This window comes from Limanda limanda, chromosome 2, assembly GCF_963576545.1.
Source record: "Limanda limanda chromosome 2, fLimLim1.1, whole genome shotgun sequence".
In the NCBI taxonomy this organism is placed as follows: Eukaryota; Metazoa; Chordata; class Actinopteri; order Pleuronectiformes; family Pleuronectidae; genus Limanda; species Limanda limanda.
Genome location: NC_083637.1, coordinates 3841896 through 3952465, shown reverse-complemented (window position 1 = coordinate 3952465; position 110570 = coordinate 3841896). Strand labels below are relative to the sequence as shown.

The 110570-nt window shown below is 41.9% G+C and overlaps 8 protein-coding genes across 10 annotated transcripts; 4 read left to right on the top strand and 4 right to left on the bottom strand.

The window, feature by feature from the left end:
- Nucleotides 1–11927: 11927 nt before the first annotated feature.
- LOC133024024 (nuclear factor 7, brain-like) lies at nt 11928–14184 on the bottom strand. The gene is made up of 2 exons (XM_061090971.1): nt 13927–14184; nt 11928–13839 (listed from the first exon to the last, which is right to left on the bottom strand). The coding sequence occupies exon 2, from the start codon at nt 13820–13822 to the stop codon at nt 12440–12442; it is 1383 nt and encodes a 460-aa protein (XP_060946954.1). The 5' UTR covers nt 13823–13839; nt 13927–14184; the 3' UTR covers nt 11928–12439.
- A 2528-nt stretch (nt 14185–16712) lies between these two features.
- On the top strand, nt 16713–21234 carry LOC133026708 (protein CutA homolog). Of its 3 annotated transcripts, none has more exons than XM_061093645.1 (7): nt 16713–16767; nt 17958–18024; nt 18850–18998; nt 19216–19275; nt 19429–19474; nt 20512–20561; nt 20766–21234. In XM_061093645.1, exons 2-7 carry the CDS (start codon nt 17962–17964, stop codon nt 20866–20868), a joined length of 471 nt encoding a protein of 156 aa, XP_060949628.1. In that variant the 5' UTR covers nt 16713–16767; nt 17958–17961; the 3' UTR covers nt 20869–21234. The 3 variants fall into 3 exon arrangements, with proteins under 3 accessions (XP_060949628.1, XP_060949619.1, XP_060949636.1); XM_061093636.1 differs by having other exon boundaries at nt 16752–16767; nt 17926–18024; XM_061093653.1 differs by lacking the exons at nt 16713–16767; nt 17958–18024 and adding an exon at nt 18244–18286.
- A 989-nt stretch (nt 21235–22223) lies between these two features.
- si:zfos-169g10.2 (somatostatin receptor type 5) lies at nt 22224–23907 on the bottom strand. Its single transcript, XM_061093626.1, has 2 exons — nt 23140–23907; nt 22224–22934 (listed from the first exon to the last, which is right to left on the bottom strand). The coding sequence occupies exons 1-2, from the start codon at nt 23905–23907 to the stop codon at nt 22224–22226; spliced, it is 1479 nt and encodes a 492-aa protein (XP_060949609.1).
- A 10664-nt stretch (nt 23908–34571) lies between these two features.
- Nucleotides 34572–35873, top strand: LOC132996669 (kallikrein-8-like). The gene is made up of 4 exons (XM_061067004.1): nt 34572–34611; nt 34773–34983; nt 35127–35306; nt 35837–35873. Exons 1-4 carry the CDS (start codon nt 34572–34574, stop codon nt 35871–35873), a joined length of 468 nt encoding a protein of 155 aa, XP_060922987.1.
- Nucleotides 35874–39439: 3566 nt separating this feature from the next.
- On the top strand, nt 39440–40202 carry LOC132996660 (kallikrein 1-related peptidase b21-like). Its single transcript, XM_061066993.1, has 3 exons — nt 39440–39479; nt 39677–39863; nt 40007–40202. The coding sequence occupies exons 1-3, from the start codon at nt 39440–39442 to the stop codon at nt 40200–40202; spliced, it is 423 nt and encodes a 140-aa protein (XP_060922976.1).
- Nucleotides 40203–44253: 4051 nt separating this feature from the next.
- rac2 (Rac family small GTPase 2) lies at nt 44254–56479 on the bottom strand. The gene is made up of 7 exons (XM_061086086.1): nt 56407–56479; nt 52670–52741; nt 51455–51572; nt 50300–50362; nt 46666–46825; nt 45369–45502; nt 44254–44830 (listed from the first exon to the last, which is right to left on the bottom strand). The coding sequence occupies exons 1-6, from the start codon at nt 56439–56441 to the stop codon at nt 45372–45374; spliced, it is 579 nt and encodes a 192-aa protein (XP_060942069.1). The 5' UTR covers nt 56442–56479; the 3' UTR covers nt 44254–44830; nt 45369–45371.
- A 2000-nt stretch (nt 56480–58479) lies between these two features.
- cyth4b (cytohesin 4b) lies at nt 58480–70486 on the top strand. Its single transcript, XM_061089782.1, has 13 exons — nt 58480–58575; nt 61196–61278; nt 61485–61549; nt 62344–62410; nt 62967–63085; nt 63537–63617; nt 64425–64537; nt 65167–65315; nt 65614–65725; nt 66128–66204; nt 67482–67553; nt 68185–68339; nt 69625–70486. Exons 1-13 carry the CDS (start codon nt 58557–58559, stop codon nt 69704–69706), a joined length of 1194 nt encoding a protein of 397 aa, XP_060945765.1. The 5' UTR covers nt 58480–58556; the 3' UTR covers nt 69707–70486.
- A 1463-nt stretch (nt 70487–71949) lies between these two features.
- Nucleotides 71950–80801, bottom strand: fam83fb (family with sequence similarity 83 member Fb). Its single transcript, XM_061092839.1, has 5 exons — nt 80307–80801; nt 75436–75603; nt 74784–74905; nt 73357–74051; nt 71950–72328 (listed from the first exon to the last, which is right to left on the bottom strand). The coding sequence occupies exons 1-5, from the start codon at nt 80766–80768 to the stop codon at nt 72291–72293; spliced, it is 1485 nt and encodes a 494-aa protein (XP_060948822.1). The 5' UTR covers nt 80769–80801; the 3' UTR covers nt 71950–72290.
- Nucleotides 80802–110570: the final 29769 nt, after the last annotated feature.

Here is a 110570-nt window from a genome sequence, read left to right as displayed (position 1 = left end):
GGAGTTGGAAGGCCTCTAAACGTCAAACTCTGCAAAGGGCCGAGCTCAGGAGAAGATGGAGGACGTGGCTCCTTCTCTCCGTGGTCGTCGGGGTCGGGGTCGGGTTCGGTCCCGAGCTGACGAGTTACAATCCTCACAGCTTGGACGGTGATGTATGGAACGATGTGCACATAGCTCTTGATTTTCCCCTTTCCCCACACACAGGCCGTCAACACGCAGCCGTTACACTGTCATGCTCCCGCTCAGTCGCACACACACTCACAACGGGGACGCACACACTCGCTCACAGAGGCCAAAACTTTCACCCGCACACACCTGTACACGGACAAGCACACGCATGCACGCAGCGTGAATTAATTCATACTGAAAAGGGATGGAAACACGTGTGGGGGTGGAGAGTGGTTAAGACACACAGTTGGCGGCCTGATTTCTTTTAAAACGGCCCCAAAAATAGAAGGCTGGAAAGCGAGAGACACAAGGAGCTCCGACTACCTGGATGCAACTCGGTGTATCTGTGAATTCTGGAGGCTCATCTCAGGCAATTCTGTGAGAATCGCAGCCATCACATGGATTCAGAAGGGAGAGGGAGAAGGGAGACAGACAGACAGGCAGGGCCCAGGATAATGTGGGGAGGAGAGAAATAAAGGACTGGATGTGCTGAAAGAAATGATTCAAACCAGCAGAATCAAGCGCTCCCCAGAAATCAAGGACAGAATGATAATAGATAATCAGCCGGTAGCATGACTGCCATGAAGACCAGCCATTCCCTAGAAGAGAGAGATGAAGGGGAAATCAAAACCAACCAGGGACGATAAAACCCCCTCTCCAAATCAAAAGAGAAATAAAGCCAAAAGAGAGGAGGGGGGAGAATATTAAGTTATGAAAATCAAACGACAGCCGGCTTGGTTTTCCTTTTTCCTAAAATTCTGGTCCCCAGTTTCCATATGTGGTCCCTAGACCTTTCTCCGGCGACAGAGGAAATCTGCTACGGGGGGCCAGCGGCAGCGGCTGGGTGGGCAGACGGCGGAGAGAGGGTCGCATCCAGGCGGAGAGGCCGAGCATCCCCGGGCATGCAGCCGGGCAGGGGACGAGGAGGACGCGGGGAGGGATGGAGGGATGGAGGCAGCTTCCCCCCGGTACCTCAGAGCCTCTCCTCCTCTTCTTCCTCCAGCATCCACTCGCTCCTTCTCCTCCTCCTCGGTCACGGCCACAGCGAGGGCGCGCAGCCGCTCACTGTCATCACACCAGAGGAAGAAGAAGAAGAAAAAAAAATATCAAGCAAACCTGCGAAGACAATGGGTTTCTTTCTTTCTTTCTCTCCTTTTTTTTTTTTTTGTCTTTTGTGTTTGTCTTTGGTTGGCCAAGCTGCGGAGGAGGAGGAGGATTCTGTGCGGCGGAAAAAATGTGCACGATTTCAGGACGAGCAACACATCAATCCTCGGTTCCCTCGTTTTTCCTCCTCGCAGGGCTGAGATAGAAGTGGAGAGAGGAGAGGAGAGGAGAGGAGGAGGAGGAGGAGGAGGGGGTGGAAGCAGAGGATGAAAAAAATCCACACAAGCACAGAGAGAGAGAGAGAGAGAGAGGGAGGCAGAGGGAGAGAGAGATGTTCCTTGCGCAGCAGCACTTTACGCAAAAACAAGCGCACTGTAAAAAAAAAATATATATATATATATATATATATAATAAAAAAAAGAACATTTCCTTTTCAACAAGTCGCTTGATCCAAGTCCCTGTGTCATGTTTGTTATCATGAGACCAAAATGTGACTTCATAGATTCCACATGTTCCATCCACTGGGTTTCTCCCTCAGAGCTCGATTCTGTTCCAGCTTATTAAAGGTAAATAAATATGAGATAAAGAAACTGATCAGGACAGAATGAAATTACATAAAAAATTGAAATTGATAAAATACAAATAGACACAAGTCTAGTTTTCTGGTCGCAAACTGCACAACGAGAATGTTCTTAAATTAAATGCATTTATACGCTGGTTTAAATATCACGTTTATCATCTTGCCACTGCACCTTATCTACCTATTTTATTTTATCTTGTGCTACTGTTTTTTATTCTTTCTACCTCAATATTTTTTATTTTATTCTGTTGTATTGTATTTTATTGTATTCAAATACACCGGCTGCTATGACAACTTAATTTGCCTTCGGGGATGAATAAAGTACTCTATCTATCTATCTATATCTATCTTTATTATCAAATTATATAATTTACAAGCTGAAAATGGCTCTTGACACCACCTAGTGTTTCAAACCATCTTGGACCGCAAAGGAGGTTTGTGACGTCACAACATCAGGACGGTAAAAGGTTAACGCCCCCTTAAGAATCCCCAAACTTAGCTTTAAGTTACAGTGCAAATGTGAGAAGCAACAATATTATTTTCAAAAATCGTCTCCAAAATCTCCCATATTCAAAATTGAATTTAAAAATGGTTTGATTTTAAAAGAGGTCCGTAAATACTTTCCCCCATAAACCAAAATACAGCCTCTTCAATGTGTCAGACATTATTAAATCTTTCATATTGGTTTACTGCAGTTATTGTCAGTTTGGTGTATTTAAAATAAGCAGTTTTTACAGTAATGTATTGAAGTGGAAATCAACAACTGCGTAAAACTCTAAATACCTGTTTAGGAATAATGATTTCCTTATAAACCAAATGACAAAGGTACCTTCTGGAAAATACAGACTTCTTAGTAAATGACACATTATCATTTTATAAGGTGAAGAAATACTGTATTTTAAAAATTTTATTCATGCATTATTCAATAGGGAATTGGTGGAAAAAAACATTTATAAAAAAACAATGTTGAAGAAAGTGATGAGAAAATGTGAATAAATAAAAATTCTGGATCTGATCCTTTTCTTTGGATCCAAACTGAAATTGAACGATTTCTGTCTTGGCTCATGTTCCATCTTTCTGAATTCCATTGCAATCACCAAAAACAACAACACTCAAACACACTAATAACAACACACACACAAGTCTTTTTTGCTGAAATGTTCCACGACAGCTGCACCGTCTCTGATCTCCAGCTGACAGGGATCAATACACCGTCACATTATTATCATCAGTGGGTTTTTATTCCCGAGGAGACGGTCGTGGGCTTTAATTTCCTGGCGAGGTGGAAGATCTACGACAACACAAACGATGAACAAACCCGAGTGTGAAACACCCGACCGAGCGGAGGTCAGCGGCTCGCACGGCTGCAACGGGAATAGATGGGCCAGGTTGTAAAGCTCAGTGATCCGTGCTGTGTATGTTTGACTCTGTCATATGTTTCATATCCCGGCGCCTCGCAGGGACGACAATGATTCTCACTCTGTCAACACACACTGGGAGATACCTCTCGTTGTGTTTAGACACATGCTCCGAGGATTAGCTCAGCAAATACTGCAGAGATGTGTTATTGTAATGGGGTTGAATATAAATCATGTAAAAGAGATGTATAGGTGAATCTGGATGATTACAATCTGGGTACTGTGGCTGGGTCATTTTTTAATTCTACCTTTAAATATATACAGGTGTTTGAATACAAATGTTCTTGTTGTGTTAGTTTTGTGTTAGTTTTTCACATCCTGTTCATGGTGGCTGTGCACCGTGGAGACGGACAGCAGCTCCCTCACTGGACGGCGACTGTCTCCCTCTTGTGATGTGCTGCTCTGTAGCCACATGCTATTTTCATGTAGAGACACACACACACACTCACACACACACAGACAGACACACACAGACACACACATAAAGCAGGAAACAGATTAACTAGACACTTACCTCTTGATGAAAAGGCTGAGGTTTGTTTTTTCAGTTCCTGGTTCTTTCTCTTCGTGGCCTTTTGGAAAAGTGTGTGGATCAGGGCCGGGTCTAGGCAGGGGCAAGAGGGGGCCTGGCCCCCTCAAATAAATGTTGTGCCCCCTCAAACTAAATCCCAATTTATAATAATAATAATATAATAAAGCACAATGCCCCCTCAAGATTTGTGGCTGCCCCCTCATACATGCCTGTCTAGACCCGGCCCTGGTGTGGATCCAGAGTTCATCTTTCACATTTTTTCAAAAATGTCCAAATTGCAATTTGACATCAGTGACGGATCAGAAGTAGATTTTACTTGAAGCCAAAAAGATGAGGAAGCTCTTTAAACCATAAAGTCCATCTGCAATTTAATGCAATTTGTATATACATATCATGTTTATGTGCCTCCATCTAGAATCTGAAAACTAGTGAACAGGCTTTAAAATGCACTGTTCACTGGAATCTGGATACTTGTGCTGATACTGAGTTTGTTATTATTCCACTTTAATTAACTAAAACTGAAACTAAACAATGAAATGAAACAAAAAACTGAGATTTTAGTTTTGTTCTACTTAATTGTTGCTTTAATTGCAGCATTTATATGTGAACAAACCAACAGGAAATCCGCAGTAGGATGAGTTCAACCAGGTCACTGCAGTTTATCTCTGTCTAAGTAGAAAGGAACATAATTGCTGTAGGAAGCTGAATCTGAACCATCTACTAATATGGTCCTGACTGAAAGTGAAATCTTCACAGAATGATTACAGCCTGACGTCAGCACAGATCGGTTTGGATGATTGGACGATGAGTTCTGACGCTCCAGATGTGTGGAGCTCACATCCGACACACACAGAGGAGCTGACGTTACACAACATTTTTTAGGATTTTCTAGGTCCCAAAGTTCAGGTTTTCCACATTGATAGTGGAAGTTAGCTCACTGCAGCTTCAGCTCAGGCTTCTGTTAGTGACGTGCAGCGACCCGTCCGCCTGTCACGTCCTCCGTTCATCCATCTAACTTGTTCCAGGGACATTACCGGTCCCCTGTTCAAGAAACTTGGAACACGATTTTGGCATCGTTGTAGCATTTTGAAATTACACTAAGTTGCCTGCTGGGGATGCTGTAATGAAATGTCAAAACAGTCAGACACACAACTGCTGCAGCACCGGTTTGATCTGGATCTAATGAGGGAGGCTTGTCTCTGTACCCACAACTGTTGTGGGTGACGATACACAAAGTGTCGGTTTTGTTACAGTAAACCTACTATTTTAATTTGTGTTATTACTTGAAAATGTAGAAGATGAAGACTCTCGGCCATTATCGAAGGATTTATACGTTTTGTCCTCCCCAAACCTAGAGATTTCCCTGTGTCCTACTCCTGTTTCTCAAAACCCAATCGTGTGGACGTTCTCCGGAGTTCATGTCTGAAAACTGCTTGGTTGATTTTGCTGCCTTGCTGATTACTGCACAATGCTCACATGGGTAATTTTACAAGGCAAAGACAAAGGTAAGTGCAATAAAAAAGATCCTGTAATGATCCGGTGTGTTCTGATCTGCACAGCGAACGGGCCTGAGTCCCCTCCGACAGCACAGCCAGGTTCCATCATATTAACCTATCAATCATTCTGGACGAGCAGCTTTTACATCTCTCAAATTTAGTGACGCAGATCCGTTCGCCTAATAACATTTCATACACTGAGTGAATTACAATCGCCGTGACAAATCTGAGACGGACGTGCAGAATTCTGGAGTGTGCTTCCACTCGGAAAGCACGAGAGATCTGCAAAGACGGGACGACGCTGCGGATGAGAGTGGGAGGAAGAAAGTGGAGAGGCAAAGAAAAACTAGAGAAGAAGAGAGAGAGAGAGAGAGAGAGAGTAGAAGAGTCTGCCATGTTGGCCGCCCTCCCTCCTCCTCCTCCTCTGGGGTCTAGAGGACATGTTTAACATTCCACTCTGCTCCTCCTCCTCTCCTCTCATCCAGCCACAGCCTCAAGTCCCTGCTGCACTCTGGTTACTGATGGCCAGAGACGAGAGGCACAGAGAATCCCTTAATCACCACCAGCACGCCGGTGTTACCGCATTGTCGCCGCCGCTTCACATGTTCTCGTGCTGCACAAGCGCCGGCATGGGACCCGCGGTGCAGGTTGTAAAACACTGTTTGGGCTTCGGCTTGATCAGTGAAGGTTTGTGCAGGAACATTTGATGCAGAGGCCGATATGAGGACTGAAGAGCAAAGTAGTTTTGTGTCCTTAAGCAGAGAAAAAGTTGCAGGAATCTACTTGTTCATGTGGAGAAACAACAGTGAGAATCTGCAGAGGCTCCTCAAACTGTCCCAGTGAGAGCATCCGGGTCGTCTCCACCCGGCCTCCTGTGATAAAGTCTGTAGAGATCCAGGAGAAAGGGAAGGAGAGTCTGTGAGTGATCAATCAATCAATCCAATTTTATTTGTATAGCCCATATTCACAAATCACAATTTCGTCTCATAGGGCTTTAACATGGTGTGACATCCTCTGTCCTTTGCCCTCAGCAAGAGTCAGGACAAACTACTAAAAACACGTGATCTCCGCAGCGGAGTTCCTACGTCACTTCCTGTCCCTGTCTGCTCAACCTCTCGCCTGAATAACGTGGAGGACTTGATGCTGGTGTGAACCAGTCTGTTTGAAGGTCAGCAGGGTGAATGCGAAAAAACATCTTTGCACGAAACTTGGTGGACAGGATGAAATATGTGTCTGGGAAGAACCCGTTAAAATCTGGATCAGGGTGCAGATCCAGGAACTGTGTTTTAATTCCCTTATTTCCCAGGGAATAATTCATGAATTTTGAGAAAACTCTGGCATATTAAGACAACTGATATCTATGAGTGTGTGCAATTCGATTCCAGGAGACTGTTGCTTCTTGGCAGAGGGAAGCGATTCTGCTTCCATCCACCGAGGACTCCATGTTTTCCTCTGCTTGTCCGTTACTTAGCATAACTTCAATCTGAGAAGACGTTCTCTGTGTCCCGTTCATTACAGATTCTGTCATGAGCTCACTGCTGGCCGTCCCCAGCAATCCAATCAGACTTTGCCATGATCTCAATCATGTTGTTTCCGCCAAACCTGGTTCCTCTCTCTCCTCTGTCATTTCAGTGATTGGCTGCGACTCCTCCCCCCCGATTGCCACTCACATCATCCAGGTCCTCACCTTCCTCCGGAGCCCATTGGCAGACGGAGGTTTTCCCTACCACTGTCACGCGACCTTTCGACCTGGATGACACCACAAGGGGTCAAAGTGCCAAATGGACTCTCTTTTATATCACACCATAGTCTCTCCTGATTGAAATATCAGTTCTGTGCATCTATGATTATTCAATAGCAACATTTCAAAGCCTCATATAGTCCAACACACAAAAGTCCCACTTGTAACGTCTGATTTATGTGTCCTCTTTCTCTTCTTCTCTCTCCTCCTCATTTCACCTCCTATCCTTTGCCGGCTTTATCCAGTTTGACCAACTAATTTCTCTCTCTCTCTTTCTTCCGAGCCGTTTTCTCTCCTCCTCCTTCTCCCCTCTGTCTTCTCACTCTCCCTCTTTTCGCCTGAGGGCGAGCCGGGTTGTCCTGTTCCTCTCGCTCCCATCGCGAGCTTCCCGTCTGCATGAGCGACTCCACGTTACCTGCTGCAACCTGGCCTACTTCGAAAAGTTTCCGGCCCTGCTCCGCTCCAGCGCCACCAGCAAAGTCACAGCCAGACAGAATGAGGTGGTGGGCTGGTGAATTAGGAATGTGGAGGGAGGAAAGAGTGGAGCAAAGAAAGAAAAATAGACTTTGAGAGCTCTCATGTTGTGGCAGCACTTCACACAGGACGTTGTTTTCAGTGGGGGACGAAAGATCGCAGCTTCGTGCCTTTTTCTTCCAGATTCTTGCAGAATTGATCAGCTGCTGCAGCGACGAGGACGAACGTGACATTGAAACGTCTTTTAGAAAGAGGCCACGTCTGATTGTGTCTGTACTCGCATTTACAGTTGAAACATTAAAAAAGATAACGTCCACATTTAATTTCAGACATTACAGAATTGCCCCTGGACCAATCGGAGCATCACCCACACGATATGCTGCTTCTACACTGAATTCAAACGGGTCAGTTTGTGTTGAATCTGTTATAATCTCAAATATTACACACTGCAGCTTTATTCTAATTCTAGTTTATTCAGTCTTCACATTAGGACGTATACGTTTATCAGAAAAGATGCTTTCGTCCCTAAATTATGCAGAGAAACCAAAACCAACCAGTTAAAATGGAAACAAAGGAATAAGGATAAGAAGCTTGGTTCAGACCATGTGTGTGAAGTTTCATTTTTGTTTTCTACTCTCAGTGGTATCTTTTCATGTTTTTTAATTTAACCAAAGGGATGTATTGACCTGACCTCCTTCCAGGAATCATTTGCATCACATAAATAATACATCAACACACACTCGAAATCCTCAAAAGCATAAAGCAGGAGGAAAGAGAGAACAAAGAAAAAGGATCAGGAGCAGCTGCTCTTATCTCAGTGTGAGAACTACAGAAACAGCCATGTATGAATAGACCGTTTAATTGGGTTGCTGGTTTTACATGAAAACTAAAGGCTTGAATTCATTCACCTCGTGTGTCTGTACTTTGTGTCCTCCCGTAATTCAGTCCTACTTTCTCAGGGACTCGCAACTTTTCTGTTTTTTATAAAAAATCTGAATGATTGTTTCTATTTGTGTGTTTCTTCTTGATAGTCCGGTTTTCAGTTTTTGTCCTAATTTAGTTATGTCACTTTTCGGCAGCCAGTGGGAAGTTTCTGAGTCTGGTAATTATTTTTATTTCTAACCGTTAATCTGGCCTGGCGTTCCCCTTATGTGTCACTGCTGAGCAAATTCAACTTTTGAGATTGTTAAATAAATATTATAATTAATAAGCCCTGTGATCAGCAGTGTTCTGCATGAAAAGTGACTAGTCACAGATGGAAAGCTTCATATTCAAGGTCAAGGCTAAAGGTCAACGAGTGAAACACGGGACAATATGTACGTCTCCGTTCTTAAGCCACGGACACACTTTAAATAAGCAGATAAGTGAAGGGATGAGTGCAATGAAGGGAAAGAGGGCGAGACGGGCTAATTGCTGTGGATTTTCTGTCCTCCGAGGTATTGTCTCCCGTACCCTGCTGCTACAGAGGTGAACTTCTCTCTCCTCCCGTCTCCCGGGTGAACGAGGAGGTCCCAGGGTGGTCCTCCCTCTTTAGAAGTCAGAGTTAATGGGGTCAGAGGAGAACGGAGGGGATAGAAAGAGAGGAGTTCAATCAAGATTTGTCTTCTCCTTTTCACTCTTAGTGTTTTCTCCCTATTTTCTCCCTTTCTTGTGTTTTAGTACATGTTCGGCTTTCTCAGTCCGTCGTGTACTTGTGAACTTGACATCTCTGCAACACTTTGAGGGAACGTTGGCAAACTTGGCAAAACGTTTTCAGTTAATCTCAAGGATGAACTGATTAGAATTCCGTGGTCAAAGGTCACGCTGCTTCTGGTCAAACTTTCACGGAGCTCCATTTCATCCATCCGTCCATTTCTGTTCCGCTTTTCCTTGAGGGTCCCAGAGGTGAATCTGCCTGACACTGGGTGAGAGTCAGATTCACCCTGAACACACACAGAGGTTTTCAGACACCAACACATCATTGTGTCATTTTAAATCACGTAGGGTGCGAGTTCTCTCACTTTTGAGTCCAGGTAGCAGATCACAGACTTATCTTAGAAAGCACATTTCACTCTTTCAGATAGACTGATGGAAACGACCACCAGTGAGAGATTGAGTAACCGGAGTTAGCGGAACCACAGCTGCTCCAGATGTGACGTCAGGCCTCATCCTGCCGCCTGTGGTGAAGCTGCATCTCTAGGGAATCCTCCACTGACCCTGAAGGGGACAATTTAGCAGCATTTTGAAAGTCCTTTGGTTGAGGTCCATCTTTACCCACCTCTCTCTCTCTCTCTCTCTCTCTCCCTCCCTCTCCCTCTCTCTCTCTATCTGGAAGTTAAAGGGCCAGCGGAAGCCTGATTAGAATGCAGAGGAGGACGGCTCTGCTGCAAATTGAAAACATATTGATTCTCCTCATGCTCGGTGGGAGAGGGGGCGAGAGACAGAGGGAAAGACAGGGAAAAGACAGGGAGGGAGAGAGAGAGTGAGGGAAAGAAAGAGGGAGAGAAACGAGGGATGATAAAATCTGGTGATGAAACAGCCAGGGCAACAAGACAGTTGCCCAGTGCCAGTGTGTGTGTGTGTGTGTGTGTGTGTGTGTGTGTGTGTGTGTGTGCGTGGATTCGAGCCACATGCATTTTCACCACATACTAAGACAACATCCCATGGGTTGAGGGCTGCGGTCACCATGGCAACGGGGTCAGGACAGGCATTTGCGTGCGAGTGCATCTTCTACATGTTGTCGTGTCCGGCCGCGGTGAGAGGGGAGAGGCCGCGGGATGCCGATGAGAGAGGACAGCGCATAACACGTGCAGATGTGCTGACTGCACAGTTTCCATGGGAACGGGCCCCTCCACCACCTCCCTCCCTCCCTCCCATCAGCACCAGCACCACAGCACCCAGCACATCCCTCCCTCCCTCCATCGCTCCTCGTTGCTCTTGCACAAAAAGCCTGACAAGCTCCGCTAATATGTCTCGCTGCGTCTCTATGTGTGTGTCCGTGCATCCCTGGTGGAGCTCAATCTGTCTTGCTCTGAGTGCACGTGTCAAGTCCCGTTAAAAGTGTGTGTGTGTCCGTGTGTGTGTGTCCGTGTGTGTTATGCAGATTAGTATGTGTGACACGGTTGTCTCATTCTTTAATCAAGGGTGAGGGCAAGGGAAGGAGAGTGTGAGGAGGTGGACTTTATCAAGCAGAGTGGCTTTCTGTCTTGTGCAGAGGAACAACACGCACACACACACACACACACACACACACACACACACACACACACACACACACACACACACACGCACACACACACACAGCATTATTACTGGGCAGACAGACAATCACAGGCATTGCTGCTACCCTGTTGACAGAAACTGATTTATTGCATGTGTGGGCTGGTGTGTGTGTGTGTGTGTGTGTGTGTGTGTGTGTGTGTGTGTGTGTGTGTGTGTGTGTGTGTGTGTGTGTTATAACTACCGGAGCTCATCAAAAAGCCTCTTCTTGTCTTGTCTCCTGTACAGAAGCTGCCATCATAAGGTCGTTCACTGCCACTGCTCAGTCACTTTGAAATTGTTCTGGCAAGTGGTGTAAAATCAGTACGTGTGCAAGTTACATGCATTAGATAGAACGTGCACAGCTCCCATTTCCAAAATTGATTCCAAAATGATTTTCATATATATATATATGTGTGTGTGTGTGTGTGTGTGTGTGTGTTGAGTTTTGAATAGAGTTGCATTTGGAGCCTTGATTAACCAACAATAGAGGAATGTTCTGAGAGGCCTGGAGGGCCCCCTTGTGGTCAGTGTTTTTAATGCAAGCAACACATGTAATATTGAATTAATATTACCTGCACTGTCTATCTGCTGATATTATTAGTATTATTTTAGTATAGAAAGTATCAATAAGTTCAGAGAGATACTGATATGTTTGTGTTCAGAAGCCCTTTGACTACCTACATACTGAATATCAAACATTTTTACTGTATAGATTTGGAGATTTTTCAAAGTAAAGTCCAACGTTTCACTGTGGAATAGATCATTTCAGGATTTTCACTGTAGAAAATAGATAATTTCAGGAAAGTACTGTTAAAACACTTTGCTCAATAAGTTCAGAGAGAGACTGATATGCCTGTGTTCAGGTTCTCTCTGAATACCTACATACTGAATATCAAACACTTTTACTGCAGAGATTTGGAGATTTTTCAAGTAAAGTCCACATGTCTCCAGAACAAAGAAGACATGTGGTCTCATGCTTTGTCTTCACATTTCGGCCCAACTATTGTTCACAAATTTTAGGTCCCAACGTTTAAATAAGTGATAACTCATGAATAAACGTATATATCTCTCAATTTAAAAACCTGAAACTATCTGAGCGTTAAATCCTACTTAATGCCAGATAATGTTATATTTACATTTCAACTTAAAAAAGGCAAAAACTCTGTTTCTGTTTAATAGTTTTTATTATTTTAATCACAATATTAAAATCCCATCACTAGGCTGCTGTCGAATAAACACTTTTACAGACAGAATCATTTTGGCTTTATCACATCAAACAGACAAATGTTCATATGTTGGATTATTTCATATGTGAACGATTTTATGTGATTAAACATGAATCATGTCTCGTGTGTGACTTTTAATAAAGTTTGTTGAATGTGAACAATGATCAGCTGTTATTGATAAATGTGTTTTTGTGCGGATCTTCATCAGTTTCCTCGACTTCATGGATCCACACAAAATCTAAATGATAGAAAACATTTTCCATGAAAGTAAAAAACAAACCAAAGATAAAGATCAGAAAATAATTAAATCTTTTTACACACGTGGAAAAGTCGACAAGACAAATAAAAATGAGTGACAAGTAAAAGAAGAAATAAGCAAAGCGTTAGAATAACGAGTTTAACATTTGAATTCAGCAGATTTCTCTTGAAGAAATAAACAAGATGAATAAAATCTTTATCTCTAACTGCTCTGATCCAGCGTCACAGAGACTTTCACAGGTAACAGCTTCAAGTGACCTCTAGTGTGAAAGTATGGAAACATCTTCTCAGTAAAAGTGTGCGTGAAGGTGTGAATGTGTTCGTTAGTATCAGGATCAGAGAACGACAGTTCTCCGCTGTTCCAGTCCAGTTTCACTCTGATCCTCTGGATCTTCTGCACAGAGAGAACAGATCTTCCTGATGGTGACACTGCTGTGTATTTACCTGCAAGGAACCATATTCTCCAGTATCCAGACGAATTTCTTCCCTTCCTCTGGGCACATTCGGCTAACACACCCAGTTCCCAGTTTGTACCGTCTTCAACCAGGACGTCCCAGCTGTGGGTCCCTGAGTTAAAACCCTCAGATCCCAGGACTAAGATGAATTCATCAAACCTCTCTGGATTGTCAGGAAGCTTCTGTTTCTCTCCTCGTCTCAAACTTGTCAGATCTTCAGACGGGACGAATTCTGGATGAGCAGAGTTTGGGTCAAGAACCACAGGACTGTAGGAGACCAGGTCCTTCATCTTGTTCCAGATGCTGAAGCTCAGGTTGCCCAGATGTTTGGCCTCGTCTATCAGAGCTCCTGAGGCCAGCTGTGGATCATCCAGCAGGGGGCGCTGCTGGACTCGTTCCACTGCAGCCTTGTAGTTGAGCAGGAACGAGACGTCTTCAGCTCTCAGCTCGTCCTCTGTGGTTCTGATTGTGTCTGAAAGAGCCGTAATGTCTCTGCTCAGAGACTCAATCTTCTCCTTCATCATCCAACTCTTCTGCTCCTCTTCCTCCCTCAGTACAGCCATCCTGGCCTCCTCTTCCTCCTCCAGAAACCGATGAAGCTTTTTAAACTGCTCCTTGATCTGTGCCTCTGTGAATCCGGCCTGGACCTTAATGTGTTCTGCTGTTTGTTCAAACTCTACTTTAACATGTTCAAAACTCTGTAACTTCTTTTTTAAGGGCTCCAGAGTTTCCTGAAGCTGCTTCTTGTGTTGTTGTGCAGCTTCATCGATGGGTCTGATTGTGTGGTTGGTGTGTTTTTCTGAATCTCTGCAGACGAGACACACTGGCTGCTGATGGTCCACACAGAAGAGTCTGAGTTTCAATAGGTGCAGACTGCAGAGAGCAGGTGAAGAGCTCTGATTTCTCTCCTGTAAGAAGGTCTCACACAGGTTCTTTAACACCAGGCTAACAGGTGGTTCTGACCTTGAAGATCTTCTCTTACAAAGTGGACACTCTTTTACTTCTTTGTCTTTCCACCAGCTCTTCACACAGTCTTTACAGAAGCTGTGGCTACATGACAGAAGAACAGGATCTCTGAAGACATCTTGGCAGACAGGACAGCAGAGATCTTCTTCTGATCTGGAAGCCATTGAGTCTCCAGGTGAAGCTGAAAACAGACAGTCAGTCAGTCACAGCTCCATGAACTTCACTGAGGTTCACTTCCCCTCTGAGTCGAGGTGTGTGTTATACTCACGGTCAGTGTGTGGAGCGTCGGCAGGTTGTAGTTTGACTCTTCTCTCCTGTAGCTGGACTCACTCAGGACGTTTGGTTTAGTTTGGTTTGGAAGGTGAATGTGATCGTCTGGTTTTCAGCCTGCGTCTCTTCAGGGAGGAACAGATGCTTCCTGGTTTCTCTGGTGTGTCAGGACACTATTGTAAACAATAATTCAAGCCTTGGATTCGATAACTGGTCAAAAGTAATTTGGCAGCAACAAGCTCACACAGACAAGAGACTGATCTGCTGAGTGTTCAATGTTCAGAGGTCGTTCTGCAAAAGTTAAATATTAACAGGAAGTGAAGGGGCGGGAGGGAGTCTGTGATGTAACTGCAGAGCTGAAGTCTTATTAAAGAGACAGACGCAAAGTGCAAACAAATGGAAACAATAACAGAAAATTAAAAGATGTTTTTTAGATATCCAACTTCCCAGCAACACTTTCCAGCTCCTCTTCAATCCTTAGCCAAATGGGATATAAAGCACCAAGGAGACCTCCTGATAAAATGCCTGAACCTCGTTATCCCTTTTCAGGAGAAGGAGCAGCCGCTCTACTTCGAGCTCACTCCCCCGAGCTGGATGGAGAAAACCAATTTCGGCCGCTCGTACACTGTAAGAAATCGCTGTAGTTTCTACATTAAAATTATACAGTAACTTCTTGTTCTGTCGTTTTACGAAGTTTATCTGTATATCGCAATGCATCATGGGCCAAATATAATTACAGTAGCTGACAGCACTTTCCCGCAATAAGACATTGTAAAATTACAGGCAAGTTGTATTCTGACTGTAGTTGGTGCATGTTACAGTTAAATACTGTTGATATTGTTTGCGTTGCATGAGGATACAAAATAATAAGAGCCGTGGATGAAGCTGTGGTTTCAAATGACTTTGACTAGTTATAAAATCCAGCTCTGAACTTTGAATGTTATATGGTTTTAACCGAGCATATTATTACAGCTATTTTACAACGAATCTGTTATAAGATCCACTGCTCTTATTACTTTTTACAATCGTGTCCTGACACACCAGAGAAACCAGGTTTTCTCATATCTCTCTCTCTCTCTCTCTCTCTCTCTCTCTCTCTCTCTCTCTCTCTCGCTCTCTCTCTCACTCTCTCTCTCTCTGAGAGTGTGTGTGGGCAGATTTGAGCTTTTTCAATGAAATCCTCCTTTCAGAACGAAGGTACAGCCGTGAGTGTATCTGTGTGTGTTTTTTGTGTGTGTGTGTGTATGTGTGCATGTGGGGGGGGGGGCAGACTCAAGGAGAGAGTGTGCTGCAGCTTCATCGTCACAGGTGATTGCGTGTTTGTAAAATAAAAGCATCTGTCTGTCTGTCCATCTATCTATTATCTATTTATTATCTATCTATTATCTATTTATTATCTGTCTAATATCTATCTATTATCTATCTATCTAACTTCTCTGTAAGCCTTGGCCTCTCCTCTTGATCTCCCTTATAGGTTTGTGGTGTCCCCCAAGGCTCTACTTTGGGTTCCCTTTTATTTCCCACATATGTTTGGCCCCTGGGGTAAATTCTGTGTAGTCATGACATCTCTTCCCCTTGCTGTGTGGTTGAATGAGGATTTTCAGCTGATATTCATCTGATATAATACCATAATGCTGATGCAGCTGAAAATAATGATATCAACAGACTTGTGCAGTGAGAGCAGAAGAGTCACTGTCACTGTCCCGTATAGCTGTGTTACACATCTCTCAGGAGTACTCTGAGTACTCTGAGTAGAAATACACAGGTTGTGTTCTATAGTGGCAGCAGCATGTACTCAGTCATTTGGTGACATTCAGGAGTTTGTGGTGTCGCAGAAAGAAAACAAAAGAAAATTTAAAAAATGTTTGCAGACTTAGGAAATCCAGCGTGTACACAGACTGACGGCCTGTAGTTGTTTTCTTTACTCTGTGTGTGTGCGTGTGTGTGTGTGTGTGTCATTTCAAACAACCTTACAAGTGCTTTCACACCAATTAGCCCATTAGATGCACCTCATACACTTTACATTGCACTCTGTCATTTTTTTGTGTGTGTCTTTATATCTATGCAGTGTTTGTATCTATCTAAACCAGTTTCCACACATAAGAAAAGTCAGTGAAAACAGTATTTGCTTCGTTTATATTGTATATATCATTTGTTTTTGTGTAGATTTGTGTGAATTTGTACAATTCACTTTGGTGTGGTAACATTTTGACTTTTGGGATAAAGACAGATTTCACGAATTCAGGAAGATTTTCTTGTCAATTCCGAAACATGACGTACATGAGAGGGAACTTAACTAAGCGCTGAAATTCACAGACAAATTGCTGCTTGAATCTTACTCAGTTCTCAGACAAAAACTACGTCTGAATCCTCGAAAAAAAGCAGAATAATAAAAGACATGTAGGGATGGGAGCACATTCGTGTTTTGTCTCCAAGTGAGTCACACCCATTGGAAACAACACAAAGTAATGTAAAAAAGCTGCAGCATGAGCTCGGACATCTCATGAAATTCAGTGTTTGGCTGCTGGACAAAAATTATTTTCTTTGCACATGAGAACTCGTTATATTTATTATTTATTGTTATTATTCTGAACTCAATTGAACATGTGTTTATAATGTGTATTTTTCCGTAAAACACAGTAACTAAAGGTTGTTTTGAGAGTATAAATTGAGAGAATATGTATGAAAATATATAAGCAGTGTTAATACAAACATTAGACTAAATAAAACTATGAAAGTGTTTTATAAACCCCTCATGCTGGTTCACGACAGTTCCACAAACACACAGCCGTCGCGCTTTACGGCAGCCCGTGTGTCCGTCTCCAGCAGCAGACAGAAGGTGAGTTAACGGACTAAATAACACAAACTACACTTTGTCTGTTGTTCCACACACTCGAGTCGACACACAATGAACTTACGTGTGCTCCAATTCCTTTGGTTGTTGTTTGTTCTTTCTCCGGCGCTGTTGTTAGCTCCCCGGCTAACAACAGCTAACAGCTAATGGCTAGCTCAACACAGTTTCCCCTGTTAGCTGTTGTTAGCTCCCCGGCTAGCAGCTAACAGCTAATGGCTATCTAAACACAGTTTCCTCTGTTAGCTGTTGTTAGCTCCCCGGCTAGCAGCTAACAGCTAACCCCACTGTTTAGCTAAACACACTCATGTCAACACCTCAGCTGTTAGCTTCAACTCTGTGGCTGCATGACAACACAACTTATACTCATGATACACACATTTAATAGGAGATTAAATATAAACAACGCTGTGCACAACTTCATAATGTTTGCATTTTTTATTCTGTGTCTGTACTCGATCGCTGTGTGATTTTTCAATTTGCTTTTAACTTGTTTCCTCCTGTTTTGCCTTCAATTTTCCACTTTGAACTAAGGCACCTTGTAACTGTGTATTGAAAAGTGCTATATAAATAAAGATTATTATTATTATGTATTAAGCATGTTTTATTCTTGTGTGTTCTCATTCTGATTATTCAAAACTCACTATTCAACATAACAATAAGCCCAGACCTCGAACCCCTTCTACTTAATGGAGTCGGTCAAGGCTCATATTAATAAAAAACCTAGATAACAAAGTTTAAACAGGGTCTGAAAAAAGTCTAAACAAGTCCAAAAGTCAATATTCTGAAAAAAAACTTTGCCTAGTACTGTACATGCAGAAATATGAAGTACAAATACAACCAAATACATCCACGTATCACAAATAAAGTACTAGACAGATGTATGACACATGATCAAACTGTACTACCTAGAAAATACTACTTATAAACAGATTTTGAGGTACTAAGTCTCAGTGTCTCTTCATGCAAACCCACATTGACTTTAGGAATTTAAATCTAAAATTCTCAAACACCTCAAACGTTTGCACAGAGTACTTCAAAAGCACTTCTTCACATATATGATCTGATCGTTGTTTAATACCATGCAAGCAAAACAAAAAACACAAAACTTGTTAATAGGGAGTCGCTGTGACTTCCTGTCTGCAGACTAACCATCATTCTGTGTTTGACCTGCTCAGGGGAATGCGTATTGGGCTGCCCAGTGCAGAGTCCCTTGGAGGTGGATCCTTTAAAGCTTTAGCTTTGGTGAGTGTGAGGAGCAGGATTCTCTAACACACACTTGTAATGAACTCTGCTTGTTCTCCAGAAATGATCCGGAGGGGCTGAATGTGAGAACATGGATATAATCTGAGTCGTTGCTCTAGATATTGTCCAATCCTTTTTCCTCTCAGCCCCCCTGGTAAAAGGTTCGGAGAATGACCCGGTCCGGTGGACAAGTGGGCGTGTTGATGACGTTTCTAACACATGACGGGCACAAAAGTGAAAACTCACAGAAGATGCGGAAGAAGTCAGCGTGAATACACATCAAAAAATATGATTTCTGACTGTTCCGGGACGTTTTTCTCATTTGTTTTTGTGTAGATTTGTGTGAATTTGTACAATTCACTTTGGTGTGGTAACATTTTGACTTTTGGGATAAAGACAGATTTCACGAATTCAGGAAGATTTTCTTGTCAATCCGAAATATGACGTACATGAGAGGGAACTTAACTAAGCGCTGAGGTCCTGGTATAGCACAAATGAAATAAAACACTAGAATCTAAACACAAATCAAAATATAAAAAAATATATAACAGGAGAGGTCTCTAGAAATGTCCAATATATGTAATTTTCAATGAATAAATTCACAGACAAATTATGTGATTTCTGATTGTTCCGGGACGTTTTTCTCATGTTGTGAAGAATCGGACCCATGCAATCTTCTGCTGTGTTCTTGTGAAACGTCCAGACCCAATTGTACGAACCTCTAAAATGCCTCTGGTGACCTTTTTCCATGTTGTGTTTTGTGGTCAAACGTTTGACGTATTGTTGGAGTTCACCCTCTTCCTCCTCTGTGTCGTCCTCCTACAGACTTCGCTCCTGAGTGTGTTTATGTTCCAGCTGCTGAGGACGGTTGGACTCAGGGCGTTCTCCATGGCTTCTGAGACGTACACGTCAGGCACACACTCTGCTGCTTTCGTCAGCTGTCCCAACGACACCGTAGCTAAAGATCTGGCCAGGTGATGCAAGAAATATCATCTTACATCTCTTCAAGACGTTTTATCTTGCTTACTTAAGAATAAAGTGATTTCTAGAAATACCTTCTTGACGAGACTGACTGGACATGATGAAAATGCATTTTTCATATCGTCTTCAGTCGACAGGATTCTTCGTTCTTGCCAGTTCTTTAAAGCATTTTAATTTGTGGCTGATTCCATCTTTGCCTCAATCTCACAGGGGGATTGTGGAGAGGAAACTTGCTGCTTGTGTCAACATTGTCCCGGCAATCAAATCGATGTGAGTTATGAGACGGCTGCTTTGAGTGAGTCGGGATGGAAAGAGTGTTTTTAATCAAAGTATTTTGGCAGACACCACTTGAAATAAATAAAAAAAAAATTCCTGTTACATTAGCGCTTAATTATATCAATTCACTTTGTCTCATTTCTCCAGATACGAATGGCAGGGGAAGATCCAGGAGGATGATGAGGTGCTGCTGGTGAGTGTTGACAAATGATGCAGCTTTCCATTTTCATACCCCTCTGGATTTGAGCACTAGGTGGAGACAAAGTCTAGAATCAGACAGACTAAGTGTCTTTTGAGGTGCAACATAGTCCCTGTGAGAGATTAGTGCTCTGCTCTAAATCATTGTGCCTGTTCTGAAAGACAAAGAGAAGAGAACCTGATGATGTGAAAAACAAAAGTGTGTCATGTCTGAATAAATAGAAATGAATAAAAAGCAACAGATGTGACTCGGTAGAAGCAGCAGCAGAAGAAAAATAGAAGGAATAGACGGGTATTTACGTGTGTGTGTGCAAAAAATTCCAGATCTAATGAATTTAAATGAGGCTTCATGAGTCGTTTGGTTTCTCACAACACGACTGGCAATGATGCTGATTACTATTCTAGTTTGAAATGGGACTAATACTAGAATGTGGCCTAAATGTCTATCTCCACTCAACCTCTCACCATAGCTGTATTTGTATTTTTATTTTTCTTATTTATTTTTTATTTTTTTACTCAGATCACTACTATGCACAATAATATTCAACACTTTACATCTATATTTATATCATGGTCACTTATAATGGTTACATTGCAATATTTATATTTTCCTTTATACTATCTTGTAGTATTATTTATATTATGGTCACTTACTTTTAATTATTTTTTCTGTATCATGGTCACTACTGTTGCAATATTACTTATAATACTTTTGTTTTCATTACAATAACACTTACATCACTCCACTTTCTCCCCAGTACCTGCTTTTGCACAGTGTCTGTTTTGCAGGTTGTTTTTTTGTTTTTGTTTTCTGTATATTTTTACTCTCATTATGTGTAGTTTAGTAGTGTATATATTTTGATCTTTCTTTTTTATTGTTGCTTCGGCACTGTTATTTAAATTCTGTTTTTCTCTTTTTTGCTGTAACAAGTGAATTTCCCCGTTGTGTGGATAAATAAAGAAATCTAATCTAATATTTGAGTGACAAAATCACAAATGTCCAGTTGATCCTGTGTTTCTCTCCTCGGTCAGATGATAAAGACGAGAAGTTCCAAGGTGCCTGCTCTGGCTGAGTACGTCCGGTAAGTCGGCTTTTTAGAAACATCACAAAAAATACCCTGCTCCAACGAAATGTCTTCATACTAGAGCACACAGAGGTGGAGCTCTCTCAGGATCATCGTATTGATCATCTGTTTCATTACCTCCTGGGACTGATAGAATCCCAGAGCAGGGATTTAACTGGTGCTGGTCACATTTGTCTCATTACTGCTCATTGTCCCGCTCAGCTCCAACCATCCCTATGAAGTGGCCGAGGTCATCAGCCTGCCGATCGACCAGGGCAACCCGCCGTACCTCAAGTGGATCGGAGAGGTCGTTCCTGAATCCTGAAGGAGCGCAGGCTGGAGGGGATGGGGGCTCGGGGGGGCGAATTGATGGATGTAAAATTGAATCTGAAACAATGTGAAACACACATCGAGCGCTACCATCCAAATCTGCTCTGGTGTCATCCGCTGGTTTTCTTTAGAAATTAATAGAACTCGGGTTTTCTAAAGTGACAGCAATGATGTGAGGTTTCTTTCCCACGGTATCTTTACCACTAGAGGGCGGCATTCATCCCTTGTTTAAACAGTTTCACATCAAACTGCTTCAGCTTTTCCTTGTTTGACCTGGAAATGTTGAAAGTGAACAGACATTTGTTTAATGTTGTTATTTCAGTCGCAATTTTGGAAAATAAAGCAAAGGAATTTTTTATAAGTCTTCAGCTCTTTCTTTGTGAACAACATACAGCTGAGAGGACACACTGAGAAATTACATACATTACATTATAGAATTACATATGTCATGATATTACATACTACACACAGGCAGGTAATCTGTGCAGTAGTTGAAATATATAAACAATAAAAACTGTAAACATTTATTCAGCACACTCGCTAAAGTTCTCACAACACGATTGACGATACATCTCATTACAAACACTGGTATGACACACTGGCCTTTATACAGATTTCACTAAACACAGCAAAAAACACAACAGCTTCAACCATCTAAACAAATCTAGTATCTATATTTGTAGTAAATATCGTTGCTTAAATCACATTTTATATGATGTTGGGTCTTCTAAGAATTGAATCAATGTAAAAACCCAAATAAAGGATTCTCTCATCCTTCATGGTGAGATTCTTCCACGTCTAAAGGTTTAAATCTGTATGATCATCCTTCGTCATCTTAATGTTTATTTTTAATAAGGATTTAAGTTGAAAATACACACACTTAAATCTGTTACACTGTCTACATGCAGTTCACAGCACAACATTTGAAGACAAATTAATCTCAAAAGGAATAAGGAATGGTCGTCTCTGGAGGGAGGTTGTTGACACTTCAACTCAACAGCTTATTAAACACACAAATTCAGTGTCTCCTTCAGAAGCTCCACCCACAAAATGAATAGGTTCACATTGCAGAGGAAACGACACACAACTGGGCTGAAGAGAAATGTGTTGGAATCACATCAAAAGCATCATTAAGATGAAGTCGGAAAATTTACAACAATATCTACAAACTGTACTTCATAATACTTTTGGCAGTTTTCTTTTGTCTGTCAGATATTTAAATGTCTGTACATCACATTACATTCGTCTTACATGTCAAAAAGACTCTTTGTTACAATCTGCTGTTCTTTGTCATATTTCACATCCGATTCAAATGTGTGTGAGACGCTGTTTGAACGCCGTGTGCTGAAGTCACAGATAACTGATTTCCAGCACAGATTTATTGTCCAGGAATTCTTCAGGTTGTGAGCGGCTGTTTTTGATTTGACCGGCCGCAGACGAAGCGGTCTCAGGAGGATCGGAGCCGGGACTCTTTCCCGTCAGGTCTCCGTGTTTCGCGCTCAGACCAGAGTGATCCGGCTCAGGCTGACCCCTCAGCACGACCTGTGACCTCGAGTCCTCTGCTACACCATCCTCTGACATTTTGCATATTTCAGTCATCTGTATGGCCCCTTCTGTCCCGTTGATTTCTGCCTGCTCTTCGTCACCACGCTCCCTCATTCGATCGTTGCCGGCCCCTCCTTCACGTTTGTGCGTTTGCAGCACGATGCCCCCCCACTCCTCCGTGGGCCGCCGTGCCTCCGTGCAGGCCCGGTCGCTCTTCACCCTGCGTGAGGTGCGGCACAGGGCCTTCCTGAAGCCTCTCTTGAAGTTGTCGGACAGAAACCCGTACAGGATGGGGTTGGCACAGCTGTTTGCGTACGAGAGCACGACAACGAAGAAGTAGAGCCCCCTGAAGTCCCCTGGCAGGACCACCAGGAGGTTGACAATGTTCAGAGCGTAGAACGGGAGCCAGCAGAGGACGAACACCGCCACCACGATAACGACCATCCGGGTGATCTTACGCTCCGACTTCCTGCTTCGAGAGGATGAGGCCTGCACCCGCTTGCCGACACTCCGCACCTTTGATAGAAAAGCAGAAATAAAATAAAATGAATCAAAAGTCATGGTCACAACAAATATGAAATAGCGTTACTGGTAGAAATATGTTCCTCAACTTAAAATCTTTTAAACCGGAATCAAAACCATTTCTAGAACCAGCATCTTCTCCCTCTTCACAACTCGACATCACCAAATCTAAACATCTGTGTTCCTGTAAATGCTTTACCTTGATGACAATCAGCAGGTAGCACAAGCAGATGACCAGCAGGGGGCAGGAAAACCCAACAGTGCACGTGTACACGATGAAAGATGTCTTCCACACCTCTGCTGGCTCCGGCCACACGATGCTGCAGTTCCCATCGTCCTTCAGCACATCAGCAAACACCACCACCGGCAGCACCACCACAAAGGACCCCGCCCACACCGTGGCACTGATAGCCTTGGCCACGTGAGGGCGCCGCCACCAGGAGGAGCGGATGGGGTGCACCACGGCCAGGTAGCGGTCCACGGACATCACCGTCAGGCAGAAGATGCTGGTGAACTGGTTGATGGCGTCCACCGTCATGACCACCCGGCACATGAGCGAGCCGAAGGGCCAGGACAGCAGGGCGTTCTGCACGGCCAGGAAGGGCAGACCCAGCATGAACAGCTCGTCCGCAATGGCTAAATTGAGAATGTAAATGTTGGTGACAGATTCATTCTTGGTGTAGTTGACTATAACATGGATGACCAGAGTGTTTCCCACCAGGCCAACGATACACACTATCCCATAGATAAGAGGAATGAAAATCCCGGCCAAACCGGGCAGGGATTCCGGTTCGGTGCCGTTGTGACTGGAGTTAAAGAGCAAAGTGCCGTCGGTTGGTGAGAAGCTCAGACGTGGTTCAGAGGCAGTGGAGAGGAACAGGAAATGGGAGTCGGCGGGGATAGAGCTGTTGGTCCAGGTCGCTGTCGGAGCTTCCTGAGGCAGCAAGGAAGCTTGGATGACCTCCATGCTGGCGTCAAGGACTATGAGGCACCAGAAGTGGAAAACATCCCATCAGGCACAGGTCGACGTCCCTGAAAGGAAAAGCCAAGTCAGTTTCATTTACAAAGATAAAATCGAGAGTGATAACGTATTTCATTAGGAGTGTAGTTTGAGGTTTTGAGAAATACTCTTTTCCGGTTTGTTGCCAAGTTGTAAATGTGCATTAAGTCTCAAACTCTCTTTAACAACATTAACAAATCAACCAGAAGTCAGTGAACTTAGCACTGTAGCTGCACACTTCTGCCACAAGAGGGCACCTGTGCAACGCTCGTATCAGTTGTTGTATAATAACAAACTGTTACATGTCAGTGGTGGTTATTGACATTTTGTGTAACCTTTGCAAGAGCCTGGCTAACACCTTCACCTTGCTTCCAGTCTCTATGCTAAGCTAGGCTAATTTCCCCTTGGTTCCATCTCGTAGATAAAGATGGACAACTCGTCTCCACGTGTCAGCCACAGTAGTATTTAGGTCCCGTTGATACATTGGACCAATCGTGAGTCAGTCTCAGCTTTTTATATCATCAAGCAACTTATATAATCCAAATTTATCAGGAACATGAACAATGGGACAAACCTCAGTGTGATAAGAAAGGACCTAAACCGACAGAAACCATTTTTGCGAAAATGTATTTGACGTGTACTTTGACTTTTTAGATTGTGCCCGTGTCCCAGCCATTAACATGGACAAGGTCTTTATGAAGTACACTGCGGCCGCCCACCAACTCTCGATCGAGATGATGATGCTCAATATTCAAGATTAAATACAGATATATTTTTTAAAAGCTGTCGTGACCTTTTTTAGGCCGAAATAGAGAATGGACGATAAAAATTAAGTGTGTCAAACTGAAATGAAACAAAATTTGAAAAGAGTTGGGTCCAATCTCCGCCCAGTGGCTTGTAGAATACTAAACTACTAATCAAGTCTCCTTCCGTCACAACAAAAACAAGGCAGCATCAGAACAAAATCATAACACACTTTGCTCTATTAGACGTGTTTATGAAGCCATACTGGCCTCTTAATAACCACCACGTTGCACGAAGGCACACCCTCATCCGCCACGGCCACGGCGGATAATTGGTGATCTGTCTGGAACAAAATGAACTGACCTATGGAGGAGAACTAATGGAGACATGTTCTCCACAACCTAAACTCAACAGCGTTAATGAGGATGATGAGAAGGATGAATCATTTACAGTGACGCAGGAGAAGATCATGTGGGATAAAAGAAAGAAAGAAAGAAGCAAAGATCAGTTTAACAAACTAAGAGAAATACAGGTTGGAAAGTCTTTTCTTTAGGGTTTTTGTCTTCCATATTTTCCCAGTTAATAATCCCAGTTGACTTCTCTGCCACATCACACCAGCCAACATTTAGTTTATTGTATTTTTTTAAAAAAGTGGGGCTCAAAATCAAAGTGCCTGATATGGTCGTCTACTGATTCAGGGATTTAGGGGCGTGGCCATGTGGTGTGAGCGGTGTGCGTATGAAAGAATTTGCTAAGAAAAGGTTTCTAGCCTCTGTGATGATGTAAACAGTAGCAGTGTGTGACTGGTACAATGATTTTAAATGTATGAGAATATAACTAGATATAGACCGTTCTTTAAATAATATATAAAAACATATATTATTATTATTAATAAAAACCAAATGCAAAAGTTAATTCAATTGAAAACCAAATATGTCAAAACACTGTCTTGTTAATGATGGTCCTGCAGTGGCAATATAATAAATACTCATTAGAAAAGGTACATCGACAAAAGGCACATTTCTAAATCATTAAAGGTATATTAAATGGCTTTTAATGAAAAATACAAAAAAGTTAGAACTAATTCAGGTCTACAACACACACACACACACACACACACACACACAACACAGACACACACACACCCTCCTGATTACACCCTTCCATTCTAATCTCTGCAGCACACAATACGAGTAGAGAGACCGTCTCTTCCCAAAAGGCATCACCTCTTTTGTCTGCCGTTCTATAACCAGGTTCGGAGAGACAACCTGGTTGCTATGGTGACGGATGATCCAAACAAGGCCCAAAAGGCTGTGCATTGAGAAGTGGAAGAGATAAACAACATAGTTCAAACGATTGCTGATTGAACAGCCAGAGCTCTTTGCATTCAGATACAAAGGCGACAATGACATGAGCTGAGCATTGTGTGTGTGTGTGTGTGTGTGTGTGTGTATGTGTGTGTGTGTTTGATGTGAAGTTGTGCATTTCAACTCTGACCTCTGTGCATCTGCTGAGTGAAGATAGGTTCTAGGACGTCTTGCAGGTAAAATGTATTTCCTTTTTTTTTTTCTTGCTGCTATTAATGCTTGTTAAAACTTCCGAGTAAGTATATTTTCCCAAGTCAGAAACTGAGTTGGACCATTAACTAACAGAGTCTAGATTACAGGGATTCCCAGGAGGCCATGTTTTCATTCCTCGGATTTCCTCAAAACTCGTTACAAGGATGTGAGAATAATTTGTGGATGTTAATGGGGAAAAATCTGGTATATTTAGGGGACTGATATTCATGAGTGTGTGACGGTGGCTGCAACTTCTGCTGTACAACCCACATCTCCAGCCTCGGGTTCTTGTCATTTCTAAATGTCTTGTCGCTAACTGCTCAGCCGTAGCTTCAGAGCTCCAACGATAAGAGACCACTTAGATTCACTGGTCAGGTTTCAACTGTTAACGAACGCCGAGAGCCTCACTGTCACTCAACAGGCTGTCCTCCTTTCAAGCCCACAGGGGTTAAATATAATGATTTATACTCAAAGTGCTCCTTTGACATCTGTCTTTTGTCAAGGACCAACCACCCAATCCTTCTAATATGCCTGAGGTTTTTCGAACAAAGATCCCTGAAATATTCCTGGGAAATTCCACCCTGTCCAAATTCCCCATTTCTCTATGTGATGTAAGGGCAGTGGCATCGAGCTCTCTGAAAAGCCCTGAAACCATAGTGTATACAGAACCGCCCTAAAACAAAGGGGTAGATGGAAATTGACGAATGCTTCATGAAGAGAATCGTTTCAGGAATATCGCTGAGTGAGAGTAACGAGTATGTCACAAATATGAAGTTTGAAAAAGGACAGGAAATAACATTACGTTGAAATAACCGATGTTAACGCGCTGACAGACAGAACAAACTGACCAATCTGTCCAGTCAGTCCTGCAGTTGTCAGATGTGTCAATATCATAATGTTAGTTGATAACAGTTGTTAGTTCATATTGTTATATTGTTCTTTGCTGAGCCTGATTAAGGTTGTATTCATCATAGTTTCATCTTAGTAGGAATATAAATAAATGGCTTTTACATTAGTTAATAACCAGAAGAGAAAGAAAACAAAGTTACCCTCCACATGATGCATGTTGATGAAGGTAACTAAAAATAGACATGTGTGGGAAAAGCGGATTATCGTCAGTGTTATTTAAGAAAATCACAAATCCCACTGCTTCTCTCTCTTTCTCACCCTGAGACAGATGCACCATCAGCTAATTGGTGATCCATCAGTGTTACTCCCCCTGGCGCAGCGGACTTCCTCCTGTTCAATTAACAGATCTGCAGGGTTGGACCCAGTCTGCCCCCCCCCCCTCTCCCCCCCCCCCCATCACGATGCCACAATGCCTCCACACTTTTCATTACAAAGACTGACAAGAAGCCAGATTTATGACTTGGATCAATACTCCTCGTCCTGCCAACGCCATGAGACCCAACTACACTCAGAGGACGCTCATGAATGTGGTTTTTACATTTTCCAAACAAGGATAAACATGCTGGCCCGACCTAGTCCATGTGAGAATACAGCTGGTATGAACATGTCAAGAGAATTCACAGCAAGCAAGTGTTGATGAATTTTCAAACACCTGAAACTGGACAAATACAAATGTCTTCATACACGAGCTTGGAAAGACGGAACTCTGTGTGTTATTCTTGTGTTGACAGTTGCAGTGCGACACCGCCGTGATTTTAAACGCAACATTTGCTTCAATTAACTTCCCACTCTGTTAAAAAGACAGTCCACACAAATGCACGTAGCTACAGGCCAAATTGGGCAGATGAGCAGAATAGAGTAAAAGCCCTTAAGAGCTCCATTAATCAATTAAATAGAAAGCTCCTGTGATGTCTGTGCATTAGTTTAAGCAGCAGGAATTAAAAGATGAAAAGAATAGAAGCACTGGATAGAAAGTGTGTGTGCGCTGCAGCGTGTTTCCTATCAGGTGGAAGTGGAGAGGTTTATGATTTCCTCCTCTCCTGGTTTCTTCTGCCGTTCTGTCTTCATTCTGTCGTCTCCATTATCTGCTCGAGTTGGTTCCGTCTCTTCTTCTTCCTGCTCTCATCATCCATCATCTTCTCTGCCCTCCTCCTTCCTTTGCACTTCTCGCTCCCCATCCTCTTTCTTCATTTTACATTATTTCCTCCCCCCCCCCCAGCTGTCTTCCATTCCAGGGGGGTGACACATACACACATCACTCAGATTTATCCAATAGCAACAGCACATCAGCTTGTGTGTGTGTGTGTGTGTGTAAGGGAGAAACAACCTTGAACAATAAGCTCCATAAGGTAAATATACAGAACATGTCATATTTAGATTAACATATTTGAAACATGTCTCTGAACACATGAATAAATGAATGAATGTACGTACAATCACACCTTATGGACTTTAATTGACTCACCTGTGTTCTGCTGTTTTGATAAGGCGACGATAAGAGGAATTGTTTTTACTAATTCTTACCAAAGAGCTGATGAAACAAATGTCAAAATCCTTAGTGGACAGTAAAACTGAAAATCCTCTGAGCGCCTGAGATAAAACAGCAGAGATTTCATTTTTTTTAAAAAAGAGAGAGGGAGGGAGAGAAAGAAAACTTACCTCTATCCTCCTGGTCTCTGCTCTCCTGCATCAGAGCATCTCAGCTGGAGGAGCATGACACCAGACTTGTTGCGTTTCAGCGCAATGTGTCTCCAATCTGTGAGAGCAGAGAGCTGCAGCCTCCAACCCCCCCCCAGCCCTGCACACACACACACACACACACACACACACACACACACACACACACACACACACACACACAGACACGCACACACACAGTGCAGCTCTCCCTCCATCTCTCACTGCATTGGCTTCCATTCAATTTCAACAGCTTCACTACAACCAAATCTCCAACCTTAACCCTGCCTAACCTGAACCTTTAAGAGGAACTACACTTAAAAAAAATTGTTTTTATAGCTGTGAAATAAATAATATGACTGTTCTTCGATGAAACACAACAATGCTGGTTTTGATGTCACATTTATTACCAAGTTTATTAAAAGAAATCTACATTTATGGGTTGAGTTTCAAATCGTTTGGACCTTGCAGGGCAAATGCTCACGTAGTCACTACATCATGACATTTATATTAATAAATAAATATGTATTTATCTTGTAAGAAAAAGGTAACGCTATCTAATCAAAGGTGGAGCTCCCCAGTGACCACTGGTGAGTGTGAATCTGGAAAGCTGCACTCATTTCCAAATCCAGGCTGAAACTAAACCTTGAAACCACCATATCGTCTACTAATCAGAGAGTAACCTGAATGGACCATGGGGTGGCGCTGTTTCCATGTTTGCTATTGTTACAGCTACATATAAAACACCTACGAAATACGTTCTCTGCAAGATCCCAAATTTGTAGATCTCTTTTTGATGAACTTCACAAGTTCTTCCTTATTACCTTCATATAAGTACTGATGTATTTGACTATACCAGCGGGGGTTTTACCCCTGGCAGGTACTACTAAGCCAGGCAGTTTTCAGGTAACAGGCCAGTCTAAAAGCAGCTTTGCCATCACCCATTGGCAGTAGGATGATTGGATGAAGATTGGGCAGATGTATTTGTCATACATATGAATGGTGTTTCTGCCTCTGCAAATTAGGACATATTCAATAAGTGTGGAGCTCATGTGCATATTCAAATTCATTTTCAAAGAAACTTGTAATACAAAAAATTATACTTTTCATGGGTTCTTTCATTGTGTAAAGTTTCATTTTGATAAGAGTAAAGCAACAAAAATAGCCCCATTGGGGTGTATTGTTGTCTGGCCTTATTGGCACACATCTCGGATTGATGAGAATTAAACATATTTCCTCAACTAGGATTTCTTAGGACTTTTAGTATGTTGTTCTGGACACCTCATAGAAATTATCTATGCTGAAATAAATAATTTTACAATTAATTTGATTTTTGACTCCAAAATGAGTTACTTTGCCTGGACTATAAGCCAGGATATGTGATAAGCAAAACTTGTTGGTTGTCTAGCGGTGCTACCTAAGCCAGGACAAGTGGATGACAATGGACGGACCGAAGGCTCAGCTTTAGTTTGAATCCGTTTCCATCACAGAAAAAACTTTAGGGATTCATAAGTAATTGAACAGATTCACGTAAAGTCCAATAATTCAAACATTCAGTTTTTGTCACGTATAGTCCTCCTTATTAACAGAGTAGACTGTGAACTTGTGTATAGAATTGACCTGTAAAGACACTTCTCTTTCTTACTTCTGCTGTATTGGTGACTGGCTGTTTCTCTTTGGCTGTCCTTCAACTGAAATCTCTTTCTTCAATCTGCAAGTCAAAAAAAGGTCAAAACAGAACAAGCTGTGTTTTTTAAAGATAAACAGGAAGTACAATATCTGTCAAGATGCTAAATATGGATCGTTTTGTATTGTTAGCAAATATTTGTCAGATATCTGATTATATATGAAAAAGGTAACAGTCTCTACTCAAAAGTTTGCGCCCCATCACCCACGGCGACCGCTGTGAGCGTGTATCTGGAAAGCTGTGTTCATTTCCAAGTCCATGCTGAAACTAGAGCTCACGTCTCAGAGACGTCCACCGTCCTCTCCTGCTCCTCCAGGTCCTCTGTCATGGCTGCTTAAACCCTGACTGAAGCATACTAATTGGTGTGTTGTATATGTGTGTGTACAGGGACTTCAGCCTAAAGAGTTAAAGTTAGACTTTAAAATGATCAAAATTCACATCTTATCCTAACGGGTCTTGACGAGGTTAGTGTTTAATCCTGGAAGAAGAATTAAAGAGGTAACAAGAGTGTAACTGTCTATTAAATATTTGATGCACAACAGTCGATAGTCTATACGTCTTCCCATTTTCCCGATATGAATCAGATTTTGCTGAAGTATGGGTCACATGAAGTATACAACACCTCCTCTGGCAGCTAACTGCTAACTGTCTTCTTCCTGATGACACCAACACCCTTCCTCCCCAGCCTGCATCCTCTAAAGTGTCCATCACACCTCACCATGTTAGACGACAGCTAAGGAAACTCCACTCAGGCAAGGCTGCGGGCCCCGATGGTGTCAGCCCCAAAGTGTTTAAAGCCTGTGCCCCCCAGCTCTGTGAAGTGCTTCACCGTGTTTTCAACATGAGCCTGAGTCTTCAGAGGGTCCCTGAGCTCTGGAAGACATCCTGCCTCGTTCCTGTGCCGGAGACGCAGCGTCCCAATAGCTCCAAGGAATACAGGCCTGTGGAACTGATGTCTCACATCATGAAGACCCTGGAGAGACTCATCCTCGAGCAGCTCAGGCCCATAGTCAGGCCACACTTGGATCCCCTCCAGTTTGCCTACCAGCCCCCGGCTAGGAGTTGAGGACACCATCATCTACCCGCCGAATCGAGTCTACGACCACCTGGACAAGCCGGCTAGCACTATGAGGGTCATGTTTTTTTTTACTTCTTCAGTGCTTTCAACACCATCAGGCCAGCTCTACTGGGCGAGAAACTCACAGTGATGCAGGTGGATGCCCCAATACTGGACAATGTCTCCCAACCTCTCCATGACGTGCTGGTTAAACACAGGAGCACGTTCACTATAAGACTGAGACCACCAAGATGCACCACAGAGCAGATTCATGTAAAGTTGAACAATCAAAACCTCGTCTGAGGTAAATTGTAAAGCCTTCCACATTTTATATTTAGGGTGCATTAATAAGATAGCAAAACTGGTTGGTTGTCTACCGGTGCAACCTAAGCCTTATTAACACATTAGACTGTGGACCTGTGTATAGAATTGACCTGTAAAGACACTTCTCTGTCTTACTTCTGCTGTATGGGTGACTGGCTGTTTCTCTTTAGTCGTCCTTCCACTGAAATCTCTTTCTTCAATCTGCGTGTCAGAAAAACGGTCAAAACAGGACAAGCTGTGTTTTTTAAGATAAACTGGAAATACAACATCTGTCAAGATGCTAAATATGGATCATTTTGTATTGTCAGACATTTCCTGTTAGAAGTCGTACAGTAAATTGCCTGCTTCTTTCATAGAAATTGATGGAAAAACATTGACATCGTTGTAGACATTGTGTCAGAAAGAATCTTGTTGTCTTTTGAAATTGAAAATCTTTGGCCATCTTTAGCAGTGTCCTCTACCTACATGGCTCCTCTATTTTATCCTGAGATACCTGTATTCTCTCAGTTTTGTGTGCCACGTGTTGTTGACGTTGTTTTTCTAACCGATTGATTTCGAAATTGGCATTTCTGTTGCTATAGTTCTGGTGGCAACTGTTTGTTCTCTTATTCAAACTACTTCTTCCCCTTCTCACATCTGTTGAAACAAAGCTGACAAGTGTTTGAGCCGGGAAATCTCTGTGTCCAATCTGCAAGTAAGGATGAAAAGTAAAAAACAGAGCAAGTTCTCAGGATGGCTTTCAGAGATAACAGCTGTAAGTGCAACCCGAACGCGTCACTATTATCTAAAATCTTTCTTTTGCCTGTGGGACCACCAGCTCTTTATGAAAATGTTCCTTGTAGACTAATGCTCTATGTTTCAGTTTGAAATTAGAACACTCAGTACATGTCTCCAGTGTTGCCAACTCCTCAGCAAGGAAAGTAGCTATTGGCTGTCCTAAAAGTCGCTAGAAGTCGCTTAGTGATGTCATTTCCAAATTTGCATAATTGTAATGGTCGCTGTAGGACACACAAAAAGTGAGAAAAAAACACCCTAAATATTTTTAGAACTACAAATGAGCTTTCTTCTACAGAAACGTATTGCATTCACTTGAAAAACAAAATTCAGTTTTTTTGAGATAACTATCTTGGAAATTCCGAGATAAGTTCTCAATAAAATAAAAAAACGAACTTTTTTTTTTCTCAAGTGAATGCAATACGCTTCCATACTCTTCTGTTGATTCTTGTTTTTTATATTTTTTATCTTGCCATTGAAATAGTCCATCACTTCTCAAAATAACTTCATGACTTTAATGCTGTGTCTAGACCCACATGCATAAATAAATTTTGTCCTGTATTGTTAAATGTTAGAATATTAAATTGAATCAAAGGGCTGTTAAGTGGCGTGGAACTACTAGCTCTACGTTCAACCCTCCTCCTTAATCCAGGTTTGGGACCGGCAAAATGATCCAAAAGAGAGACTCTGGCAGAGCAAGTTTTTTTTTTCTCAAGTTTGGTTTAGTTTTCAGGGCCCGGAAAAGGTTCAGTTTCACCACGTTCCACACTAGAGGTGTGGAAATGTCTTGATTCTTGATGAACAAACACAATCTACCTAGAGGGAGTAATAAAGGACCAGTCTTGATATCTTCAGGCCAACTCGTAGTGGTTTGGGTCACACTCATTGTCGGGGCATTGGTATCTTGAGGCTGCAAAAGACCATGGCACGGTTTACCAATCAAAACCTGGTCTGAGGTAAATTGTAATGGCTTCCACATTTTATATTTAGGGTGCATTAATAAGATAGCAAAACTTGTTGGTTGTCTACCGATGCAACCTAAGCCAGGACAAGTGGATGACAATGGAGGGACCGAAGGCTCAGCTTTAGTTTGAATCCATTTTCATCACAGAAAAAACTTTAGGGATTCACAAGTAATTGAACAGATTCACGTAAAGTCAAATAATTCTCATATTAAATTTTTTTCAGGGTATAGTCATCCTTATCAACACATTAGACTGTGGACCTATATATAGAATTGACCTGTAGAGACACTTCTCTTTCTTACTTCTGCTGTATTGGTGACTGGCTGTTTCTCTTTGGTCGTCCTTCGACTGAAATCTTTCTTCAATCTGAGAGTCAGAAAAACGGTCGAAACAGGACAAGCTGTGTTTTTTAAGATAAACTGGAAGAACAATATCTGTCAAGATGCTAAATATGGATCATTTTGTATTGTAAGAAAATCCCTGTTAGAAGTCGTCCAGTGAATTGCCTGTGTGACACTGTGTCAGAAAGGCGTAGATCAAGGTACGACTTATTTTGTGAATGTTGAAATACTGTTCATGCAATACAACAAGATCCGTTGGGGAATCAGAGCAAAGCTGTAATGAGGGAGATAGTTTTCATGCTGTCCTTTGAGACACAAACCAAACTGTAAGAACTAACTGTCAACTTGTTTGAGGAAATAACAGTTTTTCAACATTATTAACTGCTGCTAGCGATTCATTGCAACTGGACAACAACAACTGATAAACATCAACAATTAGCATAGATGTGCAAATTACTTTAACCAATGGGGATGAGTCAGTAAATCTTCACAATGTGATTGGAGCCTCAGAGGCCGACGGGATAGCGTGAACAGATTTAAAAAGACACAACTGTTGCATCTGGAGGACAGTCACTGAGACGATGAAGGACAGCGATGGCTCGTCTCACAACTCTTCTCTTTGCCATGTGGCTTGGTGAGTAGGCAGCAATTCTCTCTGTGTTCTGGTTTCAACCTGTTTCAGTAAAGCAATGCATCACATTTCTGTCTTTTATCAAATTGTGAAAGTGAAGGATTTTGTGACATGACCGGTTCTGACCAAGAAATACTGCTGCTGCTTCTTTTTCTTTTGGTCAGATACTGTGATAAGGTGTTGTTCTCTGTCTCATTCAGGTGTGACAGTGAGCACAGTGGTTGATCTGGAGAAGAGAATCCTAGGAGGTCGTGAGTGTGGACCAAATGAGCGTCAGTACCGTGTCAAGCTGAAGACCGGTGGCGGTGTTTGTGGCGGCTCTCTGATCAGTCGCCAGTGGATTCTGACTGCAGCTCACTGCTCTAATCCAAAAGGGTGAGAAAGTGATTAAACTTTTACTTTAATGCTCTGATGCACCGGTCATTAATGGTTTGAAGTAAAACTATGATTAATAACCAACAATATTTAAATATGATGTGTTGAGTGTGATTCAGTGATGTTTAAACTTTTACCTGTAGGACGTACACCGCATATATAGGCGGCTATCCTGGTCCTCATAAAGAAGTGGGAATCACAGCTCCACATGTGATCTTCAAAGACGACGTCGGCAAGGAGCACGACCTCATGTTATTGAAGCTGCCTGAAGCAGTTGATATCAAACCTGTACAACGTCCCGACTGTCAACATCCTCCCAAGAGGTGAGTTCTCATCCTTCCAGTGAACATTTGAAAATAAAAAGAATTAAGAAGAATTAGTTAATTAACTATGTATGGTTTCAAAATATATTTATATTTTTTTTTTACAGAGGTGCTGCGGTTCAGCTTGCAGGTCGAAGTGAGATTAATGTTATTGGATCATTTTTATAATGTTTTTTTTACTTGAGTTCTTGTTTTGTTAAGAGACAAATATTTAAATCAATCAGGTTTATCTACATAATAATCTTCCAGTGGTGAGTTCACTGGTAAAAAACCTTTATTCTCCTCAGTAAATGGGAGTGCAGGTCTGTCTTGTGTTGATCTGGACATTTCTGTCTGTAAGACTTTCAAAGCCTTGAAAGATCAGCATTTCATCTGTGCCCAGACACCTTTGTTGGGAGCCCATAACGTGAGTACACATCTTCAAACTCTGTTTTGTTTCTTCAGCTTTAACAATTTTTCAATTGTTGGTTATAAATAAAAATAATAATATGAGTAAAAAAGCGCAATAAATACACGTTTGTCTTTCACAGGGTGACTCTGGTGGAGGAGTGGTGTACCAGGACATGATTTATGGTGTCCTTTCACAAGGTTATAAAAAAAGTGTCGCTGGTAAGCCAATTTGGGCTATGGACCTCTGTTATGGGCCATACAAAGAGTGGATCGAAAAGACTACCGCCCAACCATGAGCAAATTTAACTTTTGGTTAATGGTGAAATGTTCAGTTTTAAACAGACATTTCACATCAAACTATACAGTTGATGTCATTGTTCATTAAATTTCCAGCTATAATTTGTAAAGCCCTTTATTCTTTTAACACAATCTTTAAAGGTTCAGTGTGTAAGATTAAGGTGAAAGCACCTATCTGCAGAAAATGAATATAGAATAATCCTAGTGAGTTTTCCATTCGTGTGTTTCCACTAAATTGTATGAATTGTTTTTTTTCCTCACTGTAAAATGGGCCCTTTGAATTTAAATACTTTATAGTTACTTTAGGAGCGAGTCCTTTCTCCGGAGATAGCCCGGACTGGACAAACTAAACACCTTTTGAGTTTTTATGACAGCTGAAGCTACCACAGGTCCTCTAACGTGTTTGAAAGGGGAGGGTGAGGTGAGGGGCATTAAGCTGCAACATGACACTTCACCACTAGATGTCACTAAATTCTACAAACTGAACCTTTTAAGAAAATTTCGATCTGTAAAAATAATGTTTTACATTGTCTTAAATGTAAATTCAACAGATTGTGTCTTTTTATACAGTCATTCTATTTGGGACAAACTAAATAAAACATAAACTACAAAGGGAGACACAGTAATAAACTGCTCTACTTTCACCAGTTCTGAAAATATAATGAATAATGTTACTTCCTTCTGTTCTGTCAACTGAAATAAAATGAGTAGCATTTCATCTGTGTCAGTTGTTTCATGCTTCAGTTTTTAGTTTGTCAAGTCAGTTTTATACTTTTATTAAAGTTCCGCTCCATGTGAAATGTTTGTGGGGAGAACATCAACAACTGGGCTTTTATTATAGCATGGATCATGAATATGTGTTTTGCAATTCAACCATATTAGAAAGACAACAATACCATCCCTTTAAGAATCCATTAAACTGTGATGTTAATCCAGATAAAGCAGCTAATCCAGAAAATATTTGACTGTCTTTAACATTTTGAGTAAAAGGCTTAAAAAAAAAAAATTGTCAACAATTTCCCAGGTAATCATTCTGTTATTGTAAGGAAAAAAATATATGCATGCGTAGAGAAATGGTCAAATTACTCTGCAGTAGACACAGAGGTTTTTATCGGCTCTCATCAGCGGCGATGGAAACGTGACATCAGGGTGAATGTGATCATTTGGACATTTTCTTGTAATGTTGTCGTCCAACATCTCACCAGGGAAGAAAACTTTAAATGAAATGAAATAGCAAAGTTACATTGAAGTTCAGATACACTTGCTGCACAGACAATAGTACCCAGTGCTTCATGTGTTATCACACCTTCAGGCAAATTCAGGACTCAAGTTGTAGTTGCATATCAGTTACTGAGTGAAACATTTCCTTTTGCTATTGAACTTATCATCACAGCAAGAGGAGATATTTTACCAAGAAACTGATCAACTAACTTTAACAAGAGCCTTGTGTTTAATGTCTTATCTTCAGTTGAGACACACACACACACACACACACACACACACACACACACACACGCATGCACTCACGTACGCACGCATGCACACACACACACACACACAGCTACTAAAGATTAAACTGGAAGCCACATCATTTGCAGAGTAATGAAATGACTCAACAGCTGGTCAGACCTAACTTGTCTCTGGTTCTTTCAACACTAAACATGCTTGTGTATACAGTCATTCTATTGAGGACAAAATAAAAAATAAACTACAAAAGGAGACACAGTAATAAACTGCTCTACTTTCCCCTGTTCTGAAAATACAATGAACAATGTCACCTCCTTCTGTTCTGTCAACTGAAATAAAATGAGTAGCATTTCATCCGTGTCAGTTGTTTTCATGCTTTCACTTTCTAGTTTGTCGTGTCAGTTTTATACTTTTATTAAAGTTCCGCTCCATGTCCAAATGTTTGTGAGGAGAACATCAACAACTGGGCTCTAATTATACCTTGGATCATGAAAATGTGTTTTCTAATTCAGCCATTTTAGAAAAACAAACTTACCATCCCTTTAAGAATCCATTAAACTTTGGTGTTAATATAGATAAAGGAGCTAATCAAGGATTTATTTTACAGTCTTTAAGATTTTGAGTAAAGGGCTTTAAAAAAAACATTTTCACCAATTTCCCAGGTAATCACTCTATTGTCGTGAGGAAAAAAATCAGGCATAGTTGACCAAGTAACTGATCAACTATCTTTAACAAAAACCTTGTCTTTAATGTCTTAATTTCTGTTGACACACACACACACACACACGAACAGTTACTAAAGATTAAACTTAAAGCCACATAATTTTCAAAGTAATGAAATGACTCTGCAGCTGGTCAGAAACTTGGACTATGGGCAGAAAAGGTCTCTGGTTCGTCTCTGGTTCGACTCCACAGAGAAACAACAAAAAGATGAATCTGGATTGATCTGTCCAAAAATCCAAGAGGATTCTCCTTACCCTGTCTAGTGCCCCTGAGCAAGGCACCTTACTCCCCCAACATCTGTTCCCCGGGCGCCGTACATGGCTGCTCACTGCTCTGTGTGTCCTGCACCAGATGTGTTAAAAGCAGAGGTTAAATTTCCCTCCTTGCATGAGTGTGCTTGTGCATGTCTGTGCATGTGTTTGGGACAAATAAATGTATCTTAATCTTAATCTTAACTTGTCTTTGGTTCTTTCAAGACTAAAAATGAATGTGTATGCATGGGGTTAGAAAAAATACAATACACCCAAAAACAAAATAAAAGCACTCTATTAGTCTGAGGACCGAAGGGTTGTAATTAAGTGGTTTCATCATTATTTCATATTAATTAGATTCATAGAATATTGAACTATGAACTAATAAGGAGGCGTTTACAATCAGAAGTGCAGTAGCCTCTTACATAAATGTCACATTGAATAAACGATTCAGCAAACTTTATTCTTTTAACTTAGATTAGTCTGAATGAATTCAACACCCTTTCAACGGTGCCCTGAAAGCACATCAATCTTTACAATTCAATTTAAACAGCCTACCCCAAACTTATTTAGGATCAATGTAGTTAACCTGTTTGTTGGTCTTTCCAACAAAAGTTCAGTAGGTTATATAAATACTTGAGAAGTAATCGTAGAATATGTTTCAGCTGCATATAAAATACCTACAATATATACTTTCTTTACAAGATCCCAAATTTGTAGATCTTTGTTTGATGAACTTCACAAGTTCTTCCTCTGTACCTACATATAAGTACTGATATGTGATGTATTTGTTCAGCATTAGTACAATTTTTACACTGTAAGTTTATCTAAACTGTTATCCAAAAATTAGCATGGATGTGCAGGTTACTTTAGCCAATGGGGATGCGTCAGTAAATCTTCACAATGTGATTGGTGCCTCAGAGGCCGACGGGACAGCGTGAAAATATTTAAAAAGACACAACTGTTGCATCTGGAGGACAGTCACTGAGATGGTGAAGGACAGCGATGGCTCGTCTCACAACTCTTCTCTTTGCCCTGTGGCTTGGTGAGTAGGCAGCAATTCTCTCTGTGTTCTAGTTTCAACCTGTTTCAGTAAAGCAATGCATCACATTTCTGTCTTTTATCAACGTGTGAAAGTGAAGCATTTTGTGACATGACCGGGTCTGACCAAGAAATACTGCTGCTGTTTCTTTTTCTTTCTGTCAGATACTGTGATAAGATGTTGTTCTCTGTCTCATTCAGGTGTGACAGTGAGCACAGTGGTTGATCTGGAGAAGAGAGTCATCGGAGGTCATGATTGTGGACCAAATGAGCATCTGTACCATGTCATGCTGTATTCCATTAATGGAACACACGACGCCTTATGTGGTGGCTCTCTGATCAGTCCCCGGTGGATTCTGACTGCAGCTCACTGCTACAATCCTGGATGGTGAGAAAGTGCAACAACTTATACTGCAATGTCCTGATGCCACGGTCATTAATGGTTTGATGTAAAACTATGATTAATAACCAACAGTAACAAAACATGACCTGTTGACTCTGATTCAGTGATGTTTAATCCTATACTTGTAGGAATGTCACCGCATATATAGGAGTGAATCCTATACCTAATCAAAATCTTCGAAGTGTGGAAATCACAGGTCAACATGAGATCTTCACAGACGTGACCGGCCAGCAACACGACCTCATGTTACTGAAGCTGCCTAATCCAGAGCTAAATATCGATCCTGTACAACTTCCCAACTGTACAAATCCTCCCAACATGTGAGTTCTCATCCTTCCAGTGAACATTCGAAAATAAAAACTAGAATTAGTTAATAAACTACGTATAGTTTCAAAATATATTTTAATTTTGTTTTTTTGTTTTTTACAGCGGTGCTGTGGTTCAGGTTGCAGGTCAAGCTTCCACAACAGCTGGCCCAAATATGACAAAAGGTGAGATTAATGTTATTGGATTATTTATATGATCTTTTTTTCATTGTGTTCTTATTTTTTTAAAGACAAGTATTTCAATCCATCAGGTTTATCTTTGTCTTCATATTGTGTTGCTTAATTATACATAAATACTCATAGGTTCAATGTAATTTCTTAATAAGTATAATAATCTTCCAGTGGTGAGTTCACTGGTAAAAACTTTTCTTCTCCTCAGAACCTGGTTTTTCAAGAACTCTGCAATGTGCTGATATGGACGTCATGGTCTGTCCGGCGTACAATGGAGTATGGCGATATGAAAACTGGATCTGTACCATTAGAGCTGGCGTGGATGCATGTTGCGTGAGTACACATCTTCTAACTTTGTTTAGTTTCTTCAGCTTTAACGAGTGTCAATTGTTGGTTATAAACAGAAAAAATAAATTGAGCAAAAATTGCAATAAATCACGTATGTCTTTTACAGGGTGACTCTGGTGGAGGAGTGGTGTACCAGCACAGGATTTATGGTGTCATTAGAAGGGGTCATGCTACAGTTGTCGGTGGTTCCCCACTTAAGTCTATGAACCTCTGTCATCAGCCATACTTGGACTGGATCAATACGACTATCCACCAACCATGAGCAAATGCAGCTTCTGGTTAATGGTGAAATGTTCAGTTATTTAACAGAAATTTCATATCTAAATTTACAGTTGATGTCATTGTTTATTAAATCTTTTACCATTACTTGTTAATTCGTGAAATATTTGTTATACAATTGTAAAAACAAACAATTGTGCATTTTCCCATATGTCAATTCTAAAGATGGCTTCTGTTATCATACAGTCATTACATTGGAAACAAAACTATAACGGTAGACATAATAATAGTCTCTTCTTCTTTTACCTATATTATAAAGAAAATTATAAATTTGGCTTTCTTTTTCCAATGTTCTGTCAACTGAAATAAAATGAGTATCACTGCATTTGTGGCTTGTTGTTTTGAAGGTTTTAGTGTCAAAGTACACACATACTACAACTACACACATGAACACATTCCTGATCAGTGTAAAACTTCTTTAGTCAATGTTTTTTCTTACCTTTAGTACCAATGAATTTAAAAACTACATTAAAACATGGAAAGAGCATGTGTTATGGATTTATTTAACTTTTTCATGCATTGTTTATCTATTTAAGTTCATCTCCACGTGGAACACCTGTGGGAAGACAAAACAAATGCATCAAAATAGTTCAATCAACAACTCTGCTTTTGCTATAGCATGAGGATGTGTTTTGCATTTCACCATATTGAGAAGAAGACAGTAAAATCTCAGCCCAGGTTAAGTGCACTTTGTTGGGTGCTGTGCTGGTGATGCTGGTAGATAGAGTCTGCTTTTCCTCACAGAACTTATTTGTTGGACTTAAAAAGTAATTACAAACAGAAAAAACTCAAACCTTTAGTAAACAAGCACAACTGGGAAGTTTCAAATGTCTCACAACCTGAAAAATCTTTGCCTCACCACCCAGTGGCCCTGAAGAACCATGATAAACCACAGAGAGGTCCCCAGTGTCTGGTTTCTGTCCCTTCTGGTGTAGAAACATGATGACGTTCTCTGCCAGTGGAAACAACATCATTCTTGGTTACACTTGATTTACACACTAATGAAAACATGTGAACTTCATATTCAGTTTTGCTGATAGAGCACTGTAAACCTTTCCCACTGAACCTTTAAGTCAGTTTCACTCTCCTCCAGTTTATGGAGTGTAAGAGCAGAAACTGTTGGTAGGAATGGAAAACTCCCTTTGCATAAATGTGCACAGGTCCACAGCCAATAGGATCGTGTTGATAAGTGTTCGTGGTTTGACCGTCAGCTGCCACTGCTGAAACAGGAAGAAGGTGAATATAAGAGTCAGAACAATGAATCAACTGATGCTTCCTCTCTATCTGCTGTGGCTCAGTAGAGTATTCAAATGCTTTCTAAAAATTATACTGGTCACGCTTTGTTTTTACGATGCTGTGTTAAAGTACTTGTGTTTAAATTTCATAGTTTCACATTTGAATAGATTAAATCAGTTTCTCCATTTGTCTGTATGCAGTTCATCCTAAGTTTGGAGTCTGCATCCACTAGTAGAGCTATGAAACAATATCCTTATGTTCGTGCATGAAAATCTAATATTATCATCATCCATCCATCCATCCATCCATCCATCCATCCATCCATCCATCCATCCATCCATCCATCCGTCTCTTTACAGTGGGACTGCAGTTCTTGTTCTTACAGGCATCGTATTGATTAACCAAACTACCCTAAAACTGATATAATTACAGATATATTAAACAAGACTCCTGTTATCCAAGCAAGACTGAGGGTATTTATGCATCTCTCACGTTTAGTTTAATAGTGATTACATTTTTCTCGCAGTTTTATTTATTTTTCACATTGTCTAGCATTGTTTTCAGCCACATTCGAACTGACTGCACATTTCAGGAAGCGTGCTACGCTGGAACACATCATCAAGCATTGATCCTAACTGGAGAGCTGTCAGCCCAGCAATCAGCAAGTCAAGGATAATCTGGTTTGAAAAGGCTGCCCACCTCACTGCTGCATACCGGGATCAACACAGCACTAAGAGGAGGCTTTACGCTGCGGAGGAAGAGGAATTGATTTAATGCAGGGACATGTTTCTGTGATGAGCACTTCCCACATCCATACCCATTGTAGTCAAACTGACTGTAAACTGTCTTTGAAAGACATGTTCAGCTTATAAATACAGACCAATTACCTTGGTCTGCTGCTTGTGTCCTGCAAACCTTAAAGCACTGTATAGATCTATACAGTGCTTTAAAAAAAAGGTTTCTTTAAAATGGGCTGGACAATAGCGTGGTTTCATAAACATGCACTGGCCACGATTCTTTATAAACTAAAACCTACAATCCATCTTATTCATTCAGTAATGATTTATGAGGTTAAGATAAATGTTTGAACTCTTGTGGCCATTTACTGTTTTCTAAAAGTGTACTTATCATGATATGGTGGTGCCGTCATTGTGCATCTGATTGTGTATTCAACCCACACAGGATCATTTGTTCTCCCAGACACACACTTAAACAAATAATGAGCGATGTTGACCTTCATCTATTCCATGAATCAGTCTGTTTATCAGCCCGAACACAGAAGTCAGATTGATGCCACTGTCCCGGTGTCTCAGGCGAAGTGAGATGGATGATGTCTGTACCAGATGGTAGAAATGGGATCTGAAGCAGGGTAATGTTTGTGAGTCAGACACGTGCTGCTCATTCGTCTCACTGCTGTGGTGGTGCAGGTGATGATGATGATGATGATGATGTTGATGATGAAGATGATGAAGATGCATGTCCGACGCGGTTTTGTGGATTTGCATGTTGTGTCTCCCCGGCTGTGTCTGAAATCACTCCCTCACTATTCCCTACTTGATTTTATAGTGACTTCTACATAGAGATAACTTTACGCTGACGTCATTCTCACAGGATTTCGACGTACATCAACAAAAACAACAACGTCGGCCGGTGGAGAATCCCACAGTAAATGTTTATTTTACACTTAAACAAAAAAATCATATTGACTGATCATCTTTAAATATAGAAATAAACTTGTTTCCTGCGGTTTGTGCTGCGATGCGCTTCTCTGCTTCTATTTACATATGTACGACGTGTCACAACATTCAGAAACCACCACAACAAGGCAGACTCACTATGGTGCGCTATAGTGAGTGATTTAGGACACAGCCGCTTTGTCCTCGTAGGTTTTCTCCCACAATCCACTGGGGTTATGCTAATTAGAGTCTCTTAATTGACCTGACTGAGAAAGATAGTTGCAATACCCTGGCCTCCTGTCCCGGGTGTCCCCCACCATGATGCTTGAAAGGATAATGTTAAAGATACAGATCTTTTATTTTCATATCACAACAAAGGATACATTAGTCAATAATTGTTAATTGAAAAACATTGTTCACTTCCCTACTTATACAAAGCTATATCCTAATCCTTATTCTTAATCGTTAGCGCTCGTACCTCAACAGCTGAAAGCACATCATCAGATAATTGTACTGCAGCTCCATGTTTTCACTCGACGGTTATTCAAGAGGCACAAGACACCTTTATTTACTCTGGGCCCCAGAAGTGCTGTGTAACAAAAGCAGGAAGTGTGGATTCATCTACAATCTGTGATGTGGGTGATACACTCCAATAAAATGGTCTTATCTTACAGAGATGTGGTAAATGCTGCTGCTGAGTATATAAAATTAACCATAAGATTCAGTCTCGCTGTTCAGAAAGTATTGTACCATCTTTTTTACGACTGCAAAAGCATTTTTGTTTGTTTTTTTAACTAGTGGAAATCTAGTTGTGTTTTTTCTCTTAGAAATATTACAGACATTTCAAATGTTCTTCTTGAAACCCGGGCTCAGCAGTTTGAATCTCTTCCTCTCGTCTCCCTGGTCCTGGAAGAATCTGTAAAAACAACAAACGACCAGATGAGGTGATGATGCTGATGCATGACAGTCAGTGTATCGGTATATTGAATTATCAGCAGGGTGCAATCACGTCTGTAATTACTATATGGTAATTTGAAGAAAAAAATGAAAAAGCTCCAACTTGGATCCTTTGTTTTTAATTTGGACTTTGTTATTCAGTTGTTAATGTTCCTCCTGTGGAGAAAAGGCTTACTGGTTTGTTCCCTTTCATTTTCCACATCACTACATTAAATCTGTCCTCCACCTGACAAATTGAAAATCTGCCTTGGAGAGACAGTTAATTACCCTGTGTCTGTGATTGCAACTTTTATTTCACATGTCAAACGTGAGACTTTATTTTCAGAGGTCACTCCATCGATATCTCACTCTCTCTCTGTCTTTGTCTTGTCAATTTGTGTTACAGACATTTTCTTTCCCTTGTAAGTTGTGTAGACTTCAGATCCAGGGAAAGGAAATGAATGAATGAACCATTGCTCCCACACTTTGCTCTGGCTTTGACCTTTTCAGTTTCTCACCATTTACAGCAGTGAGCAGGGCTTCTTCTTGACCTTGGTGGGCTGGGGGCAGAGCACGGCCCGGATGGCCTCATCAAACACAGTCTTCAGGCCACGCTGGGTCAGAGCCGAGCACTCCAGGTATTTCACTGCGTCTGTACATGTAAACAAAACCAGGCAGGTGAGACTGAATGCAAGGGTATCAGGCGGAGGTGTAGAAAATAATACTAGTGCATCTAAATGTGTGTTTTAGGCGTGTTTGAAAAGAAACGCTGCGTGACCATTCATGACGACTGGGCAGCGCCTCAGAAGTGGAACCTCCACCGCCCCCTGGTGGCTGTCTTCAACCAGAGTCAGAACCTCTGCCAACTCCAGTGAAGATTAAGATTAAGATACATTTATTTGTCCCAAACACATGCACAGACATGCACAGACACACAGAGCAGTGGGCAGCCATGTGCGGCGCCCGGGGAGCAGATGTTGGGGGTGCCTTGCTCAGGGGCACTAGACAGGGTAGGGAGAATCCTCTTGGATTTTTGGACAGATCAATCCAGGTTCGTCTTTTTGTTGTTTCTCCGTGGAGTCGAACCAGAGACGAACCAGAGACCTTTTCTGCCCATAGTCCAAGTTTCTGCCACTAGTCCACCAATCTTTAGGGTCAGAGTGCACCTTCAACTGTTAAGGTTTTTGATTCAGGTTTGTTTTGGTGAAATGTCATGATGGGGTTTACAAACTAATCTTAATGGTATCAGTTGAGGCAGAACCAGGAATCAACTTCTGGAATCGTTAATTTTCTACAAACATGTGTGTGGCTCTACGTTCCCGACAAATCTTGTCTTGTCTTACTTTCTTCTGAAATATTTAGAAAATTTGTCCTCAAGATGCTTTGTTGGCATTTGATAAAATCAGTGGGGGGATATTTAATTGTTTTATATTTATTAAGAATGTTTTACATGTGTTGTATCACCAATTTGTAAAGGTCTGACCAATATAATATTTAAAAAATCTGTCATTACTTCTGTGGTCTGAAATTGGAAATCCTCTAAAGTGCAGCTGCTCAAAAAGTGTTTTTACTCTCTCACAACTTCTCAGGACGTATTGATCACCGGTGACTTTCATCTTGAAGACAGCGGGTTATCGACCACGTCCAATCCACTCACATGTGCTTACACTGTCCGTAGAGTCGATATCACCAAAGCGATGGCACCAGATCAACCAACATCAGAGGCAAAGCTAATGTGTGGACCACATTCTCTCTACATCTACAGAGGCCACAGTCAAACAAGACCTGAGAGAACCTCATCAGAGTGTGACTGACCTATATCCTTTGCCAGAGCCAGGCCGTGAGGATAGGTGATCGGTGCGAGCTTCTTCTCCTTCAGCTTCTCGATGGTGTCCTTCTCGTCCCGCAGATCCAGCTTGGTGCCCACCAGGATGATGGGTGTGGAGGGGCAGTGGTGACGGACCTCCGGGTACCACTGGAATCGGACGGAGGCAAACACAGAGGGGGAGAAGAAAGAAGACAATTGGAATGAATAGGAAGTTAGATGAGGGAGTTTTTAGGAATTGTCATTAAATAAGAACATTTTAAACATTTAAGAAGGAGAAGAATAAATGGCTGTAATTCAGTGTTTAGGCCCCAAGTTGAAGTATTTTATTTTCAGTCCTGTATCAACGTCTTTCTATCGCTCACCCAGTATCTCCCTTCTTTTTCCCTCTGATCTCTCCTTCACTTGTCCCTTTTCTCCCCTCGTACGTCCTGTCTCTCACTCTTCTCTTTGCCTCTTTCATTCTCCCACCATCCATTTCCCTCGGTGAGCAAATTAAAGATCAGTATCGGCTGGAGGAATTAAGTCGATTCTCTTTTGGCGCTCGCACACCAGCGACTGTCGTAGTTTGGGGATTTGGCAAATCCAGGCTGAGGAGTGGTGTTCACACGAGTGACATGTGGGGGATTGTGGGTAAAACCTGATGAATCATACTGCTGCTCTTTAGACTCAGTTTTCAACTGTCTCAATGTGAAGAGCTAAAAGTTTTAACCACTCTGAACTTAAACATATGTGAATTAAATTCTGACATCTCTCCTTAGTTGATATCAGTTTTTCAAGAGTGATTTACTGAGATCAGATTTGATCTCAGGTTTGGATTTTCGTTTAGATCGATATGACTTAAACACATCGCAAATAATCAGGTTGATCGTTCTAATTTGTGTTATTACTTGAGAAGGTTAACATCACTTTCCTCAGACTGTCCATTGCTGCAGCTCCTCCTTTCAGCCTCTGTCTGAAACACTTAGTTTCAGCTCCTGTCTCTTTATCTACTTTTAAATGAACCTTATATTTGACTTCTCTCAAGCCTCTGAGATTTGACTCAATAAATTAATTTAATCTGACCTTACAGCGTAAAACAAAGTCCCACTCAACAGAAGACGTAAAGAATTCCACTAATGTTCACTGTTAAATCTCTACCTCAGGTGAACAGGGATAAAAACCGAGCGGGATTGTTTGTGTAATTTATCTTCTTTCACTTTTCATGTTTTCCTGTTGTGCATCAGTCGTGAAATAAAAGATCTAATTTCCTTTTAATGACACAAAATGGTTGTTGTTGAACGCCACACCAATCTGTCTCCTCTTTTCTCTCGCTGGACCGTGCGTCATGTGATGCAGCACAGTGTGAATACAGTCTGATTGGTGAAGGATGGAGGTTGCGTGAACAGGAGGCTGCTAATCTATACTCCAGCGTGTCATTTCCCTTTGATTCGCTCGACATTTAGCTGCTCAGGCCGCTCGCTGTCGATACTCGTTAACCTCTACACACGAAAGACAAATGAGCTTTCTAAAACTGATTAAAGAAGGATTGTGAAGCTGTAAACCAGACACAGCCTCGGAATTAGAGGCCGAACAACCTGGAAATGGGATCGGATGCAGATGGCGATATGAGGAAGTGAAGACTTTCTGATATATATTGAAATTCAGCTCTGTTTTTCTGAATTAAAGGAACGGCCGAGTTCTAAATGCCAAGAGAAGCTCTCGTTGAGTTTGATCCAGTTTTATTTTGGTCTGAGACATTGAGAGATGCCAGGACTTTGGTCTCGTTAATTCAGAATCGTGTGCAATATGTTTCTGTATGGACATATACGGATGTCACTATTCAAAGGGTTTTAAAAGACCCCGAAGATGCTGTTAATAAAACATGAAAACACCCAATTAGGGAAAACAGTGGCGGTTGTTGTCATGACCACATGAGCTCATACTTCAGTCTCCTTGTGAAGCCACATTCAAATTCACTTTTATCCGGATCCACACCAAATTGCACACTCTCATAAATATCAGTCCCCTTGATGATGTCTGATTTTCAGTTTTTCATTTAGATCCACATGTTATTCCCTGAGAAATCAAGGAAAATGTGAAAAAAAAGATGATCTCATAATGATGAAGAAAGTCGGATCTGCCCTCTGATCCACATCGAAAATTCAAAGAGTCGATCGTCTCTCTCCTTCCGTCCTCTTCCCACTATATTGAAGTTTAACCAGCGTTGATTCATTTTTTTGTACCTCCTCATAACCTGCTCCTCCTTTTAAATTCCTTCCTCGGCATTTCATCTAGCAGGTCCCACTTCTCCGCTACCTCTCCAGCTCCTTGTTACCATGGCGACTTACTTGGGATTCACACTGAAGGACGCAGCCGCGGTGAATCTCACTAAAAGCAAGTCTGATCAACATTCACGACGTCACCCCCCTTTGTCTTCCTATAGGACGGACTGGGCTGAATGAAGATGTGCGACTGGTTTGGAGAGAGGTCAATGAAGGAGCTGCCGTTGAAGCTCGGCTCGTTAAAGCTCGTGCATGAAAGCGTTAACCTCGAGAGCACTTCATTAGAGAGTGGCCCGAACATGAAAGGTCTCGTCTCACGATGAAGCTGGGGTCTTCTCGTTAACCCGCATGACGCTGAATAGGAATAAGCAGGAGTGGAACATGGAGGGGGGGGGGACGGAAATCACAAGTCTATGAACCTGAGAGGACCAATCACTCATTTAGAATATCAATCTGCAACAGTTTTGATTATTGATTAACAGATGTTTTTACCATTATACATTTTAATATGTTAAATTGATGTTAAAGGTCCAGTGTGTAAGATTTAGCTGGAAGGATCTATTGGAAGAAACTGAATTTATCTAGATTTTACAAATTGTTTTTTTCTTTATCCTAGAACGGGACCTTTATATTTAAATACTTTATATTACAATACTTTTTATTTACATAAGGAGCGGGTCCTCTCTTTTTACAGTAGCCTAGACTGGACAAACTAAACCTTTTGAGTTTTTATGACAACTAAAGGGTATTCGGCTGCAACATGACACTTCACCACTAGATGTCACTAAATTCTACACCCTACACCTTTAGGTTAATGTTAACATTAAGTTGAACAGAAATAAGCTAATTTGATTGATCCCAGACAAACTGCATTTAACATTCTGACAGATTTTTGTCATCGATTAAACCAAAAATGTATAAATTGATGGATGAGTTTTCAGGACGCTGGAAGTAGTGTTGCTGAAGGGGCTGCAGCACCCCTCACTGGCAAAGGGCTGCAACTGCATGTGTTTTAGCTATAATGTAAATATAACTGTGATTTAACAAAACAAAAATAGAAGATCATAACTTGTGTGACTTCAAGTAGATGTGGTTTGTTCTTGTGAATCATTGTGTGGTTAACTCCCCCTCATTGTTCACCGGTCAGACACAGTGTTGGAGAATATCATAGATGACACATAATGTGCTGATGCACACTGGAACAAGTCCTGTCCAAAAGTCTTGATTATTAAAAACATGTGTAGGAAAATAAGCAACAATCAAGTTTCTTCCGTGTGATACCGACAGTCAGGGATATTGATCAGCTCTCCCTCGATATAGGATATATATAAATGTGTAGTTTTTAGGTTTGGAGACTCACCTTAGCTCTGACGTTCTCGTAGGAGGCCGGGCTCACCAGGGAGAAACAGATCAGGAAAACATCCTGCAGGGAAACGAGGGGAGGAGGAAGAGGAGAGACGATGAAGAGATACTGAAGATGAACAACCAGAAGGTGAAGATGAGATAGATTTGACCAAACTGAAGCAGCCTGAGCAGGAATCGGTAAAACGTATTGTTTTCATGATTTCTAATGTTTTTTTAAAAACCATTAAACTTATAGCAATGTGCTTTTACCCCTCATCACTTGTGTCTCATGAGATTGATTTATCTTATCACTTCACCCGCCAGGGAATAATAACCACTCCATCTCCATGACAACTGGGCAGGTGATGCCAATAAAGGGACACATTTCGGGACTGTAAACGTAACCGTGTGTGATTACGTTTTCACTAAATTACAGAATTCAATCAATTTTTTGGAATGAAGTACACGTCACATGATTTCCTCTTGTTTCATGGAGAAACTGGAGAATACTCTCACACTGAGAAGTATCTCTCACATATGTAGATATTGTTTATATGTACAGAATATATGTGTGTGTGTGTGTGTGTTTGTGTGTGCGTGTTTCACTCATTTCCTTTATGCTGTTGAACATATTTCAATCTGTGTATTGATCTAGAATCTTCAATTCAAACTCTTGCTGAGCACGTGATGCTGATGAGGACCACAGCCGGTGGAAAGAAAGCTCTGGACAAACCACGTAAGTCACCAATTCAAATCACTCTGGGTTTCATGGAGAAACATCTCGATTCGAATAGCATCTTTCATAATCGTGAAAAGGCCTATTGCATATTTTCACCTGTCGATAAATATGTGTGCCTTTCATTTCTGTTTCCTTCAGGTCGTTGCTTTGCTAAGCTACGGTCACATCTCCCATTACTAAGTTCCAGATGAAATTCCTATCTGTGTGTTTCCGCTTCCTCAGTAACTTCTCCTCTTTTCTTGTCTTGTCTTTCCCTGTCTTTGAATTTAATGAGACATGCGACCGGGTGCTGTATTTTTGTATTGATCAGGAACTCTGTGAAACCAGCGGGAGACAAAGTGTGTCTTATATTCTCTATTGAACTCTGACTCCCTACATCCATCCATCTATCCAGCTATGAGTGTGTATTTGTGTGTGTGTGTGTGTGTGTACCGTCTGTGGGTAGGACAGCGGGCGGAGCCTGTCGTAGTCTTCCTGTCCAGCTGTATCCCACAGGCCCAGGTTGACTGGTTTGCTGTCCACCATCACATTAGCCGAGTAGTTGTCAAACCTGTGGGGAGCCAGAAGGTCAGCGGTCGATCAATCAGCCGCCTCCAGAGTCAGACAGTCATTTAAAGGCAGATTCCAAACCATCAATCATTTGATTGGTAATACAAATGTCACGGTGGGTGTTTAGAAGTAGACGGAGAGCAGGAGCTGGTTATTAGAGAAGCTCATTAAAAACGGTGAGATTCTTTCTTACAGAAAATAACCACAGGGTCTGTGATGCTAACGCAGCACTGCCTCCATGTGGAGACACTGAAACACCATCTGCTGTGTGTGTGTGTGTTATTACCATTTCATATAAAGCTGAATTATAATTGCTATTAATATGATTATTATTGTTGTTAGCTGACGCCTACAGGTATATTACTCCCTGGCTAAGATGATTTTTTGTCTTATGTCAGGCATAAGTTGAATTATCTGTTTATATAATATATCTACATAATGTTTTTCTTTACCTAACTATATTTTATTTGTATATCTATTTCAGGACAATATAATAATGATAATTTGGATTCATATAAAAACCTTTTCATGGTACCAAGTTTCCTTCACACAGTAAAAAACAAAGACGGTCAGAAATGAAATATCTTTTCTTTTTCAAGCTTTTGTGAACAGGCAAGTTTTAAGGAGTTCTACTTTTACTCCATTTGATTCCTCACATCACCTTTATTAAATAAGTTCGGTAATTAATTCCTTCCTAAAAAGATCGAATAATTGCAAACAAAGCAGCAGCACTTTGTGGAATCATTCACTCTCTGTATTTACTGTAGCTGCAGGGGGGTTTAATCAGGCGGCTGCCAGTCCGAACCTGTCAGACATCTGCACGTGTACTGTGTGTGTGCGTGTGTGTGTGTGTGTGTGTGTGTGTGTGTGTGTGTGTGTGTGTGTGTGTGTGATATTACGACATGAGCAATGCATGTGTGTTCATAATGATAAATCCTTGTAGGTGCAGCTACATATTCAATTGTTGTAATTTTACTGTTTTTCATTTACATTCAGACAGAGAGAGAAAGAGAGAGAGCACGTGTGTGTGTGTGTGTGTGTGTGTGTGTGTGTGTGTGTGTGTGTGTGTGTGTGTGTGTGTGTGTGTGTCATACTCACACAGTAGGAATGTATTCCCCGGGGAAGGCATTGGTTGTGTAGCTGATGAGGAGACATGTTTTTCCGACAGCTCTGAATCAAACAAGTAAAAACACATTTTTTTGATGAAGACAAAAACAACGACTGAGGCCATAAAGTCTGAAGCAAGAGAGAGAGAATACAAGGGGGAGGGATACAATCGTGGTTCCACCTCCAAAATATTTATATATATAAATAACAACAGTATATAATGCGATGATACTATTTTTCACTCTGTTCTTCTTTTTGAAGCATCGAGCAGCGACAGGAAATGATGCAACACGTGAACCGACATCACTCACACTATGACTTCAAAATGCCGCTGCCGCTCAACTGTGAGCGGCTCGTCCCTTTCTCTTGGTGCAATGCATTGTGGGACAGTTTTCATCAGTCACACGCCCTGACATCTCTGAGTTTAGGCCCCGGCTGGTCCACAGGGCATCAGAGGTCAACTCTGGTTTGGATTTTAAGATTCCAGGGGCACAGCGAGGTAGAGCCGATCAAACAAGTATCGACTGGTCTCCTTCTTATTTTGTTCCAGAGCTTTGCTGTCAGCGTTTCAAGCACATCACCAGAACTCATCTTTACACACACACACACACACACACACACACACACACACACACACACACACACACACACACACACACACACACACACACACACACACACACACACACACACACACACACACACACACACACACACACACAGAGAAATGCATCTCCAGCAAGGGAAGCTCATCTCGAAAAGCTCAGGAACCCAAATCCCCAAATGTTCTGCTTTTGGTTTGTTTGTAAGGATGAAATTTACCTAAAGTATAGAGTAAAAAGTTTAAATTACAGGTTAAATCGGTTTTATAGACGAATATTTAAATTCAAGATTAAGCTCTTGGGTTTGGCTCAAGTCTTTTGTCGAACGATGACTTCTGTAGTTTTAGTTTTGCAGTTTTTTAGGATCGAGACTTTGTTCGTACGACGACAGTGAGAGGTCAAAAGTAAAGTTTTTATTATTAGGATTGGGGAGTGTGTTCTGTCACAAGTATAGACATACCATGTGTGTGTGTGTGTGTGTGTGTGTGTCTGTCTTTTTGTGGTTGTGTGTGAGCGATAAAAAGGAACTGATCTGTTTCAAAAGCTGAAAACAGGAACAAGCCAAAGTGAAGAAGAAGAAAAAAAACCGTCCACTCCTGATCTCTCTCTGTCCGCTCTCTATCTGGTTTTCCATCAAAGTTCCTCTCCTCCTCTCACACCATCCCTCGTTATCTGCTTTTATCTCAGCCATCTCTTCAGAGGAGAGTCATTCTCGCTCTGTCACTGTTTCCGTCTCATTTTCATCTCCTCTTCCTTGTTTCTGTCTTTGGGTGCAGCCTCTTGCTTCGTCAGCATCGCGTCAAAACACAACTTATCTCCATTTTGTGCATCTTTACTCGAGACACCCCCGTTTTCCTCTGCTTGGTCCAGTCCAAAAAAAAGACAGTATGCAGGAAACAAATCTGATCATGTTTGTTCACATGAAAGTAGTTTTATATCTTTTTATCTTTGGCCTTAAAGCAGCTTTGTTCAAATGAGTTTGATGGTAGATCAGTTAAAAACCAGAGTTTATCTCCAATTTTCAGGAGGAAACTTTTGAAATATGAAGAGTTCTGAACAGAGTTTGGTGGATTTGTTACAGCACCAGCTCTTCTGGTTCAGGAAGCCGGGGATTATGGGTAATATCTCCTTCATGTTTGTTGACATGACACAACTCTTTTCTTTTTCTGTATCAGCTTGATCCATCTCTTCAGATAAGCTGCCTGACGTTTACAAGGTCTGAATGTTCCAAACCAAAACTACAATTCATCCAAAAAGCCAAATAATACGACAGTGTTTCAAAACAATAAAATGTTCTTTTCCTTCTTAATTTATCGCGGAGGACACACACTAGTATTTAAAATACTGTGATGTTATTTAGCTTTTTTTGATTAATTTGAGTTTGCCAGCATGAGCTTGTTCGTGTGTTACGAGATTTTCAAATCAGGGTTTAACGTTTTTAATGAGGGCATTGTGAGTATTGTTGATCCATTAAACATGGACGTGTTACACAAGGTTTGTGTATCAGCAGCTCACTGTTGTTTCTATAGCTTCCTCCTCTGTCGCTGTTAACGGCAGCTTCACATCTCTTCAGTCTCACAGAGAGACGTCGACACGTGTTCACACACAAACAGCTGCAGGGGATGAAGCTTCTCTGCTGTCTCAACAAAATTCAACTTCTTTGTTTGGTGGAAATCCCCAAATGACACAAATAAAGTCAAAACTATTTCTATATTAATAAGCAGTGACTTGTCACGCCAACGCCAGCTACAACTGAAAAGTTTCTGGCCGATCTCAGAAGTGCTGCATGGTCGGTTCTGTGAAGCTCCTTCATGGGTTTTCAACTATATTCTGAATTTATCTTTTTGTCATCCAGCAATTTCAGAAAACAGTCAAATTACTACTTTCTGCTGTGATTGTCCAGATGTGCACAGCTGTGGATGAATAAATAAATGAGGTGTGGTGCCTCACAGACAAAAGTTCAGGTTGGACAAAGATCGATGACTTGGTCAAATTTACTTAAACATGTTGTCCCTGAATATTTAAAACCACAACAGGATTATTCCTCAAACTTAACCAGGTGCTCTGAATGTCTAAAAAACATTTATGATGCTGTTCTCACTCAAAATAGATCGGCAATTCAGATGGAAAACTAAAATATCTGTCAACAATTCACTACAACTTTAATTTGATCGCATTTACATTTCCCACCAAAACATATGTGGTGTTGTGATCATAGTTAAAAACAAAAATGTAACTTTTAGGAGATTGGATAAATTCTGAGATAAAAAGCCTTAATTTCTTCGACCACTAGAGGGATTTGTCACTTTGACGTTTGACGTTTGACTTTTTTTGGGGAACTTTGCAACTCTCTTTTAGTGTGTTCACCTAAATAAGTCATGAAAGCTTAACTTTATAGTTTTAAATCACAGTGTCACTAACAGGAAGCTCAACACACACAGTCCTGTAAAGCGTGCGCCCTGCAAGTGTCTAATTTAATTTATCGATCACGCCGCAGCAACGACTTCACCACTTCCGCTTCACAATTTCCCATCACGACAAATGACACTGCTGCTCCACCTTAAAGGACAGAGAGTGTGTAGAAGTTTGAATCTTCTGAATCTTTAGACGGTGCTGAAGGTTTTTTTAATTCTAAAGAGTTTAACAACGTCCAGCTTTAACAAAGTAGAGCCTCCATTTTCTTTTTCTTGTGTAATCTAATGGTTTCTCTTCTGGAGCTCCTCTTTCTTCTTTGGTTTTTCTATCTGCAGTGAGATTCTCTGCTCGGAGCCGGCCCAGCGTTACAGCATTTCCCTGCATGTCGTGGCCTGTCCTCCTCATCAGGCCCCATCACTGTGAATCAGCGCTGTCAAACACACGCCTACAGCTCGACACGTCTCCCCGGACACACTCTGTTCTCTCGTGAGTTTTGAAGAGTCCGGGAGTTTTGTCTTTTTAGCAAACACGTTAAAACACAAGTTGCTCAATCTATGAAGAAGAAAAGCCCCCTCAACTCTGAGGCCGAGGCCCCAAGCAGCCCCATCACACACCGGCTTGAGTTAACACCTCAAGATTCCACATCTTGAGGTCCATCTTGATTTAAGTTACAGCAAAGTAGATAAAGTTGAAGATAAATAAATGTCGTACCCATCTCCCACGACCACACACTTGATCGCCTGCATCCTGTTCCGCTCAGCTTCGTCTGTGCTCGCTGACAGAAACACAGTCGGGGGGGAAGGTGCAAACACGACAGGAAACTGTTACCTCCCTCGCTCCCCTCCCTCTGCTGCCTCTCTTTCTTCCTCCCTCTCTCTCTCTCTCTCTCTGTCTCTCTCTCTCTCCCTTCACTTCTGCACTCATCTCTCCTTCCTGTGTTGTGTTTGTGTGTCGTCTCCTAATCAGCACAACTTGTGTCATCGGCAGGTGAACGGTGTAAAGCACACTACAAGTGAGATGGAAGAGGTTGCAACAGGTCGAAGGTGTGAAAATGGACGTGAAGGGTTTCGTAAGGGGGAAGAAGCTGAAGGGCTTTTTTTGAAACTTCCTCCTTTTGCAATCATATGCACACACACTCACACGCCAACACAGTAACACACAAACACACACACACAGCAGTGTCTCCATGACTACACAGGACAGTACGTTGATTTCCTGAAGACCAACTCTAACATCAACCATAGTTTCTGCTTGTTTAAACCGAACTTTAATCAAACCGACACCTTAAAACATCATCAATCTTCAAGTTAAAAACGTACATTATGGGGACCCATACGGAAGACAAATGTGTGTGTGTGTGTATAAATAGATTTAGGTCCCCACAACATGAGTAATACCTTAAACCAATACCAATCCAAGCCACACAAATTCACACACATGTCTGATTCTGTAGTTTAGTTTATGGAGTTTAGGAGTTTAGAGTTAAAATATGAAAAACGTGTTTATTGCAATGTTAAAATCTGAATTGTCTGAATTCATATCAAAATTAAATGGGTTCTTTGACCAGAACCCCATCTCTCCACCAAGTATGTCGTTAAAAAATAAGTTGATTCACTTTTTAAAGGTATTTTTAAAGCAAAGAAATGAACAGAACGACAGAGATTAACCTTCTTCACTAAACACAAAGACATAAAGTTTGTTATAAATGGTTTAAGTTAAAGGATCCATGGAAAGTGACCTGTTGCAACACAAATGTTCACACACACACTCGTATTAACTGTGATGTCCTTCTGCTTCCACTAGAGGGCGCGTCAGCGTAATTTTTGCTTTTAAAAGTCAACGTTTGTGTCGTCACTTCTACTGGAATCGAACGTTTTCAAATGTCAAGTCCGCCCCAGTCGGTTCACCACACAGAGACGAGAGGGAGGAGGATCTCTTCTTCAAAATAAAATGATCTCAGCTGCAGTTCCAGGAGGAATTACTTGCGTCCGCTCCGTGTTTAGCTCACATGTGACGTGATGCCAGGATTTCAAAACTCACTTCCTGGCCTCCTCTGGGTTTTGCAACTGAGTTTCATCGTGCGAGCAGATTTCCAAACACTTTGTGTCACTTCCGCTCTGGACGACGTTTCAATCTGACGTCCACAGAAACTCCCGATGGTCCAAAACTAAGAATCACAAGTCTGAGTCATTTAGCTACCTGTGTTTGTTCTCATGTTACTGTGACTTCAACATTTCCTAATCCAGGATTTGTTTTAAGCGACTAGAACCAATGTCCTGTTGTCTTAAGCCTCCACCACTGATGCAGATTCAGTCCCTCCAGGTGTTTGAGATATATTTCATTCACAGAAATATAAGTTCACTTCATCCGTGAGTCTAAGTGAACATTTGTGCAAACTTTAAAAGGATTTCCTCCGGGCGTTGTCAAGATATCACATTCACAAGTCAACAAAGATGTGTTGAGGTCACAGTGACCTTCACCTTTGACAAATTCTAATCAGTTCATCTACGAGTGCAAGTAAATATCTTTGCCAGATTTGAAGAACTTTCCTCAAGTTGTTGTTTAGATATCGTGTTCACAACAATGAAATGAAGACCAGGCAACAGCTGTCTCTGGTGTGGAGAGGCAAAAAAAAAAGGTTAATCCATTTAATAACACTTTTATTTTGAAGGAGCGACTCCTTGTCATTACTTCTGGCTTTGAGCTGACGTGAGCTTGAGGTTGTGATGGAGGGGGAAGAGGTGGAGTCACATCAGAACATCTCCTTCAGACTGAGCTGTGAGCTGAGCCTCTCACCTTCTCTTCACGTTTCACTGCCTGGGAGTCGGGACTTTTATTTCATCTTATTTTCTTGGATATAAATGACTGATTGTCAAATGGGTAAGACCTGATATCCTCTTCTGGTCTTTTTATTATTGTATGTATTGTATTTTTGATTGCCACAAAAAGATTTAGCATTTAGTCTTTTTATTTTTGTTATATATATCTATGCTCTAAAAATAATGTTTGGCTTTTTATTACTCTAGTAGTAAGAGATGGTTGTTTTATGACATTATATAATTCAGGTTGTCTTTTATATTTATCCCTAGTGAGATAGTAAATTTTCCTGTCAACTTTCACCTGCTTCATAATTTAGAAACGGCTAATAGAAAATTAGAAATTAGAAATAAAGGTTAACAGCTGCTGTTTGATGATTTAGGTTTTGAATGCACAGTTCTTAGTTTTCTTCTTCTCATGGTTTGTTGCATGTTGTGGTGAAACGATGCTCGAATCACACGCCTCTGAAACAGGGAAGAGACATTCACACAGTCGCAGATCACTGATTAGATAAAAGGAGAAGTTGATGTCTTTAAACGACGTCTGTTCACCGTCCCACCGCTAAAAGTCCAACTGTCACGTAACAGCTTCGAGACAAATGATTGAAATGAGCAGTTTGACGACTTGCTGGGCGGGGGGGGTGGGGGTGGGGGTCTGTGGTCTTTAAAACCACTCAGTTCACATGTCTCTGTTGTCACACGCCCTTTTTCTCAACTTTGCATCTAAGAAAGTTGCTGTCAACACTTTCATAGACTTTGTTTTTTCTCATCATGAAAACCACTTGGAAACGGAGCCCAACAGAATGAATTACCACACATGGCTGCAGGGGGCGCTGCTACTCAGTGACACTTACGTAGTGTTGCTTTAAAATAACAGATGTGGAATTGCAGATTTTCTCACTCCAGTATTTGGAGTATTTTTCTAATATTTTCTATCATTCAACATAACTTTTTGAATCATAAGAACCAGTATTGCACACAGCGAGTATCCAAGAGCAACAGGAGAAAACAGTTTGGTAGTTTGAAGATTTTCTTTTAACCTTTTGACTTTTATGACTTTTGACCTATGGACTTGTGTGTGGACTCAGAGTTTCCTCTGGATCAGTCTTTGTCTGCACCTTGAGGTCCTCTTTCCAGTTTTATTTTGAAACTTCTGTCCTTGTGTATCTCTTACTTTACTTCCTGTCTTTTTTCCCGGTCGTCTGTGACACTTTGTCTGTTTTGTATGGATTGAGTCAGTTTGATTAGTTCTCAGTTTGCGTTTCTCGACCTCCTGACTGGTTTCACCTTCAGCAGCTTGACGCCTGTTTTGTGTTTCGTTAAATTCACCTTCACCAGCCTTTGTTTCTGTTGCTCCTGCAAGTTAAACGTAACAACAAAGTCATTGAACTGATTTGAAAAAGAATTAAGACTCAAATTAATTCTGTCACAAACGTCTGGACTTTTGAATTTGTGACTCTGACTCTGACTCTATCAGGAGACTCAGTATCTCCTGCAGCACATTGACCACATGGAAACTATGATGTTGGTGTTAGTATTATCAGTTGTGCAGATAAACCCAGAAACACTTGTATCGATATGAGTCTGTTCTCATTATGACTGTGTGAGGTCTTTTTTAATCCACTCGTCACCACTGACCTGCGTCTATTTTAATATGCACTTATGTGCTCATGTCGTAAATATGGAAACCACAACATCTTCCACAGAATCATCTCCCACCTATGATGACGCTATCTGCAAATACACATTACACTGATCCAGGATGTGTTCATATTCGCTCAGAGTCACGCACATCCTACCAGAAAAGACTTTTACTCTTTGTGAAAAGGTTTAAGACTTTGTGAGTCAGACAGTTATTAATGAGATCTCAAAGTCCAGATGTTTAAGATCCTTGTAGAATAGCAAGTGTGGCTTAAATGATGCAAAAGGAATGGGCCTTTCTTGGCCAACTTCTCTCTTGGTAAGACGTGGAAGTGACCCAAATAGCACAGAACAGATCCAAACCAGTCTTGGCCCCTCTGGTTGACCTGTGGTATTGCACTGGCTTATCTGTGGCCCAGATGTGGGATACAAACTATTTTGCTATGTGGGTTGTGACTATTGTGTTCTACAATTTCTAAATTTTAAATGTGAAATTCTCATTTTACCAACTAGGTAGGAAAATATGTTTTGGGAAATACGCAGCCAGGAGAACTTATCCGAATGTTTTAGAAACACCAAACTTTCAATATGTCAATATATCAGTTTCTCACACTTAATGTTTCATATGTTTTACACAAGAAGAAAATGTTCTGTACGTTTTTGTTCAAAAAAGTGTAAAACATTCTTGGGGGCATTTCACCATCATTGGTTGGACAGTGTTGTGAAATATGAAAAAATTGGTGAAGTTTATTGTGAAATGTATAATAATCCTGTAAGTGTGAAATAAGGGGAGACATGCAGCAAAGGTATGGGTTGGAACTGAACCTGCGGCTAATGGAGGACGACTCCAGTCTCCATACGATAGATTTAAACGATCAATCAATGTTTAATGAGGCTGTCAAAGTGCATTTCATCATTAATGTATCTGATGTTAAAAACGTTGTGTTTAACATCTGTGAGGAACTGGCTCTTACTCATTTTGAGGAAGTTGACTTCCTGACAATCTGTTTCATGATTTTGTTCCAATTTGTCTTTTTCACCAGTTTCCTCAGATTTTACAGAAGATGAGAAGATGGAGATCGAGGGCATCAAGACGCACAAGGAGGACCTTCTGGACGATATCCAGGTAACGCACGTCCACGCAAATATAGCAAAGAGTGTACGTAGAGATGTAGTGAAGCCGAAACGTCTTGATTGCCCCCTGGTGGCTGGTTGCAGTGTCAATCACAGGACATGGGCCAGACTAAAAAGTCGATGGCCTATCCTTGTCACTGAAAAAATTGTCTTGTCCTTTCTGTTGATACCTGTTTCTTCTTCTTCCCCCCCATCCAGAAGCTAAAGATGGAGATAGACAGCGTGATGGCGGACATTCTCAGCTTCGAGTCGACAGAGGAAAAGTGAGTTCTGGTCGGGAACAACCCCTGCACCTGTTTGAACATCTGCATTTATACATAGAACCCACAGTCAACCCTCCACTTACACTGGTTCGTTTTCTAATGTCCCCAAACCACAAGGCCCTGCCTCCTGGTGTATCTTCTATTAGAGGAGTTTCTTTCTTTGTCTTTTCTGAATAATTGAAACCTTTTCCTTGGATTCTCAGTTCGTCTTTTATAGAAAATACAGCGTTTGTTCTTTTAATAGCTTTCAAAGTGAGGAAACTAGAGAATAGAATTGAACATGTCACAATTTTGTAGAGATACAACTGAGGGATTGAAAAAAAAGGCAATTTAATTTAAAAAGCATCTTTTATACAAAGAGGTTGATTCAAGACCAAAAAGAAAACCAAATAGTCTGAAACAACAATAAAGCTTATTTCACAAATGTAACGAGGACGTCACCGTGGGAAACCTCCACCAAGATTCACCAGCACTGTGACAAAAAACACTTTTAAATTCACTAGGATTTTACATTATACTCCTAAATATCATTGCCCATGTTTTCATCAAGATCCATGATTTATTCTCACAATGTTTATTCTCCCAATGATCACCAAGTAGTCGTTGTGTTATCCTGCAAACAGACAGACAAATAAACCACACAATAAGCAGAGGTAAAATATTTGACAAAGGTGTTGATGCATCTTTTCAATCATTGTTTCATTTATACATAGAAGTAAGGTGAGGGGAGGTTAAAAAATAAAACTTTGTGTACGAAATCTCATTCTTATTCTTCGTTGTTACTTTTCCTGCAGCAAAACGTTGGAGAAGAGCAAACTGTTCTCAAACGGGAGGAAGAAATTCAACATGGACCCGAAAAAGGTGAGCAGGATTGTGTCTTTTTTTTTTGTGTTACCTGCTCAGCTCTCGCTCGTCACCGTGTGGACTTCCTCTCGCTCCACCGCACTGAAGGTGTCAGTCTGTGAAATGACGCTGAAACGAGCCCTTCACGCGGTTTCAGTGGTTTCAGCTCCAGCTCGTCACTGTTGTCTTTGCAACAACGCAAGCAAAGTAAAAGCACGACGGTTTTCCCTTACTGGAAACAGAAGTGCATTCTGAGCTGAGGTTGGTTTTGCTGAGGTTTACCTGACCTTTATGCATGATGCAGATGTTAACCCGTCACCTCGGAACCCTGTGGCACAGAGGAAAGAGGAAGAGACATCAGATTTAAGGAATTGGGATAAAAAAAAAAAAAAGTTGCAAATTTGCTCATTTTTACCAACCGGAGATGAGATCATTGTGAAACCGCAGCACAGAGGGCAGAGTATTTCTGAAGCACTACATCATAAAGTGAGGGCGCTACTTCCCAATGCAAGCTGCACATGAAAAGTGCATGGAGGTTTAATTTGTGTGTGTGTGTGTGTGTGTGTGCTTGCAGGGCATCAGTTACCTGGTGGAGAACAAGCTGCTGGACGGAAGAGCTCAGCCAATCGCTGAGTTCCTCTACAAGGAGGAGGGACTCAACAAGACGGCGATTGGAGAATTCCTCGGAGAGAGGTGAGGAAGAGGAGGAGGAGGAGGAGGTGGGATGTTGAGTATGTTGAAGAGGAAATAAAAAAGGTAGTGAGCACGATGAAAGGGAAGAGGATTGAAGAGGTTTTGAGACACGTTGAAGAGGGAAGAGGATGAATAAATATCAAGTAGATGAAGGAGGGAGAGATGAATGTTGAGAGGAAGGAAAAGCAAAGGGAAGGAGGATCCTCACAGAAGGAGGAATGAGAAGGGAGGGAAACAGGTTGTAGGAGGAGGGATTGTAAAGGCAGGTTCCAACAAGGTGAAACTTTCCTCTGGTTTCATGTGTCTTTTTCCTCCTCCTCCTCCTCCTCCTCCTCCTCCTCCTCCTCCTCCTCCTCCTCCTCCTCCTCCTCCTCCTCCTCCTCCTCCTCCTCCTCCTCCTCCTCCTCCTCCTCCTCCTCCTCCTCCTCCTCCCTCCTCCTCTGACCTACAGGGAGGAGCTCCACCTGCAGACCCTGAAGGCCTATGTGGAGCTGCACGAGTTCTCCGACCTCAACCTGGTCCAGGCCCTCAGGTCAGTGCTCAGATATCTAAATCTTTAGTAGCTCAATCAACAGGAAACGTCTCAAACATCTGGATGTTATCAGTCGCTTCTAACGTCAAATGACCTCAGTGATGGTCAAAGTAAAGCTGCTTCTACTTGAATTAAACAAAACAAACACAATTTACAAATCAGCAACATGGATGGCAGATAACATGTAGCAATAGACAACATTTGACAAAACACAATTTACAAGCCACAACACATTTCATTAAACAAATTCGCTCATCTTTACCAACTGGAGGTGAGATCATTGTGAAACCGCAGCAGAGAGGGCAGAGTATTTCTGAAGCATCACATCATAAAGTAGACAACATTTGACAAAACACAATTTACAAGACACAACACATTTCACTAAAACAACATGTAAGAAAACAATCTTTCACAAATACATTAAAGACATTAGAGCATTTTTACAAAATACAAAAACAACGTCACTGACACACTTTGTGTTTTGTGAAATGTTGCGTTTCATATATCTCCAGTTTGTGATGCAGGATTTCTAGTAACTCATCAGGGTCATTATGTAAAACATGAAGTATCTCCCAGGCTGAAAGAACATTTGTTCTAATTCATAAAACTTCAGGCTTCATGACATGAGTGGAAAGAAAAAGGAATTGAATTATTGGCAAAATACTGTCCAGCTGCAGCACACACACACACACACACACACACACACACACACACACACACACACACTCTCTCCAGATGAGTTGAGTAACTACACTCGTGTCAGACACCTGAATAAACAGGGTTTGTGTTGTGTTGTGCACGTGACAGACAGTTTCTGTGGAGCTTCCGTCTGCCTGGTGAAGCCCAGAAGATCGACCGCATGATGGAGGCCTTCGCCACACGCTACTGTGACTGCAACACGCACGTCTTCCAGTCGACTGGTGAGTGCACGTGTCCACTTCCTCTACCGGACCCTGTGTGTGTGTGTGTGTGTGTGTGTGTGTGTGTGTGTGTGTGTGTGTGTGTGTGTGTGTGTGACTGTAAAACGGAAACTTTGTCTTTCAGACTTTCAATTCTTCATATCGCTCCAGACTTGTTTCATCTTTACTGACTGTAATCATGTGAACTAAAGCAGAGCATCATATGTATATTTTATACATCCTCTTACTGTGTGTGTGTGTATGTGTGTGTGTGTGTGTGTGTGTGTGTGTGTGTGTGTGTGTGTGTGTGTGTGTGTGACTGAAAAACGGAAACTTTGTCTTTCAGACTTTCAATTCTTCATATCGCTCCAGACTTGTCTCATCTTTACTAATTGTATTCATGTTAACTAAAAAAGAGCATCATATGTATATTTTATACATCCTCTTACCCTTTGTGTGTGTGTGTGTGTGTGTGTGTGTGACTGAAAAACGGAATCTTTGTCTTTCAGACTTTCAATTCTTCATATCACTCCAGACTTGTCTCATCTTTACTACCTGTATTCATGTTAACTAAAGCAGAGCATCATATGTATAATTTATACATCCTCTTACTCTGTGTGTGTGTGTGTGTGTATCTTGTACAACACCAGACACGTGCTACATCCTGTCCTTTGCCATAATCATGCTGAACACCAGCCTCCACAACCCCAACGTGAAGGACAAGACCACGCTGGAGCGTTTCTTCTCCATGAACAGAGGCATCAACAACGGAGAGGATCTGCCCAACGATCTGCTCACGGTGAGAACTTCCAGCCAATCACTGGAACCTATACTAATAATAATAGTGGGAATTGATTAGCTACACCTATTGGTATAAATACTCAGTACATCCAGACTAAACTATGAATGCTAATAATGTCACGTTTATAGTATAGTTTTCAATAGAAACGAGTAAACTTTACTGATTGACTGATTGAAATGGTTTGAATCAGTCTTGTTTGGATGTATTTAGACTTTTCTTGTACTTTTTTTCCTCTGATTAATATAAAGGTCAAAACATTTCAGATATTTTACCTTTTCACCTCTTTCCTACTCAGAAACTTTACGAGAGCATTCGCACCGAACCCTTCAAAATCCCAGAGGACGACGGGAACGATCTGACTCACACTTTCTTCAACCCCGACAGAGAAGGCTGGCTTTTAAAACTCGGTAACACGGCTCTCCTGAATACGTTTTAATGGATTGTTATGAACAGTTTAGGTTGATGTGATGTAAATCCCCCATAAAACCACAACATCTTCAACCCATCAAGCTGCAAAGTCAAACCATGAACTCGACAGGTGGTTTAGATGTGGTTCTCGACACTGTGCTACATTACGTGTCAGAACAAGGTTTAAAAACAGGAAGTACTGAGAACTGACCCAACAGTGGAATGTACCCTCATGGTTGTGTATGTGAACCACGCAATGTCACGGGGTCGGCAAATACAGATGTTTGACTTGGTTCTGAGCTGTGAATATTGTTTTTGTCTGTGATAAACTGAAGCAGCTTTTTAAGTTGGTTATTTTCCACTGAAAAAAAACAATTTTTTTTTCTTTGCTGTGTCTCCAGGAGGCCGAGTGAAGACGTGGAAGAGGCGATGGTTCATCCTGACCGACAACTGCCTCTACTACTTTGAGCACACCACTGTAAGCTGCTCCTCTTTGTTCACCTTCGAGTACAGAATATCTGAAAGTCTTAATTAACTAAGATTTCTGGTTATATGCAACTTTCTTGTGAACACGATATCTCAAGAACGACTTGAGGGAATATCTTCAAATATGACACAAAACTTCCAGTTGGACTCAAAGATGAATGTGTTAAAATTAGGGCTGGGCAAGTTAACTCGTTTTAATTGAGTTAACTCAAGTGATGAGTTAACTCGATTGTTTATCCGCCAATTATTTTCTTTTTTCCTGTTCTGCAGCAGTCAGCAACAGACTTACACAAAATAAAAGCCTGACTTTCACAATAAAACAATAAATAATCAAACCTGAGTTAATGCGAGATAAAATAATTAATTGAGTTAACTCATCACTTGAGTTAACTCGATTAAAACGAGTTAACTTGCCCAGCCCTAGTTAAAATGTGGTTGTCAAAGCTCAAAGGTTAAGGTCCCTATGACCTCACAAGCTACGTGTTGCCTTGTGAACGCGATATCTCAACAACACATTGAGGGGATTTCTTTCAATTTGGTACAAAGGTTCGAATGGACTCACAGATGAACTGATAAGAATTTGGAAATCCAAGATCATGGTTCAAGGTCACTGTTACCTCACTGTTCCTCTAGAACATACGTCAAGTCTGCTTTAAGAGAATTTCCTCGTTTGGCGGAGAAATACAACCACAAGGGGGGGTTTCATTTCAAACTATTTTCACTGTTTTTTTTTCCACCGGTCAGTTGAAGGGTGTCCTCAATGAGAGTTATTTGTACAAACCAAGTTCAAAATGAGTCTTGTGGTATATAATTGAGTCGGGTGCTGCAGAACCTCTGGGGCAGAGATAGCGACGGTGCATGTTTGTCTTGTAACGTTCACTTCAACCACAGCCTGAGATAGAAGATGTGAAACCAAACCTTAACCATAAAGGGGGCTGATCACAAAATGCTCACAATCTGGTACTTGAAAGTCATAAAGGTCTTTGTGTTAATCATATGTCACAGGTACAAAAGATTATATTCGTTTAACATAATTGTGTTATTTAGGCCGTGCATAGCAAAATATTGTCTTTATTTTCAGTAAAGGTTTGACAGGTTGTTAAGTTTCAGGTTCTGCCCAATATCACAACTTAAATGTCTAAACAATCTGTCCTCAGACACGCTGGCTCTGCTGCTTCTCTTCTTTTCTTGGTGCAGATGATATTTTTACCCTCAGCTCCTCCTTCTTTTCCTCCTGACTCACTCCATCTCTTTTTAATCTGTCTGCAGGATAAAGAGCCCAGAGGCATCATCCCTCTGGAGAACCTGTGTGTGAGGGAAGTGCCATATCCTCGCAAACCGGTGAGTTCCTGCCATGGACTGTAAATAAAGATGGACGACATGACAGCTCCCCAAGAGTGAAACCATATCAGCCATATCAGCCATATCATCTAGTGGCTTGCTGCAGCATAGGTCATAAACCTGTGCAGACTCTGGCTCCAAATGATAGAGACAAAAACAAGATGGCAGCGCCCATATCTGGGATATTTTGGCTTCGAGTTCAGGAAGCTACAGACAGTCTATGGTTCCTGCCAGATGTGTTTTCTTTAGGGCTGGGCAAGTTAACTCGTTTTAATCGAGTTAACTCAAGTGATGAGTTAACTCGATTGTTTATCCGCCAATTATTTTCTTTTTTCTTGTTCTGCAGCAGTCAGCAACAGACTTTCACAAAATAAAAGCCTGACTTTCACAATAAAACAATCAATAATCAAACCTGAGTTAATGCGAGATAAAATAATTAATCGAGTTAACTCATCACTTGAGTTAACTCGATTAAAACGAGTTAACTTGCCCAGCCCTAGTTTTCTTTCATCCCAAACATGTTAAAAAAAGCTCATTCAACTTAATTGAATGTGGTCATTTTGTATGAACATAACACGTGTTTAATAGATCAACAGAGAGATGAATACATTGTGTTTCTGGTGTCGTCTAGTACTGTCTGGAGCTGTTCAACCCCAACAGTCGAGGGCAGAAGATCAAAGCCTGTAAAACAGAGACGGACGGCCGAGTGGTGGAGGGCAAACATCAGTCGTACACCATCTGTGCCCCCGGGGCCGAGGAGAGAGACTCCTGGATCGAGGCCATCAGGTCAGATCACACACATGCTGTACACAATTGTGCAAACATCAACACAAACAACAACACTAGCATAATGAGACAAATCAGAAAACATGGTTACACTCACATCTTCAGCCTTGTTTGAATGTGAGGAGCTTTCACTGAGAAGCCTCTTCCCCTTATCAGTCATTACATCTTATTGACAGCGACTCTACATGAAGAAGCAACAACTTCTCACCTCTGTGGTTTGAAAAGTCGAGTAAACATCTGTCCACACCCAACATCACAGCTGGGTGAAGTCAAGTGTGGCTTGTTCTGCTTGAGACCACATCCACTTGTTATGGATGAGTTCTCGTATTCTAGTTAAAAGTGTTCTGTGCTAATGTTGCCACTAGTTGGCAGTAAAAGCAAGATTATACATGAGTGTATAGTTACATAACAATATGGGTTTTTACACAATGGCTGTTAAGTTTTCGCAATAACAGATATTACTTCTGCTTCGAGCATAAACCTTAGTGGCTAAAACTAATTTGTTTGAATCAGTCCAGTCAGAGAGGTAGGAAAAGTTCAGATAATCAAAAAGACTGAACTTACACTTCAAGTGTGTAGTATCAGTCTATGTTCACAAGCAAGCTGTTCATTTTCCATCTGTCATTTTCTGCCATAGATAAAACAACATAAGTTATTGTCACGATATCTTTTTCATCATTAGCAATATTACAAAAGTGTGGTAGATATCGATTTGTCCCATCTAATCTAGGAGGGTCCAAAATGTCCTCACAATCCACAAGATGTTTTAAAACTGAAGCAGGTCCTAACATAGATGGAAATTCACACACACACACACACACACACACACACACACACACACACACACACACACACTCTCTCTCTCTCTCTCTCTCTCTCTCTCTCTCTCTCTCTCTCTCTCTCTCTCTCTCTCTCTCTCTCTCTCTCTCTCTCTCTCTCTCTCTCTCTCTGTCTGAATGTAAATGAAAAAATTGTAAAATTACAACAATTAAAAATATGTAGCTGCACTTACAAGGATTTATCATTATGAACACACATGCATTGCTCATGTCGTAATATCAAACACACGCACACGCACACACACACACACACACACACACACACACACACACACACACACACACAGTACACGTGCAGATGTCTGACAGACTCTCTCTCTCTCTCTCTCTCTCTCTCTCTCTCTCTCTCTCTCTCTCTCTCTCATAAACCACAAAAAGTTATTTTCTGTAGTACTGCTGCATCGGCGTTTTCTTAACAACCTTTTTCTTTTTTTGACTTCAAACAGAGCGAGTATCACCAAGGATCCGTTCTACGACTTGGTCTCAGTCCGTAAGAAGAAGGTGATAAACCAGGCGCCGCAGAACTGAGCCGCCCGCTGCCCCCCGTGGACGCTTACTGAACTGCACCCGAGTGGGATTCTGACCACTCTCAGTTGTTTTAAACACTTTGAACAGAGCTGAGCGACGGCTGGAGACACAAGGACACAGACTGAGGACATTCAGGCTAAAAGAGGGACTTCTCTTTCCACTTCCCTTTTTGTAGCCAGTGGTAGTCAGTGTCAAACGGTGAAAAACGATGACTCATTCACGTAGCGCTCATCGTCAACCAGACAGCCAAAAAGAAACTGAACAGTCTGAAGATGTTTGCTGGGATGTGTTGTGGAGTTTATATCGACTACCAGTAGAAGATGTTTTCATTTGGCTGATGTTTCACTGAGTGATTCAAGTTCTCAGCTTCTTCACGGCTCCCAGAAGATTTAAAAAAGGACAATTGTATATAAAAAAACATTATGTTGTTGTATTTTCAGAAATCTTACAGCTTTGCTTTTGTCCATGGAGTCATTTTAAGTTTCCTGACAACGTTTTATCACATTTGGTTTCATCTGAAGATACTTGTGCATGAAATGCTTCAGGTGTGCAGAAATATTTTCATGTATTTTCCAAACTTTATGATACTTTATAGCGTGCCACAGGATTTACCTTGAACTGCATACGCCTGCATTTTCTTTTATATTTCAAAGTGCAATAGGTGTAACATGCATTAAGTCGTAAGTCTTTGTAACTTCTGCAAAACTTACCTTGTAATTATTCATTTTGTCATATTCTCATGAAATAATTATTTAATAAAAACAAGGTTTTAGGTGTGTTGACATGTGTGAGTGGATGTTGTGCTTGACAGCTGTGTTTTCACTTCAACACACCTCGAAACCATGAGACCACACCTCACTTCCTCATATTCACTGCTTCTGTGTGACTGAACTACAGATGGTTCATCACTGTTTTGGGTCCCATGGAAACATTTCCGTGGTTGTTTTTGTCAATTTGCAGCATGTTTCTGTATTTGCACGTGTGCAGACTTTTTGAAGTGAATGTGTCGTAAAATTGACGAAGTTGTCTTATTTTGAACATGGGTTTTTTCTATTTGCAGTGTGTTGAGCTCCCTCAGACAATGTGGAAAATGACCTTTTTGCTAATCACCAAGTTTAAACTTTTAAAAACCACAGAACTTTTCAACATAACGTGTCCAAAACCTGTTTATTAAAACGCTGCTTCTGTAAAAATAGGTTTTCAAAGAAAAGATCCTTTAAGTTCAGCTTGTTCATCTTTGACTTTTTTGCTTTTACTTCTATTACTACTACTACTACTACTACTTATAATAATAATAATAATAACAATGATAAACTTTATTTTTATAGCACCTTTAATACAAGAAATTCAACTCAAAATGCTTTACTTACAATAAAGATATAAATAAAACCCTGTTAATTAAAATGAAATGTATTTATGCCTTACACCATGTAATTTGGTCCAATCTGTAACCCGAGGTTGGTGTTTACGTAATACTACAAAAACATAATCTCTCTGCACCGAGATCAAACCCCTAATTCCTTTATGTTTGTGACCTGAACGTGAATAATTAAAATTTACAGCTGATTTAAAATAGTGATGCTGCCTTGGAAGGAAAATGAAGATACAACTATCTGAAGTGTGTAAGTTAAACTCGACTGTTAATTTGTGCGAGGATGCTACTTCCTGCTGAAGCCCTGACTTCCTGTTTCTGTGTTGCACCACATCCCACTTGCACATCCTCTACATCACCTCCCCCTCCTCTAGCTGAGCTCACCCATGAGTTCCTCTAAGGCCTGTGGTTCCTCTCAGAACTGTTGGCAAAGACCCAGACAAGAGCAGCAGACAAGAGCGCCAGCTAGTGGTGAGTACAAGCAGTGCAAAGATTACATTCCCATCATAAATGTTGTACAATTGTAATACTGTCTGCCACCACCAGGTTGAGCTGCAGTCAAAGTAATGTTTTTGACTAGTTATGAAACAACCAGTCCAGCTCCAATCATTTTAATATTTTTAAATGTGACATGATATTATTTTACTTGACTGAACTCATTTTTCAGTCAAGAACCAACGAACAATCCAAATATTTAACACATCTTATTTTGGCCCTTATTAGGTTTTTCTTTTCTGAAACCATTTAATCCACAATTTAGTGCAGAGATAGATATTAAAATAAACTTTAATTTGCAGATAAATGACTCTACAGAAAAATAGTCAAGATTTTGCTAAAGTGTTTAATTTGTAAACTCAGACAAATCTTTACATTCCAACATCTGAAGAAGATTTGTGCAAACTTTACATTTTGTGCACTAAAAAGTGCAATGCTCACAGTGTCCACAAGGGGAAGGAGTAAAACCTAAATATCTAAAGCCCTAAAGTTTCATGAGAAACAAGAGGCAGCCAACCAGTTAACAGATATCCCATGATGCCTTGCACATTTTATTCTGTATTAGGCACTAAACATGAACCAAGCACCTGGTGAATTATCCATTTATTGGCTCTTTCCTGAAGGCACTGGGTGAAATCGATACTGCACAATCCAGGAATAGGATAGTCTCAGGGACGTCCTGTTCTGCTCCATGTTGAGACTGTGGACAAGTTCACCTCAGGAGGGTTTACACTTGTTTTTGTCTCTCTTAACACCTGGATGAAAAAAACAAAACAACAAGGACAAAATTAAAACGAGAGATTTGAGGCGTGAGACAGTTATTATGTGGAATTCATCAGGTTCCGTGGAGGATTACATCATGTTGCCATTTTTTAATAAAATGTTAATTTGCTGAGAACGTTGGATTAAATAAGTGGTTTTACTTTCTATTCCACTTTGTTTTATCAGCCATCAAGAGATTCACGGTCCCGATTTGTAGAAAACATTAAATGATTGTATTAAATTGTCTCGTCACTCATCTGATCTACGTCTCAACCCTTTAATCCGAGTTCCCAGAAACACGATTTGCCATTTACAGAAGAACAAGCAAAGGCCCTTATCAACACTCTATCAGCAGTTACCGATCGCTCTGTGCAAACTCCTCAGAGACACGATTAGAGACGCTCGCCGCGGAGAATCTAGTCAGAGTCGACATCAACTCCGGCCAATCAGGATGGGATGAAGGGGGTGGAGCTACACGGGAGATGCCCCCTGATTTTCTACACTGCACTCGTCTGTAATCAGGACAATCAGGCAATAATCATGTGTGTGAGGGACCGAGCCACAAAGACTCAGTGCAGCTACGCCCTCTGAAGCGTTTCACCTCCGCCAGCTTGACTCCCGATCACAAGACAGCGAGTTCTGCCATATGAAGGTAGTAGTGTAGCGATAAAAGGTCGCAAAACAATGGACAGTGTCCTCTGACCTCTCTCCTCTGAGGAGAGAGGACAGAGGACAGAGGACAGAGGACAGAGGACAGAGGACAGAGGAGAGAGGACAGAGGACAGAGGAGAGAGGACAGAGGAGAGAGGAGAGAGGAGAGAGGTCAGAGGACAGAGGACAGAGGAGAGAGGAGAGAGGAGAGAGGAGAGAGGAGAGAGGAGAGAGGAGAGAGGAGAGAGGAGAGAGGAGAGAGGAGAGAGGAGAGAGGTCAGAGGACAGAGGACAGAGGACAGAGGACATCAGTCAGTTTACAGGGGAACTTGTGTCAATCTTTACACAAATCCACTTTTGACTGACTTACTCTGGGTGTCCTGTGTGGAGTTGACTGTTTGCTGGGACTCTGTCCTCTGAACCTTCTTTCCCTTCGGTTTAGACGGCGTCTCACTGGTCTGACTGGTTTCTGTGGCTGAGGGGCACGTGCTGTTCGCGACGCTGTTAACTGGAGGCTTTCTGGACGATTTCTTGAATAATCTCCTCCATGTGAGCTTCCTGTCCTGCGCCACTGGCTTGAGTGCCTTGAAGATCTCACTCGGGGTCTCCGCCGGCAACGGGCTCAACCGTTCCATCCTCTCACTGCTGGTCACTCCGGTCTTCTCCTGCTCCAGCTCCTCAGGGGACTTCCTGTGAATCGTCCCCCTCTTAGTTCCCGGCTCCTGCAGAGACACAGCCGGACGTATGTGGTCCCCGAACGCCAGCGAGTACTTGGGGTTGTAGTATTTATGCGCAGGCACCTCGATTTGGTCATTCCGTGAATCCCCTAACGTGACCTGGAAGCGGGAGGTGGTGGCAGGTAGAGGTGGACGTTTGGTCCCGGCCTTGGAAGGTAACGTGCCGGTGGCGCCAGCAGCAGGCGGGCTGACGTGGAACTCCTTGTAGAGGTCCAGCTTCTCAGAGACGGCGTAAAGTTCCCGGAAGTCCTGGTCAAAGAAGTCAACCACCTGACCCGTCATCACAGTGATCATGGTCCGGTCCATACGAGCTGAAGACCAGGAGAAACTGAGACAGAGAGACAACGTTATCAACTTTAATACATCCTCACTGGTCCGTTAAACCAACATCACACCTTAAAATCATTGCTTCAACAAACATCAGACACGTGCAACAAGCAGCCAGTCTTAAAAACATAATTCAGTTTATTTAACACAACACACAACCTCAGTGTGTGTGTGTGTGTGTGTGGTGTGCACGTGTGTGTCTGTCATCATGACACAATGTGGTCCTGGAGACTCATTCACACTAGTGCAGGAATCACAGAGGAGGTTCTGACAGCTTTGGCAGTTGTTTATATGTCTGCTGTGTATGACTGAGTTTTAGGGCCATATTGAAATGTCAGATATTTTAAATGGCGTGTCATAATATTTTCAGAATAAAGAAAGAAATATATTTTGACTTTAGCAAACGTTTTCTGCAGTTTTATTTTACTAGTAGTAATCAAGATGCTTCACATTCCTCATTTTAATGCAGGCAGAAGATTGTCTGATTCCCCTTCGAACAAGATCTGTGGCCTAAAGTGGAAGTTTATTATTATTTATTATATATAATAATAAATAATTTGAGATTTATATTATATATATTATCTATATTTGAGATTTAAAAAACTAAGTTTTTTGTGTTGTCTTTCAACTCTTAAACAGAGCAACTTTTATGAAATCTCACTTTTACATACAACAAATACAACAATTCCAACACACATTCTCTCAACACACACACACACACACACAAACTCACCTGTAGGTGCCGAACACGACTTTGTCTCCGTCCACCAACATGTATTTGTTACAGAGGGAACCCGGCAATCTGCCGAACGACAAACAGAACCCGATCCCTCGCAGCGTTCTGGTTCTGATGTTCTGCCGCAGAAAGCACAGGCAGCAAAGTCAGGTCGTTGATTTGAAGTCATAAGATCTGTTTAACCCATTTGAACCAGCTCGAGTACAAAAAGGAGCATATATAAATGAGAGATCTTACAGGAATCATCTGAACACATGTTACTTCAAAGCTGATTTAATGACTATAGATTAATTTGGGGATTTTAGTCTGAAGTCAATTTCTTGTCATCTTTAGGAATAAAGCGCTGAATCACCTCTTTGATAATTACACTTAATTTGATTCATAGAGACTTTATTTGACATATTTTTTAGCTCTGTCAATTTGCATTTTAATGTTAAGATTAAAATTAGAATTATTAAAACTACAAGTTGCTTACGAGATCCTTTTCTTTCTGACTTTTTCCACAACAGTTTAAACAAAGGTCATTGAGGGAGTTGTGCTTGCTTATCTTTATCTGTAAAACAACAAATGAACCTTTGAACCTTTTATTGCACCGCGGTGGTTGTGAAACACGTTCAAAGTTTTTCCTTTGGCTCATTCATCCTCTTACCCGGAGGTGCTGTGAGCCAATCTGCAGCCTGGAGCACATGTCCAGGAAGTGCGGCACCCCCTGGTGGTCCAACAGGATGTAGACGGGCACGGAGCGTCGCGAGGACGCGTCCATCAGGTCCTGAAGGATCTGGACGTCTGTGAGCATGTCCATCACTATCGCTATCACCTGCAGGGGGGGGGGGGGGGGAGTCAATGAGCTGTGATTAAAGTGTGTTGGTGGGAAGAAGCAGGAGGAGACGTCAGCAGGATTAGAATAATCTTTGAGCACTGCTTCATTTCATTTTGCTAAATTATTAAAAAAAAAAACATAATGTCCACCACCAAGCAGGTTATGTCTTCATGTGAGTTTGTTATTAGTTTGCAGGATTATGTTAAAACTACTCAACCTCTTTCCATGAGGTGTTTGTGAAGAGTTGGGATATAGTCCAGGCAAAGTAGCCCATTTTGGAGCCAAAAATAGAAGTAATTGTAAATAATTTTTTCAGCATAGATTATTTCTATGAGGTGTCCAGAACAACATACTAAAAGTCCTAAGAAATCGTAGTTGAGGAAATATGTTTAATTCTCATCAATGTGTGCCAATAAAGCCCGGCAACAATACACCCCAAAAAGACAATTTTTTTCCTTTACTCCTATCAAAATGAAACTTTACACAATGAAAGTTACCATGAAACGTAACATTTTTTGTATTACAAGTTTCTTTGAAAATGAATTTATGTATGTTTTTGTAATACATATGAATGGTGTTTGCCTATGCAAATTAGGACATATTCAATAAGTGTGGAGCTCATGTGCTTGTCAAATTCATTTCAAAAGAAACTTGTAATACAAAAAATGTTACGTTTCATGGTTACTTTCATTGTGTAAAGTTTTATTTTGATTGGAGTAAAGGAAAAAAATAGTCTTTTTGGGGTGTATTGTTGCCGGGCCTTATTGGCACACATTGATGAGAATTAAACATATTTCCTCAACTAGGATTTCTTAGGACTTTTAGTATGTTGTTCTGGACACCCCATAGAAATGATCTATGCTGAAAAAAATTATTTTACTTTATTTTTTTTTATTTTTTACTTTTTATTTTCGGTCGGAAAACGTTACTTTGCCTGGACTAATAAGACTTGTTTGTAGTATCGACTTGAGAAGGCGTTCACATGAACTTCACGAGGCGGAACAACTTTTCCCCATTGTTCCAACTCTGCATGAACGCACAATAGCGTGGCATTGATCGATAAAGATAAAGAATCTTTGGCGGGAGATCAAGAATCTGGGAAGCCACGCCCACAGGCCAGCCGCACATGTGGTGAGGAACAGGGACTGATTGATCGCTGGCGCACACACACCAGGAAGTCAAGACTAAATAACTAAGAAGGAAAGAATCATCCTTATGAGTTTTGTTTCTCGATTTATGGGCAAAAATGTGTTTTGTGACATCAGATTGACTTTGACTTTTTGACCTTTTGAGTTCGCGGAGAACGTTTGTCCCGAGTTTGAAGAAGAGAGATCGAAATTCATATGATTTGTGAGGTCACAGGGACCTTGACCTCTGACCTCTGATCACCAAATTCCACTCAGCTCCTGTTTGACTGACAGACTGGATATAAAAATGGACGTACACTAGAACCTGTGTTCTCACAAACCACCAGCAGAGGGCGACCCCTTAAACCAAACTGAAACTTAATGAAACATCTGGAATAGATTTGGGGATTGAAAATGTTTGAATTGATTTGAATGCAGGGTTGTAACATATCCTGTGTTTGATGGGTAAAGCAAAACACTAGTTGAATGTTTAGTTCCTAAAATGTAGAATAGCAGCGAAGAGAGTTCTGTGTGGACATGTTCAGTCTGAGCCGAGCAGGCGTGGGAAACGTGAATCATTCGACTGTTCCACTGTTCCTTGGAAGAAGAAAGGGTCTCAACAAGTGTTCCTGTGTTCTGCAGAAAAAAGGCCTGTTGCTGTTTCCACTCTGTCGCTGAGCGGCCGTGGGAGGAGACGAGGAGACGAGCTGAGACGTGTGGACACAGGAGCCGCTGCTTCAGAGAGACGGCTCAGCACCGAGCAACACCACACACACATTAAATCAAAAACGAAAGAGCAAGTTGGTGCCTGGAGAACTGGTTCGTCAGTGTGTGTGGGTGCTTTTATTTTCCAGGGAAGCTCTCTATCTTCCTGGTAAGAGCTGAATGGTTTGTTACATTCCACACAAACCATAACAACCTGCTGTTTATTTATTTATCAAACGTCTTCCTTTACTTGCAGAAAAACTTTGAGAAAAACCAAAATAAATGTTCGCAGAGAGCTGACAGTCTGAAATATTCAAAAAGAGTAAGTTTGCTAGTGAATGTAAACTCAGTACCCATTGTTCCTGCTGCACGAGGAAACAACTGACCAGGGGGAGCGACCAGGAAGTAACGTGTACACGCGTAAACAAAGGCGTGAATTCTAAAAATAACTTATGTAAAAGAGAAATCCACATTTTGTCCCAAGCAACACAGTACTAATACTTCATGACTGTACTCCAGTGGATTTTCAGGTGTCTGTACTTCAAGAACTTAGATTTAAACCGAAAAGAACAACAAACAGAAATCAGAAATCTTCTCTCGCTCTAGCTCCTCTTGTGTTTATTCTATTCACATGAAAGTCTCAGTTAGAGTCTCAGTGGGTAGAACTGACCTTCAGAGGGAAACTTTGTTTACTTTGAGAACATCTCGGAGACTTTTATATCTGTACTTCTGCAGAAGTAAAGAATGTGTGAACTTCTGCCGGCTCTGCTTCTGAGGCACAGTGTGACTTAGTTTGGACACAATGAAGAAAGATAAATAGAAACATCGAGGAAGGAATGCACAGACACAAAAGAAAGAGAGTGGGGGAGGGAGAGGAGGGACAAAGCTAGGGTTATGTAATAAGGCTACTGCAGGTATTTGAAAAAGACGAATGCGTCGTCCTCCCTGACCCAAATTTAAAGGGGCAGAGACTGGGATCGGGGGGGGGGTGGTAGTCAGAGACTGGGAGCGGGCGGAACAGATGACTCAGCCAGTCAGCTGGCACCGGTGAGTAAACATTACACTGAGCAACTTTTCTCCAGGATCTCAGGAGTGAGGAGATTTAAATCACCGCACCTACAACTTGAGCAGCTGCAGAGACCGGAGAGGAAAACACACGAGAGACGACCAAACACCACAATTCTCCTGTTCCTCTGTTCTGATTAACACTCCTAGCCGAGCTCGTATCACAGACAAGTCAAACACAATCAAGCTGCATCGAACTTTACACTTTTTCAAATGTCACTCCCCTTAAGATCCACACATCTCTCCCTGGGAAATCAGTGGAAAAGTTGAAAAACGCCCTAACTCACAAAGTTACAGAAAGCGAAACAAATCCCTTTGTGCACAATCTGAATTGAACGTGTTCTTCCCTGACTCATAACTCATAACACACCCTTCCACAGAGTTTAGTGTTAATCCGTCCGGTGGTTTGATCGTAATCCTTCTTACCAACAAACAACCCGACTCAGTAAAACATTTTAAAGCTACGGAATTAAAGTGATTCCACGGAGAAGCGAGCGGAAGCATTTTGTCCATAAATCCTAAGAAAAATTGAAACGTTTGCAGCTCACATTAATCTTTAAAAGCACAATCATTTAGTTTTTGGTCTTTCCACTTATATTTTGATGTTGAATGAACTTTGACCCCTGAGGCTGACGGTTGACAAAGAGAAACAGCCTTTGGATTCGACCCTTCATATCATCCCTCCCTGTGTTGCCAGGTAAGACCAATGTGGTTAAACATGTTGTGAAAGTAAAAGCCGCTGAAGATAATTAAAAGATTCCAACATGTATTTATAAACCTTTGTGACCTGCTGGAGAGGGAGTAGAGCTTTGGACACCGTCCCACTGTGATAACAAGATATTCTAGCTGTTAATTACTCAACTATAAACATTAAACACCTGATGATTCATCATTAACATATCTGTACTCCTCTATCACAGGGATTTCCCTCTATGGCCTCACAACACCTGTGGTCATTAGAAATGACATTCAGATTTTATTTATTTTGTGTTATTATATATATTTTGTCATAATATGAAAAATGAGTAGGTTGTCGTGTAGGGAACTGAAAATAATAAACTGGGATATTATGGTTTTAATTATAAATTAGAAAATATCTGATTTTAAATAGGCCCAAATTGTGCAACTGGAAAATAAGTTCAACCTGGTCCTTTCTCTTCCTGCCTCTGACCTCTCTCTTCCTGCCCTTGACCTTTCTCTTCCTGCCCTCGTCCTCTCTCTTCCTGCCCCTGACCTTTCTCTTCCTGCCCTTGACCTCTCTCTTCCTCCCCTGGTCCTCTCTCTCACTGCCCTCGTCCTTTCTCTTCCTGCCCTTGTCCTCTATAGCCCTGCCCTTGACCTCTCTCCTCCTGCCCCTGACCTTTCTCTTCCTGCCCTCGTCCTCTGTCTTCCTGCCCCTGACCTTTCTCTTCCTGCCCCTGACCTCTTTCTTCCTGGTCCTGACCTTTCTCTTTCTCCCCCTGCTCCTCTCTCTCCCTGCCCCTGGTCCTCTCTCTTTCTGGTCCTCTCTCTCCCTGCCCCTGGTCCTCTCTCTTTCTGGTCCTCTCTCTCCCTGCCCCTGGTCCTCTCTCTTCCTGGTCCTCTCTCTCCCTGCCCCTGGTCCTCTCTCTTTCTGGTCCTCTCTCTTCCTGCTCCTCTCTCTCCCTGCCCCTGACCTCTCTCTTCCTGCCCTTGGTCCTCTCTCTTTCTGCTCCTCTCTCTCTTCCTGCCCCTGGTCCTCTCTCTCTCCCTCCCCTGGTCCTCTCTCTTCCTGCTCCTCTCTCTCTCCCCACCCTGCTCCTATCTCTCCCCACCCCTCCTCACCTTGCTGGCCCCCTGGATGAGCCTCCGCACCACCTCTTTCAGGTGGGGTCCATCCTCTCTGGGCGGGTGCGTGTGCACGGTCACGCGGGTCAGACCCTTGAACATCCCCCCGCTGGGCCAGCCGATGTCCAGGGGCGGCACCTCCGTGTCGGACTCCTGGGGCCAGTAGGTGGAGTGGACCCCGGAGTCCGCGTCCTGCTCCGGGCCGCTGCCCCCCTGTTTCTCCTCCTCAGCGGACTCGAACTGCCTGAACGTGCTAGTGAACACTTTGACTTCCCTGGCGGAGAGGAAGTCCTTCATGTTGTCATCCCTCAGTCTGGTCTTGAAGGCTCCGTCTCCGTTCCGCAGCAGCTCCTCGATGGCGGCGCGCTGCTCCTCGCTGTAGTAGAACTCGGGTTTGGACTCCGGGACGTGGACCCCCATGCGGCCGTCCTCCATGCACACCAGCTGGGACTGGGCCATGGCTGAGCCGGATGTGCTGACCTGTCGTGCAGCTCAGACCCCTCAACCCCCTGCTGTGTCACCGAGGAGTCCGGACAGGTGACGCTAACCTGGGGAAGTGTCCTCACCTGGGAGGGAGGGAGGGAGGGAGGGAGGGAGGGAGTGAGGGAGGGAGGGAGAGAGGGAGGGAGGGAGGGAGGTGCGGCTCTGTGCGTAATTACGCGCGGTGCCATCCAGCGCTGGTGGCACAAATAGCACTGGAGTGTAGACACGCCCACCACACTTTCACACAGTATAATAAAGTTTTGAAACTCTTCCTGACTCGTTTGACTCTGGAGTTGAATCAGTGTTAATCGAACGTTTTGTCAGTTTTAACTCTATTGTCCATAGAGTGGAGCATTGTCTCTGACTATACAGAAAAACATTCATAAATAATAATAATAATAATAATAATAATAATAATAATAATAATAATAATAATAATAATACTCCTACAACTACTACTACTACTACTACTAATAATAATAATCATACATTGTAATCCTTACAATTTCAATAGGGCCTCACCTGACCTTTGATCAAAAAATACTTTATTTACATTAATAACTGTACCCAATTTTAATCAAATAAAAAGAATAGATCACATGTTCTCTCCATTCTCCGGCTCCACCAGCAGCTCATTGGGTCCTTATGTGACATTTCATTTTAAAATCAATCCTTCTTTTTGTGCACCTGTAATTTATAATGATACTTTAACTTTCCAAAGTAAAATAACATGAATGAACTACAGCAGAGGTTTTCCTGGGAAGGTCTTGGCAGCTTCTCTGGAAACAATTACAGTTTCATTTTCATTTTCTGTATTACACTTGACTGTAATCAGTCAAGTGTAATAAGGGACAAATCCTCCAGGTTGAATCTGAAAGTCCTGAAATCTCCCCTCTTTTACTTTCTGGATATCTAGACTCCAACTGTGATACTTTACATTTTGAGGGTTTGTAAACAACGGCTATGAATAAATGCATTTATATTATGGGTTAGGGTTAGATACATACGTCTTTTGGATTTATTTGGATATCATAGATAATAAAAGTAATTTGTAGAAATCACCAAATGTCTTCTAAAGATACAATGTTTTAATTATTTTAAGTGAGAATGGTAAAAACAAACCCAATCAAATATTTCATCAAAATTAAAGATGTTCTTTCCTGATCCATCGAGCATCGTTCTGCCAAATTTCATGATAATCTGTCAAAACATTTAAGTGAAATGTTGCTAATTATCAAACTTAACCTCATGCCATGATCAGGAACAAAATATACATTTATTAAGATTTACATTTTATTCTCTTTCCCCTGCAGGCGTTGGTGGGAGAGGAAGGAGTAACGCAGAAAAGATGGAGGAGGTGTTTTATATGGAAATGTAACAAAGACATAAAAAAGGCAGGCAGACTAGAGGTTGTATTAAAAAAAAGAAGTAAGAAAGGACATGAGACAGGAAACCAGAAAGTGCTGGAAGATGCAGGGACGACTTCAGCGTGTCTCTCTCTCTCTCTCTGATATTCACGTCCACTCTTCATCCTCAGACCTGCCACGGATCCTCAGATGAGGAGATATGATCATGCAACTGATTTGAAAAAGGAAAAGAAACGCGAGGCAATCAGCATCCCCACCAGAGGCCTGATGAATGAACATCCATGTTAAGCGTGTGTTCTTCTTTGCCTCTTGATGCCGTTGCCAAGGTGACCTCCATCCATTGTTATGCAGCCCATTATGCGGCATCAGGAAAATCAAAATAGGTGCAGGTGTCACCAGTCAAACCAGCTGTTGCCGTCTGTGTGTGTTCTTTGTCTGTGGAACGAAGCTATTGACTGTGTTTGATGGCCCCGAGCTCGTAAGATATCCAATGGCTGAGCTCATAAAAGCGTTTTAAACAGGTGGAGAGGATTCAAATGTGTCTCGGTGCAGAGATGCAATTCTGAATTAATGGGCCCCTTAACTCAGGAGGCGTGTGCGTGACACCCTGTGACAGTTGTGTTCTTCTAGGCATCGAGAGACTTCAGACTTTGAGGGAGAGACAGAGACGTGTGATAAATATTCTGCGAGCGAACTTCACATTTCATTCTGTTTGCCTTCCTTTCCCCGAACCTCTGTCCAAGTGTGAAGAGGCGGAATGATGGAAAGTGTTTTCTACGACAAAACAACTCTTTGAACAATCTTAAAAGACACAAAAAAAAGAAAGAAATATCCAGCCTGGAATTGAAACGCAGCAAAACCAAGGATGAGATTTACTTCTAACATCGTGGATCCGGCATCGCTGTCAGCAAACACCTTCTCAGGAGGAAGCTACATCTTCAAGTAGAGATTTGACATGAAAAGAAAAAAGAAAAGCTTGACTACATCAGGGCCGGTAAATCTAAACTTCACAAATCTTTGGGTAGGATTTAAAAATGGACGTAGACTCCCGGTCTGGAAAGTGAAGCCAATGCAGAAGTAATGAAACCTGAGTACTCTTGTATGACCAGCAGAGGGCGACGCCGCTGGTTTCAAAACAAGTCTGTGAGAAAACAATTCCACTTCTATTCAATAAACACTTTCCTGAGGTGTTTCTGTCTCAGTCTCTAGTTTCAAGTCCATGATGCTCATTTTAAGTAAGTTCATGCTGGTTGTCCGGTGCTTGACCTTCACAAGCAGAGCAACACAGAAGCTCCTGATCCTCAGTCCTCAACCACAGGACTCAAACACCGGCCCTGCTGTAGCTTCCTCTATTACAGCCTGAGTTACCTTCTGCTCTGCTGATGGCCGAACACGACCTCCTTGCAATATGGGGCCTAAGTGAAACAATTTCCCCGGAGAATCAATGAAATACAGCGTGTTAGCAGAACTCTCCTTCCACTCAGTGTTCTGGCCTTGATCCGGATATATAACGATGGATATAAGAGCCCATCTGTCTCCGTCAATGAGCGTCTGTACCTCACCTCCGTCCACTGGACTCGTACCCAGTGTTTTATAAAGTACTTGAAAGCTATACTTGAGTAAAAGTACAGATATCATACCTGAAAGTGACTTCGGTAAAAGTAAAAGTCACCCGTCATAAAATGACTTGAGGAAAAGTCTTAAAGTAGCTCGTATTAAAAGTACTTAAGTATCAAAAGTATCTGGTGTTGAAATGTACTTAAGTATCAAAAGTAAAAGTACAAGTACCAAAATTAAAAATGCAAAGTGCTTTTTATAGTAGGCCTATTCAGACACAAAACAACCCAAAATGTTTCTCCTCAAGATTTATCTCAACTGACTGAAAAATTATAACAACAATATGAATATAATGTATATAATGTATAATTTTACAAATTTTGAACCCTAGATGAACAGAGAGAGAGAGAGAGAGAGAGAGAGAGAGAGAGAGAGAGAGAGAGAGAGAGGTGCGCCGTGCGTAGAGGCGTGCTGCGCCAACCTCCGCTGTTCAAGTAACGAGCCAGTTTGAGAATGTAAGAAGTAGAAAGTACACATATATTTGTTCGAATGTAACGAGTAAAAGTAAAAAGTCGTCAGGAAAATAAATAATCAAGTAAAGTACAGATATGTGAAAAATCTACTTAAGTACAGTAACGAAGTATTTCTACTTCCCAGCACTTCTGGTACCTCACCGGCTCTTATAACCATGCATTGTGCGCCTTTAGGTTCAAACGGCTGAGAGATGAATGGTTGTGTCTGTGGCTGCAGGACGAGGTGAGACCAAGAGGAACTGTCCATCACGCAAAGTGGATTTAGACGAAGATGCTGACGAGGGTTTGTCGGGATGTGTCGACTTATTGCTTTGTCTTTCTCTTCCTAAACTCTCTAACAGCTATGCCATGAATCCTTTGACTACCTATATTCCAGGTGTCCTTTTTTGTCCTTTACAGTTCAGATTCTCGGCCCAGCTTTCACTCAAAATGTGCTGCCCTTTTGAAAATGTAAAATATGTATATGTCAGTTCACTTTTGGGGGTCAGTGCGCCTACAATGCTCATCACCATGGCAACAGTTCCCATGTGTGTCCTGCTATTGTAAACAGAGCTGAGACGACCCCTCATTTCAATCCCATGCATATTCATCTGATCTGGACGACACACAGGACAGAGGATGGGTCTCAGTGGGAGGAGGTGGAGAGGAAGAGGAGCGGGAGGGATGAAGGTTCTGCACACACCCACACACAGACACACACACACAGAGACACACAAATGCACACATCTGACCTCCTGCCAAGTCTGACAGTTGAATAATTCAGTAGAACAGAGGTGTTCCAGAGGACAGTTGTGTGTGGAGCGTCCGTCTCACTCTAACATATTGTCCAGCTCACTCTTCATCCCCCACTGGACAATAAACCCGGAGGTTCCATCAGGTTGAAACATGGAATCTCTGCTGATCATAAAACAGGACTCTTCGATACAAAGGAAGGTGATGGCTGTGGATCAAATAAGAGAGGAGGAAGATTTATATCAGATATTTGTGTATGAGGGGAGAGCAGTAAGGGGGCGGGGCAGAGCTTTGAGATACTACTGATGCTGGTCAGCAGGGGTCAGTAGAGAGCTGCAGACTGTTCAGAGCAACCGCTGGAGACTTGTGAATGGAAACAGAAGCGCGTGCACACACACACACACACACACACACATTGATAGTGTGTGTTTAATCGTATTATGCTAATAGCTATAGTTTAAATTTGCAGATAAATGATCTCATTGATGATCAGAACAATCAGAGAATAATTTTCACATCAATGTTATGAATCATTATCATATTTTGTATTAGCAGCAGCAAATTGGAATTTAATATCTTTTGGCACCTCTGAATCTCTCTCTCTCTCTCTCTCTCGCTCTCGCTCTCTCTCTCTCTCTCTCTCACACACACACACACACGCACACACACACACACACACACACACACACACACACACACACACACACACAGGATAGCTTGTCCATCAATCACATCTTCGACAGAGTAAGTGAGCACGCTGCTCTGCATCTGACAGCCACCTTCCATGATGGTGTGCCCCTGTGTCACACACATACACACACACACACACACACACACACGCACACAGACACACACACACACACACACACACACACACTCACACAGTTTGGTGACTCGTGGCTCTTGATGCTCCAGCTGACGCTCCGTTGAGCAGGTCCAGAGGTTTCTCACTGAGCCAAACAACCAATCTATTAGCTGCTCAGTGGTCGGCGGTGGACCGAGACGTCTCTCACTCTCCACTGGACTCTGTTGTATTGTGTATTATTTGCTCAGCTGAATGTGAACCAGAGACGTCAACCAAGATCACACCGTGTACAAACACACAAGAGATACTTGCAGGTTTGCTAATCCTCTTCACTGGAGCTGCAAGGAGACGCCTCAGACATCTGAGCGACCCGGGCGCTCTGTAATCAGCCACATGAGCCCCAACAGAAGCTCGTCCAGCATCATTGTTCATCGATATATTTATAAGTGAAGCTTCACTTGTGTAGAATGTTAATGTCCTTGATTCTCTGATCCATCAGCCTCCTCCCTGTGTCATGTTCTGTGTTGGTCTGCTCACTGCAGGTCATACGGTTGCCCTTGTTTGCCAGAGGCACCAGATGGTTGATCCACAGGAGTTGTTCTGCACAAGGCCCCCCCCCGTCCAATCATACAGCCCCGATGGCCGCCCTGAGAACCACTCCGCTCCACCATGCAACTGCATTTCATTCAGGACACTGAGCATTATAATGATAATAGTTCATCTAGATGTACATTTCACTCTTCTCTTTAAATGTTGTATTCTGTGTGTATTTGTATGTTTTTCAGCGGATTTGGGGATTTTCTGATTTACATACACCTTTTATTCAGTCATTTAATTAACACTGACTGTGTTCTCAGTTTATTATTACTCATTATCTTCTTAGCAAAGCACGACCAATGTGGACTTTAAGGTGAAAAAAGTTTCTGACATGAATAAATCAGCCAAAATAATATATAAAAAAACAGTAATGTGATTAACTACATAAAACCTAAATAAAAAGGACCCACATATAACACAACATAACTTGAAATAATAAACTTTTTGTTGTAATATATAAGGATAAATGTAGATTTTTCAAGATTGTTTATAATGTAAAGATAAATTATTTCGTATGTCTGTGAAAGGCTCATATCGGCAGATTTATACTTTTTTTTACCGAATCTTATTTGAATTTTATGCTGTCATGTCTTCTTTTTAAAAAGCAGATATCCAGTGCTGTTACTATCAAATACCAACCGACATTAATTCATGACTCGGGCCAGACATCAAACATCTTTGGATTAAAGTTCAAAAACTGTTTTATACTCAGACGCTGTCTTTCAATGTTGCATCAGATGTTTGAGTTTATTGATTATTCCTGCATCAATACAGTGTCTGATTCAGATTGAAGTTATTTAAGGTTATCAAGTTTCTCTTCACATTCATAAACTTGTCATAGACACTAAAGTTCACATTGGTATCAGACATCATCAGAACCTTTCCCCCCCAGCCCTCCTCTCTACGCCTGAGATGCAGATCAGAGCTTAATCTGAGGTTTTACCGACCAAAGTCTTCTCAGGCGCCTGAAGCTCGTAAAAAAGATTCACACTGAGATCATTATGATTGACGGCATCACACAGAAGTGATCTGCTCACTGCCTCCTCGGGTTTAAAGCTCCGTGATATAATAACAGCTCTGATCCAAACGATCGGCTCGATTTATGAGCAGCTGAACGTGCCGGCAAATGTCACAGCCGCTCGTCTCGACCCTGATCTGTTCATTTTACCTCCCGTCCTTAACCTCTCTTTAGCTAAATTGCCAGAGATGACAAGAAATAACAGAGGAGACGACGAGTGCACACTGCTAAATGTCAAGCGACAGAGAGAGAGAGCAGGAGAGAGGGGAGGAAGGAAGAAGAGTTGGAGGGAAAAGATGACAGAAAACTAGGTGATGTGTAGAAAGGCAAAAGAATGGAGGGTATAAATTGTGAAAGTTTGTGGTGTTGGCATTTGAGAAGGGACCAGATCGGTGCTCGGAGCTCAGTCCCTTCGCTTCAGGCTTCGGCTCATTTACAGCTCGGAGACATGAGAGAATGAAAGGGCGAGACAGTAAAAGACAGATAATGGTTGGAGTAGATAAGAGTGGAGTCTTTTTATAGAGGGAGTTAACGTTGAAAAGAACAGTTGAAAATAAGGGGCTGCCAAAATAAATACAGGCAGAAACTTATTCAAAAAAACTTTCAAACAAAATTTCCTCAAGCAAACAGCAGGTTTTGGGATAAAACTGACTTTTCCTGGGACGAAAGTCGTTTGTGGCCTTTTCAGTATGAAAATGAGAAACATGGCTTTGAAGCTGCGTGGACGAAATCCACAACGTCGCTGGTTCCAAATGGCAACCGGAAGAAACTGCTTCAATCCTGTTGACGTCAGTGCTCAGAACCAGTAAACCGCCCACAGCAGGTCCAGCTGTTCTGGGATATGTTATGCTGAGTGGTGGGAGGGGTTGGAAGTAATTTGGGAAGAGCGTTGGTCCATTGTGGTCGGATGATAAAGGTTTCTTCACTGTGCTCAGACCAGCAACTGGGTCCCAAAACTGAAGCCAACATATCCAGGATGTCTGCCCAGTCGTGACATCAAAGTCCCGCCCATGCAACCTCCTGACCAATCGGGAATCAAGCTCAGCTGTCAATCATCTCAAAAGTTATTAAAAACACTTGAAAACTCGATAAGAATGAACTAAAAATGACAGAAACCATCTTTGGAAAAATTGTGTTTGACATCAACTTACATGGAGGAGGTGAGGTTTATCAACTATACTGCAGTCAGCCACCAGGGGGCGATCCAGGTGTTCAGGCTTCACACCTGTCACATCGTCCATCTTTTTATCTAACGGCTCAGACGAGGCATAATTCAAATTATTTTTTGCTGCGTGCACAGGAGTGCTGCTGCTGGACATTTTCTGGAGTATTTGGATGCTCTAGCTAAACCACGCTAAAGCTAACTTCATAGTAAAGTACAACCAAACAATAACAGAAGCATGTTTACAGAACTTTCCTTGTGATTCTATTGTTTACTCTTTTGTTCCGTCTCACACACGGACTCCTAACAAAGACCCACAAGAACAATTTTTGCCCTTTATTGGTGGAAAAAAGGTTATTAATGCATACTTCATGTTCTGTTGCAGTTCCCCCATTAGATTCCTTCATATCCACCGTGTTGATCTATTGAACCAATTCAAAAACTTTTCTATGTACCATTCACCTAACCACCCACATTTATAAACATGGGACCCAGGTTAAAAACTAATTCACCTTTTAAGTCCAGAAGTTTTATCGTCCAGCTCCGGTTGCACACGGATGAAAACAACAACACTCTCCTCCCCATCTGATTCCACAACAGGACAATCTCAAAGCTGAGAAGCTTTTTCGCGACACACAAATTGTTCCCTCATGTTGAAAAATAACTTTCAAATGGTCGTATATCCTTGTGTAGCGTCGGCACGTGGCCATTTACAGTATGTGTCCTTTCTAGAGGAGCCGACAGGGAGACATGTGAGCACAGCGAGCACGAGGCTCTGAGGAGTTGTTGGCCGCTCGCTGTCGGCTGTCGAGACGTCTCGGCAAATCAGACCAAAGCCCTGTGCGCTCGTTATAATTGGCTATTAGAGCATCATCACCAGCACAAAAGAGCGCCCGTCTCCGTGGCGTCTGATAAAGAGATAGACACTTCACTGTGCATTGTGGGGGGGGGGGGGGGGGGGGGGGGGGCTTTCCCGGAGCTCTCTGGGTGATGAGGCGGCTCTCTCTGCCACCACAGCCCAGTCAGAGGCCACTAATCTGGGCTGAGCAGCTGTGGAGGACGTCCAGCTCCTCCGAACCCGCACAAACAGAAGCAGTACGTCTCCATTCTAATGCAGCTGCTCACATGCATGTGTTTTAATATCCTGTACACGTGGCCCGATGCATTATTCATTGTGTCAATGCACAGATGTTTGACTGTCAACTCACACGTGTGCTGCACAATGTGTCAGTCGACAAATGAAACAGACACACACACACACACACACACACACGCTGGAGAAGTGCTGATCTATTGGCTGCACTCCTCAGTAAGATGCAGTGCTGCTGAGTGCAGAGCAACCTCACCACTTGGCCCGCCAGCGTTACTGCAACGGCACCATTTAACTGTGTGTGCGTTGGAGCGTGCATGTGTTTGTTAGAGTCTCCGTGCACGTTGTGTGCACGTGTCCAGGTAGGCCAAGTCTGTAGGTGTTGATGAGTCTGAAGTTGGCAGGACTTTGTAAATCTGCATGTGGTCTGTATCTGTGTGGGCAGAATGTTGTACAAGTGTCTATTTAACAAGTCTATCTAGCTATCTATCTATCTATCTATCTATCTATCTATCTATCTATCTATCTGTCTGTCTGTCTGTCTGTCTGTCTGTCTGTCTGTCTGTCTGTCTGTCTGTCTGTCTGTCTGTCTGTCTGTCTGTCTGTCTGTCTGTCTGTCTGTCTGTCTGTCTGTCTGTCTGTCTGTCTGTCTGTCTGTCTGTCTGTCTGTCTGTCTGTCTGTCTGTCTGTCTGTCTGTCTGTCTGTCTGTCTGTCTGTCTGTCTGTCTGTCTGTCTGTCTGTCTGTCTGTCTGTCTGTCCGTCCGTCCGTCCGTCCGTCCGTCCGTCCGTCCGTCCGTCCGTCCGTCCGTCCGTCCGTCCGTCCGTCCGTCCGTCCGTCCGTCCGTCCGTCCGTCCGTCCGTCCGTCCGTCCGTCCGTCCGTCCGTCCGTCCGTCCGTCCGTCCGTCCGTCCGTCCGTCCGTCCGTCCGTCCGTCCTATCTATCTATCTATCTATCTATCTATCTATCTATCTATCTATCTATCTATCTATCTATCTATCTATCTATCTATCTATCTATCTATCTATCTATCTATCTATCTATCTATCTATCTATCTATCTATCTATCTATCTATCTATCTATCTATCTATCGATCTATCTATCTATCTATCTATCTATCTATCTATCTATCTATCTATCTATCTATCTATCTATCTATCTATCTATCTATCTATCTATCTATCTATCTTTCTATCTATCTATCTATCTATCTATCTATCTATCTATCTATCTATCTATCTATCTATCTATCTATCTATCTATCTATCTATCTATCTATCTATCTATCTATCTATCTATCTATCTATCTATCTATCTATCTATCTATCTATCTATCTATCTATCTATCTATCTATCTATCTATGTAGGCTTGTCCTCTTTTCTCATAAAGACCACAACAGTAAATAAATGAGATATAAATACACAGAGGGAACGCTCACTTCAGACAAATGATTATCTGCCTCACTGAAACATTATCACATTATCATAACAGCAACAACCGAAGGAGCAAAGCACTCGTCTATCAGAACTCCCCTCCTCTGAATGAGTCTGCTTAGTTTCCCCTGAGGAACATGACACACAAGCCCAAACACACACAACTCAAATATCTTGTTTTTTAAGGCTTGAATCTCTTTGTCAATCGATTTTAAAACCTGTATTTTCCCTAAACCACATTATCTGAATCTCTGCATTATTTAGCTATGGGGCAGCAGAGGCTCCAAAAAGTTGCAGGTTTTAGTTGTGTAACTTGTTGTGATGACATGGGTGAACTGAATATTTAAAGGGAAGATCTGTCGATCAGATTAATATCAAACAAACCTCAGACACCAGTTCCCCCACACAAATAAGATGGAGATAAGAAAAGCTGGTCTTACCCTTATTGCCGTTGCCTAGAGACAGAGCAGAAGTTGGAGGAAGTTTCAGTGTCCCTGGTTTTTAGAGCGTTTCTCAGGTTTGAAAGGATGAAGTTGTTGCCTCATTTGAAGGAGCTGTTGAGACGGGGGAGTCTACTCGCGCCTCAGGGACGTGTTCGGTCTTCAAAAGCAGCTTGTGAAGGTTAAACTCTCTGAATTGAGACACAGCTGCTCTCTAGCTCTACACATTCTGATCCACATCTGAACTATGACATTTCCGTGAGGTCTTGGTGGTTTTAACATTGAAAAAAACTGAAATGATGGTTTGCAATTGGTCGATTTCTAATATCTAATTGTTCAATCAGTGACTGTCGATTGGAGACAAACGTGAAATCTCTTCAAAAGTGAAGCCAAAAAAGAATCACAAGCCCTCTGGTGGTTTTAATTTGTTATTTGACGCGATAAAAAGTTCTAAGCCACTTGTCCTCCAGTTTGCTGCAAGAAGGAGCAACTTGGCTCTGAAGGAACTCACAGACCGGCAGATGGACAAAGATCAGACACACACACACACAGACACACACACACACACACACACACACACACACACACACACACACAGACTTACCATCAGGTCCTGTAGAGCACCAGGGAGATGCACGAGTCTCACATTTAATTATCCACCTAATGGTCTCCCTGTTAGTGTCATTACAGAGGAGGGAGCAGGAGAACCATGGAGGAAGAGGGAGGTGCAGGTTTGGAGCTTCTGACTCGTTCTGACAGAGACAATCTGTAAAGTAAACAGCCCGACTGAGGGAAGAGGTGCAGTGAAGACCGAGTTAACTCTGCTCCCCTGCAGCCTCAGCTGCTTCTGTGGCTAGATTTTTTAGTTTTAATGTTGTAAAATACTTTATATGCAATGATGGCGGTGAGTAGGTAGTAAAGCAGAGAGTGTAAAACACACCCACAGGCCCGTTAACGTCTCAAATGAAAGACATTAATGATAACAGGGCTAATACATCACAAGTGATAGTGGCTGTAAGTGCTGGAGCATTAAGATAATCCACGATACCAAACGATTTCCCCGAGGGTTTATCAAGCTAACAAACTTCAGATTGAGGTTTATGAAGATCTAATGCTTTCACTTCTGTACAGTTCAGCCACCGATACTCAACGATGATCCATCAAGTGAGTTGTTTTACCTTAAACCACAAACATAGCTTCTGTGTCATGTCAGATCCACTGACTCATAACAGATGCTGAACTGGATTATTACCCTAGAGAGGAGAACAAGAAACATCTCTTCTTACAGGATTCTTATAGGAGCCATGACACGTTATTTTCAGCTGGCAGACGTTAGCATGCTAACGGTGAGCTACCTGTCCCCTGTGGCTCAAACAGGTGAGTAACATGATGGTTGGTTATTATCTCTGAAGCTACTTGTGCTGCTTCTTTTCTTTCCTCTTCCTCCCTCTGACTCTTCAGAGCTTTGTGCTGCTTGTGTCCCTTTAAAAGGACTTTACATTTCTCCCCCTCTCTGTATATATCGATGAGGGGATTAGAGATCAGAGCGATGATGACAAAGGGAGGAAATGATGAAAAATAAGAGATGACTTTCGTTACAACTAAGGACGCACCCACAGGACAGAGCTGTAAGCAATTAAAAAGAGATTATCAAGAGATAATATTACATTTCTAAGAGACCTATGTTTAATCACTGAAAACTGACTTTTCAATGGCATCGCTTCTGTGGTTTGTCACTGGGAGAGTTTCTTAAATACTCAACCTGTAAAATGTGAATAATTTCTTATAAAATGAGGAACTTGAAGGTAAAAGAAAATCCTACCGAGTCTCTGAACATAACTCAAAAGCCTTTGTCTTTTAAATATAGTCGTTTTATTCTCTCGAATTCCTTTTGCTCTTTGTGTCTAATATCCATCTGGTTTCTTTCTTCTACAGCTGTTAAATGAAACTGACATAGAAAACAGATGTTGCACTTTTTGGACGGGGGCTAAATTGTCCTGGTCACTGATCTTCGTGACCTCATCCCATTTTCTTGAATAGGTCCATATGTCGAGGACACTTCTACATCAAGTTCGCTCCGCAGAGGACCAGTGAGGTGACCTGGAGCAAGAAGCAGCTCATCTGCAAAGATACCCCCTGCTGAGGCTGGAGTGTGATGAGCGTCTCCAGTTTATAAAAAAAGTCCTTCTCTGTTCATGAGTTTGTTTTAAATAATTTAAATTATAATGCCTACGTATGTACAGATGAAAGCCAGTGGACAGAGGCGTTGGGTTTTTAAGTTGCCGCTCTGTCCATCTCTTTCTTGTAAACAAGCTTTTTCAAAGATTGCTTCAAATTTGGCTCAAATATTCATTGGACTTTGGTGGTTGGAGGTCAACAGCCAAGTTGTTTTCTTAAAAAAAAACTTTGAGTGAATCCTTTCAAGTTGGGACGAATGTTCTGATCAGATTATGGTGATCAAAGGTTAAAGGCCAAGATCCAACATGCTCTTTGCCTCTTGAATATGATATCTCAATTTGGCCGTTGACCAGTTGTCCCAAAGACCAACTGCTTAGAATTCAGTGGTAAAAGGTCAAAGGTCTTCTGGACTGCATACGCTAACATCTGCAGTGTGGTAATTCCAGTTTTAGACAATTCTGCCTGAACTGCATCTTTACCTCAGCCCAAAATCATACTTAATAAATACTTCAATCAAGAACTCGTTAGAAACAATATTGCATCTTGTGAATCCTTGCTTGCCTCCACATGACGTGATGAGGTGATAGAAGCTTTGATCTCTCAGACGGAGACGGCCCCAGTGAGGGAGTCTGACCTAGTGGAGGACAAACTGCAGCTCGTCCTCCGTCTTTGAGGACTTTTCCTCAGGGGGACTTCCTTTATGTGTAATCAGCACTTCACTCTCCGTGACTGGATCTACTTTACGTCTTCGTGCAGCGATATCCAATTTTTCCACATCATGAAATCATCTCCATAAATGACTGTGATTTGCATTTTTTATCCTACTATGGGTGAAAAGTAATGTGGGCCTGAATTAACACGCGTCTTCCCTTTAGAGTTTTAAGCGGTGAACTTGATTAATATGAAGCTCGTGTAATGAAGCTTGAATAATTCTTGGTCCAAATTAACTTGCAGGTTTTCATCAGTCGTCCTCTTTCATTCAGCCAGTTTTTGTCAGGAGCAACTCTACGAACACTCGAGTCTAGAAGCTGGAGAGCTAAAGGACTCCATGCCCCCCCCCCCCCACACACATTTCTTTCCTATTCCACTTATTTCTTCGTCACAAACCAAAGTCACGTAATACAAACTGCTGCCAAGATGATAAGTCTTCCCACACTCAGTCTTCTGATGACAAATTACCCTCTGGGGGCGATGGCCGGTGTAATATACATCTTTACTGTCTGTAGTGATTCATGTTCATGAGATTTCTTGTTTGTTATCCTGTTTTCATTTCTGTTTGTTATTTTATCTGTCTGGTAGTTAAACCGATCTTTTCAGTGGAAGGGTCGGGCATTAGCCTCGGCGGAGCTCTGCTCTCTCTGAGCGCTCTTCTAGTTGTTGTTGTTTAATGTTGTGCACTGTTTACTAGGTGTCGTTGTGTTGTTTGTTTCACTTGACATGGCTAGTGGGAGGGAAGGTGAATCTGTAGTGTTGTTGAAACTGAAGCTCCTCTTATGGGATAATGAACTAAATGTCAGTGTGATATAGAAAGAGAATATCGGAACGTATATTAAATGATGATTCTGAATATGATTCATCTCTTATTGACTTGTTTGGACACCATCCTTAAGATTTACTATCTGCTTGTCTATATTCACCGAATGTGTCAGATTGTTGATGTGCATGCATGTTTGGTTTTGAATCGATTCCAGTTTCTCAGATTTTTCTTGGATCCATGAGGTTTTTTGCAAATCTATGACTCACATATTAGTAAGAAAAACATTTGATTCCGAGACACCTGTGGCAGAAGCATTGATTTTCTTTAGAACTGGATGACGCATCTCCACTTCCTCCCAGTATCCAGAAATGAAAATACCCCGGTTATGATTGACGCCATCCTGCACATTTGCAGCCAGACTCCATCAGTTTGATAAGAAATACCCTAAAATTACATCTTTGAGAACTTCTATTTGACGTTTTTCCTTGACTTTGAGGAATGAAAATATGTCTTATTGATTTGTTTGGACACCATCCTTAAGATTTACTATCTGCTTGTCTATATTCACCGAATGTGTCAGATTATGTGCATGCATGTTTGGTTTTGAATCGATTCCAGTTTCTCAGATTTTTCTTGGATCCATGACTCACACATTAGTTAGAAAAACATTTGATTCCGAGACACCTGTGACAGAAGCATTGATTTTCTTTAGAACTGGATGACGCATCTCCACTTCCTCCCAGTATCCAGAAATGAAAATACCCCGGTTATGATTGACGCCATCCTGCACATTTGCAGCCAGACTCCATCAGTTTGATAAGAAATACCCTAAAATTACATCTTTGAGAACTTATATTTGACGTTTTTCTTTGACTTTGAGGAATGAAAATATGTCTTATTAAGTAATTGAAAAAACACAAAGTTAACTGCTCTTAACTGTTGAATGAAGAAGATTCCTGTTCCTTTGTTTTCTAACTCTATCGTCTTTCTATTCTTCTCGTGGCCTCGAGATGTTTTGTGACATGTTTTTCTTGGCCCTTGTAACTCAGACCTTCACAGCTTCACGTGCTCTTCCTGTAACTTTGTCCTGGACGAGCACGTGTGCAGAATTCTTAGGATAAGAATCAATCAGGGTGTGGTCTCCTGTATCATGCTGCATGCCTTAACTCATCGCTCCACCTTCTTCCATTCCCTGGGATCCATCCATCACTGGCATGTATGAGGACCTCACGTGAGAAAGAGACGAGTGGTCATTGGGGGGGGGGGGGACAGCGGGAACGTGACCGCGGTGCACAACCACCGCTCTGCCTCCCGGGTGGGATGGCTCACCAGCGGCTCGGAAACCGTTTGACCTTCTTTGTTCTGTCCGCGGCTGCCGGGGACAAAGTGAAATCCAATAGGATTTTGATAAATCATGCTGTCCCCCCCCCCCAAGCCGCTGTGCCTCTCTGTGTGTTTCTGTGTGAGATAAAGAAGAGGAGAGACTTGATGTACCTGAGTGAACTGATACTAAACTGTAGGTTCATCATCTGCAAAGCTGGTTCTCTTGCCGCTTGTCCGGCCATAAAATTCAACCTTGAATAGAAGCTTCACGTGGATCCTGATCAATTAAATGAGATTTATTTTTAAAAAGTAAATGTTTGGCTTTTGAGCTGCGACCTACAACTTGTACTCTTCCATGCTTACTCCATCAGATGTGTGAGAGCGATGTTATTTCACAATAGAGAGCAGAAGTTGATATTCACTTTTGTGTTGCCAAAAAAATCTGGATGAAAATCTATTTGCTCTGATATCCAATCCTCTCCTCTATTGACTTCTATTGGCAAACTAAATCTTGGCACCATCTTTGGATTTGTCATTTTCTTTCGCTGCTTTTAAGTGTAATGTGTTTTTGACTCTCTGTGTTAGCTCATAACTCACTGGCCCTGGTTGCTGAGCAGCTTCGAGCGGCAGAGGAGACGATTCAGACGGAGTTACAGTTTTTCTCAGTTGTTAACACACAAAAAGCAAAAATTCGGCACAATTTGCACAACATTCACTTCATGTACCAATAGCTTGACCCAATTTGGCACTACTTCACACTCCCTTATCTCATTAGACTCTGACTTTCCTTCTTTACACTCTGATTTCAATTACACATCACCTTGTTGTCAAAACACTACACACAATGTTCAGTTGTTGCACACACTTCTCACCCTAAAATATCAAAGCATCAACCTACAACACACAAATACTCAAATCTCTAAACATTCAGGTCTGTTGAGCAATTTGCAATCAGGACTGCAGCATAAAAGTGCCTTCAGCCTCTGTTTTGTTTGATGAACAATGGAATAGAATAGAATACAGTGTGCTCACAGTATTTATATTTTGCAGGACTGAAAGAGAACCACACCGTGGAGGAAGAACACGCATGTTCACAGCCGAAGTACCTTGTTAGTACCAAACATTCAGCAGTGACACATGCATGTATTGTACCTGTAATCCAATATTGTTCCTTTTCTACAGTGTCTCACTGTAGCCCACTGTGTTGACCTCTCTGTGTCCATACTGTAACTTGCATTCTCATGCTGTCTGTGTCAGTACTGTACTGTTCTCTGTGTGTACCGAAATAAACCTTTTTGTGTGCTGTTTTATGTTTGACTATGAAAAAAGTAGGCCTACACTGAGACAGTTTACAAAAGGAGAAATGGCTAATTCTCCAGAGTCAGTCATTCATATGGTGTGTTCCATTTTGATGATTGTGTTTTCAATTTTGCACTTCAGTGTGCTGTAAATGCTTGGAAGTGTGTAAGCAAATGCTTAGTTGTGTGTTCTCAATAAATGGCATGTGTTTGTCATTTGAAAACATGGCTGTGTGTACCAAATGAAAACACGAGTTCCATTTTGATGGCAATGAGTCATCTTGCAAAGGGAGTGTCAGGTTTAGCATTTTGTGTGTGAGGTTTTCAGTTTTCTGTGTGCAGTTTTGAGAAAGCCGTTATTGTTTTGAAAAACGTGTGTTAACAATTGTGAAAAACTGTAAAGGACGAAAAGCTGATGGAGACTTTGGAAGTATCTGTACTTTAAAACAAACCTGGTAACTCTTTCTTTGGACTGGACAACATGACGTAGATTCATGTGAGCTCATGATGTGTGAGGCCAAGGTTCTGCTGAGCAGCCGTGCACAATAGTTGCAATGATTTGAAATTAGAATGAAAGACTGAGGCATCAGTGTGAATGTGGACAAAATAAAAGGGCTTAACTACAGCCATTTTCTAGGGTGGTTTGACCATTAGGCAGAGAATGAAACTGCTGACTAGAAAGAAATCATTTTCTTTAGTGTGTTGATTACAGCCTATTTCCACCCCTGTAGCTTTTTTGAAAGAGAAAGAAATGAATACCCGAATATTACAAGGGTCACAAAGAGTAAAGTAGAAAAGGAGAGAGGACATATTGAGGTAAACATGTTTGCTGCCGCACTGTTCCCACAAAACTCAAGACGTATAACACAAGGTTCACTTATTGCAGAGCGACATCCTGCAGAGTTCACCTGTCAATTTAGAGCTCTTATATTTGTGTCGTATCTTAATATTTAAATTCTGCTTTCCGCTTGGTGTGTTGTGAATTGTTTATTTGTAGATTTTCGGTTTAATCTGCCCAGTTAAGACCCTAAGGATGCAATGATTGACATTTATTTACCGACACAAGGTCAATGAATTGATTTCAACTCTGCTTCCAGACGTGATCGCTGCACTCGCTCCTCATTCAGAACTGACCTCTGACACGACAATCTACTGCTTTAACTAATGTCTCAGCCATAACGGTGACATATACATTTCTAAAAGGTGTATTTGACCCTATATTAACTTGTGATGATATGACTGTAGCCCAGCAGTGCCTGAGGGAATCAGTCATTAAGTCACTTCCGGTCTTTTTATATGTAGTTTCAGAGCCAGGTTTAGTAATGAGATGATCCAATGTGGAAGAATCAAGAGGTGACGGATCAGTTGTTTGTCATATTCCTCATTAATAAGCTTTAATTTGGTTTTGTAGTGAATGAAACCACTTTTAAAATATGAACAACTGCACCACAGCCGTTTGTCTGGCTGGTCGCTGTCCATGGTGCTGATCAGAGGATCTGTCTCCTCCTCTCTCTCTCTCTGTCTCTCTCTCTGTCTCTCTCTCTCTCTCTCTCTCTCTCTCTCTCTCCTTCCTCTCTCTCTTTCTCTCTCTCTCTCTCTCTCTCTCTATCTCTCCCTCTCTCTCTCTCTCTCTTATCTGCTTCACTCACACGCTCTCTGTTTTTCTTTCTCTCTCTTTACAGTATTTTCTCTCGCTCACTTGTTAACATTGCCCAATTCTCTCTCATTGACTCACTTTCTCCTGCACACACACACACACACACACACACACTGCTCGCTCTCTCTCTCTCTCTCTCTCTCTCTCTCTCTCTCTCTCTCTCTCTCTCTCTCTCTCTCTCTCTCCCTCCCTCTCTCTCTCTCCTCTGCTTCACTCCTACTCTCCCTCTCCTCACTTGTCCGTTTTTCTTTTTGTTAATATTGCCTACTCTCATTCTCCTGCAAACACAGACACTGCTCATTCCCTCCCTCCCTCCCTCTCCCTCTCTCTCTTTTTCACTCAAATTCTCTATTTCTCTCTCTTTCTCTCTCTCTTTCATTCTCTCTTTTACTCTCTCTCTCTCTCTGTGTCAAACACAAGCGCACACACACCTCCTCCTGTTCGAATATTCATCTGCTCCACCTCAAAGGCCCTTCTGCCTCCCACCTGCACCCCCCAGCCTCCCACCTGCACCCCCCAGCAGAGACACGGAGCCCGTGGCTTCAGGAAATCAATGCGCACAAAAAAAACCTAAAGACAAATATCTTTATTAAACGCATCGTCTTAAATTATTTTAAAGTGGAGCAGTCAGAGCAGCGATAATAAAGGAAACACAGGAGAGCAGTCAGTGGCTCAGGCTGAAGCTCGCAGATCCACTTCACTTCTATATTCTCTCGTCGAGATGAATCCACCCGCGGATTCAGTCGATAATTCAGCTTCAGGCTCCATCGAGCGGTCCATCGAGAACCAGGCACCGCAACAGGAGACTGTAGTTTCCTGTTGCTCTCCCGAGTCTCTGCGCAGAGTCTAGATCCCAGAAAAAAAGTGGCGTTTGCGCATCAGTTGAGGAATTCCCAGAGTTTGGGAGAGAAGAGGGGACACCAGGTTTGAAAAAGAAACCCCCCACGCATGGCGGGGGGTCGTGATAACCTTCAGTTCATCCGCTGGGGCTGAAACTCATTGTTTTCTGGGGAGAGAGAGATCACCGCGGGGGGTCGTGCTGGGCATGGATTGAAAGTGGAGGCAGAGAAAGACAGAGACACGACACCCACTCCCCCAACACACCTCCTCCACCACCCACCACCTCCACCCCACCCACTCCCTGAGGATACCTGATGCTCTCTCCGGTGCTGCGACTCCAACCTAGACCCGCCTGGAACTAGAACCTGATCCAGACTCCCGGGTCTGATGGAGAGATCACTCCCCTGGACAACTTGGATATGGTTCCTGGGCCTCTCGTCACTGTGAGTTTCCCTGATCCGGTGAACGCGAGAGGAAAGAGAAGACGGGAGGAGAGGAGGAAAGAAGAAGAGGAGAGACACGTGGATTCCTGTTCCTGATGCGCGCAGGTGTCCGGTCCGTCTCCTCTGGTTCTGTGTGTGCGAGCTGCTTGTTTGACAGATGCCTGCGTGGAGCTGGTGAAACGTGCGAGAGGAAAGACGGTGAGCAAGGGGGAGCTTCTAACAGCGGAATCCTCCTGCTCGGATATCTGCTTTTGGGTTTGAAGGGGAAAATCTCTCGGATATCAGATCCTCCTCCAGCGGAGACGCAGCAGAGGATCTGGAGTTATACTGCGAGCCAGGGCAGAGGAATCTGGAAAGTACAGATCGTGGATTTGAGGATTTAGCAGCTTTTTCTTTCTCCTGGACAACTGCGGACGCGCTCTTCTTTAATGTATGAACAGGTAAGAGGAAGCGTTTGTTCTCCTCATGATGCCAGATCTGAAATATCATAACAGGAGCATAAGTCGTGGCAATACTGGAATCGTTAAGGATTAGGCGTTAATGTGTGGTGGCGTATAAACAATATATTGTCACTTTTTTAACACCAGTTTGACTCATTGTTTTTCTATTAGCAAATGATCGTTAATCTTCATTAAGAAAGGAGGAAATTCGATTTACTCTGATATGATGCATCGCCAAAAGACGCATAAACGACGCAAACAATCAGTTTTTTTCTGAGATGGTTTAATTGAAATAGTTAATTACTCGTCATGCGGAGTGTGCGGTGAATGGGGGGTGGGGGGGTGGTGGGTTATGTGGTTATTATGGGATTTCAAGCCCCAGTTGGTTATTGAAGAGAATAAATTAAATGTGCTTTTCAATTACGTGCAGGTCGCTCCATAAGCGCAGTGGATAATGAATTTCTAATTTTCCCTGTATGGCTGCGGGTCAACAGGTCCGAGAGCCTTTCTCTCTCTCTCTCTCTCTCTCTCTCTCTCTCTCTCTCTCTCTCTCTCTCCCTCTCTCTCGGTCTCTCTCTCGGTCTCTCTCTCGGTCTCTCTCTCGGTCTCTCTCTCGGTCTCTCTCTCGGTCTCTCTCTCGGTCTCTCTCTCTCTCTCTCTCTCTCTCTCTCCCTCTGTCTCTCTCCCTCTCTCTTTCTCTCGGTCTCTCTCTATCTCTCTTTGTCTCTCTTATATTCATTCTCTCTCTCGCTCGTATTCCATTATTCTCTCTCTCTTTATTTTATTCTCTTATTCTCTCTCTCTCTCTCTCTCTCTTATTTTCTCTCCCTCTCAGTCTCTCTCTCTCTTTATCTTATTCTCTTATTCTCTCTCTCTCTCTATTTATCTTATTCTCTGTCTCTCAGTCTCTCTCTTTTTTATCTTATTCTCTTATTCTCTCCCTCTCTCTCTCTTTTTATCTTATTCTCTCCCTCTCTCTCTCTTTATCTTATTCTTTCTCTCTCAGTCTCTCTCTCTTTATCTTATTCTCTTATTCTCTCCCTCTCTCTCTCTCTCTCTATCTTATTTTCTCTCCCTCTCAGTCTCTCTCTCTCTTTATCTTATTCTCTTATTCTCTCTCTATTTATATTATTCTCTGTCTCTCAGTCTCTCTCTTTTTTATCTTATTCTCTTATTCTCTCCCTCTCTCTCTCTTTTTATCTTATTCTCTCCCTCTCTCTCTCTTTATCTTATTCTTTCTCTCTCAGTCTCTCTCTCTTTATCTTATTCTCTTATTCTCTCTCTCTCGTTCGCAGCAAATATGAAAGTACTGATCCTGATTTCTTTGGATTTGTGTAATTCTGAAATGGTTGTTTGAGTGGAACCTCGGCACTCATGTCAGAATTGATTTTCACAAGTACGATACTCAAAGAGGCAACAGGGGGCGCTCTTTGTTTTCGTTTTTTTCAAATCCAGCTGCAGGTTAGATATGGGATCAAATGCTCCAAGGTATTTTCTATGAAACTAACAGATAATGAATGGATGTGCACAGTAGACAAACTGATAATGAGTCAGAAGTCTTGTTTGATAATTTGAATATATCCAAATTTCTGTTTGGTTTGAAATGAACTTGATCTGATGAATTCATTAGTGCAGTGACAGACTCGTGTGAGAGGCGACAGGCTTGATATGGAGAGGGGGGGGGGGGTAGAGGATGTCAGACTGATTGATATTTAGGGAGCGGCAACAGTTTGCTCCTTCATAAACAAAACGCTTTGTGTATCATTGCCTCTGGAGGAAAGTGATTAAAGAGTAAAGAAGCAAGAGGAGGGAGGCAATTAAAGTCCCAGAGGACGACATCTCATCTTATCATCAAGGATGATCAGAGGGTGGGGTGGGGGGGAAATTGGCTCATTACTTGCTCCCCTGTGCATGCTTGGCCTATCAAACAATGACAAGGATGATGTTCGCGACAGCAACATGACATCTTTATCAAAACCTTGATACCACTAGAGGCCTCTTTACATCTCTCCCTGTGAACTCCTCGTCTCACTTCAGGGTTTGGAGCCTCCAGGTTAGAGGAGTGTGCTCGTGACCACAAGGCTGCTGCTGCAAACCTCCAGGGAGATTTGTGATTGGTGGAAGAAGGACTAAGACTTTCATCCTATACCTCTGCTGTGGCCGTTGCTGTTGCCTCAAGCAAAGCACTTAGTTCCCAACAGCCTCAGCGGAGCCGCTCAGCTGTGAACCACATTGTGTTGTGTGTCTTCCAGTCATTAAAATGATGAACCATATGATTTTAGGCACAATGTTAGTGGATTGACTTTTTCTGAATAAGCACACAGACATCCAGTTTCATTCATTCATACATTGGAAATCTGCTCACTGGGATTTAAGAGCCTATAGGTTTAAATCATCTTTTTAATGAGTGCTACCTGTTTCCAATTCAGACATTTAAAGCAGTGGCCTTGAGTTTGACTTTTATTTCCTAATCCTTTATTTAACCGTGCAAGTCATTAAGAAGAAGGACACTGACCATTAAGCTTTTTTCTATCTACTGTAAATCTCAAAAGATGTAGAGAACCTTCCTCAGGATTTACTGTTATCTTACCCTCAGGGCTACTTTACTGTGATGTGAGCAAACGCAACCTTGAGAAACACCAATTACACATTCCTCATTTGTTTAATGGAAATGTGGATCTTACTCAAAGAGAAGACGTGTGATATATCAGGTGACTGTAAGATGAACAGCAACTATTTAAATGGTAAACTCAAGTTTAAATTGAATTTGGTGTTTATTATCAAACAGTGTGTAATGCAGCACTAGCCCCCCCTGTCACTGGAGTCACTATCCTCTGTGTAAGGGTGGGATTTAAGAGTTTAAGAATTGGCTTAATCTGAAAGGATGTACTGGGAGCATGTCTGTGGTGAGCTAAGCCCAATGCAAACCACATGTTTTTGATAGCAAACGTGACAAATTGCCTGTCGGAGAATGACAGTTTTTTTATTTAATTTGTCGTAATGCCAGCTTAAAGGCTTTATTGTTATGGGTCTCTCTGGATCCCTGGAAGACAGAGAGAAATCTGCAGAGACGTATATGAGAATATTGGGCTGAGTTTGATTTCTGAATGAACGATGTTGTGTCACTTGTTGACTTGGCTTTAATATCTAGCAAAACATTCATCAATGTCCCAGCACAATATGAGGATGTGAGGAAACTCCCCATCAGGACAAACATGCACACACACACACACAAACACACACACACACACGCAAACACACATCAGTATCGGTAACTAGAGGTGTTTGTCTAGGGTTATAAATACGGATGCTGTAATAAACCAGATTCCCCTTCCACTGAGGTTCTGCCTCTGGGTGTTTTTCACAGAGAAATAGTCTCCTCAACATTTGGCGAGCTGAAGAACTGAAGTTGTATTAGTTCATTAACACAGTGTTCTGGGTCTTTAATGGTTGTAAACAGACATTTTGGGCAGTAAAATGTAATAATGTAAAATGTATTCATCCACAGATTAATCAGGGAGAGAGGAAACAACTGATCACATGTTTTCTCAAGTTTATTTGCTCGCTTTACAGCTACAATGCGAAAGAAACACTTGAAAGACTTGTTTACTCTTACTTCTGATTGCAGTGTTGTGAGTGACTATAGGAAATATGAATCACTTTGAATCAGCAGAACCAAATGTGATGGAAACTGTGGGTGGCGTTGTTGTGGAGACCAGAAAGCACGTTTTGCCTTCTGACAATGGGATTTGCCTGCAGCAGGAACAACCTGACTTCCCATTTTCCCTCAAGGTCAGCTGGCTCCCCCCCCCCCATCATGCACTACACCCTAATCTAATCCCACCATTCGGTTAGACCTCATCTCTCTGGCCAAGGTGGGGGTGGGGGTGGGGGTGGCGATCCCAGGCCAATGACCCGGAGCCAATCACAGTTAGTGGCTGGAGAGGGTTTTGTGACCTCCAGTGCAGAACTCATTATTGTCTTCAAAGAAGGGTTCACAGGTTTGCCTTGAGATTGTGTGCGCCCCATGCATGTGTGTTTGTTAACATTCTTTCACTGTTTCATCTTTGAAGTTGACCAGTTACGGCACAGTGGAGCAGAGATTGATGAACGGGTCTGTATTGTGTTTAGATCTTTGACCTTATAATAGCAAACATGCAGATATCAGTACAATTCCTGCCAAATGCAGAAGTCGGGAATCCCAAAAAGTTTGTCATGCAAGCCCCATAACACAAGAACAAGAAGAATGAAAATATGAAGCAGTGAATTAGAAAATAAGCTATTGGAGATTGGCAATATCAGCTAAAGAGGGAGGCCATGTCCCCACCAAGATGTTATTAGGAACAACAGAGTAACACTGGGACTTGCTTTCGCTCAATTCTTTGGAGCATGAATTGATGTAGATGTCAGAAACAATCTTTGGAGATTCGTGTTGACCTGATTGTATCACACATCATGCTACAAGTCTTTGCTCTGCCACATCCATCGGATTGAGATCTGGTGACTGGGGAGCCCATTAACGTTCACTGAACTCATTGTCATGTTTAGGAAACCAGTTGGCTAAAGTTGTGGGCATAAAGGGAAGCACATGGTCAGCAGCGATACTCAGATAGGCCGTGGCATTCAAGCAATGATTGTTATTAAAGGGCCCAACGTGTGCCGAGAAAACAGATCCCAAACCATCCCTCTGCCACCACCTGTCACAAGACAGGTTGGATCCCTGGATTCATTAGGTTTGACGCCTACTTCTGACCTCATCCATCTGCCGGCCTGGACTCACCACACAGGATATTTAGTTTTTCCAGTTTTATCTGCCGCTGTACAAGAGTCTGGACTTCCTCTGCTGACCTGTTTCATCCATGAAGCATCTACGTATACCCTCAGAATGTCAGTTCACTGGATGGTTTGCACCTTTCGTAGTAAACCTTTGTTTTGTGTCAACATCTCAGGAGATAAGTAGTTTCAGAAATCTTCAAACCTGTCCAGCAGGCACCAACATATCACAGTCAAAGTCACTGGGATTGCCTTTTCTCTCATTGTGATGGTTTGTACTGCTGCCACGTGATTGGCTGGATAATTGCTTGAGTAAGCAGGTGAGCAGTTGTTCCTAATAAAGAGCCTGAAGAGTGTATGCCATACCCGACCTGCCCAGTGGTGATTTAAAGAGCAGCAGTATTGTAGCACTAAAATTATGCCATTGATTAGATATTATTAAAAAACTGACCTTTACTAATGCTTTAGAAATACGAATGAAAGGCCACATGGTGTTAAAACCAGAATGTAAATGGAAATTTTTAAAGAAACTCCTCAGGGTAGCTCTCTAATTAAAAGCACAACTATGTGTAATGAAATTCATGGCTTTTGAGAGTGGGTTCAGGCACTTGACTTCCAATCATTAGCTTATTGACAGCTTACTTGTTATTCGTGCAATTAACCTGACAAGTGGAAAACTGCCAAACCTTTATTGTATTTGCTCAAGTAAAAACTGAGAGTCAATCAAGAGTTCTGCCTGAACGGCCGGGGACGAGGTCGGAATATTAAAAAACTAAACAAAACATTACAGACAAAATTCTGGTGACTTTCGTTTAAGATGCGAGCCAGTCAAGTATTCTATCGATTTAAATAAGTAAACTCAACGATATATAATCAATCTTTGTTCTTCTGGATTACATCTAAATGATTTTTATGGGTTTATGGATTTATTGGGGCCTGTAATAATTTCTTAAGGCAGTAACTTCAACAGGAAAAACAGCCAAATGACAAATTATCAAGCAAAGGGAATTGGAAATAAATGCTTCAAGATACCAGATATCAGAACTGTTATCCTCTGCAGTTGAGAGAAGTAAAGGCCTCTGCCACTATTTGAGGAAATATGGTAATAGAGTGTATATCAGTCCACATTCAGGTTATTATACATAACCTTTTCCCTGCCACAGATACACAATATATTGGATAAACATGCAATTATTTCTGCTGCGCCGAGTGAGATGGAAAAAGCATGAAACAGCTTCTCAGGATGAGGTCCACTCTCCTCAGAACAGTGTCACTCCTCTTTGGGAAGCTGCCATGCACTGAGCACATCCCATCCTTCCCCATGGAGGAATGGTTCCAGTTTGTCTGCATTGGAAGTCCAATGGGCTTAGTGGGACGAACTTCAAATAAAGATTGAATCAATTTAGATAATGCTGAAAGGACTGTAACATTATCGTGTTGGTCCATAAAAGCAGTGTTGAATGTGATTTCAAATGTCTGGGTGGAGCTTTATCTTGAAATATGGGGTCAGGGAATTGTTGACCGTCTACAGTGTGACTTCAATTATACATCAGCCTGCAGAGGCCTGTTCACCTCGTGCCCCCCCGGCAGCACTCGGTGGTTACAGACACAGCATTTGTTTAACAGAGTTCATCGTGGGTTGAAGACACCCTGTGGCTGAATGTAAATCTGTCCAGATAATAGAGAAGCGACTTTTCATGGACTGACACATTTTCTACTGGCCTTGGATTTTGAATGACAGCTATGCTATGGACGGCAGCTTTGAAGGAAGTCTCTTGATGTCGATTTCCAGTATCACAGAGGTGTTGATTTAGTTTTAAAACCCATTTGTCGGAGTCTCTAACTTTCACGCTTTTTAGCTATTTTGTTGATAAGCCTCTATCCGTCCCTGTGAGCGAGCTCTGACTTACGGCCCCATTTCCTCTTTGCCAAAGACTTTTTACTTCTGTTGCATTTAGCACTTTTTTGAGACAGATGCACTTTCACTTTGAGAACCCGCTGTTTGGTCTTTGTTGGGGCTTCACTCGCCTGAAGGTGTTTTAAAAGCTCTTGCAGGAAGGTGGAGATTCTCAGACCTCATTAAATGCTGACATACTCCACCACCTGTTAGTATCTCACTCACATGTGTAACAGTTTCAGGATTCAGTAACTGTCCAGCTCTTGTGTTTGGATTGTGTGTAGACGAAAAAGATATGAAAGACACAAACAAGTAAAGAACACATTATGCAGACTTCATTTTATTTGATTTAATCACTCTATGTCCAGTTCTCTTGGACTTTTACCCAAGTGGTTGGATAAAATCGGTAGTTTGAAGACATCACCTTGAATTCTGGGATATGTGAGACAGAATTTTGTTTGGTATTTCCAACAATTGGTTGACAAAAAAAGATTAAAAAAACATGTAATAATAAATTCATATTAAAAGTAATCTTTGGTTCCAGCTCTAGATCAATGAATATAGTGTTTCATGCAGACTTATCTGAGATGGATTTCCTTGTGTCAACTCCTGAACTGATCTTGTCCATTTGGTGACAATTAAACAAAGTGTAGATCCTCTTTTCTAATAAAACTTTTATCCAGTCCCTCCTGTGATTCTATTTTCCCCAAATCTCTGCCGATTTAGCTGCAGGTCGTTTACATCTAATTATGAAGAGTGTAAACGCCCCCACTCTTTCAAGGCTCATGCAGTTTACGTTGCTGAGATACTGCAAAGAAGAGAACACTGTGTACAGTTCTGCTCTTAGTGTCGCCCTCACAAAGATGGATGACACGACAGCTCATTATTCTAAAACATGTTTCTCTATCGGCGCAGACGTCAAAAGTGCAAGAGAGGAATCTGAGAAGTGTCACACGTGTGTTTGTTTGGTGACTCGGCCGAAGCAACAACAGCACCAAGTGTGTGATATATGGATCTCCAGGTTGTTCACCGAGACCCTGCTCTCCTACAGGAGATGCACTTAGGGAGGAGGGTGTGTTCCCCATCAACTGTGGGAGATGGATTGTGAGGTTTTCTCTCTTCTCGTCCAGCGAGCAGCACTCGGAGCTCGGTGATGAGGAGCTGCTGTCCCACAACAACACTCAATCACTGCAGGGCTCGCTGGGGTCGATACCTTCTCATAACTCAGAGACCCTGACCCTGACCACAGATCATTACGGCCCTCAGGAGACAAGGCTGACACACACACACACACAGACACACACAGACAGACACACACACACACACACACACACACACACACACACACACACACACACACAGGTATGTCTCTTCTATCTTGCCAACCATTCTACTAGGCTTGAAATATCCTTACAGGGAAGGTTGGAGACTCACACACACACACACATGTACACGTACACACACACACACACACACACACACACACACACACACACACACACACACACACACACACACACACACACACACACACACACACACACAGGTATGTCTCTTCTATCTTGCCAACCATTCTAAAAGGCTTGAAATATCCTTACAGGGAAGGTTGGAGACTCACACACACACACACACGTACACACACACACACACACACACACACACACACACACACACACACACACACACGTACACACACACACACACACACACACACACACACACACACACACACACTCACACTCACACGCACAGGTATGTCTCTTCTATCTTGCCAACCATTCTAAAAGGCTTGAAATATCCTCACAGGGAAGGTTTGACACACACACACACACACATACAACACACAACGCACACACCCTCATGCAGCCCAGTGGTGCAAGGAGAAGTGTGAGCCGGAGGGTCTGACAGGTAGAGAAGAGGCAGAGGGGAATACAGCTGATGAGCAAGGCACATGACAAGCAGACAGGGGGAATCCTCTTTGAACGTGTCCCTGTTATTCTTTCTGTTTTTATCACCACCGTTACATTTGATGGGTAAAATACACGTCGGGTCCAGAGTTTCATTTGACGAATAAATCCAAGATACGATGAGCCAATAACTTTGTGGCACAATAAAAATTGTAATGGGAATTATATGGATCGCTTCACCGCTCTTGCTCCTCCTGCACATTCTTTAAACGTGTGCCAGCCAAATCAAAGCAGAATAAACTCACCCTATTACACAGGTTTATGATGGGTTCTCACCGAGGTAACCAGAAATGAAAATGAATAGCGACACATTAAGAAGCCAAGAACAAAACATAGACGATATAAGACAAATTATCATTGTCGTTTAAATGAAAAGATTAGGAAATGAATCTCATCATGTGTTTGCTCTTTCTGACAAATGAAGCCATTTGTTTCTTAATTGGAAACTGAGCCGGAGTTACACGACAAATTATGATTTTCATTATCAGCTGCTTATTATTTATTCAGTTAATCAAGTGCTTTGAGAATAAGATGCACATGTCAGTTAATTGTGGGCCACTAAAAAATTCTTGCAGCTCAACACAAAGTCTTGACATTTTCCAGAGGAGATAAAACAGGGAATAGCAGCAAAATCCTCATTTTTTTTAAGAATGTTGTTCTTAAGGATAAATGTGATATTCAGAGGATTTCTCTTTACTTTCCTTTGGTTCTAAAGCAGTTTTACTTTACACATATGATAAACACAGCAGG

Bases quoted from the DNA above. Each gene is read 5' to 3' on its own strand.
- LOC133024024 (XM_061090971.1), bottom strand. From the start codon at position 13,822: ATGGCTTCCAGATCAGAAGAAGATCTCTGCTGTCCTGTCTGCCAAGAT.
- LOC133026708 (XM_061093645.1), top strand. From the start codon at position 17,962: ATGCGTATTGGGCTGCCCAGTGCAGAGTCCCTTGGAGGTGGATCCTTT. The intron at 18,999-19,215 runs GTGATGCAAGAA...TCAATCTCACAG, and splicing joins GTAGCTAAAGATCTGGCCAG to GGGGATTGTGGAGAGGAAAC. The intron at 19,475-20,511 runs GTGAGTGTTGAC...CTCCTCGGTCAG, and splicing joins AGGATGATGAGGTGCTGCTG to ATGATAAAGACGAGAAGTTC.
- si:zfos-169g10.2 (XM_061093626.1), bottom strand. From the start codon at position 23,907: ATGGAGGTCATCCAAGCTTCCTTGCTGCCTCAGGAAGCTCCGACAGCG. The intron at 22,935-23,139 runs GTAAAGCATTTA...TTTCTATCAAAG, and splicing joins ACCTGCTGATTGTCATCAAG to GTGCGGAGTGTCGGCAAGCG.
- LOC132996669 (XM_061067004.1), top strand. From the start codon at position 34,572: ATGGCTCGTCTCACAACTCTTCTCTTTGCCATGTGGCTTG. The intron at 34,612-34,772 runs GTGAGTAGGCAG...TCTTTTGGTCAG, and splicing joins TCTCTTTGCCATGTGGCTTG to ATACTGTGATAAGGTGTTGT. The intron at 35,307-35,836 runs GTGAGTTCTCAT...TGTCTTTCACAG, and splicing joins TGTCAACATCCTCCCAAGAG to GGTGACTCTGGTGGAGGAGT.
- LOC132996660 (XM_061066993.1), top strand. From the start codon at position 39,440: ATGGCTCGTCTCACAACTCTTCTCTTTGCCCTGTGGCTTG. The intron at 39,480-39,676 runs GTGAGTAGGCAG...TGTCTCATTCAG, and splicing joins TCTCTTTGCCCTGTGGCTTG to GTGTGACAGTGAGCACAGTG. The intron at 39,864-40,006 runs GTGAGAAAGTGC...CTATACTTGTAG, and splicing joins CACTGCTACAATCCTGGATG to GAATGTCACCGCATATATAG.
- rac2 (XM_061086086.1), bottom strand. From the start codon at position 56,441: ATGCAGGCGATCAAGTGTGTGGTCGTGGGAGATGG. The intron at 52,742-56,406 runs GTACGACATTTA...TGTTTGATTCAG, and splicing joins TGTGTGGTCGTGGGAGATGG to AGCTGTCGGAAAAACATGTC. The intron at 51,573-52,669 runs GTGAGTATGACA...GGCTCCCCACAG, and splicing joins GGGGAATACATTCCTACTGT to GTTTGACAACTACTCGGCTA.
- cyth4b (XM_061089782.1), top strand. The intron at 61,279-61,484 runs GTAACGCACGTC...CCCCCCATCCAG, and splicing joins ACCTTCTGGACGATATCCAG to AAGCTAAAGATGGAGATAGA. The intron at 67,554-68,184 runs GTGAGTTCCTGC...GGTGTCGTCTAG, and splicing joins TGCCATATCCTCGCAAACCG to TACTGTCTGGAGCTGTTCAA.
- fam83fb (XM_061092839.1), bottom strand. From the start codon at position 80,768: ATGGCCCAGTCCCAGCTGGTGTGCATGGAGGACGGCCGCATGGGGGTC. The intron at 74,052-74,783 runs GTGAGTTTGTGT...TCTCTGTCTCAG, and splicing joins GTCGTGTTCGGCACCTACAG to TTTCTCCTGGTCTTCAGCTC. The intron at 72,329-73,356 runs GTAAGTCAGTCA...TTTTTCATCCAG, and splicing joins CTCCACACAGGACACCCAGA to GTGTTAAGAGAGACAAAAAC.